The 144,179-nt window shown below is 39.0% G+C and overlaps 2 protein-coding genes, 1 long non-coding RNA gene and 1 pseudogene across 15 annotated transcripts; 2 read left to right on the forward strand and 2 right to left on the reverse strand.

Annotated features, from left to right (window-relative positions):
- Positions 1-2,517: 2,517 nt before the first annotated feature.
- On the reverse strand, positions 2,518-84,802 carry LOC140820814 (photosystem II 22 kDa protein 2, chloroplastic-like; annotated as a pseudogene).
- LOC140820815 (uncharacterized) lies at positions 83,507-89,939 on the forward strand. Its single transcript, XM_073181165.1, has 5 exons — positions 83,507-83,693; positions 86,404-88,647; positions 88,730-89,038; positions 89,115-89,214; positions 89,296-89,939. Exons 2-5 carry the CDS (start codon positions 86,411-86,413, stop codon positions 89,926-89,928), a joined length of 3,279 nt encoding a protein of 1,092 aa, XP_073037266.1. The 5' UTR covers positions 83,507-83,693; positions 86,404-86,410; the 3' UTR covers positions 89,929-89,939.
- Positions 89,940-90,138: 199 nt separating this feature from the next.
- Positions 90,139-95,084, forward strand: LOC140820816 (uncharacterized). Of its 13 annotated transcripts, none has more exons than XM_073181166.1 (17): positions 90,139-90,268; positions 90,387-90,431; positions 90,502-90,576; positions 90,712-90,828; positions 91,041-91,115; positions 91,238-91,354; positions 91,448-91,492; positions 91,562-91,636; positions 91,761-91,835; positions 91,911-92,176; positions 92,257-92,460; positions 92,540-92,632; positions 92,705-92,806; positions 92,903-93,256; positions 94,407-94,643; positions 94,734-94,803; positions 94,899-95,060. In XM_073181166.1, the coding sequence occupies exons 1-16, from the start codon at positions 90,157-90,159 to the stop codon at positions 94,761-94,763; spliced, it is 2,022 nt and encodes a 673-aa protein (XP_073037267.1). In that variant the 5' UTR covers positions 90,139-90,156; the 3' UTR covers positions 94,764-94,803; positions 94,899-95,060. The 13 variants fall into 13 exon arrangements, with proteins under 13 accessions (XP_073037267.1, XP_073037272.1, XP_073037269.1 ...); XM_073181171.1 differs by having other exon boundaries at positions 90,712-90,778; positions 91,039-91,115; XM_073181168.1 differs by lacking the exon at positions 94,734-94,803 and having other exon boundaries at positions 94,899-95,084.
- LOC140820818 (uncharacterized) lies at positions 90,340-91,172 on the reverse strand. The gene is made up of 2 exons (XR_012115591.1): positions 91,142-91,172; positions 90,340-90,601 (listed from the first exon to the last, which is right to left on the reverse strand). It is a non-coding gene; the product is annotated as an uncharacterized lncRNA (long non-coding RNA).
- Positions 95,085-144,179: the final 49,095 nt, after the last annotated feature.

Here is a 144,179-nt window from a genome sequence, read left to right on the forward strand (position 1 = left end):
AGTTCTCGATAGAAATTAAACAACGTAATGTACATACAAGTCTGTGCGTACAAACATACACTAGTGTTCAATGACAACTACAAACATAAGTGCTACAAGTCTAGTAGGAAACACTAGAAATCTAACCGCCCGTGATCTCCACGCTATCGTCAATCTCTCATCTAGCTCGAGACCCAGATCCTGTCCCACCTGTTGTCATGCACACATACAGACACGACAACAGCCGGATAACTCCGGTGAGAACATATCCCAGTATAAAACATGGATGCATGCAATGTAATAATCATGTACAAAGCATAGCGTATATATCAAGTAAAATGAATGAAAATCTAAACATGTAGAAGAATACAAATCTGTATTCAACGTTTAAATCTTGACTCGACTCATTTCTAATCTAGGGATCCCGGTGTGAATAAGACGGTCTGTCACCTACCCAACCACTCGAGGCAATGGTACGTATTATTCCTAGACTTCGGTCAACTCTGTATCGAGGGTCTACACATATAGCAAATCTGCTCCTATGCGTCGATACACCGAAACGTCTAGTTTTGGCAAGTCTGCCAATATTTCCTATCTCAGGACTCAAATATAACTCAATAAACGAAACATTACATAATCAATGTAATAACAATCTAGTATGTGATTTAGGGAAACTCGTATCAAATCTGAATCGAGTTGTGCAATCCCAAGACCACATGAATTATACCTTTCTTGTCGCACTGTCTGTGTCGTAGTCGAAATCTCGAATACCAAGTAGCCAATACAAATCTGAAATAGCATAATCAATGTGCACTTCAGTAACATACATCTTAAGCAACTCAATATACAAATCTGTAATTGATTTCAATGCAATTCAACAGCGTAACGGCGTAGTTTCGCGATACCGATACCTCAATCTCAACATAACAATATCATAATCAATCCCAATTACTCATAATCTCATCCAACACAAACATGTACACCAAATTCTGCATAATCTTCACATAATACATGCTGGAAAATCAACCCTATAGCATACGACATCCGTAATTCGATCCGGTAACGAATATACCAAGCTCATAATCTCAAGAACATAATCTAAAGCTCAAATCTGAATTCTTCCAACATATAACTACCGAAACATGCTGGAAATAACTAAAACTTACATCCTTGAATAGCAAATGATGAGAGGAACTCAAAACCGAAGTCGTATCCGAAATCGGATGGCTAAATTCTTTAAACCACAAGTTCAAATCAAAAAGGACATGAAGCTTTCTCCTAAGCATCCTCTCGGCTCTCAGTTTCTGAAATGGAAGGAATGAAAGACACATAATCTATATTGCATGACAAAGGACAAGTGGTTTATTTTTTGCTTGGCACGCAAGACCGCGGGTGCGGTACACTAGCAGCGCGGGTGCGCTGTGCTTTCGGCAGCCCGTCTATTTTCTGAATCTCGATCACCGCGGGTGCGGCGCTTGCATCACCGCGGGTGCGGTCTTGCGCGCACCGCGGGTGCGGTGTTGCTTCGCACATTTCACCAATTTTCTGTCATATACACCGCAGGTGCGGTAGTCTTAGCACCGCGGGTGCGGTGTGGCTTCGGCCCTGCTGCTCAAAATCTCATAATTCATGCATTCTTATTTCCACAAGTCTGACATCAATGACAACGAATAATTCTCGAGCCTTACAGTTTAGCTCATAAAGTAATCCAAAAATAGAATTCCTCCCCTTCTTAGTCCTAGGCAACCCCAAAATAAAGTCCATAGAAATGTCAATCCAAGTTCTTTTTAAGAATATCACGCAAAAGTGTTCCCAAAGTTCTATGGACAACTTCAGTTTGTCCATCTGTTTGAGGATGACAAGTAGTAGATTACAACAATATTGATCAAAGTTTAGCCCATAAAGTAATCCAAAAATAGAATCCCTCCCCTTCTTAGTCCTAGGCAACCCCAAAATAAAGTGCATAGAAATGTCAATCCAAGTTATTTTTAAGAATAGCACGCAAAATTGTTCCCAAAGTTCTATTTACAACTTCGGTTTGTCCATCCGTTTGAGGATGACAAGTTGTAGATTACAACAATATTGAGCAAAGTTTAGCCCATAAAGTAATCCAAAAATAGAATCCCTCCCCTTCTTAGTCCTAGGCAACCCCAAATAAAGTGCATAGAAATGTCAATCCAAGTTCTTTTTAAGAATAGCACGCAAAAGTGTTCCCAAAGTTCTATTGACAACTTCGGTTTGTCCATCTGTTTGAGGATGACAAGTAGTAGATTACAACAATATTGAGCAAAGTTTAGCCCATAAAGTAATCCAAAAATAGAATCCCTCCCCTTCTTAGTCCTAGGCAACCCCAAAATAAAGTGCATAGAAATGTCAATCCAAGTTCTTTTTAAGAATAGCACGCAAAAGTGTTCCCAAAGTTCTATTTACAACTTCGGTTTGTCCATCCGTTTGAGGATGACAAGGACTAAGAAGGGGAGGGATTCTATTTTTGGATTACTTTATGGGCTAAACTCGGAGTAACGATAACAATGACATTCAATCATCTCCATCGTCAGTAAGAAATTTTCCTGTGCCAGGATTTATGGTTGCGAAGAAGAAGAAGGCCACGTTGAAGAGAATAAGGGGTTCGATCTCGGTGATGGGAACTCCGGTTTTGATGTTCAACTGAGCCAAAGCCCCTTTTCCAGTGACGATCTCTCCGATTATTGAGAATGCAATACCCAGTTGGCAGCCAGTCTCCCAACGAAAAGCTCGTTGGCTTTCGTGAATCCGAATAAAGGACCTACACACAATTTCAAAACGTATACTCACTATTCAATACCAAAAGAGAGAACTGATTTTAAAACAATTTCGAGAGAGCGGTGAAATAATGGTTAGATACCTCCTCCACCAAGAGCCAATGCAAACCTGAAGCCTTTCCCAAGAGCAATAACGGCCCTGTCAAGTCCGGCAGGTTCGTCGACAAATCGGCCGCGTTCGCCTAATGCTCCGATGGCTCCTAACAAGTTGAACAGTATGAAAAATAGAAGAAGAGGCTCAGCTTCGTAGATTGGAATCCCAGTTTCCAAATTCAATTGTGCTAAGATCCCCTTTCCTGTAATTGCTTCTCCAAGAAGCGATGCGTGCAAATTGAATCACGTGACATTTGACACAAGTAAAAAATGCCACAATCTAGTAATTGACAAAGATCCAACAAATGAAGATGTGATTGTCAAGTAAACTCACAGCAAAGCCAATCATTGCAACACGACCAAGAAATAGCTAATTATAACGTATTTCTTATTTGTATCTTATAAATTAATAATAATACAAATATAAATTAATTGTAATACTAAATTTTTTATGCACAACATATGTAAAAAAACAATTATGATTAAAAATTAAAAAAATGTATCTCTTATTTGTATCTTATAAGTTAATAATAATACAAATAATTTTTGGATGACAAACCGAAGTTGTAATCTGTTTGAAGATGACAAGTAGTAGATTACAACAATATTGAGCAAAGTTTAGCCCATAAAGTAATCCAAAAATAGAATCCCTCCCCTTCTTAGTCCTAGGCAACCCCAAAATAAAGTCCATAGAAATGTTAATCCAAGTTCTTTTAAGAATAGCACGCAAAAGTGTTCCCAAAGTTCTATTGAAAACTTCAGTTTGTCCATCTGTTTGAGGATGACACGTAGTAGATTACAACAATATTGAGCAAAGTTTAGCCCATAAAGTAATCCAAAAATAGAATCCCTCCCCTTCTTAGTCCTAGGCAACCCCAAAATGTCAATCCAAGTTCTTTTAAGAATAGCACGCAAAAGTGTTCCCAAAGTTCTATTGACAACTTCAGTTTGTCCATCTGTTTGAGGATGACAAGTAGTAGATTACAACAATATTGAGCAAAGTTTAGCCCATAAAGTAATCCAAAAATAGAATCCCTCCCCTTCTTAGTCCTAGGCAATCCCAAAATAAAGTGCATAGAAATGTCAATCCAAGTTATTTTTAAGAATAGCACGCAAAAGTTGTCAATAGAACTTTGGGAACACTTATAGAATCCCTCCCCTTCTTAGTCCTAGGCAACCCCAAAATAAAGTGCATAGAAATGTCAATCCAAGTTCTTTTAAGAATAACACACAAAAGTGTTCCCAAAGTTCTATTTACAACTTCGGTTTGTCCATCCGTTTGAGGATGACAAGTAGTAGATTACAACAATATTGAGCAAAGTTTAGCCCATAAAGTAATCCAAAAATAGAATCCCTCCCCTTCTTAGTCCTAGGCAACCCCAAAATAAAGTGCATAGAAATGTCAATCCAAGTTCTTTTTAAGAATAGCACGCAAAATTGTTCCCAAAGTTCTATTGACAACTTCGGTTTGTCCATCTGTTTGAAGATGACAAGTAGTAGATTACAACAATATTGAGCAAAGTTTAGCCCATAAAGTAATCCAAAAATAGAATCCCTCCCCTTCTTAGTCCTAGGCAACCCCAAAATAAAGTGCATAGAAATGTCAATCCAAGTTCTTTTAAGAATAGCACGCAAAAGTGTTCCAACAATATTGAGCAAAGTTTAGCCCATAAAGTAATCCAAAAATAGAATCCCTCCCCTTCTTAGTCCTAGGCAACCCCAAAATAAAGTCCATAGAAATGTCAATCCAAGTTCTTTTTAAGAATAGCACGCAAAAGTGTTCCAAAAGTTCTATTGACAACTTCAGTTTGTCCATCTGTTTGAGGATGACAAGTAGTAGATTACAACAATATTGAGCAAAGTTTAGCCCATAAAGTAATCCAAAAATATAATCCCTCCCATTCTTAGTCCTAGGCAACCCCAAAATAAAGTCCATAGAAATGTCAATCCAAGTTCTTTTTAAGAATAGCACGCAAAAGTGTTCCCAAAGTTCTATTTACAACTTCGGTTTGTCCATCCGTTTGAGGATGACAAGTAGTAGATTACAACAATATTGAGCAAAGTTTAGCCCATAAAGTAATCCAAAAATAGAATCCCTCCCCTTCTTAGTCCTAGGCAACCCCAAATTAAAGTGCATAGAAATGTCAATCCAAGTTCTTTTAAGAATAGCACGCAAAAGTGTTCCCAAAGTTCTATTGACAACTTCAGTTTGTCCATCTGTTTGAGGATGACAAGTAGTAGATTACAACAATATTGAGCAAAGTTTAGCCCATAAAGTAATCCAAAAATAGAATCCCTCCCCTTCTTAGTCCTAGGCAACCCCAAAATAAAGTCCATAGAAATGTCAATCCAACTTCTTTTTAAGAATAGCACGTGACATTTTAAAAAGAAAAATTTTTAGACCCTGTTTATCAGAACTGATAATTAAATCCCAACAATGATTAAGAAGATAATTAGCGTCCGGGTCCCCACACCATGCAACCTAACGACTTCTCTAAAGAACAAATCCGCCATGTTTGAAGCATCATCGGTTTTATGACAAGCTATAAAATGTGCATTCTTAGAGAATTTATCCACAACAACAAAAATAGAATCCCTCCTCTTCTTAGTACTAGGCAACCCCAAAATAAAGTCCATAGAAATGTCACTCCAAGTTCTTTTTAAGAATAGCACGCAAAAGTGTTCCCAAAGTTCTATTGACAACTTCAGTTTGTCCATCCGTTCGAGGATGAAAAGTAGTAGAAAACAACAATTTTGTGCCAAGTTTAGCCCATAAAGTCTTCCAAAAGTAACTCAAGAATTTAACATCGCGAACAGAATCAATAGTCCTAGGCATGCCATGCAACCTAACGACTTCTCTAAAGAACAAATCCGCGATGTTTGAAGCATCATCGATTTTATGACAAGCTATAAAATGTGCCATCTTCGAGAATCTATCTACAACAACAAAAATAGAATCCCTCCCCTTCTTAGTCCTAGGAAACTCCAAAATAAAGTCCATAGAAATGTCAATCCAAGTTCTTTTTAAGAATAGCACGCAAAATTGTTTCCAAAGTTCTATTGACAACTTCAGTTTGTCCATCCGTTCGAGGATGACAAGTAGTAGAAAACAACAATTTTGTGCCAAGTTTAGCCCATAAAGTCTTCCAAAAGTAACTCAAGAATTTAACATCGCGAACAGAATCAATAGTCCTAGGCATGCCATGCAACCTAACTGAAAGCGGACCGGTTACGGAGGCCGGAAACGCAACGGAAGCGAAAAATTAAATTTTAAGAGCAAAATTTCGGCCCCCACAAGAACATTGTGCAATATTTACAAAAATTAAACCATACATAGGAGGTTTAAGAAGATATACCTATCAACTTAAAGAAGTTGATGAATGGCACCAACTTGATTGTAGAACAACCAAGCTCTTGAAAGGAATGAAGAGTCTACAAGCTTCCCTTCTTGCTCCTAAATCAAGCCCACCACTTAGCAAGGCAAATCCCCTCAAAAATTGCACTAGAAAATTTTTGAGGATTTTTCAAAGAGAAATTTGTCTCCAAAAATGAAGAACAAAAAGGAGAGAAAAAACTTGTGTGTGTTAGAACAAGAAAAATCGGCCAAGTGAGTGTGTTAGTGAGTGGGAGACTAGCCTAGGTAGTTGTGAAAGTTGTCTCTCAAAAGTTGCATGTCTTTGGAATTTTTTTATTAAAAAGTAATCAACAACCTTTCACCTCCCAAGCATGCAAACCCTAGCATGTCTCACATATATTATATGGTTTTTAACACATTAAAAACCATAGACTAAATTTTATTATCTCAAACACATTTGAGATTAATTAAATATTACTTGATTTTACTCAAGTCCCACTAGTTAAATAATTATTTAAATTAAGCTCTACTAGACTTAATATTATTTAATTAATCCAACACTTGAATTAATTTAATTATTTAGACTCTACTAGGTCCACTAGTAATTAATTAATTCAACACTTGAATTAATTTAATTTAGTCTCCAATAATGTTCATGAAAATCACAATTTTCAACTACATTATTTACTCGGCCAAATTTTAATCTTAGGAACACTTCCATAAATTAAAATTTGTATTTCTCTCTTAGAAGTCATACTTCTATTTTTCTTAACGCTTATAAACACATTTATAAGCCGTTCAACACATTGAACTATTTTACTTCTCTTCGGGATTTACTAAGCAAGTACTTGTGTGGCCCTCAATGGTTCATTGATACAACTAGCCGTGGGTTCACATCTCAATGTGATTCGGACTAAACATGTCCTTATTCGAGCATACCCCAATTGCTCCATTCTTACTTATCAACTCCTTGATAGTAAGAACGTCAGAACTCAAGTCTGATAGTACCCAACCAATCACGTTAAACGTCTAGCAGCATCGCTTACGTGATTCCCTAGGTATCACATGATAGTGCCTGCAAGAACCATTCAATTATGGTTAGCGTACAGTACGGTCCCTTCAACTCATATATCCCGACCGATTCGACAACTATTGGTCTATCGAGAGTTGTCAATGAATCGATACTATGTGTCATGTTGTGGTTGCATCGATGGTGTAATCTATGAAACCCCTTTCATAATTACCACCATACTCTGATCAGAGATTTCAACCCACATATACATGAAAAACACATAGGATATCCATACCCGTAGGTAAGCGGTGAATCCCCGACTACAATGCATCGACTCCTATATGTTTCGCCGTAACACCCAACCTTGCCACCTAATGACCCCATAAGAGTCGGTAAACAAGTCAAAGTGAAACGCTAGCACATAGAGTCTCAATGTTGTCCCGGGTCATAAGGACTAATTCTGTACAACCATAAACCAGGACTTTTCCACTCGATAAGTGAGAACCACTTGGAAAGTCCTTTTATGGAGGGTTGTTCAGTGCACTCTACAAGGAGCACCTATCTGCATGTTCGGACATCACAATGTCCCCTACCAATGAAACATGGTACTCACATCGCAGATACTAGTCTCTAACTCGAGCGGCCTTTATCCTTCTTAGTGGCGGCTGAATCGACTAGGAACGGTTTAGAATATACAGTATTCCAAATATGAGTTTCATGATACTCATCATATGAGCATCTCATATTCTTTCTACTATTTGTATATTCAAGGACTTTATCTATGCAACTAGCATGGGTATAAAGATAAAGATGCGCCAAATTAATAAATTGAAATATTATTAAAATAAAGATCGTTTATACAAAGAGTTTCATTGTGAACAGTCGGCCAACACTTGGCTCGACGTGCACCTACTCTAACAATCTCCCACTTGCACTAGAGCCAACTACCTATATACTTTAGACCCATTGATTCGCGATGCTTCTCGAACGATGGCCCTGGTAAAGGCTTAGTTAGTGGATCAGCAACATTATCTGCGGAGCCGACTTTGTCAATCACGACATCTCCTCTTTCCACGATCTCTCTGAGGATGTGGTACTTTCTCAATACGTGTTTGGACTTCTGATGAGACCTTGGCTCCTTCGCCTGAGCTATGGCTCCCGTGTTGTCGCACATCACCGGGATAGGAGCAACTCCATTTGGAATGACGCCCAACTCTTGGACGAAATTCCTAATCCAAACAGCCTCCTTTGCTGCCGATGCAGCAATGTATTCTGCCTCAGTGGTGGAATCCGCAGTACTGTCTTGCTTGGAACTCTTCCAAGAGACAGCACCACCATTGAGCATGAATATGAATCCGGAGGTTGACTTCGAGTCATCAACATCGCTTTGGAAGCTAGAGTCGGTATAGCCTTCCAATTTTAGTTCTCCACCCCCATAGACCAAGAACAACTTATTGGTCCTTCTCAAATACTTGAGGATGTCTTTCACAGCTTTCCAATGTGGAAGACCAGGGTTGGATTGATATCTACTCACTACACTTAGTGCAAATGCCACGTCAGGACGTGTAGATATCATCCCATACATGATACTACCAATAGCCGAAGCATACGGAATTCGTGTCATCGCCGCTATCTCTGCATCAGTCTTGGGAGACATAGACTTGGATAGGGACACGCCATGACACATTGGTAGATGTCCTCTCTTGGACTCATCCATCGAGAACCGCTTCACGATGGTATCAATGTATGTGGACTGGGTGAGACCAAGCAATCTTCTTGATCTATCTCGATAGATCTGTATTCCCAATACAAAAGATGCTTCACCCAAGTCCTGCATTGAGAACTTACTTGCTAACCATATCTTTGTTGATTGCAACATTCCTACATCATTCCCAATGAGTAGAATGTCATCAACATAAAGAACAAGGAATGTCACAGCACTCCCACTGACCTTCTTATACACACAGGGTTCCTCAGGATTCTTAGTAAAACCAAACTCTTTGATTGTACTATCGAATCTGAGGTTCCAGCTCCTCGATGCCTGCTTAAGACCATAAATAGATCTTTGAAGTTTGCATACCATATGCTCACTTCCGATGGATGTAAACCCTTCAGGTTGAGACATGTAAATTTCTTCCTTAATATCCCCATTAAGGAAGGCTGTCTTCACATCCATCTGCCATATCTCATAGTCAAACCATGCAGCTATGGCTAGCAATATCCTAATGGACTTGAACATCGCAACTGGAGAAAAGGTTTCCTCATAGTCAACACCTTGTCTTTGAGTATACCCTTTTGCTACCAATCGCGCTTTGAAGGTCAATACCTTCCCATCCGCCCCAAGTTTCCTCTTGTAAATCCATTTACACCCTATGGGAACAGTTCCCTCAGGTGGATCCACAAGATTCCACACTTGGTTCGAATGCATGGAATTCATCTCAGATTCCATTGCTTCAAGCCACTTGGATGAATCAGCATCCGATAACGCTTCCTTGAAGGTCCTTGGATCACATCCAAGATTAGGCTCATCATGGCCCTCTTCAAGAAGTAGACCATACCTCATAGGTGGTCTCGAGATCCTCTCGGATCTCCTAGGAGCTTGTATCTCCTCACTTGGCTTCTCGGGTGTGGGTTCTACAACTGTGGGTGTCTCTCGAACCTCTTTGAGTTCTATCATCTCGCCTTTTCTATCTAATAGAAATTCCTTTTCCAAAAAGGTTGCGTTCCTAGAAACAAACACCTTTGTTTCTTGGGGATGATAGAAATAATATCCAATGGAATTTCTTGGATATCCCACAAAGTAGCATAAAATGGATCGACTATCCAGTTTATCTCCCACTGTCTGCTTCACATAAGCAGGACACCCCCATATTCTTAGATAAGAATACTTGGGAGGCTTACCCATCCATATCTCATATGGAGTCTTGTCAACTGCCTTTGTATGGACATTGTTCAACAACAGTGCCGCTGTTTCAAGCGCATATCCCCAAAAGGATGGCGGCAACTCCGTGAACCCCATCATAGACCGAACCATGTCCATCAAAGTCCGGTTACGACGCTCCGAAACACCATTCAACTGTGGTGTAGCGGGCGGAGTCCACTGCGAGAGAATCCCATTCTCCCTTAGATACTCTTGGAACTCGGCACTCAAGTACTCACCACCTCGATCCGATCGAAGTGTCTTGATGCTTCGTCCCAATTGTTTCTCTACTTCACTTCTGAATTCTTTGAACCTTTCAAAGGCTTCAGACTTGTATTTCATCAAATACACATACCCATACCTCGAATGGTCATCGGTAAAGGTGATGAAGTAGGCATGTCCATGCTTAGTGGTGATGCTAAGCGGACCGCACACATCGGTATGGATCAAATCCAATAACCCTTTGGCTCGCTCCGCATGGCCCTTAAAGGGAATTTTGGTCATCTTTCCTTTCAGACAGGATTCACAAGTCGTGAGAGCGTTAATATCAGACATATCAAACATGCCAACTCCCACTAGCTTGTTCATCCTTCTTAGGGAAATATGACCTAATCGAGCATGCCATAGTTGTGCCGAATTAAGAGTATCTTGTTTGCGCTTATTTGTTGTTGTTATCGTTTGGACATTGTTAAGTGGAATATCTTTTAATTTTAAGGTGTAGAGATTGTTTTCAAGTTCACCAGTACCAACTAAACATTCATTCTTGTAAATATTGCAAACACCTTTGCCAAATAAACAAGAATATCCATCAATATCAAGCATAGGAATGGAAATAATGTTTTTAATCAAGTCTGGTACGAATAAAACATCTCTTAATACAAACTTAAAATCATTGTTCAAAATTAAACAAACATCTCCTACGGCTTTGGCAGCAACCCTTGCTCCATTGCCCATCCTCAAGAAGGTCTCACCCTCTCGGAGCTTCCTACTTCTTCCCATCACCTGCAAATCATTACAGAGATGTGAGCCACAGCCGGTATCTAATACCCAAGAAGTAGAATTAATCGAGATATTTACTTCAATATAGAACATACCCTTGGCAGAACCCTTCTGCGCAAGATATTCCCTGCAGTTACGCCTCCAATGTCCAGGCTTCTTGCAGTGGTGACAGATGTCAACAGTCTTTTCAGCCTTTACTGGCGCGGCTGCCACAACGGGACTCGAAGTCTGCCTCTTCAAGGGCTCGCTCTTCTTGGTACGCTGGAAAGAACGCTTCTTTCCCTTCCCAGGTGGACCAGTCTTCGTGCCAGATGAAGAGCCCACATAAAGAACCGGCTTCTCCTTCTTGATCGTGGACTCAAAGGTCACAAGCATGTTCACCAACTCTTCAAGGCTGGGCTCAAGCTTGTTCATATTGAAGTTCACGACAAAAGGATCGAAAGAGCTGGGCAATGACAACAGCAACACATCCGTGGTCAACTCCGATGGCAAGATCAAATCCATGCCTACGAGTTTATCCACGAGCCCAATCAACTTTAGGCCATGCTCATGGACCGAAGTCCCATCTCGCATGCGTAAAGTGATGAGCTCCTTTACTGTGGCATGCCTCAAAGGCCGAGTCTGCTCTCCGAAGAGCTCCTTGAGGTGCATATGAATGTCAGCAGCATTCTTTGCATCCTCGAATCGCCTTTGCAGCTCATCGTTCATTGAAGCTTGCATGTAACACTTGGCCTTCAAGTCATGGTCGCACCAATCCTTGTAGGTCTGCAGTTCCTCGGGACTGCAGTCAGTCGGAGCCTCATCAGGGGGCGACTCAGTAAGTGTGTATGCGATTTTCTCCGAGTTCAAGACAATCTTTAAGTTTCTTAGCCAAGTGATATAGTTTGGTCCGGTTAGTATGTGTTTTTCGAGAATGACCGAAAACGGGTTGCGAATTGATGACATGTCAAAGATTGTACTGAAAAGTAAAACAGATAAATGTTAATGACTATTTTAAAATATTTAATAAGATATAAAGTTTGGACTTTTACTTTATAAATAATCGCTCCCACTGTTTTGACATTTTCACTACCCTCTAGTGAAAACGGGAAACACTTTCCTCAGTAGGTACGTAAGGTCCAATTAGCGAATTGTGATCCCGAATAATATCGGCCATCACAACTCCCAAAAGGTAGTTTCCAATTGCATCGCCATGCAACCCTCTACGTATACTTTTGTCTCACGTTTGATTAGGACCCAATAATATGACGTCGTTCATCTTTACGTGTCAAGCCTAACCCATCGATATTGAACCTTAATGGACGGTCGCCATGAGTTCCCTCAATAATATGAGCCGAAATCATGGGAGTTCCACGTAGTTCACATCACCATGTCAATGGATGTCACAGCTTTCCGGCACCCAGGGCCCCCTCAATAATATGAGCCGAGCCCCGAGTACGGGTAGCGTTCATCATGCATCCATTGTCGATGGAAGACAAGGAAATTATAAACAAATTTATAATTCCCCTTTTCGGACTTGATATTAATTTTGAATCTTATTCAAAATGAGGGTTTTTAATTTTGAAAGGTCTCATCATTAATTTTATTTTAAAAGCTCGCCATGTATGATCGTATGTTTGCCGGATTCATGCAACTTTGTTATTATAATAATAATAACGCACATACTCATTATTTATAACATATCATGCATATATTATAAATAGAAAACAATACAAGGATGATCAATTGCCCCAAACTCTAATGGCCCGTGTGAGCCAAACACGGGCCTAGGTCCAATCCTAGGGTAAATGCACGGGATGCAATGCAACTATACTATTACATTAGCATCCTATATTACATGTCTTCGATCTTCATAATCACCAAGGCCACCATCTTCCAATCTTGATCTTCCCCTATTCTAATATTTACAATTAAATATCCATGGCACATAGGGATACATCTCATGGGGGTGGGAACGGGCCATAAACCAAGCCCACTTTATAAATTGATAATTATTACAATCATTCAACACAAATATCCTAGCATACACCTAGCAAATTGGGCTTGGGCTTTTGATCATCCTTCATGCATAATATCACATATCATACACCATCAATTAATTATCACTATAATTAATTGATCCAATATTATATATCTTGATCCAATCACTAACCGCCACAATTATAAATTAAATTAACAAAGTATACAAACACCTTTGTCTACTTTCAAATTAATTTATTTATAATCGAATTTCTTGCAAATCACAATTTACTATAAATAATTAAAGTCCTACTCCAATTATTTATTTTATGAGAAAATATGTGCAACATTTGTAAATTTAAACTTAAGGGCCCAAAACTCATTTTTCACCAAAAATATTTTGGCCCATTTAAATTTCACAAATTATGTTGGCCATCCAATGGCCCAACAACTCAAGGCCCATGACACTAAGATTGTCCAAAACACTTTTGGAAACCCTAGCCGTCATCGCCGTCGCCGGAGCTCCGTCGCCGGATTCCGGCAACAAAAATTTTTTTTTTTTTTATTTAAAACAGGAATTTCCGGGCAGCCCGTAGGCTGCCCAAACATGCTGCCCGAAATAATTCGGGCAGCCCGAAACTCACGGGCAGCAACAAGCTGCCCGAAAATAATTTTTTTTTTTTTGTTTTCCTTCAAAAATTTTCGGCCTTGCTCATATTCTTGCACATAAAATTTCAAGCGGTTAGAAATCGAATCTCAACATAATATTATGTAAATATAGCACAAAATCCGTAACCTTAGCTCGGATACCACTTGAAAGCGGACCGGTTACGGAGGCCGGAAACGCAACGGAAGCGAAAAATTAAATTTTAAGAGCAAAATTTCGGCCCCCACAAGAACATTGTGCAATATTTACAAAAATTAAACCATACATAGGAGGTTTAAGAAGATATACCTATCAACTTAAAGAAGTTGATGAATGGCACCAACTTGATTGTAGAACAACCAAGCTCTTGAAAGGAATGAAGAGTCTACAAGCTTCCCTTCTTGCTCCTAAATCAAGCCCACCACTTAGCAAGGCAAATCCCCTCAAAAATTGCACTAGAAAATTTTTGAGGATTTTTCAAAGAGAAATTTGTCTCCAAAAATGAAGAACAAAAAGGAGAGAAAAATCTTGTGTGTGTTAGAACAAGAAAAATCGGCCAAGTGAGTGTGTTAGTGAGTGGGAGACTAGCCTAGGTAGTTGTGAAAGTTGTCTCTCAAAAGTTGCATGTCTTTGGAATTTTTTTATTAAAAAGTAATCAACAACCTTTCACCTCCCAAGCATGCAAACCCTAGCATGTCTCACATATATTATATGGTTTTTAACACATTAAAAACCATAGACTAAATTTTATTATCTCAAACACATTTGAGATTAATTAAATATTACTTGATTTTACTCAAGTCCCACTAGTTAAATAATTATTTAAATTAAGCTCTACTAGACTTAATATTATTTAATTAATCCAACACTTGAATTAATTTAATTATTTAGACTCTACTAGGTCCACTAGTAATTAATTAATTCAACACTTGAATTAATTTAATTTAGTCTCCAATAATGTTCATGAAAATCACAATTTTCAACTACATTATTTACTCGGCCAAATTTTAATCTTAGGAACACTTCCATAAATTAAAATTTGTATTTCTCTCTTAGAAGTCATACTTCTATTTTTCTTAACGCTTATAAACACATTTATAAGCCGTTCAACACATTGAACTATTTTACTTCTCTTCGGGATTTACTAAGCAAGTACTTGTGTGGCCCTCAATGGTTCATTGATACAACTAGCCGTGGGTTCACATCTCAATGTGATTCGGACTAAACATGTCCTTATTCGAGCATACCCCAATTGCTCCATTCTTACTTATCAACTCCTTGATAGTAAGAACGTCAGAACTCAAGTCTGATAGTACCCAACCAATCACGTTAAACGTCTAGCAGCATCGCTTACGTGATTCCCTAGGTATCACATGATAGTGCCTGCAAGAACCATTCAATTATGGTTAGCGTACAGTACGGTCCCTTCAACTCATATATCCCGACCGATTCGACAACTATTGGTCTATCGAGAGTTGTCAATGAATCGATACTATGTGTCATGTTGTGGTTGCATCGATGGTGTAATCTATGAAACCCCTTTCATAATTACCACCATACTCTGATCAGAGATTTCAACCCACATATACATGAAAAACACATAGGATATCCATACCCGTAGGTAAGCGGTGAATCCCCGACTACAATGCATCGACTCCTATATGTTTCGCCGTAACACCCAACCTTGCCACCTAATGACCCCATAAGAGTCGGTAAACAAGTCAAAGTGAAACGCTAGCACATAGAGTCTCAATGTTGTCCCGGGTCATAAGGACTAATTCTGTACAACCATAAACCAGGACTTTTCCACTCGATAAGTGAGAACCACTTGGAAAGTCCTTTTATGGAGGGTTGTTCAGTGCACTCTACAAGGAGCACCTATCTGCATGTTCGGACATCACAATGTCCCCTACCAATGAAACATGGTACTCACATCGCAGATACTAGTCTCTAACTCGAGCGGCCTTTATCCTTCTTAGTGGCGGCTGAATCGACTAGGAACGGTTTAGAATATACAGTATTCCAAATATGAGTTTCATGATACTCATCATATGAGCATCTCATATTCTTTCTACTATTTGTATATTCAAGGACTTTATCTATGCAACTAGCATGGGTATAAAGATAAAGATGCGCCAAATTAATAAATTGAAATATTATTAAAATAAAGATCGTTTATACAAAGAGTTTCATTGTGAACAGTCGGCCAACACTTGGCTCGACGTGCACCTACTCTAACACTAACGACTTCTCTAAAGAACAAATCCGCGATGTTTGAAGCATCATCGGTTTTATGACAAGCTATAAAATGTGCCATCATCGAGAATCTATCCACAACAACAAAAATAGAATCCCTTCCCATCTTAGTCCTAGGCAACCCCAAAATAAAGTCCATAGAAATGTCAATCCAAGTTCTTTTTAAGAATAGCACGCAAAAGTGTTCCCAAAGTTCTATTGACAACTTCAGTTTGTCCATCTGTTCGAGGATGACAAGTAGTAGAAAACAACAATTTTGTGCCAAGTTTAGCCCATAAAGTCTTCCAAAAGTAACTCAAGAATTTAACAACGCTAACAGAATCAATAGTCCTAGGCATGCCATTCAATCTAACGACTTCTCTAAAGAACAAATCTGCGATGTTTGAAGCATCATCGGTTTTATGACAAGCTATAAAATGTGCCATCTTCGAGAATCTATCCACAACAACCAAAATAGAATCCCTCCCCTTCTTAGTCCTAGACAACCCCAAAATAAAGTCCATAGAAATGTTAATCCAAGTTCTTTTTAAGAATAGCACGCAAAAGTGTTCCCAAAGTTCTATTGACAACTTCAGTTTGTCCATCCGTTCGAGGATGACGAGTAGTAGAAAACAACAATTTTGTGCCAAGTTTAGCCCATAAAGTCTTCCAAAAGTAACTCAAGAATTTAACATCGCGACCAGAAACAATAGTCCTAGGCATGCCATGCAACCTAACGACTTCTCTAAATAACAAATCCGCCATGTTTGAAGCATCATCGGTTTTATGACAAGCTATAAAATGTGCCATCTTAGAGAATCTATCCACAACAACAAAAATAGAATCCCTCCCCTTCTTAGTACTAGGCAACCCAAAATAAAGTCCATAGAAATGTCAATCCAAGTTCTTTTTGAGAATAGCACGCAAAAGTGTTCTCAAAGTTCTATTGACAACTTCAGTTTGTCCATCCGTTCGAGGATGACAAGTAGTAGAAAACAACAATTTTGTGCCAAGTTTAGCCCATAAAGTCTTCCAAAAGTAACTCAAGAATTTAACATCGCGACCAGAAACAATAGTCCTAGGCATGCCATGCAACCTAACGACTTCTCTAAAGAACAAATCCGAGATGTTTGAAGCATCATCGGTTTTATGACAAGCTATAAATGTGCCATCTTAGAGAATCTATCCACAACAACAAAAATAGAATCCCTCTCCTTCTTAGTACTAGGCAACCCCAAAATAAAGTCCATAGAAATGTCAATCCAAGTTCTTTTTAAGAATAGCACGCAAAAGTGTTCCCAAAGTTCTATTGACAACTTCAGTTTGTCCATCCGTTCGAAGATGAAAAGTAGTAGAAAACAACAATTTTGTGCCAAGTTTAGCCCATAAAGTCTTCCAAAAGTAACTCAAGAATTTAACATCGCGACCAGAAACAATACTCCTAGGCATGCCATGCAACCTAACGACTTCTCTAAAGAACAAATCCGCCATGTTTGAAGCATCATCGGTTTTATGACAAGCTATAAAATGTGACATCTTCGAGAATCTATCCACAACAACAAAAATAGAATCCCTCCCCTTCTTAGTCTTAGGCAACCCCAAAATAAAGTCCATAGAAATGTCAATCCAAGTTCTTTTTAAGAATAGCACGCAAAAGTGTTCCCAAAGTTCTATTGACAACTTCAGTTTGTCCATCCGTTCGAGGATGACAAGTAGTAGAAAACAACAATTTTGTGCCAAGTTTAGCCCATAAAGTCTTCCAAAAGTAACTCAAGAATTTAACATCGCTACCAGAAACAATAGTCCAAGGCATGCCATGCAATCTAACGACTTCTCTAAAGAACAAATCCGCCATGTTTGAAGCATCATCGATTTTATGACAAGCTATAAAATGTGCCATCTTAGAGAATCTATCCACAACAATAAAAATAGAATCCCTCCCCTTCTTAGTACCAGGCAACCCCAAAATAAAGTTCATAGAAATTTCAATCCAAGTTCTTTTTAAGAATAGCACGCAAAAGTGTTCCCAAAGTTCTATTGACAACTTCAGTTTGTCCATCCGTTCGAGGATGACAAGTAGTAGAAAACAACAATTTTGTGTCAAGTTTAGCCCATAAAGTCTTCCAAAAGTAACTCAAGAATTTAACATCGCGAACAGAATCAATAGTCCTAGGCATGCCATGCAACCTAACGACTTCTCTAAAGAACAAATCCGCGATGTTTGAAGCATCATCGGTTTTATGACAAGCTATAAAATGTGCCATCTTCGAGAATCTATCCACATCAACAAAAATAGAATCCCTCCCCTTCTTAGTCCTAGGAAACCCCAATATAAAGTCCATAGAAATGTCAATCCAAGTTCTTTTTAAGAATAGCACGCAAAATTGTTCCCAAAGTTCTATTGACAACTTCAGTTTGTCCATCCGTTCGAGGATGACAAGTAGTAGAAAACAACAATTTTGTGCCAAGTTTAGCCCATAAAGTCTTCCAAAAGTAACTCAAGAATTTAACATCGCGAACAGAATCAATAGTCCTAGGCATGCCATGCAACCTAACGACTTCTCTAAAGAACAAATCCGCGATGTTTGAAGCATCATCGGTTTTATGACAAGCTATAAAATGTGCCATCTTCGAGAATCTATCCACAACAACAAAAATAGAATCCCTCCCCATCTTAGTCCTAGGCAACCCCAAAATAAAGTCCATAGAAATGTCAATCCAAGTTCTTTTTAAGAATAGCACGCAAAAGTGTTCCCAAAGTTCTATTGACAACTTCAGTTTGTCCATCCGTTCGAGGATGACAAGTAGTAGAAAACAACAATTTTGTGCCAAGTTTAGCCCATAAAGTCTTCCAAAAGTAACTCAAGAATTTAACATCGCGAACAGAATCAATAGTCCTAGGCATGCCATGCGACCTAACGACTTCTCTAAAGAACAAATCCGCGATGTTTGAAGCATCATCGGTTTTATGACAAGCTATAAAATGTGCCATCTTCGAGAATCTATCCACAACAACCAAAATAGAATCCCTCCCCTTCTTAGTCCTAGGCAACCCCAAAATAAAGTCCATAGAAATGTTAATCCAAGTTCTTTTTGAGAATAGCACGCAAAAGTGTTCCCAAAGTTCTATTGACAACATCAGTTTGTCCATCCGTTCGAGGATGACATGTAGTGGAAAACAACAATTTTGTGCCAAGTTTAGCCCATAAAGTCTTCCAAAAGTAACTCAAGAATTTAACATCGCGAACAGAATCAATAGTCCTAGGCATGCCATGCAACCTAACGACTTCTCTAAATAACAAATCCGCCATGTTTGAAGCATCATCGGTTTTATGACAAGCTATAAAATGTGCCATCTTAGAGAATCTATCCACAACAACAAAAATAGAATCCCTCCCCTTCTTAGTACTAGGCAACCCCAAAATAAAGTCCATAGAAATGTCAATCCAAGTTCTTTTTAAGAATAGCACGCAAAAGTGTTCCCAAAGTTCTATTGACAACTTCAGTTTGTCCATCCGTTCGAGGATGAAAAGTAGTAGAAAACAACAATTTTGTGCCAAGTTTAGCCCATAAATTCTTCCAAAAGTAACTCAAGAATTTAACATCGCGACCAGAAACAATACTCCTAGACATGCCATGCAACCTAACGACTTCTCTAAATAACAAATCCGCCATGTTTGAAGCATCATCGGTTTTATGACAAGCTATAAAATGTGCCATCTTCGAGAATCTATCCACAACAACAAAAATAGAATCCCTCCCCTTCTTAGTCCTAGGCAACCCCAAAATAAAGTCCATAGAAATGTCAATCCAAGTTCTTTTTAAGAATAGCACGCAAAAGTGTTCCCAAAGTTCTATTGACAACTTCAGTTTGTCCATCCGTTCGAGGATGAAAAGTAGTAGAAAACAACAATTTTGTGCCAAGTTTAGCCCATAAAGTCTTCCAAAAGTAACTAAAGAATTTAACATCGCTACCAGAAACAATAGTCCAAGGCATGCCATGCAACCTAACGACTTCTCTAAAGAACAAATCCGCCATGTTTGAAGCATCATCGATTTTATGACAAGCTATAAAATGTGCCATCTTAGAGAATCTATCCACAACAACAAAAATAGAATCCCTCATCTTCTTAGTACCAGGCAACCCCAAAATAAAGTTCATAGAAATTTCAATCCAAGTTCTTTTTAAGAATAGCACGCAAAAGTGTTCCCAAAGTTCTATTGACAACTTCAGTTTGTCCATCCGTTCGAGGATGACAAGTAGTAGAAAACAACAATTTTGTGCCAAGTTTAGCCCATAAAGTCTTCCAAAAGTAACTCAAGAATTTAACATCGCGAACAGAATCAATAGTCCTAGGCATGCCATGCAACCTAACGACTTCTCTAAAGAACAAATCCGCGATGTTTGAAGCATCATCGGTTTTATGACAAGCTATATAATGTGCCATCTTCGAGAATCTATCCACAACAACAAAAATAGAATCCCTCCCCATCTTAGTCCTAGGCAACCCCAAAATAAAGTCCATAGAAATGTCAATCCAAGTTCTTTTTAAGAATAGCACGCAAAAGTGTTCCCAATGTTCTATTGACAACTTCAGTTTGTCCATCCGTTCGAGGATGACAAGTAGTAGAAAACAACAATTTTGTGCCAAGTTTAGCCCATAAAGTCTTCCAAAAGTAACTCAAGAATTTAACATCGCGAACAGAATCAATAGTCCTAGGCATGCCATGCAACCTAACGACTTCTCTAAAGAACAAATCCGCGATGTTTGAAGCATCATCGGTTTTATGACAAGCTATAAAATGTGCCATCTTCGAGAATCTATCCACAACAACCAAAATAGAATCCCTCCCCTTCTTAGTCCTAGGCAACCCCAAAATAAAGTCCATAGAAATGTCAATCCAAGTTCTTTTTAAGAATAGCACGCAAAAGTGTTCCCAAAGTTCTATTGACAACTTCAGTTTGTCCATCCGTTCGAGGATGAAAAGTAGTAGAAAACAACAATTTTGTGCCAAGTTTAGCCCATAAAGTCTTCCAAAAGTAACTAAAGAATTTAACATCTCTACCAGAAACAATAGTCCAAGGCATGCCATGCAACCTAACGACTTCTCTAAAGAACAAATCCGCCATGTTTGAAGCATCATCGGTTTATGACAAGCTGTAAAATATGCCATCTTAGAGAATCTATCCACAACAACAAAAATAGAATCCCTCCCCTTCTTAGTCCTAGGCAACCCCAAAATAAAGTCCATAGAAATGTCAATCCAAGTTCTTTTTAAGAATAGCACGCAAAAGTGTTCCCAATGTTCTATTGACAACTTCAGTTTGTCCATCCGTTCGAGGATGACAAGTAGTAGAAAACAACAATTTTGTGCCAAGTTTAGCCCATAAAGTCTTCCAAAAGTAACTCAAGAATTTAACATCGCGAACAGAATCAATAGTCCTAGGCATGCCATGCAACCTAACGACTTCTCTAAAGAACAAATCCGCGATGTTTGAAGCATCATCGGTTTTATGACAAGCTATAAAATGTGCCATCTTCGAGAATCTATCCACAAAAACAAAAATAGAATCCCTCCCCATCTTAGTCCTAGGCAACCCCAAAATAAAGTCCATAGAAATGTCAATCCAAGTTCTTTTTAAGAATAGCACGCAAAAGTGTTCCCAAAGTTCTATTGACAACTTCAGTTTGTCCATCCGTTCGAGGATGACAAGTAGTAGAAAACAACAATTTTGTGCCAAGTTTAGCCCATAAAGTCTTCCAAAAGTAACTCAAGAATTTAACATCGCGAACAGAATCAATAGTCCTAGGCATGCCATGCGACCTAACGACTTCTCTAAAGAACAAATCCGCGATGTTTGAAGCATCATCGGTTTTATGACAAGCTATAAAATGTGCCATCTTCGAGAATCTATCCACAACAACCAAAATAGAATCCCTCCCCTTCTTAGTCCTAGGCAACCCCAAAATAAAGTCCATAGAAATGTTAATCCAAGTTCTTTTTGAGAATAGCACGCAAAAGTGTTCCCAAAGTTCTATTGACAACATCAGTTTGTCCATCCGTTCGAGGATGACATGTAGTGGAAAACAACAATTTTGTGCCAAGTTTAGCCCATAAAGTCTTCCAAAAGTAACTCAAGAATTTAACATCGCGAACAGAATCAATAGTCCTAGGCATGCCATGCAACCTAACGACTTCTCTAAATAACAAATCCGCCATGTTTGAAGCATCATCGGTTTTATGACAAGCTATAAAATGTGCCATCTTAGAGAATCTATCCACAACAACAAAAATAGAATCCCTCCCCTTCTTAGTACTAGGCAACCCCAAAATAAAGTCCATAGAAATGTCAATCCAAGTTCTTTTTAAGAATAGCACGCAAAAGTGTTCCCAAAGTTCTATTGACAACTTCAGTTTGTCCATCCGTTCGAGGATGAAAAGTAGTAGAAAACAACAATTTTGTGCCAAGTTTAGCCCATAAATTCTTCCAAAAGTAACTCAAGAATTTAACATCGGGACCAGAAACAATACTCCTAGACATGCCATGCAACCTAACGACTTCTCTAAATAACAAATCCGCCATGTTTGAAGCATCATCGGTTTTATGACAAGCTATAAAATGTGCCATCTTCGAGAATCTATCCACAACAACAAAAATAAAATCCCTCCCCTTCTTAGTCCTAGGCAACCCCAAAATAAAGTCCATAGAAATGTCAATCCAAGTTCTTTTTAAGAATAGCACGCAAAAGTGTTCCCAAAGTTCTATTGACAACTTCAGTTTGTCCATCCGTTCGAGGATGAAAAGTAGTAGAAAACAACAATTTTGTGCCAAGTTTAGCCCATAAAGTCTTCCAAAAGTAACTAAAGAATTTAACATCTCTACCAGAAACAATAGTCCAAGGCATGCCATGCAACCTAACGACTTCTCTAAAGAACAAATCCGCCATGTTTGAAGCATCATCGATTTTATGACAAGCTATAAAATGTGCCATCTTAGAGAATCTATCCACAACAACAAAAATAGAATCCCTCCCCTTCTTAGTCCTAGGCAACCCCAAAATAAAGTTCATAGAATATTCAATCCAAGTTCTTTTTAAGAATAGCACGCAAAAGTGTTTCCAAAGTTCTATTGACAACTTCAGTTTGTCCATCCGTTCGAGGATGACAAGTAGTAGAAAACAACAATTTTGTGCCAAGTTTAGCCCATAAAGTCTTCCAAAAGTAACTCAAGAATTTAACATCGTGTAATGCCCGGGAATTTAATTACCGTAATCTGAAGTGCTTTAGATATGATTACTGTAATCAGAGATTAATCCGGAATGATTTAATTAAATAATCGAGTTGATTATAGACGGAACAGATCGAACTAGAACACATTAGAAAGGTATAAATTATGTGTGCAAATTAATGTATTGGCGCACATGCGCAATCATTATTAGCGCACCTGCGCGGAGCTAGCCGAGACATGCGCGCACATGCGCGGACTCACTGCGCGCACATGCGCGGAGCGTCCAGAGGCTGTGGCGCACATGCGCGAAAGATGGCGCGCATATGCGCGGAAGATGCTGCCGAGATACGCGCCACAGATTTGTGTCTCGCGCATATGCGCCGATGATTGTCGCGCATATGCGCGAGACGTGTTGCGCGAAGGACGAGCCATGTGCTTTGATGCATGTGAGTGTAAGAATATATATATATAGATACATGCGTAAATCTCATTTCAGCAGAGGAGAAATCGAGATTTGAAGGGAAAGCTTTGTTCTTAATTTTCAAAATTGATTTACAAGCAAACCGTCTATCTGAATTGAAATTCGACTTCGGTATTGTGTTCCTCTCGCTACGAGCTACACAAGGACGTAAGTTTTATTACGTTTAGACAAGATTTGATTTTATGATGTTGTTAGAATCGAATATGATTCAGATATGGTGTTTCTACTACCGTAGATATTGTAAAATTGAAGTCAGATTTGTAAACAGACGATTTATAGAATTGTTATGATTTTCAGAGTTGATTGGATTAAGAATTGATATCAGAGTTGTGTTATTATTGATTCAGAATATACAGATGTTGAGATTATCAATTGTACTGAGATTGATTATGAATTATGGTATTATAATTGTGGTGTTGAGACTGACGGGGTATCGAGACTATGTTGTTATACCGTCGAAACATCAGTTAAATTAGATTGATCAGATTCAGATATGATTTAGAATATATCGTGATATTCGTTGATAGAAATCAGATTGTATTTTGTTCAGATATTGATCAGATTCTATACAGTGTTGAGTATTGACCAGAACAGATTGTATATTGAGTTATTCATTGACACAGTATATGTGATATTGTCATTTCAGATCGGATATGGACAGACTGGACTTCGAGACTTCGTCTTCCTCAGACGGGGAAGATAAAGGTATAATTCATGTGATATTCGGGAAGCATAACTCAAATTAGATTAATTTGAGTTTCCCAATAAAATCACATACTAGATTATTGTTTATATTGTTACCTGATTATGCTTTGATTATAGAATTGTATTCAAGCATGTAAGATAATTGTGATATTCAGTTATGAATATGATTATGCTTTGTTTACAGATTGTTATTCATTGCATTTAAGATAAGAAAGTCTTGACAGCCATTGTCAGACTTCTAGACGTTCGGTGTATCTCAACTTAGGAGTAGCCATTACTCCTATTGCCAGCCGTCGATACAGCTCGACCGAAGTCTAGGAATAAGACGTACAGTCGCCCCGAGTGGTTGGGTAGGTGACAGCCAGTGGCGTCTTATTCACCCCGGGATCCCTAGAGTTATAGTTGAGTCAAGTCTAGATATGATTTGATTAGAACTGCATGCTTATATGAATTGGTTTCATAGACTTTGGAACCAATTGTTATTGCTTTCATTTATGACAACATGTTTCATGATTTAGATTGTTTGTATGCATGTTTATCTGATTAGAGTTGCATGTTTAATTAGATTTGATTTCATAGATGATGAAATCTATTGCTATTGTTTTAGTTTATTCATGATAGCATGTTTCATGAATTATTATGTGTATAAGCATGTTTACCATGTTTTATACTGGGATTTATTCTCACCGGAGTTATCCGGCTGTTGTCTTGTTTTGTATGTGTGCATGACAACAGGTGGGGCTGGATCAGGGTCGAGATGACGATGAGTGAAGACGAATTAGCGTGGTGATTCCGGACTTGTAGCAGACTTGGTGTATTACTTGCATGTAGTAAATGAACCTTAGACTTAGGTTGTACAGTATTGTACTTTTATACTGTATTGTAGTTGCATACAGGCATGTATATTATTTAGATTCCATTACCTTCCGCAGTTACATTATTAAGAGAAAAATTTTTAGACCCTGTTTATCAGAATAGATAATTAAATCCCAAAGATGATTAAGAAGATGATTAGCGTCCGGGTCCCCACAACAGGTGGTATCAGAGCATTAGGTTCCAGAACAGTAGGTTCTGGAGCCGTAGGTTCTGTAGACTGAGATAGAAGAGAATGAGCGGGGTAGATTGAATTTTCTTTCCTTGCATGTGATTGCTAGCATGAGATTTATTTTAATGTTGATTGACATTGTGTGCTAGCATGAGACTATGTGTTTCTGCTTTGAGATACATGTTTCCCTGATTATTTGATTTGAATGGGTATTATGTATTCTTGAATATAAATCAGATCTGATTCCTGATCAGCAGTAAGATGATCAGAGAAAGATTAGAACAGATTGGTTGTACTGGATTACTAATGTTTTGGTAATCAGATATAGCTCCCCGAAGGATTCCTGAAAAAGGCAGTACTTCGTTTGATCAGATAGATAGATTAGAATCTCAGATAGATGCATCAGAAACTCAGATAGAAGCAAAGTTGGCAGAACTTCAGTTATTTCAGCCGCCGATGTTGAGTGGTACTGAGACATCGGAAGATTGTCAGAACTGGTTGGATGACATAGAAATACTATTTGAGTTAATTGCTTGTACAGAGGAACAGAAAGTTAAATTGGTATTTCTCCAGTTACGAGAGGCTGCCAGAAGTTGGTGGGTTACCATGAAGAGAGTATTAGCACTACGTGGTACTGTGATCACGTGGGAAGTTTTCAAGACTGAATTCTATCAAAGATTTTTCTCCGCCTCGTACCGAGAGGACAAGAAAGCAGAATTTGAGAAGTTAAGTCAAGGTCAATTGAATATTGATGATTATGCTGCTCAATTCTCTACTTTGTTGCGTTTTGTTCCTCATATGGCTAGGGATGATGAAGCTGTAGTGAATCAATTCGTTAGAGGATTGAATTCGGAGATAGTTGCATTCATGAATCTACAGCGACCCTATCATTTTGCTGATGTCTTGAGTAAAGCAAAGAGAGCAGAAGCGAGTCTGCTTCGACAATTAACGAGGTTGTGTGTGAGGCAACCCTAGACACCACAATCCCCTTCGAGATTTGAGCGTGGCAGTACGAGTGGAAAGCAAGAATTGCTGAAAGTTCAAAAGAAGCCATTCAAGAATTTGGGAAGTGATTCCTCTAGCTCGAGTGGTTCTAGCCCAAGTTATATTGGAGTGTATTGCAGCACTTGCGGAGGAAGACATCCTGCGGAACTATGCCAGGGAGTTACTGGTAGTTGTCGTATCTGTCGACAGCCGGGGCACTTTGCTAAAGTTTGTCCCCAGAGAGGCTTCCGAAAAGGTTAGGAAACAAAGTCATTGGTGGTAATGACAGAAGAACAGACTCAGAACACGTCACAGGTACTATTTTTTTTATGATTATATTGCATACGTATTGAGGTGTACTAATGCATTCTTCATGAGTATCTGTGATTGAGTAGCATGGTGATATGCTATATTTGTGGGGTCTGTTTGTGCTGTAGTATTGATTTCCTTACTGTTTGGAGGAATATGTTGATATCAGGGATTTCTGTGACATGTTATATACTACAGTAGAATGAACCCGGGATTGGGCTAGATTATAATGTACTTGTGTTATATGATTTCGATATCATTATCGACATGTAATGCTAAACAAGTACAGAAATATCGTTGTAAGGCTCGAGAATTGTCAATTGGCATTGATGTTAGACTTGTATAGGTAAGAATGCATGAATTATGAGATTTTGAGTAGCAGGGCCGAAGCCACACCGCACTCGCGGTGTTAGAGATACAGCACCCGCGGTGCATTGAGAGGAAATTAGTGAAATTATGCGAACAGACACCGCACCCGCGGTCATGTAAGGACCGCACCCGCGGTCTAGGTGCTGCAATGTGAGATTAATTTGCCGTGAGCACAGCGCACCCGCGGTGTTGCATGCGAAATGCCACCCTTTCTTCTTGTGTTGACACATGGCCTGATATATATATGTGATGCACAAAATGCTCTCTTCTCCATTCAACAGATCAGCAACGGCAAGACTCCATGGAATAGCTTCAAGTTTCTAGCTTAGAAATTATATTGTGCAAGATTTAGCCATCCGATTTTAGATCCGACTTCGGTTTCGAACTCCTCTCATCATTTACTACTCAAGGATGTAAGTTTTGTTATATTTCAGCATGTTTCAGATATTTATGTTGAGAGAAATTCAGAATTTAGTTAGAATATGCGTTTTGACATGTTGAACTTGGTTTATTCGTTACCGGATTGATTTTCGGATACCGTATGTGACTAATTCGAAATTCCAGCATGTATCATGAGAGATTATACAGATTTTCAAGTTGCAATGATTATGCTAGTGATGTTGAGTTGTTGAGGATAATTGATTATTGTTGGTATTGACCGGTATCGAAGAATTACGCCGTTATGCCGTTCAACTGTATCGAAAGCAAGTATTGTTTGTATATGAGTTGTTTGAGTTGGTTATGTTCTATATTGATAGAAGGTATATCTACATTGCCATTTCAGATTGGAAGTGACAGGTTTGACATCTGATTCGAGATCTCGACAGACAGTGCGACAAGAAAGGTATAATTCATGTGGTCTTGGGATTGCACAACTCGATTCAGATTTGATACGAGTTTCCCTAAATCACATACTAGATTGTTATTACATTGATTATGTAATGTTTCGTTTATTGAGTTATATTTGAGTCCTGAGATAGGAGATATTGGCAGACTTGCCAAAACTAGACGTTTCGGTGTATCGACGCATAGGAGCAGATTTGCTATATGTGTAGACCCTCGATACAGAGTTGACCGAAGTCTAGGAATAAGACGTACCATTGCCTCGAGTGGTTGGGTAGGTGACAGACCGTCTTATTCACACCGGGATCCCTAGATTAGAAACGAGTCGAGTCAAGATTTAAATGTTGAATACAGATTTGTATTCTTCTACATGTTTAGATTTATATTCATGTTACTTGATTTATGCTATGCATTTGTATATGATATTTACATTGCATGCATCCATGTTTTATACTGGGATATGTTCTCACCGGAGTTATCCGGCTGTTGTCGTGTCTGTATGTGTGCATGGCAACAGGTGGGGCAGGATCAGGGTCACGACGAGGAAGAGAGAGTTGATAGCGTGGAGATCTCGGGCCTGGAAGATTTCTAGTGTTTCCTACTAGACTTGTAGCACTTATGTTTGTAGTTGTCATTTGAACACTAGTGTATGTTTGTACGAACAGACTTGTATGTACATTACGTTGTTTAATTTCTATCGAGACATGTGATGCTTTCGTTAATACATTTGAATTAATGTTAAAAGCAAATTTTTGACCCACATTTTCGAACAAAGATCCAATTAAATCCCAAAAGAATTGAGTTAGAGCCCGGGTCCCCACAACAGGTGGTATCAGAGCTGTAGGTTCTGTAGACTGAGATAGAATAGAATGAGCGGGGTAGATCGAGTCGTCTTCCTTGCTTTTGAGATGCTAGCATGGTTTATCGCTTTCCCTATTATATGTTGTTGTATTATCTAAATTGATTTACAGCGTTTCAAGCCTGAATCAGAACCGATTCTCGATCAGAGTCTATGATCAGAGGAGGGCTGAGACAGATGATATTGATTGTGTACTAATCAGTTTGATGATCATATTTATGCCGCCTAGACGAGTGCCACAGCCAGAGCAGGGTAGCACATCCGGTGCACAGATGGATGTTACCGCTACGCCGATGGAGACCTTATTGAAGAGATTTCAGTCTTTTTATCCGCCTACCCTGAAGGGTACAGAGAGTGCAGTAGAGTGCGAGAGCTGGCTTGATGATATCGAGATGTTGTTTGAGTCTTTGGCATATACTGATGAGCGACGTGTGAAACTGATAGGGAATCAGATGCAAGAGGTTGCCAAGAGCTGGTGGTTGACTACGAAGAGAGCCTTGGAGCACCGAGGCATTGACATCACGTGGAAAGTCTTCAAAGATGAGTTTTATCAGCGATTTTTCCCCGTCTCCTACCGAAAAGATAAGGGAGCTGAATTTACGAATCTGAGACAGGGACAGTGGAACATCGAGGAGTATGTTGCTAAATTTTCTGCATTGCTACGATTTGCACCGCATGTGGCCGGAAACGACGAGGCAGTGGCCGATCAGTTCATCAACGGATTGAATCCGGATGTTTTTACTTTGGTGAACACGGGACGGCCTAATACTTTTTCAGAGGCACTGAACCGAGCTAAGGGAGCAGAGGCTGGCTTGATCAGGCAGCGAGGGGCTTCCTACGGTGTTCAGGGGCAGAGACCGCCTACGACCGTACAGTTTCCACCAACTCCTCCTCGTTTTGACAGTGGAGCTAGTGGGAGTGGCAAGAAGGAATTTCTGAAGGCTAAGGGCAAACAGTTTAAGAAATCTGGGAGTAATTCATCGAGTTCGAGTGGATCTCGACAGAGAGGTCAGGGATCAGATTATAGTGGCGCATACTGTGGTTCGTGCGGAGGGCGACATACCATGGAGCAGTGTCAAGGAGTTCTGGGATGCTGCAACATCTGCAGACAGCAGGGGCATTTCGCCAGAGTGTGCCCACAGAGGAGTTCTCAGCGATTCCAGAGTGCAGGATCGTCTACTGCAGCGCCACAGATGGAGAGACAGGCATCTTCTGTACACTCCTTTCAGCCACCCTCCACACAGACCCAGCACAGACCAGGAGGTAGTCAGACCGTGAGTCAGCCTCCCAGACAGCAGGCACATGTTTATGCCCTGACAGAGGAGCAGGCGCAGGAGGCGCCAGATTACGTCATCGCAGGTAACTGTTTTCTTTGCGGTTATCCTGCATATGTGTTGATTGACACAGGTGCATCTCATACATTCATCTCTGAACATTTTGCATTGAGACATGCATTACTTGTTGAGTCGATGTCTACAGTAGTGTCTATAGCTTCTCTGTTGGGAAGTGGTTTGATATCTGTGACTACTGTTAGGCACTGCATGCTTCAGTTTGAGGGGCATGAGATTGATCTTGATTGTGTAGTACTTGGCTTAGCTGATTTTGATTGTATAGTTGGTATAGACATGTTGACCAAGTACAGGGCCACGGTAGATTGTTTCCACAAGATTTTCAGATTCAGACCCGAAATGACAGACGAGTGGAAATTCTACGGCAAGGGTTCCAGATCTCGGATTCCCTTAGTATCTGCTCTGAGTATGAGTAGATTGCTTCAGAGAGGAGCAGAGGGTTTTCTTGTATATTCAGTAGATCTACTGAAGTCGAGCCCAGCATTGGCAGATCTGCCAGTGGTTTGCGAGTTTGTAGATGTTTTTCCTGATGAGATTCCAGGGTTGCCTCCGGTTCGAGAGGTTGATTTCAGCATAGATCTTATGCCCGGTTCTGTTCCTATTTCAAGAGCTCCGTATAGGATGGCACCGATAGAGCTCAAAGAGTTGAAAGCACAGTTGGAGGATCTTCTGTCCAAGGGGTATATCAGACCCAGTGTATCTCATTGGGGTGCTCCGGTGCTTTTCGTTCGAAAGAAAGATGGTTCGATGCGACTGTGTATTGATTATAGGCAGTTAAACAAGGCAACAGTGAAGAACAAGTATCCTTTGCCTCGCATCGACGATCTATTTGATCAGTTACAGGGATCTTCGGTATACTCGAAGATTGATTTGAGATCAGGGTATCATCAGCTCAGAGTTAGAGACGTTGATATTCCGAAGACTGCATTCCGAACCAGGTATGGACATTACGAGTTTGTTGTTATGCCTTTCGGTTTGACGAATGCACCTGCGGTGTTTATGAGTTTGATGAACCGCATTTTTCAAAGATATTTAGATGATTTTGTGATTGTGTTTATTGACGACATTTTGGTGTATTCGAAGAGTTTGACTGAGCATGCAGATCATCTGAGAATTGTATTGAAGACTTTGAGGAATGAGCAGTTGTATGCCAAACTGTCCAAGTGCGAATTTTGGCTGCGACAGGTTGTCTTCTTGGGGCATATTATATCTGGAGATGGTATTGCAGTAGATCCGAGTAAAGTTGAGGCTGTGATCAGTTGGCCGAGACCGACTTCTGTGGCTGAGATACGCAGTTTCATGGTTCTAGCCGGGTATTATCGTCGTTTTATTCGAGACTTCTCCAGTATAGCGAAGCCTATCACTCAGTTGACACAGAAGAACATGCCATTTGTGTGGTCTGAAGATTGTGAAGCTAGTTTTGTTGAGTTGAAGAAGAGGCTGACTAGTGCGCCTGTCTTGACGATTCCTACTGGTACAGGTGAGTTTGTTGTATATTGTGACGCATCTCACAGAGGGCTAGGGTGTGTTCTTATGCAGCGTGGACACGTGATAGCGTACGCCTCTAGACAGCTGAAGCCGCACGAGACTCGTTACCCGATTCATGATCTTGAATTGGCGGCGATCGTATTTGCATTGAAGATCTGACGTCATTATTTGTATGGCGAGAAATTTGAGATCTATTCCGATCATAAAAGCCTGAAGTATCTCTTTTCTCAGTCAGAGTTGAACATGAGGCAGCGACGATGGCTTGATCTGCTGAAAGATTTTGATTGCGAGATAAAGTACCATCCAGGGAAGTCGAATGCAGCGGCAGACGCCTTGAGTCGAAAGGTATGTGCTCTTTCCTTATCGATTGTAGGTGTATCGAATTTAGTAGAAGATTGTTGCTTGTCCGGATTGACATTTGATACAGATAGTAGACCGTTGCGACTTGCTGCGATTCAGATTGAACCAGACTTGATTATGAGGATCAGAGAAGCGCAGAGAACCGATCCGAGTGTGCAGAGATCGATTGATATGGTCAGAGCTGGACATATCTCAGAATATCAGGTCAGAGATTCTGTTCTATATGTGAATAACCGTCTAGTGGTGCCAGATGTTTCAGATTTGAAACGACAGATCATGTCAGAGGCACACTGTAGTCGGTTCAGCATTCATCCTGGAGGCAGGAAGATGTACAATGACTTGAAGACGCAATTCTGGTGGAAGCAGATGAAGACAGATATTGCAGAATTTGTGTCTAAATGTTTGAATTGCCAGCAGGTGAAGGCCGAGAGGAAGAAGCCCGGAGGTTTACTTTAGAGTTTGTCTATTCCTGAATGGAAATGGGACCACATTTCCATGGATTTCGTGACGAAGTTACCTCGATCATCCCGGGGCTGTGATTCGATTTGGGTCATCATTGACAGAGTGACCAAATCTGCCTGTTTCATTCCGTACAGGATGACCTATCGACACGATCAGATGGCAGAGTTGTATGTCAGAGAGGTCGTCAGATTGCATGGTGTGCCGAAGTCGATCGTATCAGACCGTGATCCACGATTCACTTCTCACTTCTGGCACAGTTTGCAGCAGGCTTTGGGTACGACTTTACACCTAAGCACTGCTTACCATCCCCAGACAGACGGACAGTCAGAGCGGACTATCCAGACTTTAGAGGACATGCTGAGAGCTGTAGTACTAGACTTAGGTACTAGTTGGCAGGATTCATTGCCGTTGTGTGAGTTTTCATACAACAACAGCTATCAGACGAGCATAGAGATGGCACCGTTCGAAGCTTTATACGGAAAGAAGTGCAGATCTCCGTTGTACTGGGATGATATTTCTGAGGTACCAGAGTTAGGGCCTGATATGATTCGTGATATGACTGAGAAAGTGAAGATAATTCAGAAGAGAATGAAGACGGCACAAGATAGGCAAGCGAAGTATGCCAATATCAGACGCAGACCGTTGGTATTTGAGCAGGGAGACATAGTATTTTTTAAGATTTCACCTTTCAGAGGCGTTGTCAGATTTGGCAAGCGTGGGAAGTTGTCTCCTAGATACGTCGGTCCGTATGAGATTCTTGAGAAGATTGGCGATCGAGCTTACAGACTTGCTCTTCCTCCTTCATTATCTGGGATACATGACGTATTTCATGTATCGATGCTTCGCAGATATATGCCAGATGAGTCTCATGTCATTCAGCCTGACGAAGCCGAGTTAGATCAGACTTTGAGCTACGTTGAACGACCAATACAGATTCTTGATCGGAAAGAAAAACGGCTCGGAACGAAGACCATTCCGGTTGTGAAGGTTCAGTGGAGTCGTCATGGCATCGAGGAAGCAACTTGGGAGACGGAGTCTGAGATGAGACAGAGGCATCCCGAGCTATTCTTATGATGTGAGTCTTTCTTCCCGTTTTGACTTTACAATTATATATATACTTGCATGAGTAATTGCTTGCGAGTTCGAGGACGAACTCCTGTCTAAGAGGGGGAGAAATGTAAGGCTCGAGAATTGTCAATTGGCATTGATGTTAGACTTGTATAGATAAGAATGCATGAATTATGAGATTTTGAGCAGCAGGGCCGAAGCCACACCGCACCCGCGGTGTTAGAGATACAGCACCCGCGGTGCATTGAGAGGAAATTAGTGAAATTATGCGAACAGACACCGCACCCGCGGTGTTAGCAATACCGCACCCGCGGTGTGAGACCGCACCCGCGGTCATGTAAGGACCGCACCCGCGGTCTAGGTGCTGCAATGTGAGATTAATTTGTCGTGAGCACAGCGCACCCGCGCTCTTGAGTTGCCGCACCCGCGGTGTTGCATGCGAAATGCCACCCTTTCTTCTTGTGCTGACACATGGCCTGATATATATATGTGATGCACGAAATGCTCTCTTCTCCATTCAACAGATCAGCAACGGCAAGACTCCATGGAATAGCTTCAAGTTTCTAGCTTAGAAATTATATTGTGCAAGATTTAGCCATCCGATTTTAGATCCGACTTCGGTTTCGAACTCCTCTCATCATTTACTACTCAAGGATGTAAGTTTTGTTATATTTCAGCATGTTTCAGATATTTATGTTGAGAGAAATTCAGAATTTAGTTAGAATATGCGTTTTGACATGTTGAACTTGGTTTATTCGTTACCGGATTGATTTTCGGATACCGTATGTGATTAATTCGAAATTCCAGCATGTATCATGAGAGATTATACAGATTTTCAAGTTGCAATGATTATGCTAGTGATGTTGAGTTGTTGAGGATAATTGATTATTGTTGGTATTGACCGGTATCGAAGAATTACGCCGTTATGCCATTCAACTGTATCGAAAGCAAGTATTGTTTGTATATGAGTTGTTTGAGTTGGTTATGTTCTATATTGATAGAAGGTATATCTACATTGCCATTTCAGATTGGAAGTGACAGGTTTGATATCTGATTCGAGATCTCGACAGACAGTGCGACAAGAAAGGTATAATTCATGTGGTCTTGGGATTGCACAACTCGATTCAGATTTGATACGAGTTTCCCTAAATCACATACTAGATTGTTATTACATTGATTATGTAATGTTTCGTTTATTGAGTTATATTTGAGTCCTGAGATAGGAGATATTGGCAGACTTGCCAAAACTAGACGTTTCGGTGTATCGACGCATAGGAGCAGATTTGCTATATGTGTAGACCCTCGATACAGAGTTGACCGAAGTCTAGGAATAAGACGTACCGTTGCCTCGAGTGGTTGGGTAGGTGACAGACCGTCTTATTCACACCGGGATCCCTAGATTAGAAACGAGTCGAGTCAAGATTTAAATGTTGAATACAGATTTGTATTCTTCTACATGTTTAGATTTATATTCATGTTACTTGATTTATGCTATGAATTTGTATATGATATTTACATTGCATGCATCCATGTTTTATACTGGGATATGTTCTCACCGGAGTTATCCGGCTGTTGTCATGTCTGTATGTGTGCATGGCAACAGGTGGGGCAGGATCAGGGTCACGACGAGGAAGAGAGAGTTGATAGCGTGGAGATCTCGGGCGTGGAAGATTTCTAGTGTTTCCTACTAGACTTGTAGCACTTATGTTTGTAGTTGTCATTTGAACACTAGTGTATGTTTGTACGAACAGACTTGTATGTACATTACGTTGTTTAATTTCTATCGAGACATGTGATGCTTTCGTTAATACATTTGAATTAATGTTAAAAGCAAATTTTTGACCCACATTTTCGAACAAAGATCCAATTAAATCCCAAAAGAATTGAGTTAGAGCCCGGGTCCCCACAATCGTAGAATGTGTTCCAGAAATGGTAAGATTAAGATCAGATCTAGTTAAGAAATGAGGATTCTAGATCCAGAATTCCATAGATTCTTGTATTGTTTATGACTCGATTATTACAGAAAGGAACAGATGGTATCCTTATGTATTCAGTAGATCTACTGAAATCGAGTTTAGCCACTGCGGATTTGATAGTTATGTAAGGATTGATTGATATTTGCCTAGATAAGACTTCAGATATATTTGATATCAGAAAAGTAGATTTCAGAATTGAATAGATACCAGGTAATGGTTATATAGTAGAATTCAATACAGAATGATATTGAAGATTAATAGAAGGGTACAGATTGCTAACTTTTAGATTCAGAGATATTCCGATGATTTTATGCTTGTTATATCTATGATATTTGATATGTTAACAGCATCTGATTGATTAAATGGAATATTTGAAGATTGTGTTGAATATTCAGAGAACCGTGATTATTGTATACAGAAATTAGTCAGGTATGAATCATAATTGAAACAGATTGTATTCAGAATATGTAATATCTGCAGTTTGTATACCGAGTTATTTGAACAACTAAGACAGAAATCAGCGACTGTAAACGACACAGGTATCAGATATATCAGAATTAACAGAAATGTCAGAAAATCAGAATTGCTGTGTTTTGAAGATTTTCTTACTCTCTTATTATGTTATATCTGCTTGCGTATTGTTATTGTTCTAAATCAGTATTTGAGACATTTGATATTGTTTGGGAGCATACTCTATTTGCAGATGAGATATAGCAGTTGATCTGGGCAGTGTGAAGATTTATCAGTCAGTCAGAATTAACAGTTGCCAGAACTTGCTGTTTTATGAGTTTTCTTAAACTCACTAGATCTGTATAGGTTATTTGTATTTCGAATCTGATTTGATATTACTGTTATTGTGAATCAGTGTGATACAGTGTATTGTAAACAGTTGAAATCAGAGCAGAGTATCGTTTACCGTAACAGTTATGTGATTTTGTGTTTGTATCAGACAGACTGATTCTATTGTGTGATATCAGAAGGTTTCAGAATTGTTTACAGCTTTTGATATCTATAGTCAGAGCCGAATGCCAGGTAGGTATTTCTTCTTTATTTTATAGTGTTAACTGATTGTTTATACAGAATAGTTCGAATCTGAAATCACAGATAGTGTCAGAAATGCACAGTAATGGGTTCAGTTTTCATTCAGGTGATTGTGAATGTATGATATTCGAACAGATAGTTGTGATATAAACAGAGTATATCAGTTGTGACAGAAATGGTACTGAAATGTTGGCAGAAATTGTACTAACAGGTCTGAATCGCTAACAGAAGAAGACAAAAAGATAGAAATCAGAAGATTATTACAGATTTTGTATATTTCTGAATAGAAATGGGAATACATTTCTATGGCTTTTGTAATGAAATTACCGCCATTTTATCCAGATTGTGATATGATATGATATCTATCAGTTTGTACCAGATTACGTACAAACAGAACTAGATGACATAGGTCGATGTCAAAGAAAGGTTCAGATAGAACAGAAAATTTAAGTAGATTATATCAGATTATGATTTTGATTGAGTTTGTACTGGTGATAGAAGATATCATAAGCTTTCTTTCGCAGATTGTTCACAGATTGACAGGTAGTCAGCGGGTATTATCCAGATATTGGAAGATATTGGCAGAACTTTAGTACTGGATGTTAGTACTCCGTATTATGATTTATTGTCAATGTTTGAATTACTGTATGACAATAGCTATTAAGACAATTCAGAATGGGCAGATTAAAGAAAACCAACATCGGATGATGATGATTGGTAGTTGAAGTCGAAGATAGAATTGTCCTTGAGTGTGATAACAGATTTGATAACAATTGCTAGTATTACTTTGTTAAGAACGGTGGAGTGGTATATACGGATGTTGTATAGCCATTATTATCAGACCAAGTATGTCAAAAAGATTGTGAAAAGTATTGTGATAGTCTACTTAGTAAATTCTGATTCTAGACTAGAATCAGAGATTGATTGAAGAAAGATACCTCAGAAAGATGTTAGTAAGATGAGTTGGATGTTAAACTCTATTATACATTTCTTCTGATATATCAGAATTGATAGTTTGCGAGTTCGAGGACGAACTCAGATCTAAGAGGGGGAGAGTCTTATTCACCCCGGGATCCCTAGAGTTATAGTTGAGTCAAGTCTAGATATGATTTGATTAGAACTGCATGCTTATATGAATTGGTTTCATAGACTTTGGAACCAATTGTTATTGCTTTCATTTATGACAACATGTTTCATGATTTAGATTGTTTGTATGCATGTTTATCTGATTAGAGTTGCATGTTTAATTAGATTTGATTTCATAGATGATGAAATCTATTGCTATTGGTTTAGTTTATTCATGATAGCATGTTTCATGAATTATTATGTGTATAAGCATGTTTACCATGTTTTATACTGGGATTTATTCTCACCGGAGTTATCCGGCTGTTGTCTTGTTTTGTATGTGTGCATGACAACAGGTGGGGCTGGATCAGGGTCGAGATGACGATGAGTGAAGACGAATTAGCGTGGTGATTCCGGACTTGTAGCAGACTTGGTGTATTACTTGCATGTAGTAAATGAACCTTAGACTTAGGTTGTACAGTATTGTACTTTTATACTGTATTGTAGTTGCATACAGGCATGTATATTATTTAGATTCCATTACCTTCCGCAGTTACATTATTAAAAGAAAAATTTTTAGACCCTGTTTATCATAATAGATAATTAAATCCCAAAGATGATTAAGAAGATGATTAGCGTCCGGGTCCCCACACATCGCGAACAGAATCAATAGTCCTAGGCATGCCATGCAACCTAACGACTTCTCTAAAGAACAAATCCGCGATGTTTGAAGCATCATCGGTTTTATGACAAGCTATAAAATGTGCCATCTTCGAGAATCTATCCACAACAACAAAAATAGAATCCCTCCCCTTCTTAGTCCTAGGCAACCCCAAAATAAAGTCCATAGAAATGTCAATCCAAGTTCTTTTTAAGAATAGCACGCAAAATTGTTCCCAAAGTTCTATTGACAACTTCAGTTTGTCCATCCGTTCGAGGATGACAAGTAGTAGAAAACAACAATTTTGTGCCAAGTTTAGCCCATAAAGTCTTCCAAAAGTAACTCAAGAATTTAACATCGCGAACAGAATCAATAGTCCTAGGCATGCCATGCAACCTAACGACTTCTCTAAAGAACAAATCCGCGATGTTTGAAGCATCATCGGTTTTATGACAAGCTATAAAATGTGCCATCTTCGAGAATCTATCCACAACAACAAAAATAGAATCCCTCCCCTTCTTAGTCCTAGGCAACCCCAAAATAAAGTCCATAGAAATGTCAATCCAAGTTCTTTTTAAGAATAGCACGCAAAATTGTTCCCAAAGTTCTATTGACAACTTCAGTTTGTCCATCCGTTCGAGGATGACAAGTAGTAGAAAACAACAATTTTGTGCCAAGTTTAGCCCATAAAGTCTTCCAAAAGTAACTCAAGAATTTAACATCGCGAACAGAATCAATAGTCCTAGGCATGCCATGCAACCTAACGACTTCTCTAAAGAACAAATCCGCGATGTTTGAAGCATCATCGGTTTTATGAAAAGCTATAAAATGTGCCATCTTCGAGAATCTATCCACAACAACCAAAATAGAATCCCTCCCCTTCTTAGTCCTAGGCAACCCCAAAATAAAGTCCATAGAAATGTCAATCCAAGTTCTTTTTAAGAATAGCACGCAAAAGTGTTCCCAAAGTTCTATTGACAACTTCAGTTTGTCCATCCGTTCGAGGATGACAAGTAGTAGAAAACAACAATTTTGTGCCAAGTTTAGCCCATAAAGTCTTCCAAAAGTAACTCAAGAATTTAACATCGCGAACAGAATCAATAGTCCTAGGCATGCCATGCAACCTAACGACTTCTCTAAAGAACAAATCCGCCATGTTTGAAGCATCATCGGTTTTATGACAAGCTATAAAATGTGCCATCTTAGAGAATCTATCCACAACAACAAAAATAGAATCCCTCCCCTTCTTAGTACTAGGCAACCCCAAAATAAAGTCCATAGAAATGTCAATCCAAGTTCTTTTTAAGAATAGCACGCAAAAGTGTTCCCAAAGTTCTATTGACAACTTCAGTTTGTCCATCCGTTCGAGGATGACAAGTAGTAGAAAACAACAATTTTGTGCCAAGTTTAGCCCATAAAGTCTTCCAAAAGTAACTCAAGAATTTAACATCGCGAACAGAATCAATAGTCCTAGGCATGCCATGCAACCTAACGACTTCTCTAAAGAACAAATCCGCGATGTTTGAAGCATCATCGGTTTTATGACAAGCTATAAAATGTGCCATCTTAGAGAATCTATCCACAACAACAAAAATAGAATCCCTCCCCTTCTTAGTCCTAGGCAACCCCAAAATAAAGTCCATAGAAATGTCAATCCAAGTTCTTTTTAAGAATAGCACGCAAAAGTGTTCCCAAAGTTCTATTGACAACTTCAGTTTGTCCATCCGTTCGAGGATGAAAAGTAGTAGAAAACAACAATTTTGTGCCAAGTTTAGCCCATAAAGTCTTCCAAAAGTAACTCAAGAATTTAACATCGCGACCAGAAACAATAGTCCTAGGCATGCCATGCAACCTAACGACTTCTCTAAAGAACAAATCCGCCATGTTTGAAGCATCATCGGTTTTATGACAAGCTATAAAATGTGCCATCTTAGAGAATCTATCCACAACAACAAAAATAGAATCCCTCCCCTTCTTAGTACCTAGGCAACCCCAAAATAAAGTTCATAGAAATGTCAATCCAAGTTCTTTTTAAGAATAGCACGCAAAAGTGTTCCCAAAGTTCTATTGACAACTTCAGTTTGTCCATCCGTTCGAGGATGACAAGTAGTAGAAAACAACAATTTTGTGCCAAGTTTAGCCCATAAAGTCTTCCAAAAGTAACTCAAGAATTTAACATCGCGAACAGAATCAATAGTCCTAGGCATGCCATGCAACCTAACGACTTCTCTAAAGAACAAATCCGCAATGTTTGAAGCATCATCGGTTTTATGACAAGCTATAAAATGTGCCATCTTCGAGAATCTATCCACAACAACAAAAATAGAATCCCTCCCCTTCTTAGTACTAGGCAACCCAAAATAAAGTCCATAGAAATGTCAATCATAGTTCTTTTTAAGAATAGCACGCAAAAGTGTTCCCAAAGTTCTATTGACAACTTCAGTTTGTCCATCCGTTCGAGGATGAAAAGTAGTAGAAAACAACAATTTTGTGCCAAGTTTAGCCCATAAAGTCTTCCAAAAGTAACTCAAGAATTTAACATCGCGAACAGAATCAATAGTCCTAGGCATGCCATGCAACCTAACGACTTCTCTAAAGAACAAATCCGCAATGTTTGAAGCATCATCGGTTTTATGACAAGCTATAAAATGTTCCATCTTAGAGAATCTATCCACAACAACAAAAATAGAATCCCTCCCCTTCTTAGTCCTAGGCAACCCCAAAATAAAGTCCATAGAAATGTCAATCCAAGTTCTTTTTAAGAATAGCACGCAAAAGTGTTCCCAAAGTTCTATTGACAACTTCAGTTTGTCCATCCGTTCGAGGATGACAAGTAGTAGAAAACAACAATTTTGTGCCAAGTTTAGCCCATAAAGTCTTCCAAAAGTAACTCAAGAATTTAACATCGCTACCAGAAACAATAGTCCTAGGCATGCCATGCAACCTAACGACTTCTCTAAAGAACAAATCCGCCATGTTTGAAGCATCATCGGTTTTATGACAAGCTATAAAATGTGCCATCTTCGAGAATCTATCCACAACAACAAAAATAGAATCCCTCCCCTTCTTAGTCCTAGGCAACCCCAAAATAAAGTCCATAGAAATGTCAATCCAAGTTCTTTTTAAGAATAGCACGCAAAAGTGTTCCCAAAGTTCTATTGACAACTTCAGTTTGTCCATCCGTTCGAGGATGACAAGTAGTAGAAAACAACAATTTTGTGCCAAGTTTAGCCCATAAAGTCTTCCAAAAGTAACTCAAGAATTTAACATCGCGAACAGAAATCAATAGTCCTAGGCATGCCATGCAACCTAACGACTTCTCTAAAGAACAAATCCGCAATGTTTGAAGCATCATCGGTTTTATGACAAGCTATAAAATGTGCCATCTTAGAGAATCTATCCACAACAACAAAAATAGAATCCCTCCCCTTCTTAGTACCTAGGCAACCCCAAAATAAAGTCCATAGAAATGTCAATCCAAGTTCTTTTTAAGAATAGCACGCAAAAGTGTTCCCAAAGTTCTATTGACAACTTCAGTTTGTCCATCCGTTCGAGGATGACAAGTAGTAGAAAACAACAATTTTGTGCCAAGTTTAGCCCATAAAGTCTTCCAAAAGTAACTCAAGAATTTAACATCGCGAACAGAATCAATAGTCCTAGGCATGCCATGCAACCTAACGACTTCTCTAAAGAACAAATCCGCGATGTTTGAAGCATCATCGGTTTTATGACAAGCTATAAAATGTGCCATCTTCGAGAATCTATCCACAACAACAAAAATAGAATCCCTCCCCTTCTTAGTCCTAGGCAACCCCAAAATAAAGTCCATAGAAATGTCAATCCAAGTTCTTTTTAAGAATAGCACGCAAAAGTGTTCCCAAAGTTCTATTGACAACTTCAGTTTGTCCATCCGTTCGAGGATGACAAGTAGTAGAAAACAACAATTTTGTGCCAAGTTTAGCCCATAAAGTCTTCCAAAAGTAACTCAAGAATTTAACATCGCGACCAGAAACAATAGTCCTAGGCATGCCATGCAACCTAACGACTTCTCTAAAGAACAAATCCGCCGATGTTTGAAGCATCATCGGTTTTATGACAAGCTATAAAATGTGCCATCTTAGAGAATCTATCCACAACAACAAAAATAGAATCCCTCCCCTTCTTAGTCCTAGGCAACCCCAAAATAAAGTCCATAGAAATGTCAATCCAAGTTCTTTTTAAGAATAGCACGCAAAAGTGTTCCCAAAGTTCTATTGACAACTTCAGTTTGTCCATCCGTTCGAGGATGACAAGTAGTAGAAAACAACAATTTTGTGCCAAGTTTAGCCCATAAAGTCTTCCAAAAGTAACTCAAGAATTTAACATCGCGACCAGAAACAATAGTCCTAGGCATGCCATGCAACCTAACGACTTCTCTAAAGAACAAATCCGCCATGTTTGAAGCATCATCGGTTTTATGACAAGCTATAAAATGTGCCATCTTAGAGAATCTATCCACAACAACAAAAATAGAATCCCTCCCCTTCTTAGTACTAGGCAACCCCAAAATAAAGTCCATAGAAATGTCAATCCAAGTTCTTTTTAAGAATAGCACGCAAAAGTGTTCCCAAAGTTCTATTGACAACTTCAGTTTGTCCATCCGTTCGAGGATGACAAGTAGTAGAAAACAACAATTTTGTGCCAAGTTTAGCCCATAAAGTCTTCCAAAAGTAACTCAAGAATTTAACATCGCGACCAGAAACAATAGTCCTAGGCATGCCATGCAACCTAACGACTTCTCTAAAGAACAAATCCGCCATGTTTGAAGCATCATCGGTTTTATGACAAGCTATAAAATGTGCCATCTTAGAGAATCTATCCACAACAACAAAAATAGAATCCCTCCCCTTCTTAGTACCTAGGCAACCCCAAAATAAAGTCCATAGAAATGTCAATCCAAGTTCTTTTTAAGAATAGCACGCAAAAGTGTTCCCAAAGTTCTATTGACAACTTCAGTTTGTCCATCCGTTCGAGGATGACAAGTAGTAGAAAACAACAATTTTGTGCCAAGTTTAGCCCATAAAGTCTTCCAAAAGTAACTCAAGAATTTAACATCGCGAACAGAATCAATAGTCCTAGGCATGCCATGCAACCTAACGACTTCTCTAAAGAACAAATCCGCGATGTTTGAAGCATCATCGGTTTTATGACAAGCTATAAAATGTGCCATCTTCGAGAATCTATCCACAACAACAAAAATAGAATCCCTCCCCTTCTTAGTCCTAGGCAACCCCAAAATAAAGTCCATAGAAATGTCAATCCAAGTTCTTTTTAAGAATAGCACGCAAAAGTGTTCCCAAAGTTCTATTGACAACTTCAGTTTGTCCATCCGTTCGAGGATGACAAGTAGTAGAAAACAACAATTTTGTGCCAAGTTTAGCCCATAAAGTCTTCCAAAAGTAACTCAAGAATTTAACATCGCGACCAGAAATCAATAGTCCTAGGCATGCCATGCAACCTAACGACTTCTCTAAAGAACAAATCCGCGATGTTTGAAGCATCATCGGTTTTATGACAAGCTATAAAATGTGCCATCTTAGAGAATCTATCCACAACAACAAAAATAGAATCCCTCCCCTTCTTAGTCCTAGGCAACCCCAAAATAAAGTCCATAGAAATGTCAATCCAAGTTCTTTTTAAGAATAGCACGCAAAAGTGTTCCCAAAGTTCTATTGACAACTTCAGTTTGTCCATCCGTTCGAGGATGACAAGTAGTAGAAAACAACAATTTTGTGCCAAGTTTAGCCCATAAAGTCTTCCAAAAGTAACTCAAGAATTTAACATCGCGACCAGAAACAATAGTCCTAGGCATGCCATGCAACCTAACGACTTCTCTAAAGAACAAATCCGCATGTTTGAAGCATCATCGGTTTTATGACAAGCTATAAAATGTGCCATCTTAGAGAATCTATCCACAACAACAAAAATAGAATCCCTCCCCTTCTTAGTCCTAGGCAACCCCAAAATAAAGTCCATAGAAATGTCAATCCAAGTTCTTTTTAAGAATAGCACGCAAAAGTGTTCCCAAAGTTCTATTGACAACTTCAGTTTGTCCATCCGTTCGAGGATGACAAGTAGTAGAAAACAACAATTTTGTGCCAAGTTTAGCCCATAAAGTCTTCCAAAAGTAACTCAAGAATTTAACATCGCGAACAGAATCAATAGTCCTAGGCATGCCATGCAACCTAACGACTTCTCTAAAGAACAAATCCGCCATGTTTGAAGCATCATCGGTTTTATGACAAGCTATAAAATGTGCCATCTTCGAGAATCTATCCACAACAACAAAAATAGAATCCCTCCCCTTCTTAGTCCTAGGCAACCCCAAAATAAAGTCCATAGAAATGTCAATCCAAGTTCTTTTTAAGAATAGCACGCAAAAGTGTTCCCAAAGTTCTATTGACAACTTCAGTTTGTCCATCCGTTCGAGGATGACAAGTAGTAGAAAACAACAATTTTGTGCCAAGTTTAGCCCATAAAGTCTTCCAAAAGTAACTCAAGAATTTAACATCGCGAACAGAATCAATAGTCCTAGGCATGCCATGCAACCTAACGACTTCTCTAAAGAACAAATCCGCGATGTTTGAAGCATCATCGGTTTTATGACAAGCTATAAAATGTGCCATCTTAGAGAATCTATCCACAACAACAAAAATAGAATCCCTCCCCTTCTTAGTCCTAGGCAACCCCAAAATAAAGTCCATAGAAATGTCAATCCAAGTTCTTTTTAAGAATAGCACGCAAAAGTGTTCCCAAAGTTCTATTGACAACTTCAGTTTGTCCATCCGTTCGAGGATGACAAGTAGTAGAAAACAACAATTTTGTGCCAAGTTTAGCCCATAAAGTCTTCCAAAAGTAACTCAAGAATTTAACATCGCGAACAGAATCAATAGTCCTAGGCATGCCATGCAACCTAACGACTTCTCTAAAGAACAAATCCGCGATGTTTGAAGCATCATCGGTTTTATGACAAGCTATAAAATGTGCCATCTTAGAGAATCTATCCACAACAACAAAAATAGAATCCCTCCCCTTCTTAGTCCTAGGCAACCCCAAAATAAAGTCCATAGAAATGTCAATCCAAGTTCTTTTTAAGAATAGCACGCAAAAGTGTTCCCAAAGTTCTATTGACAACTTCAGTTTGTCCATCCGTTCGAGGATGACAAGTAGTAGAAAACAACAATTTTGTGCCAAGTTTAGCCCATAAAGTCTTCCAAAAGTAACTCAAGAATTTAACATCGCGAACAGAATCAATAGTCCTAGGCATGCCATGCAACCTAACGACTTCTCTAAAGAACAAATCCGCGATGTTTGAAGCATCATCGGTTTTATGACAAGCTATAAAATGTGCCATCTTCGAGAATCTATCCACAACAACAAAAATAGAATCCCTCCCCTTCTTAGTCCTAGGCAACCCCAAAATAAAGTCCATAGAAATGTCAATCCAAGTTCTTTTTAAGAATAGCACGCAAAAGTGTTCCCAAAGTTCTATTGACAACTTCAGTTTGTCCATCCGTTCGAGGATGACAAGTAGTAGAAAACAACAATTTTGTGCCAAGTTTAGCCCATAAAGTCTTCCAAAAGTAACTCAAGAATTTAACATCGCGAACAGAATCAATAGTCCTAGGCATGCCATGCAACCTAACGACTTCTCTAAAGAACAAATCCGCGATGTTTGAAGCATCATCGGTTTTATGACAAGCTATAAAATGTGCCATCTTAGAGAATCTATCCACAACAACAAAAATAGAATCCCTCCCCTTCTTAGTCCTAGGCAACCCCAAAATAAAGTCCATAGAAATGTCAATCCAAGTTCTTTTTAAGAATAGCACGCAAAAGTGTTCCCAAAGTTCTATTGACAACTTCAGTTTGTCCATCCGTTCGAGGATGACAAGTAGTAGAAAACAACAATTTTGTGCCAAGTTTAGCCCATAAAGTCTTCCAAAAGTAACTCAAGAATTTAACATCGCGACCAGAAACAATAGTCCTAGGCATGCCATGCAACCTAACGACTTCTCTAAAGAACAAATCCGCCATGTTTGAAGCATCATCGGTTTTATGACAAGCTATAAAATGTGCCATCTTAGAGAATCTATCCACAACAACAAAAATAGAATCCCTCCCCTTCTTAGTCCTAGGCAACCCCAAAATAAAGTCCATAGAAATGTCAATCCAAGTTCTTTTTAAGAATAGCACGCAAAAGTGTTCCCAAAGTTCTATTGACAACTTCAGTTTGTCCATCCGTTCGAGGATGACAAGTAGTAGAAAACAACAATTTTGTGCCAAGTTTAGCCCATAAAGTCTTCCAAAAGTAACTCAAGAATTTAACATCGCGACCAGAAACAATAGTCCTAGGCATGCCATGCAACCTAACGACTTCTCTAAAGAACAAATCCGCCATGTTTGAAGCATCATCGGTTTTATGACAAGCTATAAAATGTGCCATCTTAGAGAATCTATCCACAACAACAAAAATAGAATCCCTCCCCTTCTTAGTACCTAGGCAACCCCAAAATAAAGTCCATAGAAATGTCAATCCAAGTTCTTTTTAAGAATAGCACGCAAAAGTGTTCCCAAAGTTCTATTGACAACTTCAGTTTGTCCATCCGTTCGAGGATGACAAGTAGTAGAAAACAACAATTTTGTGCCAAGTTTAGCCCATAAAGTCTTCCAAAAGTAACTCAAGAATTTAACATCGCGAACAGAATCAATAGTCCTAGGCATGCCATGCAACCTAACGACTTCTCTAAAGAACAAATCCGCGATGTTTGAAGCATCATCGGTTTTATGACAAGCTATAAAATGTGCCATCTTAGAGAATCTATCCACAACAACAAAAATAGAATCCCTCCCCTTCTTAGTCCTAGGCAACCCCAAAATAAAGTCCATAGAAATGTCAATCCAAGTTCTTTTTAAGAATAGCACGCAAAAGTGTTCCCAAAGTTCTATTGACAACTTCAGTTTGTCCATCCGTTCGAGGATGACAAGTAGTAGAAAACAACAATTTTGTGCCAAGTTTAGCCCATAAAGTCTTCCAAAAGTAACTCAAGAATTTAACATCGCGAACAGAATCAATAGTCCTAGGCATGCCATGCAACCTAACGACTTCTCTAAAGAACAAATCCGCGATGTTTGAAGCATCATCGGTTTTATGACAAGCTATAAAATGTGCCATCTTCGAGAATCTATCCACAACAACAAAAATAGAATCCCTCCCCTTCTTAGTCCTAGGCAACCCCAAAATAAAGTCCATAGAAATGTCAATCCAAGTTCTTTTTAAGAATAGCACGCAAAAGTGTTCCCAAAGTTCTATTGACAACTTCAGTTTGTCCATCCGTTCGAGGATGACAAGTAGTAGAAAACAACAATTTTGTGCCAAGTTTAGCCCATAAAGTCTTCCAAAAGTAACTCAAGAATTTAACATCGCGAACAGAATCAATAGTCCTAGGCATGCCATGCAACCTAACGACTTCTCTAAAGAACAAATCCGCGATGTTTGAAGCATCATCGGTTTTATGACAAGCTATAAAATGTGCCATCTTAGAGAATCTATCCACAACAACAAAAATAGAATCCCTCCCCTTCTTAGTCCTAGGCAACCCCAAAATAAAGTCCATAGAAATGTCAATCCAAGTTCTTTTTAAGAATAGCACGCAAAAGTGTTCCCAAAGTTCTATTGACAACTTCAGTTTGTCCATCCGTTCGAGGATGACAAGTAGTAGAAAACAACAATTTTGTGCCAAGTTTAGCCCATAAAGTCTTCCAAAAGTAACTCAAGAATTTAACATCGCGAACAGAATCAATAGTCCTAGGCATGCCATGCAACCTAACGACTTCTCTAAAGAACAAATCCGCGATGTTTGAAGCATCATCGGTTTTATGACAAGCTATAAAATGTGCCATCTTCGAGAATCTATCCACAACAACAAAAATAGAATCCCTCCCCTTCTTAGTCCTAGGCAACCCCAAAATAAAGTCCATAGAAATGTCAATCCAAGTTCTTTTTAAGAATAGCACGCAAAAGTGTTCCCAAAGTTCTATTGACAACTTCAGTTTGTCCATCCGTTCGAGGATGACAAGTAGTAGAAAACAACAATTTTGTGCCAAGTTTAGCCCATAAAGTCTTCCAAAAGTAACTCAAGAATTTAACATCGCGAACAGAATCAATAGTCCTAGGCATGCCATGCAACCTAACGACTTCTCTAAAGAACAAATCCGCCATGTTTGAAGCATCATCGGTTTTATGACAAGCTATAAAATGTGCCATCTTAGAGAATCTATCCACAACAACAAAAATAGAATCCCTCCCCTTCTTAGTACTAGGCAACCCCAAAATAAAGTCCATAGAAATGTCAATCCAAGTTCTTTTTAAGAATAGCACGCAAAAGTGTTCCCAAAGTTCTATTGACAACTTCAGTTTGTCCATCCGTTCGAGGATGACAAGTAGTAGAAAACAACAATTTTGTGCCAAGTTTAGCCCATAAAGTCTTCCAAAAGTAACTCAAGAATTTAACATCGCGACCAGAAACAATAGTCCTAGGCATGCCATGCAACCTAACGACTTCTCTAAAGAACAAATCCGCGATGTTTGAAGCATCATCGGTTTTATGACAAGCTATAAAATGTGCCATCTTAGAGAATCTATCCACAACAACAAAAATAGAATCCCTCCCCTTCTTAGTCCTAGGCAACCCCAAAATAAAGTCCATAGAAATGTCAATCCAAGTTCTTTTTAAGAATAGCACGCAAAAGTGTTCCCAAAGTTCTATTGACAACTTCAGTTTGTCCATCCGTTCGAGGATGACAAGTAGTAGAAAACAACAATTTTGTGCCAAGTTTAGCCCATAAAGTCTTCCAAAAGTAACTCAAGAATTTAACATCGCGACCAGAAACAATAGTCCTAGGCATGCCATGCAACCTAACGACTTCTCTAAAGAACAAATCCGCCATGTTTGAAGCATCATCGGTTTTATGACAAGCTATAAAATGTGCCATCTTAGAGAATCTATCCACAACAACAAAAATAGAATCCCTCCCCTTCTTAGTCCTAGGCAACCCCAAAATAAAGTCCATAGAAATGTCAATCCAAGTTCTTTTTAAGAATAGCACGCAAAAGTGTTCCCAAAGTTCTATTGACAACTTCAGTTTGTCCATCCGTTCGAGGATGACAAGTAGTAGAAAACAACAATTTTGTGCCAAGTTTAGCCCATAAAGTCTTCCAAAAGTAACTCAAGAATTTAACATCGCGAACAGAAATCAATAGTCCTAGGCATGCCATGCAACCTAACGACTTCTCTAAAGAACAAATCCGCCATGTTTGAAGCATCATCGGTTTTATGACAAGCTATAAAATGTGCCATCTTAGAGAATCTATCCACAACAACAAAAATAGAATCCCTCCCCTTCTTAGTACCTAGGCAACCCCAAAATAAAGTCCATAGAAATGTCAATCCAAGTTCTTTTTAAGAATAGCACGCAAAAGTGTTCCCAAAGTTCTATTGACAACTTCAGTTTGTCCATCCGTTCGAGGATGACAAGTAGTAGAAAACAACAATTTTGTGCCAAGTTTAGCCCATAAAGTCTTCCAAAAGTAACTCAAGAATTTAACATCGCGAACAGAATCAATAGTCCTAGGCATGCCATGCAACCTAACGACTTCTCTAAAGAACAAATCCGCGATGTTTGAAGCATCATCGGTTTTATGACAAGCTATAAAATGTGCCATCTTCGAGAATCTATCCACAACAACAAAAATAGAATCCCTCCCCTTCTTAGTCCTAGGCAACCCCAAAATAAAGTCCATAGAAATGTCAATCCAAGTTCTTTTTAAGAATAGCACGCAAAAGTGTTCCCAAAGTTCTATTGACAACTTCAGTTTGTCCATCCGTTCGAGGATGACAAGTAGTAGAAAACAACAATTTTGTGCCAAGTTTAGCCCATAAAGTCTTCCAAAAGTAACTCAAGAATTTAACATCGCGACCAGAAACAATAGTCCTAGGCATGCCATGCAACCTAACGACTTCTCTAAAGAACAAATCCGCCATGTTTGAAGCATCATCGGTTTTATGACAAGCTATAAAATGTGCCATCTTAGAGAATCTATCCACAACAACAAAAATAGAATCCCTCCCCTTCTTAGTCCTAGGCAACCCCAAAATAAAGTCCATAGAAATGTCAATCCAAGTTCTTTTTAAGAATAGCACGCAAAAGTGTTCCCAAAGTTCTATTGACAACTTCAGTTTGTCCATCCGTTCGAGGATGACAAGTAGTAGAAAACAACAATTTTGTGCCAAGTTTAGCCCATAAAGTCTTCCAAAAGTAACTCAAGAATTTAACATCGCTACAGAAACAATAGTCCAAGGCATGCCATGCAACCTAACGACTTCTCTAAAGAACAAATCCGCCATGTTTGAAGCATCATCGATTTTATGACAAGCTATAAAATGTGCCATCTTAGAGAATCTATCCACAACAACAAAAATAGAATCCCTCCCCTTCTTAGTACCTAGGCAACCCCAAAATAAAGTTCATAGAAATTTCAATCCAAGTTCTTTTTAAGAATAGCACGCAAAAGTGTTCCCAAAGTTCTATTGACAACTTCAGTTTGTCCATCCGTTCGAGGATGAAAAGTAGTAGAAAACAACAATTTTGTGCCAAGTTTAGCCCATAAAGTCTTCCAAAAGTAACTCAAGAATTTAACATCGCGAACAGAATCAATAGTCCTAGGCATGCCATGCAACCTAACGACTTCTCTAAAGAACAAATCCGCGATGTTTGAAGCATCATCGGTTTTATGACAAGCTATAAAATGTGCCATCTTCGAGAATCTATCCACAACAACAAAAATAGAATCCCTCCCCTTCTTAGTCCTAGGCAACCCCAAAATAAAGTCCATAGAAATGTCAATCCAAGTTCTTTTTAAGAATAGCACGCAAAAGTGTTCTCAAAGTTCTATTGACAACTTCAGTTTGTCCATCCGTTCGAGGATGACAAGTAGTAGAAAACAACAATTTTGTGCCAAGTTTAGCCCATAAAGTCTTCCAAAAGTAACTCAAGAATTTAACATCGCTACCAGAAACAATAGTCCAAGGCATGTCATGCAACCTAACGACTTCTCTAAATAACAAATCCGCCATGTTTGAAGCATCATCGGTTTTATGACAAGCTATAAAATGTGCCATCTTAGAGAATCTATCCACAACAACAAAAATAGAATCCCTCCCCTTCTTAGTCCTAGGCAACCCCAAAATAAAGTCCATAGAAATGTCAATCCAAGTTCTTTTTAAGAATAGCACGCAAAAGTGTTCCCAAAGTTCTATTGACAACTTCAGTTTGTCCATCCGTTCGAGGATGAAAAGTAGTAGAAAACAACAATTTTGTGCCAAGTTTAGCCCATAAAGTCTTCCAAAAGTAACTCAAGAATTTAACATCGCTACCAGAAACAATAGTCCAAGGCATGCCATGCAACCTAACGACTTCTCTAAAGAACAAATCCGCCATGTTTGAAGCATCATCGATTTTATGACAAGCTATAAAATGTGCCATCTTAGAGAATCTATCCACAACAACAAAAATAGAATCCCTCCCCTTCTTAGTACCAGGCAACCCCAAAATAAAGTTCATAGAAATTTCAATCCAAGTTCTTTTTAAGAATAGCACGCAAAAGTGTTCCCAAAGTTCTATTGACAACTTCAGTTTGTCCATCCGTTCGAGGATGACAAGTAGTAGAAAACAACAATTTTGTGCCAAGTTTAGCCCATAAAGTCTTCCAAAAGTAACTCAAGAATTTAACATCGCGAACAGAATCAATAGTCCTAGGCATGCCATGCAACCTAACGACTTCTCTAAAGAACAAATCCGCGATGTTTGAAGCATCATCGGTTTTATGACAAGCTATAAAATGTGCCATCTTCGAGAATCTATCCACAACAACAAAAATAGAATCTCTCCCCTTCTTAGTCCTAGGCTGTAGTGCCCAAATTTAATACACGTATAACCCATGCATTCATTTAATTATTAAATCATTTAAATTAGTTTTAAATGAGTTTTGGCGATGCATGATTTATTTAAATGCATTATTTTAAATTATTTATGTTAATGTGATGCACGTTAAAATGTCTTTCGAGTTTCATGTTTCAGGCGATCATTCGAGCCGGGATTGAGGAAAAGACCCGGTGACGAATTTGGCAATTTTAGAGAAGGTATTTTATTTTAAGTTGAGTTTGGGGGCATTTTAAATAATTTAGTGAGATGTTAGCACTTTGAATCCTAAAATAACTATTTTGTGAGTTTATGATTTTAGAACTTTTAAAGTCTAGTATGGTGTGTTATATTTTAATTGAAGAGTTTTATTTAAAAGTTGAGTGTGAGTTAGTGTTTTAATTAGTAGACAATTATTTTAGTAAATCAAAAGTTAGTCTCCTAAATATTTAAAACACACGCACACACACAAACACACTTTTACACACACCTAGACTCGCACAAACACACACACAAGTTCATTCTAGACTTTTATTATTTTCAAAGAGCAAAACCTAGGGTTCTAAAGCCTATAGCAGCCGCCCCCTTCCCTTCATTTTCCAGCAAGATTTTCGTGATTTTATTTCGAGAAAAACGGTGCCACGTTCGTCCCGGATCAAGCCTCTCTCTATCTCCGCTTCGGTGTCGTCTTTCGGTAACGTTATCATCTTAAAGGCACGTATAATCTGTTCTTGCTGTGTCGATCAAGTCATATATTGTATTGCATTGTTTTTATGCGTAACAGTTATGTATGATGATAGTAGTTTGAGCGGATCATGAATCGGATCAATTTCGAAGGAAAATTTTTAGATCTAAAACTCGTTTTTACTGTTCATGTCAAAACTGCGATTTTTCTGTTCATATTTTGGAAAACTTTCAACGGCAAAGTCGTAGAGCGTTTCGATACCTTCGATTTGATATATGATTCGAAATTTTTGGACAAATATTGAGGGAGTTATGGCGTTTTTTGTGGGACTGCTCAAACTGCGACTTTTACGTAAATTATGTTCTTGAAGTTTTATGTTGCAGGCCTCGTTGGGGATCGACGGGTGATCGTTGCTGCGTATAGGTATATTATTTATGATGTTGGGATGTATAATGAAGCTTCGTTTCTTGTCATTAGGCGCTTGGGAGATTGAATGTCGTATAGAACCGTTTGTTGTCAAAAAGTCTCGTTCACGGGTTTGTTGGGTTGATTGTGATTTTGGGTTGTTTTGGGACAATTGTTTAGGCTTGGGTCATTGAATTAGTAGCCTAAGATGAGCTCGTGGTGTCGATTCATAGTCAGTGCAATCGAGTCTACAAAGTTAAGCGAAACATATACAAAATTTTCGTTGGTTCGCGTTCACAGTAGGTACACGGACCCACACCCGGACCTCTACACGGGGTCCGTGCCTTTTGTTCCTCCGTAGTGTCTTTTTTACAGTGTCTACACGGACCCCCACACGGACCTAAGCACAGGGTCCGTGCCCCTCCCTCCTTTGCTATGTCTTTTTACAGTGTCTACACGGACCCCTACCCGGACCTCAGCACGGGGTCCGTGTCTCCTCATTTCTGCGCACACAACTTCCAGTACCTACACGGACCCATGCACGGATGTAGGTACGGGGTCCGTATCCTTCATATTTTGGGAAAAATATTATAACACGTTTGAGGTTTGATGTTATGGTTTAGTGCAAGGATTATCCAGGGTCGTGTTATGGGAAACGTTAAAACGTCCTAAGTATCGATTGAACTTGAGAGTAAGTATGATATTTACGTCTAAGTTATGCAAGATAAGAATGGAACTTCATGTTAGTATGTGCAGCAACGGCTCCGATCGAGGTCCAACGAATCCCTCAACGCCAAGTAAGTATGTATGACGTGCAAGGAAATATGTTAAGTTTTTGAGGTATGCTAAATATCTTGTGACCAAGTTATGTTAGGATTGGAAAGCGTTAAATTATGAACGGGGACCAATCCGCCCGTTAAATTATGAACGGGTTAGATCGTGGTTGTGAAGCGTTAAATTATGAACGTGGATCAACTGGCCTGTTAAATTATGAACAGGGATCTTATGGATGCGGCAGTGGATACGTCCCTGTCAGCCCAGTACTGTGGTATAGTCTGATCAGGCTCTTTTCTGTTATGGGTCACTCGCTTTGTAACATGCCTCTACGCAAAAATGATGAATTTATGTATGTTTACGTATGCAGTATGTTTATGAAAGTTTAAGTTATGGCACGTCGAAGTATGTATGTACGTATGTTCAAGTTTTAATGCGCAAGTTCAAGTTTCAAATTATGTATGTCCTATTTTAAAGTTGCATGCGACCTTATTATGTAGTACTCGTTATTCCAGTTTATACGTGTTGAGTCTTTAGACTCACTAGACTTGATCGATGCAGGTGACTATGTTGAGGGGACAGGAGGTGATGACCAAGGGGCAGGCTTGGGCTGAGTGGCAGGCTAAACCCGAGGACCGCAAGTTTATGTTTATGCAAATTTTTAAAATACTCTGATGTTTTGATTTGAACGTGAGACGTTTTGAGACAGTTTCTTTTAGCAAAATTTTATTGGTGACGGATGATTGTGAGATTTATTTTTATGAATGTTGAGTGACGACCGTATGAATGTTTTTATTTAAGAAAATTTTTAATTTTTCCGCAAATTTTAAGTAGTGTAGAATACGGTTCGTTACAGTTGGTATCAGAGCCAGGTTCTTGTAAAGGGTTATGCCTATTGCCAGTCGCAAGAAGCTCACGAAGTCACACCTCAAGTCTGTAAGTTTTAAAGTTTTGAGCTATGCTATGTACTACGCATTAAGTCATGATTTCAGCATGTCTATGTTTTAAGTTCAATTTACGTGCATCATAAAATATTGATATATGTTCATGCATGTTGGGTTTACGTGTTGGGTAATTTATTGGAACAGTATACCTCCTAGACGTGTGATCGACCGTGAAACAAGGGATGAGAACAGAGAGCACCGAGTAGAGGACAGGGAACATCGAGATGAGGAGAGGGCCAATCCTCCTCCACCTCCACCACCAGATATGCAGGCTCAGATGCTTGCTGGTATGACTCAGTTCTTCGCGCAGTTTGCGAGGAACCAGACTGCTGTAGGCCCCGAGGAGAGGCCTAGACCTGAGGCGGTATATGAGAGGTTCCGGAGGATGAGCCCGAAGGAGTTCTCGGGTACTACTGACCCGATGGTGGCGGAGGGATGGATCAAGTCCATCGAGGTGATATTTGATTTCATGGAACTGACGGACGCTGACAGGGTCAGATGTGCTATATTCTTATTAACTGGAGACGCTAGGTTGTGGTGGGAAAGTGCATCTGTGGCAGTCAACTTACAAGTGCTGCCTTGGAATGGTTTTAAAGAGGTTTTCTACTCCAAGTACTTCACTGAGGAAGTACGAACCCGACTCACCAACGAGTTCATGACGCTGCGGCAAGGAGATAGTAGCGTGGCAGAGTTTGTGAGAAAGTTTGAGAGGGGGTGTCACTTCGTGCCCCTTATTGCGAATGATGCACAGGCAAAACTGAGACATTTCCTGAATGGTTTGCGGCCGATCTTGCGCCACGACGTCCGAGTAGCTGGTCCCACTTCTTATGCAGTCGCCGTGTCCCGAGCTTTGGCGGCAGAGCAGGACCAGCGAGATATTGAGGCTGACAGGCAGGGCAAGAGGCCCTATCAGGCTCCACCGCAGCCTCACCATCAGCAGCAGAATCAGCGACCCCACTTTAAGAAACCGTATCAGGGGCCGCCAGCGAAGAAGCCCTATCATGGACCACCAAAGGGCAAGGGTCCAGTTCAGCAGCAAGGGGCGCCTCAGAAGCCCGTTGCCTTCCCCGTGTGTCCTAAATGCAATCGTCAGCACCCGGGACAGTGCTTGTATGGATCAGGCAGGTGCTTCAAGTGTGGAGCTACAGATCATATGCTGAAGGAGTGCCCGCAGTGGAAGCAGCCAACCCAGGGCAGGGTATTCAGCCATGCATGCACAGGAGGCGGACCCAGACACTACTTTACTTACCGGTAATCTTTTCTACCTAAGTTCAGTACTATTTGATTTGCATGTGGAAGTTTACTTGGGATAAGTAGGATGCTAGTATTGTTTGAGTATATTTGGGTTACTATCTTGTTAGTGTCTTGGGGTATAAGTTGTGTTGTGCTAACGCTTCTCAGGGAATATTTTCATAAAGAGATTAGCTACAACTGCACTGATAGATTCAGGAGCAACCCACTCCTTCATATCTGAGACGTTTGCCAATCATTTAGACCTCAAGTCCATCGGCCTAGACGTGAATTTTTCGGTAGTAGTCCCATCAGGGGAAGAGCTGTTAGCTACCAGTGTGGTCAGAGATATCGACCTAGAACTGCATGGCCACCTAGTGTATGCAGATTTAATCATATTGCCGATGCCAGAATTCGACATTATCTTGGGCATGGACTGGCTGACTAAGAATAGAGTTCTGATAGATTTTCAGAAGAGGTCAGTTTTAGTTAGACCGCCGGGCATGGAGCAATTTCTTTTTGAGCCAGCCAGATGGAGAAGCTTTCCTCGCATGATTTCATGCATGCAGGCGAGGAGTTTGATCTCCAAGGGATGTCAGGCCTTTTTGGCTAGTATTATTTCAGCGCCTGACGTGCCCACTCCATCTCTGTCAGAGGTACCTGTAGTCGAAGAATTTCCAGACGTCTTTCCTGATGACGTCACCGGCCTTCCACCAGAGAGAGAGGTGGAGTTTGCAATCGATCTCGTGCCAGGCACAGCGCCAATCTCTAAGGCGCCATACAGGTTAGCTCCAGCTGAGATGTTAGAGCTCAAGCAGCAGATTCAAGAGCTCCTCGACAAAGGCTTTATCCGCCCTAGTTTCTCACCGTGGGGCGCACCAGTGCTCTTTGTGAAGAAGAAGGATGGGAGCATGAGGTTGTGCATCGATTACCGTGAACTAAACAAGGTAACGATCAAGAACAAATACCCGTTACCTAGAATCGAAGACTTGTTCGATCAGTTGCAGGGAGCTACCGTGTTCTCTAAGATAGATCTTCGATCAGGGTATCATCAGCTGAAAGTTAAGTATGCAGATGTTCATAAGACAGCTTTCAGGACCAGATACGGGCATTACGAGTTCTTAGTAATGCCGTTTGGATTGACCAACGCTCCAGCAATTTTCATGGATCTCATGAACCGAGTATTTCAGCCGTTCCTCGATCAGTTCGTCATAGTATTCATTGACGACATTCTTATTTACTCGAAGAGCCATGAGGAGCACAACCAGCATTTGAGGACAGTTTTGCAGACCTTGCAGAGTCGCAAGTTATTTGAGAAGTTCAGTAAGTGTGAATTTTGGCTGCAGAAAGTTGCATTTTTGGGGCATATAGTCTCCAGCAGTGGTATTGAGGTGGACCCATCGAAAGTAGCAGCCGTTAAGGAATGGGTTGAGCCAAAGAACGCATCATAAATCCGCAGCTTTTTGGGTTTAGCAGGCTACTACCGTAAGTTTATTAAGGGATTTTCGTCCATAGCAGTGCCGCTCACCTCACTAACCAAGAAAAATGCAAAGTTTGTGTGGAGCGAGGAATGCCAGAAGAGCTTCGACACCTTGAAGCAAGCTCTTATTTCAGCGCCAGTGCTAGCCATGCCGACAGGGCAAGGCGAGTTTGTGCTTTATACCGATGCATCTAAGCTCGGATTAGGCGCAGTGTTGATGCAGCAAGGTCGGGTCATAGCTTATGCTTTCAGACAGTTAAAGGTGCACGAGAAGAACTACCCGACGCACGATCTTGATTTAGCCGCCGTCGTCTTCGCACTGAAAATTTGGAGACACTACCTATACGGCGAGAAATGCCAGATTTTCACCGACCACAAGAGTCTGAAATATTTCTTCACGCAGAAAGAGTTGAATATGAGACAGAGACGGTGGTTAGAACTTGTGAAAGATTACGACTGCGAGATTAGCTACCATCCGGGAAAAGCTAATGTTGTCGCAGACGCCTTGAGCAGAAAAGTGGCAGTGGTAGCTCAGTTGACATCTCAGAGACCACTACAGTCGGAGATTCAGAAGTTTGGTCTAGAGATTTATCGTGATGGCAAGGCTCCTAGGCTGTCTAATCTGACAGTCAAATCTGATTTGCTAGACCGAATCCGAGCAGGCTAGCCTTCAGATGAGCAGTTACAGAAATGGAGACTGAAAGACGAAGCCAAGGGCAGTGTGCTGTACACAGTTTCAGACGGAATTGTGAGATACAGAGGTAGAATGTGGGTGCCTAGTGTTGGTTCGATCAGACAGGATATTTTGACAGAGGCACACGCATCTCCGTATTCCATTCACCCAGGAGGCACCAAGATGTACAAAGACCTTCAGTTATTGTATTGGTGGCCAGGGATGAAGCGAGACATCCGTAGGTTTGTATCAGAATGTCTCACTTGTCAGCAAGTAAAAGCTGAACATCAGAGACCAGCAGGGTTGGTAAAGTCACTCCCCATCCTCGAGTGGAAGTGGGAGAACATTACTATGGATTTTGTTGTTGGGTTGCCGAGATCAGTCAGAGGATCGAATTCCATTTGGGTTATAGTAGACCGACTCACTAAGTCAGCGCATTTTCTGCCAGTGAAGACGACTTTCTCCATGACGCAGTATGCGGATCTTTATATCCAGGAGATCGTCCGGTTGCATGGTTTCCCAGTCTCTATTGTGTCCGACAGGGACCCGAGGTTTACATCGTCCTTCTGGAAGAGCTTACATGCAGCCATGGGGACGAAGTTGCTTTTCAGTACAGCTTTTCACCAACAGACAGATGGTCAGTCTGAGCGAGTGATTCAGGTTTTAGAGGACTTGCTAAGGGCGTGCATGATTGATTTTCAAGGAACTTGGGAGTCTAGACTACCTCTAGTGGAGTTCACATACAACAACAGCTTCCAAGCATCTATTGGTATGGCTCCCTATGAGGCGTTGTACGGGAGGAAGTGCAGATCACCAGTTCATTGGGATGAAGTTGGTGAGAGGACAGAACTTGGCCCAGAAATAGTTCAGCAGACTGCAGACGTGGTGGTCAAAATTCGTGACAGAATGAAGACCGCCCAGAGCCGTCAGAAGAGCTATGCAGATAAAAGGAGGAGAGATCTCGAGTTTGCCGTAGGAGATCACGTTTTTATCAAGATAGCACCTATGAAGGGTGTTATGAGATTTGGAAAGAGAGGCAAGTTGAGTCCGAGGTTTATTGGACCGTTTGAGATCTTGGACAGAGTTGGGACGCTAGCGTATCGTGTAGCCCTTCCGCCGAATCTGGCCGGGGTGCACAATGTGTTCCATGTCTCGATGCTGAGAAAATATTTGGCTAATCCTTCTCATGTTCTGAGTTATGAGCCGCTGCAGTTGACTCCAGACTTGTCTTACGAGGAGAAACCAGTCCAAATCCTAGACAGACAGGAGCGCAGACTTCGGAACAAGACGACTAAGTTGGTCAAAGTTCAATGGCTGAATCAATCAGTGGAAGAAGCCACTTGGGAGTCAGAGGCCGACATGAGACTTCGCTACCCGGAGTTGTTCAGTAAGACTTAATTTCGAGGACGAAATTTTTATAAGTGGGGGAGGAACTGTAGTGCCCAAATTTAATACACGTATAACCCATGCATTCATTTAATTATTAAATCATTTAAATTAATTTTAAATGAGTTTTGGCGATGCATGATTTATTTAAATGCATTATTTTAAATTATTTATGTTTATGTGATGCACGTTAAAATGTCTTTCGAGTTTCATGTTTCAGGCGATCATTCGAGACGGATTGAGGAAAAGACCCGGTGACGAATTTGGCAATTTAGAGATGGTATTTTATTTTAAGTTGAGTTTGGGGGCATTTTAAATAATTTAGTGAGATGTTAGCACTTTGAATCCTAAAATAACTATTTTGTGAGTTTATGATTTTAGAACTTTTAAAGTCTAGTATGGTGTGTTATATTTTAATTGAAGAGTTTTAATTAAAAGTTGAGTGTGAGTTAGTGTTTTAATTAGTAGACAATTATTTTAGTAAACCAAAAGTTAGTCTCCTAATATTTAAAACACACGCACACACACAAACACACTTTTACACACACCTAGACACGCACAAACACACACACAAGTTCATTCTAGACTTTTATTATTTTCAAAGAGCAAAACCTAGGGTTCTAAAGCCTATAGCAGCCGCCCCCTTCCCTTCATTTTCCAGCAAGATTTTCGTGATTTTATTTCGAGAAAAACGGTGCCACGTTCAGTCCCGGATCAAGCATCTCTCTATCTCCGCTTCGGTGTCGTCTTTCGGTAACGTTATCATCTTAAAGGCACGTATAATCTGTTCTTGCTGTGTCGATCAAGTCATATATTGTATTGCATAGTTTTTATGCGTAAAAGTTATGTATGATGATAGTAGTTTGAGCGGATCATGAATCGGATCAATTTCGAAGGAAAATTTTTAGATCTAAAACTTCGTTTTTACTGTTCATGTCAAAACTGCGATTTTTCTGTTCATATTTTGGGAAAACTTTCAACGGCAAAGTCGTAGAGCGTTTCGATAACTTCGATTTGATATATGATTCGAAATTTTTGGACAAAAATTGAGTGAGTTATGGCGTCTTTCGTGGGACTGCTCAAACTGCGACTTTTACGTAAATTATGTTCTTGAAGTTTTATGTTGCAGGCCTCGTTGGGGATCGACGGGTGATCGTTGCTGCGTATAGGTATATTATTTATGATGTTGGGATGTATAATGAAGCTTCGTTTCTTGTCATTAGGCGCTTGGGAGATTGAATGTCGTATAGAACCGTTTGTTGTCAAAAAGTCTCGTTCACGGGTTTGTTGGGTTGATTGTGATTTTGGGTTGTTTTGGGACAATTGTTTAGGCTTGGGTCATTGAATTAGTAGCCTAAGATGATCTCGTGGTGTCGATTCATAGTCAGTGCAATCGAGTCTAGAAAGTTAAGCGAAACATGTACAAAATTTTCGTTGGTTCGCGTTCACAGTAGGTACACGGACCCACACCCGGACCTCTACACGGGGTCCGTGCCTTTTGTTCCTCCGTAGTGTCTTTTTTATAGTGTCTACACGGACCCCCACACGGAACTATGCACGGGGTCCGTGCCCCTCCCTCCTTTGCTATGTCTTTTTACAGTGTCTACACGGACCCCTACCCGGACCTCAGCACGGGGTCCGTGTCTCCTCATTTCTGCGCACACAACTTCCAGTACCTACACGGACCCATGTACGGATGTAGGTACGGGGTCCGTATCCTTCATATTTTGGGAAAAATATTATAACACGTTTGAGGTTTGATGTTATGGTTTAGTGCAAGGATTATCCAGGGTCGTGTTATGGGAAACGTTAGAACGTCCTAAGTATCGATTGAACTTGAGAGTAAGTATGATATTTACGTCTAAGTTATGCAAGATAAGAATGGAACTTCATGTTAGTATGTGCAGCAACGGCTCCGATCGAGGTCCAACGAATCCCTCAACGCCAAGTAAGTATGTATGACGTGCAAGGAAATATGTTAAGTTTTTGAGGTATGCTAAATATCTAGTGACCAAGTTATGTTAGGATTGGAAAGCGTTAAACTATGAACGGGGACCAATCCGCCCGTTAAATTATGAACGGGTTAGATCGTGGTTGTGAAGCGTTAAATTATGAACGTGGATCAACTGGCCTGTTAAATTATGAACAGGGATCTTATGGATGCGGCGGTGGATACGTCCCTGTCAGCCCAGTACTGTGGTATAGTCTGATCAGGCTCTTTTACGTTATGGGTCACTCGCTTTGAAACATGCCTCTACGCAAAAATGATGAAGTTATGTATGTTTACGTATGCAGTATGTTTATGAAAGTTTAAGTTATGGCACGTCGAAGTATGTATGTACGTATGTTCAAGTTTTAATGCGCAAGTTCAAGTTTCAAATTATGTATGTCCTATTTTAAAGTTGCATGCGACCTTATTATGTAGTACTCGTTATTCCAGTTTATACGTGTTGAGTCTTTAGACTCACTAGACTTGATCGATGCAGGTGACTATGTTGAGGGGACAGGAGGTGATGACCAAGGGGCAGGCTTGGGCTGAGTGGCAGGCTAAACCCGAGGACCGCAAGTTTATGTTTATGCAAATTTTTAAAATACTCTGATGTTTTGATTTGAACGTGAGACGTTTTGAGACAGTTTCTTTTAGCAAAATTTTATTGGTGACGGATGATTGTGAGATTTATTTTTATGAATGTTGAGTGACGACCGTATGAATGTTTTTATTTAAGAAAATTTTTAATTTTTCCGCAAATTTTAAGTAGTGTAGAATACGGTTCGTTACATAGGCAACCCCAAAATAAAGTCCATAGAAATGTCAATCCAAGTTCTTTTTAAGAATAGCACGCAAAATTGTTCCCAAAGTTCTATTACAACTTCAGTTTGTCCATCCGTTCGAGGATGACAAGTAGTCGAAAACAACAATTTTGTGCCAAGTTTAGCCCATAAAGTCTTCCAAAAGTAACTCAAGAATTTAACATCGCGAACAGAATCAATAGTCCTAGGCATGCCATGCAACCTAACGACTTCTCTAAAGAACAAATCCGCGATGTTTGAAGCATCATCGGTTTTATGACATGCTATAAAATGGGCCATCTTCGAGAATCTATCCACAACAACAAAAATAGAATCCCTCCCCTTCTTAGTCCTAGGCAACCCCAAAATAAAGTCCATAGAAATGTCAATCCAAGTTCTTTTTAAGAATAGCACGCAAAAGTGTTCCCAAAGTTCTATAAAAACTTCAATTTGTCCATCCGTTCGAGGATGACAAGTAGTAGAAAACAACAATTTTGTGCCAAGTTTAGCCCATAAAGTCTTCCAAAAGTAACTCCAGAATTTAACATCGCGACCAGAAACAATAGTCCTAGGCATGCCATGCAACCTAACGACTTCTCTAAAGAACAAATCCGCCATGTTTGAAGCATCATCGGTTTTATGACAAGCTATAAAATGTGCCATCTTAGAGAATCTATCCACAACAACAAAAATAGAATCCCTCCCCTTCTTAGTACTAGGCAACCCCAAAATAAAGTCCATAGAAATGTCAATCCAAGTTCTTTTTAAGAATAGCACGCAAAAGTGTTCCCAAAGTTCTATTGACAACTTCAGTTTGTCCATCCGTTCGAGGATGACAAGTAGTAGAAAACAACAATTTTGTGCCAAGTTTAGCCCATAAAGTCTTCCAAAAGTAACTCAAGAATTTAACATCGCGAACAGAATCAATAGTCCTAGGCATGCCATGCAACCTAACGACTTCTCTAAAGAACAAATCCGCCATGTTTGAAGCATCATCGGTTTTATGACAAGCTATAAAATGTGCCATCTTAGAGAATCTATCCACAACAACAAAAATAGAATCCCTCCCCTTCTTAGTACTAGGCAACCCCAAAATAAAGTCCATAGAAATGTCAATCCAAGTTCTTTTTAAGAATAGCACGCAAAAGTGTTCCCAAAGTTCTATTGACAACTTCAGTTTGTCCATCCGTTCGAGGATGACAAGTAGTAGAAAACAACAATTTTGTGCCAAGTTTAGCCCATAAAGTCTTCCAAAAGTAACTCAAGAATTTAACATCGCGAACAGAATCAATAGTCCTAGGCATGCCATGCAACCTAACGACTTCTCTAAAGAACAAATCCGCGATGTTTGAAGCATCATCGGTTTTATGACAAGCTATAAAATGTGCCATCTTAGAGAATCTATCCACAACAACAAAAATAGAATCCCTCCCTTCTTAGTCCTAGGCAACCCCAAAATAAAGTCCATAGAAATGTCAATCCAAGTTCTTTTTAAGAATAGCACGCAAAAGTGTTCCCAAAGTTCTATTGACAACTTCAGTTTGTCCATCCGTTCGAGGATGACAAGTAGTAGAAAACAACAATTTTGTGCCAAGTTTAGCCCATAAAGTCTTCCAAAAGTAACTCAAGAATTTAACATCGCGACCAGAAACAATAGTCCTAGGCATGCCATGCAACCTAACGACTTCTCTAAAGAACAAATCCGCCATGTTTGAAGCATCATCGGTTTTATGACAAGCTATAAAATGTGCCATCTTAGAGAATCTATCCACAACAACAAAATAGAATCCCTCCCCTTCTTAGTCCTAGGCAACCCCAAAATAAAGTCCATAGAAATGTCAATCCAAGTTCTTTTTAAGAATAGCACGCAAAAGTGTTCCCAAAGTTCTATTGACAACTTCAGTTTGTCCATCCGTTCGAGGATGACAAGTAGTAGAAAACAACAATTTTGTGCCAAGTTTAGCCCATAAAGTCTTCCAAAAGTAACTCAAGAATTTAACATCGCGAACAGAATCAATAGTCCTAGGCATGCCATGCAACCTAACGACTTCTCTAAAGAACAAATCCGCGATGTTTGAAGCATCATCGGTTTTATGACAAGCTATAAAATGTGCCATCTTCGAGAATCTATCCACAACAACAAAAATAGAATCCCTCCCCTTCTTAGTCCTAGGCAACCCCAAAATAAAGTCCATAGAAATGTCAATCCAAGTTCTTTTTAAGAATAGCACGCAAAAGTGTTCCCAAAGTTCTATTGACAACTTCAGTTTGTCCATCCGTTCGAGGATGACAAGTAGTAGAAAACAACAATTTTGTGCCAAGTTTAGCCCATAAAGTCTTCCAAAAGTAACTCAAGAATTTAACATCGCGAACAGAATCAATAGTCCTAGGCATGCCATGCAACCTAACGACTTCTCTAAAGAACAAATCCGCGATGTTTGAAGCATCATCGGTTTTATGACAAGCTATAAAATGTGCCATCTTCGAGAATCTATCCACAACAACAAAAATAGAATCCCTCCCCTTCTTAGTCCTAGGCAACCCCAAAATAAAGTCCATAGAAATGTCAATCCAAGTTCTTTTTAAGAATAGCACGCAAAATTGTTCCCAAAGTTCTATTGACAACTTCAGTTTGTCCATCCGTTCGAGGATGACAAGTAGTAGAAAACAACAATTTTGTGCCAAGTTTAGCCCATAAAGTCTTCCAAAAGTAACTCAAGAATTTAACATCGCGAACAGAATCAATAGTCCTAGGCATGCCATGCAACCTAACGACTTCTCTAAAGAACAAATCCGCCATGTTTGAAGCATCATCGGTTTTATGACAAGCTATAAAATGTGCCATCTTCGAGAATCTATCCACAACAACAAAATAGAATCCCTCCCCTTCTTAGTCCTAGGCAACCCCAAAATAAAGTCCATAGAAATGTCAATCCAAGTTCTTTTTAAGAATAGCACGCAAAAGTGTTCCCAAAGTTCTATTGACAACTTCAGTTTGTCCATCCGTTCGAGGATGAAAAGTAGTAGAAAACAACAATTTTGTGCCAAGTTTAGCCCATAAAGTCTTCCAAAAGTAACTCAAGAATTTAACATCGCGACCAGAAACAATACTCCTAGGCATGCCATGCAACCTAACGACTTCTCTAAAGAACAAATCCGCCATGTTTGAAGCATCATCGGTTTTATGACAAGCTATAAAATGTGCCATCTTAGAGAATCTATCCACAACAACAAAAATAGAATCTCTCCCCTTCTTAGTACTAGGCAACCCCAAAATAAAGTCCATAGAAATGTCAATCCAAGTTCTTTTTAAGAATAGCACGCAAAAGTGTTCTCAAAGTTCTATTGACAACTTCAGTTTGTCCATCCGTTCGAGGATGACAAGTAGTAGAAAACAACAATTTTGTGCCAAGTTTAGCCCATAAAGTCTTCCAAAAGTAACTCAAGAATTTAACATCGCTACCAGAAACAATAGTCCAAGGCATGCCATGCAACCTAACGACTTCTCTAAAGAACAAATCCGCCATGTTTGAAGCATCATCGGTTTATGACAAGCTATAAAATGTGCCATCTTAGAGAATCTATCCACAACAACAAAAATAGAATCCCTCCCCTTCTTAGTCCTAGGCAACCCCAAAATAAAGTCCATAGAAATGTCAATCCAAGTTCTTTTTAAGAATAGCACGCAAAAGTGTTCCCAAAGTTCTATTGACAACTTCAGTTTGTCCATCCGTTCGAGGATGAAAAGTAGTAGAAAACAACAATTTTGTGCCAAGTTTAGCCCATAAAGTCTTCCAAAAGTAACTCAAGAATTTAACATCGCTACCAGAAACAATAGTCCAAGGCATGCCATGCAACCTAACGACTTCTCTAAAGAACAAATCCGCCATGTTTGAAGCATCATCGATTTTATGACAAGCTATAAAATGTGCCATCTTAGAGAATCTATCCACAACAACAAAAATAGAATCCCTCCCCTTCTTAGTACCTAGGCAACCCCAAAATAAAGTCCATAGAAATTTCAATCCAAGTTCTTTTTAAGAATAGCACGCAAAAGTGTTCCCAAAGTTCTATTGACAACTTCAGTTTGTCCATCCGTTCGAGGATGACAAGTAGTAGAAAACAACAATTTTGTGCCAAGTTTAGCCCATAAAGTCTTCCAAAAGTAACTCAAGAATTTAACATCGCGAACAGAAATCAATAGTCCTAGGCATGCCATGCAACCTAACGACTTCTCTAAAGAACAAATCCGCGATGTTTGAAGCATCATCGGTTTTATGACAAGCTATAAAATGTGCCATCTTAGAGAATCTATCCACAACAACAAAAATAGAATCCCTCCCCTTCTTAGTCCTAGGCAACCCCAAAATAAAGTCCATAGAAATGTCAATCCAAGTTCTTTTTAAGAATAGCACGCAAAAGTGTTCCCAAAGTTCTATTGACAACTTCAGTTTGTCCATCCGTTCGAGGATGACAAGTAGTAGAAAACAACAATTTTGTGCCAAGTTTAGCCCATAAAGTCTTCCAAAAGTAACTCAAGAATTTAACATCGCGAACAGAATCAATAGTCCTAGGCATGCCATGCAACCTAACGACTTCTCTAAAGAACAAATCCGCGATGTTTGAAGCATCATCGGTTTTATGACAAGCTATAAAATGTGCCATCTTCGAGAATCTATCCACAACAACAAAAATAGAATCCCTCCCCTTCTTAGTCCTAGGCAACCCCAAAATAAAGTCCATAGAAATGTCAATCCAAGTTCTTTTTAAGAATAGCACGCAAAAGTGTTCCCAAAGTTCTATTGACAACTTCAGTTTGTCCATCCGTTCGAGGATGACAAGTAGTAGAAAACAACAATTTTGTGCCAAGTTTAGCCCATAAAGTCTTCCAAAAGTAACTCAAGAATTTAACATCGCGACCAGAAACAATAGTCCTAGGCATGCCATGCAACCTAACGACTTCTCTAAAGAACAAATCCGCCATGTTTGAAGCATCATCGGTTTTATGACAAGCTATAAAATGTGCCATCTTAGAGAATCTATCCACAACAACAAAAATAGAATCCCTCCCCTTCTTAGTACCTAGGCAACCCCAAAATAAAGTCCATAGAAATGTCAATCCAAGTTCTTTTTAAGAATAGCACGCAAAAGTGTTCCCAAAGTTCTATTGACAACTTCAGTTTGTCCATCCGTTCGAGGATGACAAGTAGTAGAAAACAACAATTTTGTGCCAAGTTTAGCCCATAAAGTCTTCCAAAAGTAACTCAAGAATTTAACATCGCGAACAGAATCAATAGTCCTAGGCATGCCATGCAACCTAACGACTTCTCTAAAGAACAAATCCGCGATGTTTGAAGCATCATCGGTTTTATGACAAGCTATAAAATGTGCCATCTTCGAGAATCTATCCACAACAACAAAAATAGAATCCCTCCCCTTCTTAGTCCTAGGCAACCCCAAAATAAAGTCCATAGAAATGTCAATCCAAGTTCTTTTTAAGAATAGCACGCAAAAGTGTTCCCAAAGTTCTATTGACAACTTCAGTTTGTCCATCCGTTCGAGGATGACAAGTAGTAGAAAACAACAATTTTGTGCCAAGTTTAGCCCATAAAGTCTTCCAAAAGTAACTCAAGAATTTAACATCGCGAACAGAATCAATAGTCCTAGGCATGCCATGCAACCTAACGACTTCTCTAAAGAACAAATCCGCCATGTTTGAAGCATCATCGGTTTTATGACAAGCTATAAATGTGCCATCTTAGAGAATCTATCCACAACAACAAAAATAGAATCCCTCCCCTTCTTAGTCCTAGGCAACCCCAAAATAAAGTCCATAGAAATGTCAATCCAAGTTCTTTTTAAGAATAGCACGCAAAAGTGTTCCCAAAGTTCTATTGACAACTTCAGTTTGTCCATCCGTTCGAGGATGACAAGTAGTAGAAAACAACAATTTTGTGCCAAGTTTAGCCCATAAAGTCTTCCAAAAGTAACTCAAGAATTTAACATCGCGAACAGAATCAATAGTCCTAGGCATGCCATGCAACCTAACGACTTCTCTAAAGAACAAATCCGCGATGTTTGAAGCATCATCGGTTTTATGACAAGCTATAAAATGTGCCATCTTAGAGAATCTATCCACAACAACAAAAATAGAATCCCTCCCCTTCTTAGTCCTAGGCAACCCCAAAATAAAGTCCATAGAAATGTCAATCCAAGTTCTTTTTAAGAATAGCACGCAAAAGTGTTCCCAAAGTTCTATTGACAACTTCAGTTTGTCCATCCGTTCGAGGATGACAAGTAGTAGAAAACAACAATTTTGTGCCAAGTTTAGCCCATAAAGTCTTCCAAAAGTAACTCAAGAATTTAACATCGCGAACAGAATCAATAGTCCTAGGCATGCCATGCAACCTAACGACTTCTCTAAAGAACAAATCCGCCATGTTTGAAGCATCATCGGTTTTATGACAAGCTATAAAATGTGCCATCTTAGAGAATCTATCCACAACAACAAAAATAGAATCCCTCCCCTTCTTAGTCCTAGGCAACCCCAAAATAAAGTCCATAGAAATGTCAATCCAAGTTCTTTTTAAGAATAGCACGCAAAAGTGTTCCCAAAGTTCTATTGACAACTTCAGTTTGTCCATCCGTTCGAGGATGACAAGTAGTAGAAAACAACAATTTTGTGCCAAGTTTAGCCCATAAAGTCTTCCAAAAGTAACTCAAGAATTTAACATCGCGACCAGAAACAATAGTCCTAGGCATGCCATGCAACCTAACGACTTCTCTAAAGAACAAATCCGCCATGTTTGAAGCATCATCGGTTTTATGACAAGCTATAAAATGTGCCATCTTAGAGAATCTATCCACAACAACAAAAATAGAATCCCTCCCCTTCTTAGTACTAGGCAACCCCAAAATAAAGTCCATAGAAATGTCAATCCAAGTTCTTTTTAAGAATAGCACGCAAAAGTGTTCCCAAAGTTCTATTGACAACTTCAGTTTGTCCATCCGTTCGAGGATGACAAGTAGTAGAAAACAACAATTTTGTGCCAAGTTTAGCCCATAAAGTCTTCCAAAAGTAACTCAAGAATTTAACATCGCGACCAGAAACAATAGTCCAAGGCATGCCATGCAACCTAACGACTTCTCTAAAGAACAAATCCGCCATGTTTGAAGCATCATCGGTTTTATGACAAGCTATAAAATGTGCCATCTTAGAGAATCTATCCACAACAACAAAAATAGAATCCCTCCCCTTCTTAGTCCTAGGCAACCCCAAAATAAAGTCCATAGAAATGTCAATCCAAGTTCTTTTTAAGAATAGCACGCAAAAGTGTTCCCAAAGTTCTATTGACAACTTCAGTTTGTCCATCCGTTCGAGGATGACAAGTAGTAGAAAACAACAATTTTGTGCCAAGTTTAGCCCATAAAGTCTTCCAAAAGTAACTCAAGAATTTAACATCGCTACCAGAAACAATAGTCCAAGGCATGCCATGCAACCTAACGACTTCTCTAAAGAACAAATCCGCCATGTTTGAAGCATCATCGGTTTTATGACAAGCTATAAAATGTGCCATCTTAGAGAATCTATCCACAACAACAAAAATAGAATCCCTCCCCTTCTTAGTACCTAGGCAACCCCAAAATAAAGTCCATAGAAATGTCAATCCAAGTTCTTTTTAAGAATAGCACGCAAAAGTGTTCCCAAAGTTCTATTGACAACTTCAGTTTGTCCATCCGTTCGAGGATGACAAGTAGTAGAAAACAACAATTTTGTGCCAAGTTTAGCCCATAAAGTCTTCCAAAAGTAACTCAAGAATTTAACATCGCGAACAGAATCAATAGTCCTAGGCATGCCATGCAACCTAACGACTTCTCTAAAGAACAAATCCGCGATGTTTGAAGCATCATCGGTTTTATGACAAGCTATAAAATGTGCCATCTTAGAGAATCTATCCACAACAACAAAAATAGAATCCCTCCCCTTCTTAGTCCTAGGCAACCCCAAAATAAAGTCCATAGAAATGTCAATCCAAGTTCTTTTTAAGAATAGCACGCAAAAGTGTTCCCAAAGTTCTATTGACAACTTCAGTTTGTCCATCCGTTCGAGGATGACAAGTAGTAGAAAACAACAATTTTGTGCCAAGTTTAGCCCATAAAGTCTTCCAAAAGTAACTCAAGAATTTAACATCGCGAACAGAATCAATAGTCCTAGGCATGCCATGCAACCTAACGACTTCTCTAAAGAACAAATCCGCGATGTTTGAAGCATCATCGGTTTTATGACAAGCTATAAAATGTGCCATCTTCGAGAATCTATCCACAACAACAAAAATAGAATCCCTCCCCTTCTTAGTCCTAGGCAACCCCAAAATAAAGTCCATAGAAATGTCAATCCAAGTTCTTTTTAAGAATAGCACGCAAAAGTGTTCCCAAAGTTCTATTGACAACTTCAGTTTGTCCATCCGTTCGAGGATGACAAGTAGTAGAAAACAACAATTTTGTGCCAAGTTTAGCCCATAAAGTCTTCCAAAAGTAACTCAAGAATTTAACATCGCGAACAGAATCAATAGTCCTAGGCATGCCATGCAACCTAACGACTTCTCTAAAGAACAAATCCGCGATGTTTGAAGCATCATCGGTTTTATGACAAGCTATAAAATGTGCCATCTTCGAGAATCTATCCACAACAACAAAAATAGAATCCCTCCCCTTCTTAGTCCTAGGCAACCCCAAAATAAAGTCCATAGAAATGTCAATCCAAGTTCTTTTTAAGAATAGCACGCAAAAGTGTTCCCAAAGTTCTATTGACAACTTCAGTTTGTCCATCCGTTCGAGGATGACAAGTAGTAGAAAACAACAATTTTGTGCCAAGTTTAGCCCATAAAGTCTTCCAAAAGTAACTCAAGAATTTAACATCGCGAACAGAATCAATAGTCCTAGGCATGCCATGCAACCTAACGACTTCTCTAAAGAACAAATCCGCAATGTTTGAAGCATCATCGGTTTTATGACAAGCTATAAAATGTGCCATCTTAGAGAATCTATCCACAACAACAAAAATAGAATCCCTCCCCTTCTTAGTCTTAGGCAACCCCAAAATAAAGTCCATAGAAATGTCAATCCAAGTTCTTTTTAAGAATAGCACGCAAAAGTGTTCCCAAAGTTCTATTGACAACTTCAGTTTGTCCATCCGTTCGAGGATGACAAGTAGTAGAGAACAACAATTTTGTGCCAAGTTTAGCCCATAAAGTCTTCCAAAAGTAACTCAAGAATTTAAAATCGCGAACAGAATCAATAGTCCTAGGCATGCCATGCAACCTAACGACTTCTCTAAAGAACAAATCCGCGATGTTTGAAGCATCATCGGTTTTATGTGTAATAGCCGAGCCCGGTGTACGGTACGGTTTAAGCTTTATTGTGTTAATTGGGTTTATGATTAGTCGTTTATAGTTGTGTTTTGGGCTATAGTATTATTGGTTATTATTTATTTGAGGTATTAGTTGGTGTTGATTGTTCGTTTCAGCGTTTCGGATCGATTTTAGTTGAGTTTGTACTGTTCATTGCCGTGAGTAGAGTGCACCCGCGCTCTTAGATGAGTGCCCCCGCGGTGTACTATTCATGATTTTGGTTTTGGAGGGCCGTGGCATCACCGCACCCGCGGCAGTGCAAGGACCGCACCCGCGGTGAGACCGCACCCGCGGTAATTGTAGCACCGCACCCGCGGTGATCGTGCATGAGAATTATTTTGGTATGCCGAGAGCATGGCGCACCCGCGGTGCTTGTGTTGGCGCACCCGCGGTGTAAGTATGGGCGAGTTATTTAGTACCTTTTTGATTGAGTTGACTTCATTCCATACCTTATCCTATCTACTTTTCGAGATTTTCTCTCCATTGACAAGGGTTTTCATCCATTTCTTTTGCTTCCTATCTTCGATTCTTGGCTTTGTTTGGATTTCCGACTTGAGATCATCGTTCTCCGTGGTATAAGGAAGCTTAGGTAAGTTTTTGGTGCGATTCTAACGAGGTTTTGAGTTAAGGGTTATTTTGGATTTGATGTTTGAGTTGTTTAATGGATTATTTGGCTTGTACTTGTGGATCTAGAGTTGATATTGGTGTTATTTATGGATTATTGTTGTAGGTGGTGTACCAAGAGCTTATTTGAGGTGTTCTATTGGTAGTAAGTGGAATTTCATCCCTTGTGCTCACATGATATTATATGTATTGTGTTTTAAAGGTTTCAAAGTGTTATTCCCTTCCATTGATCCATTGTTATGTATCGATTTCATTGATTATCTATTGGAGGCATTGATGTCTCACCATTGTTATAAAGGGAATACAAGAAATATTATGAGATTGCGAAACGACGGCCTTAAATGCTATTGAGAATTCAAATGTTTTATTGGATTGATTTATCATAGCCATGGCATTGCATGCAATTAGATGATCATCGACCATAGGCTTTTATCCCCTCACAGTTATCGATTTATATCGATGGGATATTGGCAACCACAGTTACAGATACTATTGATATCAATCCAACCATAGAAAAGAGAATACCATCGTATTGCTATCTATTGCCATTGCTATTGCTACAGTTATTGCTACGTTATTCATGTTTCAGAGTCGATGGTATTTATGATTTAAAAGCCATGTTTTACAGTGTATACTATGTATCATTGCTATGTAAGAGTTCCACTTGCTGAGATTTATTCTCATTTCAGTTATTTTCATGTGATGCAGATAAGAGCGACGGACCGGGACGTTGACTGTGGATGGGGGTCATATGCATACGAAGATTGGAAGGATGATTATTTTGTACCATTTTGTAACATGATCACACTAATGATATTTTGTATTTTGTTATGTCATTGGAATGATCATGTTGTTATTTTGTAAACACTTTTATAAAATGTATTTTGAAACTCCTTCCATATTTTAAAGAAAAATTTATTTCCGCTGTGCATTTTATTTAAAGAGGTCAGAGGTGTCACATTTAGTGGTATCAGAGCGGTGTTCTTCGGACCAATGCATATGACTTCGTCTACTTTCAACTGTCCGGGTATGTTTTCTTGCATCTATCCATTGTTATATTTATTGATTGGTGTCTTGTGAGCAATTGTAGAGTATGCCTCCTAAGCGTAAGGCGGCAGAGGGTGAGGATAGTTCTTCCTCGAGAGTTGTCGACGAGTTCGGCAAGTTGCTTAAGGAGCAGGCTAAGGTGCATAGCGATCAGATTCAGCAGTTGCTCCGATTGCAAGGAGCAGGTCAGGGTCGAGGCCAAGTGAGAGGTCAAGTTGCTCAGGCTGTTGGCACTGATGCCGTCTTTTCTACTTTCAAGAGAATGGATCCACCGGAATTCGCAGGTAGCACCGATCCTCTAGTTGCTGTCGAGTGGGTCAAGGCGCTTGAAGCTATCTTCGATCATCTCCAGTACGAGGATAAAGACAGGATTAGCTGTGCAGTGTTCATGTTGGTTAAGGCTGCCCGCATTTGGTGGAATGCTACGAAAGTTGGAGTTGATGTTGCGACACTGAAGTGGTCAGAGTTCACTGACTTGTTCTATGACAAGTATTTCCCCGACGCACTTCGAGCGAGGAAGGTTACGGAGTTCTTGGAACTTAGGCAGGGGAGCTTGGATGTTGGCCAGTATATTCTGAAGTTTGAGGAAGGTTGCCTATTTGCTCCGTATATTGCTTCGAACGACAAGGACAAGGGCGCTCATTTCATTCGAGGCCTTAGAGCGGAGATTCGTCGTGATATCAACATGTCCAAAGCTGTTACTTTCAAGGAGATTGTGTCCAAAGCTTTGTTGGCCGAGCAGGATGAGAAGGACATTGCCCGGGAGAGGCAAGAGAGACACCAAGTCCATTGCTCAGAGAGGCCAGGGTTCTAATCAGAGGGGCAGGGATCGTTTCAAGGGCAAGGGCAAGATGGAGTCGAGTCCTAAACCTCCGCCAGTTCCAGTTCCATTTGATCCTGAGAAGCCGCAGTGTCCAAAGTGTGGTAAGCATCATCGAGGAGAGTGCAGATTGGGCACTCATACTTGTTTTCGTTGTGGCGCGGCAGGCCACGTTGCCAGGAATTGCCCGAGGGGAGATAGCCAAGGGAAGGTGCAGGGTCGTATCTTTTCCATGACGAAGGAAGGTATTAATCGTGAATCTTCATTGATCCTTAGTACTATTTTGATTTCAGGCAGAGTAGCTACTACTTTGATTGATACTGGTGCTACTCATTCTTTTATGTCTGAATTATTTTTGAGATCTTTGGGTATAGTTCCTTCTATTCTTCCCCTTCATCTTAATGTTGTTTTGCCTTCGGGGGACGTGTTGTGCCCGACATCGATTGTCTTTGCGTGCCCTGTTCGTATTGAGGAGCGAGTTGTCTTCGCTGATTTGATTGTTATCCCTATGGTTGCTTTCGACGTTATTCTTGGCATGGATTGGCTTTCGACTTACCGTGCAGTTATCGATTGTGTTGCTAAGAAGGTGACTTTTGCAGATGATGGCCAGGGAGGAGCGCTCGCCAGTGCAGGTACTTCGCTGGTCCTTCCTTTTATTTCTTGTCTTGAGGCTGAGAGATTGTTGTGTAGAGGTTGCGATGGATTTCTTGCTTCTATTGTGGATGTTGATAGATTGATTAAGTTGAATGTAGATGATATTGATGTGGTGAGGGAGTTTGCTGATGTGTTTGAGGATGATGTTCCGGGTTTGCCGCCGGATAGGGATGTTGAGTTTGTGATCGATTTAGCTCCAGGTACGGTTCCTATCTCTAAGGCTCCGTACAGGATGGCCCCTACCGAGATGAAGGAGTTGAAGACTCAGTTGCAGGATCTTTTAGACAAAGGCTTTATTCGTCCGAGTTCTTCGCCTTGGGGAGCTCCGGTTCTGTTTGTCAAGAAGAAGGATGGTTCCTTGCGGCTGTGTATCGACTACAGGGAGCTCAACAAAGTGACTGTCAAGAACAAGTATCCGTTGCCTCGGATAGATGATTTGTTTGATCAGCTCCATGGTGCCACTGTGTTCTCGAAGATTGATCTTCGGTCTGGCTACTATCAGTTGAAGGTTAGGGAGTCTGATATCCCTAAGACAGCTTTCCGGACCAGGTATGGTCACTATGAGTTTCTTGTGATGTCTTTTGGTTTGACCAATGCCCCTTCAGTCTTCATGGACCTGATGAACCGTGTGTTCAAGCCTTATCTGGATAGCTTCGTCATTGTCTTCATTGACGATATCTTGATCTATTCCAAGACCAGAGAGCTTCATGCCGAGCATCTCAGAGTTGTTCTTCAGTTGTTGCGAGAGAAGAGGTTGTTTGCCAAGCTGAAGAAGTGTGAGTTTTGGCTGGATCAGATTTCTTTTCTAGGCCATGTTGTTTCGAGAGATGGCATTGCTGTTGATCCATTGAAGATAGAGGCGATTCAGAGTTGGCCTATTCCTACCACTGTTTCAGAGGTTCGCAGTTTCCTTGGTTTGGCAGGTTACTATCGTCGTTTCATTTCAGGTTTCTCCAAGATTGCCCTGCCATTGTCCAATCTGACGAGGAAGACTGTGAAGTTCGAGTGGACTATTGATTGCCAGAGTGCATTTCAGGAGTTGAAGGACAGATTGACGACAGCTCCTGTTCTTTCTTTGCCCAGTGGTTCAGAGGACTTTGTTGTCTTTACCGATGCGTCGAAGAGAGGCCTTGGTGCAGTGTTGATGCAGCGAGGTAAGGTCATTGCCTATGCGTCTCGCCAGTTGAAGGATTATGAGAAGAATTATCCGACGCATGATTTGGAGCTCGCAGCTGTGGTTTTCGCCCTGAAGATTTGGAGACATTATCTGTATGGCGAAAAGTGTGAGATCTTTACAGACCACAAGAGTTTGAAGTATTTGTTCTCGCAGAAAGAGCTCAACATGCGACAGAGGAGGTGGTTAGAGCTTGTCAAGGATTACGATGTGACGATCAGTTATCACCCAGGGAAGGCGAATGTGGTGGCTGATGCTTTGAGCCGCAAGTCGAGTGCTTCTTTGAGTTCTTTGATTCAGAGACCATTGTTGATGGATTTGCAGAGAGAGGAGATTGATCTAGTGATTCCAGGTACCATTGCTCGCTTTTCAGCGTTGGTCATACGATCTACTTTGACGGACAGGATCCGTAGAGAGCAGTCGACTGATGTTCAGTTGACAGAGATGAGAGCTAGAGCTGAGGCTAGAGGGAATTCAGAGTTTAGTCTGAATGGTGATGGTTTGGTGACTTTCAGAGGCCGCATTTGTGTTCCTTCTGGCGACGATATTCGTAGAGACGTCTTGACAGAGGCTCATACCGCACCTTATTCGATTCATCCAGGCAGTACGAAGATGTATCAGGATCTTCGTCGACTCTACTGGTGGCCAGGTATGAAGAGAGATATTGCTTTGTTCATTTCTCAGTGCCTTACTTGTCAGCAGGTTAAGATTGAGCATCAGAGACCTGCTGGGACATTGCTATCTTTGCCGATTCCTCAGTGGAAGTGGGAGCACATCACCATGGATTTCGTGACTGGTCTGCCCAGAGTTCAGAGGGGTTATAATTCCATTTGGGTCATTGTTGATAGATTGACCAAGTCGGCTCATTTTCTCCCAGTCAAGACGACGTATTCGATGTCTCAGTATGCCGAGGACTACATTGCCGAGATTGTTAGACTTCATGGTGTGCCCGTGTCGATTGTGTCTGATCGTGACCCTAGATTTACCTCCGAGTTTTGGAAGAGTCTTCACAGAGCTTTGGGTTCTCGATTAGCTTTCAGTACAGCTTATCATCCTCAGAGCGACGGTCAGTCAGAGAGAGTCATTCAGATTCTGGAGGATATGCTCAGAGCTTGTACTATTGACTATTCTGGTAGTTGGGATTCTAAGCTGCCACTTGTGGAGTTCACGTACAACAATAGCTACCAGGCGACGATTGGCATGGCACCGTATGAGGCACTTTATGGCAGGAAGTGCAGATCCCCTTTGTTTTGGGATGAGGTTGGAGAGAGGAAGATGTTGGGTCCCGAGTTGGTCCAGCAGACTGCCGATGTTGTTGCAGTTATCAGAGAGAGGATGAAGACTGCTCAGTCGAGGCAGAAGAGTTATGCAGATGTTCGTCGCAGACCTTTGCAGTTCGAGGTTGGCGATCATGTTTTTCTGAAGATAGCACCTCTCAAGGGGGTGATGAGATTTGGCAAGAAGGGCAAGTTGAGCCCTAGATTCATTGGTCCATTCGAGATATTGGACAGAGTTGGTGACCGAGCCTACAGATTAGCCCTACCGCCCGATCTTGACAGAGTCCATAATGTGTTTCATGTATCGATGCTCAGGAAGTATATTGCAGATCCTTCCCATGTTCTTCGCCACGAGCCATTGGACTTGACGCCGAATTTGACTTACCAAGAGATTCCGGTCCAGATTTTGGATCGCACTGTCAGAGTATTGAGGAACAAAGAGATCGGCATCGTTAAAGTCCTTTGGAGGAACCATTTGATCGAGGAGGCTACGTGGGAACCAGAGACTGAGATGAGAGAGAGGTATCCTGAGTTGTTCGTGTCGTGACGTCAATTTCGAGGACGAAATTCCTCTAAGGAGGGGAGATTGTAATAGCCGAGCCCGGTGTACGGTACGGTTTAAGCTTTATTGTGTTAATTGGGTTTATGATTAGTCGTTTATAGTTGTGTTTTGGGCTATAGTATTATTGGTTATTATTTATTTGAGGTATTAGTTGGTGTTGATTGTTCGTTTCAGCGTTTCGGATCGATTTTAGTTGAGTTTGTACTGTTCATTGCCGTGAGTAGAGTGCACCCGCGCTCTTAGATGAGTGCCCCCGCGGTGTACTATTCATGATTTTGGTTTTGGAGGGCCGTGGCATCACCGCACCCGCGGCAGTGCAAGGACCGCACCCGCGGTGAGACCGCACCCGCGGTAATTGTAGCACCGCACCCGCGGTGATCGTGCATGAGAATTATTTTGGTATGCCGAGAGCATGGCGCACCCGCGGTGCTTGTGTTGGCGCACCCGCGGTGTAAGTATGGGCGAGTTATTTAGTACCTTTTTGATTGAGTTGACTTCATTCCATACCTTATCCTATCTACTTTTCGAGATTTTCTCTCCATTGACAAGGGTTTTCATCCATTTCTTTTGCTTCCTATCTTCGATTCTTGGCTTTGTTTGGATTTCCGACTTGAGATCATCGTTCTCCGTGGTATAAGGAAGCTTAGGTAAGTTTTTGGTGCGATTCTAACGAGGTTTTGAGTTAAGGGTTATTTTGGATTTGATGTTTGAGTTGTTTAATGGATTATTTGGCTTGTACTTGTGGATCTAGAGTTGATATTGGTGTTATTTATGGATTATTGTTGTAGGTGGTGTACCAAGAGCTTATTTGAGGTGTTCTATTGGTAGTAAGTGGAATTTCATCCCTTGTGCTCACATGATATTATATGTATTGTGTTTTAAAGGTTTCAAAGTGTTATTCCCTTCCATTGATCCATTGTTATGTATCGATTTCATTGATTATCTATTGGAGGCATTGATGTCTCACCATTGTTATAAAGGGAATACAAGAAATATTATGAGATTGCGAAACGACGGCCTTAAATGCTATTGAGAATTCAAATGTTTTATTGGATTGATTTATCATAGCCATGGCATTGCATGCAATTAGATGATCATCGACCATAGGCTTTTATCCCCTCACAGTTATCGATTTATATCGATGGGATATTGGCAACCACAGTTACAGATACTATTGATATCAATCCAACCATAGAAAAGAGAATACCATCGTATTGCTATCTATTGCCATTGCTATTGCTACAGTTATTGCTACGTTATTTATGTTTCAGAGTCGATGGTATTTATGATTTAAAAGCCATGTTTTACAGTGTATACTATGTATCATTGCTATGTAAGAGTTCCACTTGCTGAGATTTATTCTCATTTCAGTTATTTTCATGTGATGCAGATAAGAGCGACGGACCGGGACGTTGACTGTGGATGGGGGTCATATGCATACGAAGATTGGAAGGATGATTATTTTGTACCATTTTGTAACATGATCACACTAATGATATTTTGTATTTTGTTATGTCATTGGAATGATCATGTTGTTATTTTGTAAACACTTTTATAAAATGTATTTTGAAACTCCTTCCATATTTTAAAGAAAAATTTATTTCCGCTGTGCATTTTATTTAAAGAGGTCAGAGGTGTCACATTATGACAAGCTATAAAATGTGCCATCTTCGAGAATCTATCCACAACAACAAAAATAGAATCCCGCCCCTTCTTAGTCCTAGGCAACCCCAAAATAAAGTCCATAGAAATGTCAATCCAAGTTCTTTTTAAGAATAGCACGCAAAATTGTTCCCAAAGTTCTATTGACAACTTCAGTTTGTCCATCCGTTCGAGGATGAAAAGTAGTAGAAAACAACAATTTTGTGCCAAGTTTAGCCCATAAAGTCTTCCAAAAGTAACTCAAGAATTTAACATCGCGACCAGAAACAATACTCCTAGGCATGCCATGCAACCTAACGACTTCTCTAAAGAACAAATCCACCATGTTTGAAGCATCATCGGTTTTATGACAAGCTATAAAATGTGCCATCTTAGAGAATCTATCCACAACAACAAAAATAGAATCTCTCCCCTTCTTAGTACTAGGCAACCCCAAAATAAAGTCCATAGAAATGTCAATCCAAGTTCTTTTTAAGAATAGCACGCAAAAGTGTTCCCAAAGTTCTATTGACAACTTCAGTTTGTCCATCCGTTCGAGGATGAAAAGTAGTAGAAAACAACAATTTTGTGCCAAGTTTAGCCCATAAAGTCTTCCAAAAGTAACTCAAGAATTTAACATCGCGAACAGAATCAATAGTCCTAGGCATGCCATGCAACCTAACGACTTCTCTAAAGAACAAATCCGCGATGTTTGAAGCATCATCGGTTTTATGACAAGCTATAAAATGTGCCATCTTCGAGAATCTATCCACAACAACAAAAATAGAATCCCTCCCCTTCTTAGTCCTAGGCAACCCCAAAATAAAGTCCATAGAAATGTCAATCCGAGTTCTTTTTAAGAATAACACGCAAAATTGTTCCCAAAGTTCTATTGACAACTTCAGTTTGTCCATCCGTTCGAGGATGACAAGTAGTAGAAAACAACAATTTTGTGCCAAGTTTAGCCCATAAAGTCTTCCAAAAGTAACTCAAGAATTTAACATCGCGAACAGAATCAATAGTCCTAGGCATGCCATGCAACCTAACGACTTCTCTAAAGAACAAATCCGCGATGTTTGAAGCATCATCGGTTTTATGAAAAGCTATAAAATGTGCCATCTTCGAGAATCTATCCACAACAACCAAAATAGAATCCCTCCCCTTCTTAGTCCTAGGCAACCCCAAAATAAAGTCCATAGAAATGTCAATCCAAGTTCTTTTTAAGAATAGCACGCAAAATTGTTCCCAAAGTTCTATTGACAACTTCAGTTTGTCCATCCGTTCGAGGATGACAAGTAGTAGAAAACAACAATTTTGTGCCAAGTTTAGCCCATAAAGTCTTCCAAAAGTAACTCAAGAATTTAACATCGCGAACAGAATCAATAGTCCTAGGCATGCCATGCAACCTAACGACTTCTCTAAAGAACAAATCCGCCATGTTTGAAGCATCATCGGTTTTATGACAAGCTATAAAATGTGCCATCTTCGAGAATCTATCCACAACAACAAAATAGAATCCCTCCCCTTCTTAGTCCTAGGCAACCCCAAAATAAAGTCCATAGAAATGTCAATCCAAGTTCTTTTTAAGAATAGCACGCAAAAGTGTTCCCAAAGTTCTATTGACAACTTCAGTTTGTCCATCCGTTCGAGGATGAAAAGTAGTAGAAAACAACAATTTTGTGCCAAGTTTAGCCCATAAAGTCTTCCAAAAGTAACTCAAGAATTTAACATCGCGACCAGAAACAATAGTCCTAGGCATGCCATGCAACCTAACGACTTCTCTAAAGAACAAATCCGCCATGTTTGAAGCATCATCGGTTTTATGACAAGCTATAAAATGTGCCATCTTCGAGAATCTATCCACAACAACAAAAATAGAATCCCTCCCCTTCTTAGTCCTAGGCAACCCCAAAATAAAGTCCATAGAAATGTCAATCCGAGTTCTTTTTAAGAATAACACGCAAAATTGTTCCCAAAGTTCTATTGACAACTTCAGTTTGTCCATCCGTTCGAGGATGACAAGTAGTAGAAAACAACAATTTTGTGCCAAGTTTAGCCCATAAAGTCTTCCAAAAGTAACTCAAGAATTTAACATCGCGAACAGAATCAATAGTCCTAGGCATGCCATGCAACCTAACGACTTCTCTAAAGAACAAATCCGCGATGTTTGAAGCATCATCGGTTTTATGAAAAGCTATAAAATGTGCCATCTTCGAGAATCTATCCACAACAACCAAAATAGAATCCCTCCCCATCTTAGTCCTAGGCAACCCCAAAATAAAGTCCATAGAAATGTCAATCCAAGTTCTTTTTAAGAATAGCACGCAAAATTGTTCCCAAAGTTCTATTGACAACTTCAGTTTGTCCATCCGTTCGAGGATGACAAGTAGTAGAAAACAACAATTTTGTGCCAAGTTTAGCCCATAAAGTCTTCCAAAAGTAACTCAAGAATTTAACATCGCGAACAGAATCAATAGTCCTAGGCATGCCATGCAACCTAACGACTTCTCTCAAGAACAAATCCGCCATGTTTGAAGCATCATCGGTTTTATGACAAGCTATAAAATGTGCCATCTTCGAGAATCTATCCACAACAACAAAATAGAATCCCTCCCCTTCTTAGTCCTAGGCAACCCCAAAATAAAGTCCATAGAAATGTCAATCCAAGTTCTTTTTAAGAATAGCACGCAAAAGTGTTCCCAAAGTTCTATTGACAACTTCAGTTTGTCCATCCGTTCGAGGATGAAAAGTAGTAGAAAACAACAATTTTGTGCCAAGTTTAGCCCATAAAGTCTTCCAAAAGTAACTCAAGAATTTAACATCGCGACCAGAAACAATACTCCTAGGCATGCCATGCAACCTAACGACTTCTCTAAAGAACAAATCCGCCATGTTTGAAGCATCATCGGTTTTATGACAAGCTATAAAATGTGCCATCTTAGAGAATCTATCCACCACAACAAAAATAGAATCTCTCCCCTTCTTAGTACTAGGCAACCCCAAAATAAAGTCCATAGAAATGTCAATCCAAGTTCTTTTTAAGAATAGCACGCAAAAGTGTTCTCAAAGTTCTATTGACAACTTCAGTTTGTCCATCCGTTTGAGGATGACAAGTAGTAGAAAACAAATTTTTTTTGCCAAGTTTAGCCCATAAGTCTTCCAAAAGTAACTCAAGAATTTAACATCGCTACCAGAAACAATAGTCCAAGGCATGCCATGCAACCTAACGACTTCTCTAAATAACAAATCCGCCATGTTTGAAGCATCATCGGTTTATGACAAGCTGTAAAATGTGCCATCTTAGAGAATCTATCCACAACAACAAAAATAGAATCCCTCCCCTTCTTAGTCCTAGGCAACCCCCACTACAAGAAAAAATGGCTATACTGACATTTTCTTAGTGACATTTTTAAAATAATGTCGTTATTACATATATATCATGACATTGGTTACAAATAAAATTTTTAATAAAAAAATATTAAATTAGATATGTTATAATGACATTTTTAATGAATGCCACTAAAAATTCTTATTTTTCCCAATAATTTCCAATTTTTTAATCTCTCACACTCTCACTCTCATTAAAAAAACTAAAAAATTTAAAGGAAAAAATTAAGGAAAGAACGATTTACACAGTGCGCAAAATCTCTCTCGCGCTCTTTCTCCCAAATCTCTTGCGCCCTTCTATTAATTTCCCTCGTTCAGCCGCTAATCCTTCCTTCTTATTTCTTTTTTCTAGTGTCACGGTTTGAGATTTGTCCACCCGCTTCTCATTTTCAGATTTGTCCAGCCGCTCATCTCCGGTAAGTTCCGAATCCCTTGTTTTGGAAGAGATTTTGGTCACGGGTTTTTTATAATAGTGTCCGATTCATAGAGAAGAGGAGTTCGATTCATTTGATTTTATAAGAGGAGTTCGATTCATTTGATTCGCTTGATTGATTTATTGAGAATAGAGGAGTGTTCGATTTGAGTCACAATTTTTGTGATTACAAAGTTGATTCATAGCAAAAATATTGTTCTGTGTTCTTCTAATATTGGCTTGATTGGTATATGATATGGCTTGATTGGTTTATGATATTCTCTTGATTGAGAATAGAGGAGTGTTCGATTACTGTGTTTTGTGTTTTGTGTTCTTCTTTAGCTAGCTTTTTGCTGTTTTGTGTTCTTCCTGTACAGAGCCGTGAGGTTGGGCTCGTTGAAAGGAAAATATCCAGCCATTAAAACAAAGAGAATAACTCTGCACCACTTTAATGGTTTAGCAAGAGTACTCTTAAAGACATGACTTTATTGGTCTAAAATATTCGCTTGTTTGGTTTATTAGAAAATATTTTGGTGCAAATATAGTTTGATTGGGTATGCAGATTGAGTGGGAACATGCACCACTGAATAAATTTACAAAGGAAATGAAAAAACAATCTTCATGTAGGAACTACGAAGATACTATATGTCTTAATTCTTAGGCTGTGTTTCTTTTCATTGCTGGAAGAGGGGCAGAAACTATTGAAAAGATAAGGTTGCTCCAAAATCAAGGGAATCCTCTAGCATTATTTATTTTCAGCCACAAGCTCTTTCCAATTGATCAGGAATTTGAACAAAAACCTCCCACCCAGAAAATTGACAAAATTTGAATGGTAAATAACATTACAACACTAGTTTCATATCTTACCCGAGCAAACAGATCTTCCCTCATCCAAGGAACCAAATATTTCCAAGGCCAGATATCTAGTGTGCTTACTCCAGATGTCTTGCCACACACACGTTTAACCATTCTTGCCACACATGTTAAGTTAGGATGAATCAAAAACCTAGCAGCCACTTCCATAGAAAATTCATAGGTGCTAAAAATACGGTCCATTGGATTTCTAAGTATTGTCACCACTGAAATTTTCTCCTTGGGAAATTTGGAAATCATACTATAGTCATCATGGGTACTTAACAATCGACAATTAGTTTTTCTGCAGGATAAAAGAAAAGTGTACATCTTAAACATCTAGAAAAAAACTACACAAATAGGAGAGAGAACACATAATAAGATCAAAAAATGTTAATATGTAATGGTAGAGAATATATATCTATTAAATTTTGTTCATTATCCGTTTCAAGATCAATTTCTTGTTCTTTTAATGTATGATGTTAAATCAAATATCTCCTGCCAACCTAAAATTTTTGCATAACTCAAGTGGCATTGAGGGTTAAAATATGGAAGGTTTCGTGCAATTGGTGCAATGTAGGATGATCAATTCTTTAATGCAAGGCTGTTTGGCTTATACAAATAGTTGGAAAAAACTAGAAAGTTGATCGACATTGAAGAATAGGAAGAACAGCAGAAAGATGTCACTTTTGAAAGCTGTAAAAATCATAGGGTCTCTATGATAGCTTCCAATCACCATCCCTTGAAGCTGAAAAGTGAGGATGATTTCTCTTTAGGTGTTATATCTTCTTTTTTGTAGCATTCTAATGAGAGTTCCTGATACTGTATAAATACAGTGTGTCAATTTAAAATTGCATGAAAAATATTTACTGGAAAATGCCCAAATCTGAATTCAAATGGAAACTGTGATAGATTTTGGACAGAAATTTCAGTGAAAACACATTACTTTATTGGGTTAGCAAGAGTACTATTAATCATATCTTAACCATAATCAGAACCCTAATAATTGTATGTTGGTTTGTTATGAATCTGATTAAGATTTTCTAGTAATCAGTGCTATTACATGTAATCTGACCAACACTCATAAATAGAGAAAACCAGCTTCATTAAAACCATTGAGTTATTGGCTTCATAATCTAACATTTCACGAGATTCAAAGAGGTATGGGCTTCATAATCTAATTTCCAAGATTTTATTCAAACAGTGCATATTGACTATTGTTTCTTGCTTTATAAATAGAGGCTCTCGAATGTGGCATATGCTTGTTTATTCTTTTTGGGTACACAAATTAAATAAGAAACAATTCATTTTCTTAAGCTTCCAGGTGTGACCAATATGTAACTTAGCTGGATTACTAAGCATATTGAATTAAAATATATATAAATAGTTGTCCATGTGTTATATTGGCTGGAAAGAAGTACATTTAGATGACAATATAGTTATAAATATTTGAATTTTGTCGTTCATTATCAACTATAATTTATTAAGCAATAAACAGTCGATCTAGTTATTGACGTTGATGACAAATTTCATATGTTCGATTAACATGATTTCAAAATATATCAATTATTAATATATGAAATTAATTTATAAAAAGTGGTGATCTCAAAGCTAACTTATTTTCTTTAAAATGATTGAAAATAATAAAAATATATGAAATTAATTTATAACAAAATATAGCTATCTATAAGGGATTTTTGGGTTTCACTCTAATTTTCTTTTGTTCACATATTTTTTTTGTTATTAAATTATTGTTGTGTTTTGAGACACTAATTGTATATATCTTGTTCGATATTTTACTCCCCACATACACAAATTATATATTTGTTTGCTGAACTAGTTTAAGTATATCTTTTTACCAGAATTTTGATGGATAAAAGTTGGATGTTTTTGCCGAGACAAACGAAGGAATACAGGAAAGGACTTGAGAGTTTCTTAGATTTTGCATTTTCTAATGCAAACGTAAATGGAATGATTGTGTGTCCTTGTGCAAAATGTAAGATTGGCATATGTGTTTCAAGAGAGGATGCTTGTGATCATTTGACGGTTGATGGATTTATCAAAGGTTATACTCACTGGGTGGCTCATGGAGAGATAGCATGTAGTGCATCTTCAATATCTAGTTCTGTTCCATCTCGTGATGATGTAGATGATATGGAGGGATTAGTTCACGATGCTTTTGGGGTCCCACAAAACGATGGTGATACAATCAATACAGCAGGATTTGAAAATGATAAAGAGATTCCAATCGGAGAGGCCGAGAAATTCTATAAACTAATTGATGATTCACAAAAAGAGTTATATCCCGGATGCAAAAAATTCTCAAAACTTTCATTCATCATTCGCTTGCTTCACTTAAAATGTCTTGGAAAAATTACCAATAAAATCTTCGATATGCTTTTGGATTTGTTGAGAGAAGCATTTCCAAATGCCATGAAAGATTTACCAAAGTCATACTATGAAGCAGAAAAATTGATGAAGCAATTAGGACTTGGTTATGAAAAGATCGATGCTTGTCCTAATGATTGCACTTTATACTGGCGGTTGGACGAAGAAAGAGTTCGATGCAAAACATGCAACGAGCCTAGATGGGAAACATCTGAAAATGATCCTATTGGTGACAAGAGGAAAGTTGCACGCAAGGTTTTATGGTATTTTCCAATAAAGCCTAGGTTACAACGTTTGTTCATGTCCTGCAAAACAGCAGTCCATATGAGATGGCATTCTGAATCTCGCACGAAAGACGGTTACATGCGACACCCAGCTGATTCCCCAGCTTGGCAAACGTTTGACCATAACCACCCTGAATTCGCAAAGGATCCCCGAAACATAAGGCTAGGATTAGCTTCAGATGGATTTAATCCATTCAAAAATATGAGTGTGGCGCATAGTACGTGGCCAGTCATTTTAGTGCCATATAATCTTCCACCATGGATGTGTATGAAACAACCATACTTTATATTATCATTGCTAATACCTGGTCCATCTGCTCCTGGAAATAACATCGACATCTACTTGCAGCCCCTTGTTGCAGATTTGAAAGATTTGTGGGAGGTAGGAGTGCAGACATATGATGCATCAACCAAGCAAAATTTTCAATTGAATGCCGCATTATTATGGACTATAAGTGATTTTCCTGGATATGCAACCCTATCGGGATGGAGCACCAAAGGTAAATTTGCATGCCCAGTGTGCCACAAATTTACACATTCACAATGGTTAAAAAATGGCAAAAAATATTGTTATATGGGTCACCGCAAATTTTTGAATGGTGATCATGAGTTTCGCAAAGATGCTCAACTTTTTGATGGCACGGAAGAGTATGGAAGACCACCACCCATACTTTCGGGAGACACGGTGATCAACGAGTTGAAAAATTATAATTTGAAATTTGGAAAAACAGTTGATGATAATCCAGAACTACCATTCAATTGGAAAAAGTTGAGTATTTTTTTCGATTTACCATATTGGAAAGATAATGTGGTACGCCACAATCTTGATTTTATGCATATTGAGAAGAATGTGTGCGAATCAATTTGTGGGACATTGCTGAATATGGAAGGGAAAACAAAAGATAATATTAAATCACGTCTTGATTTGCAAGAAATTGGAATAAGATCAGCACTTCATCCTATTGAGAAAGGACCAAGTAGAGTTTATCTGCCTCCAGCATGTTATTCAATGGGCAAAAATGAGAAGGGCACATTTTGCAAAGTTTTGAAAAAAGTTAAAGTTCCAGATGGCTATGCTTCTAACATTTCACGTTGTGTTCAAATGAAACCGGCAAAATTAATTGGTCTAAAAAGCCATGACAACCATATTTTGATGCAGCAGTTGTTGCCGGTGGCACTACGTAGAACTTTGTCTAAATCAGTTCGGACTCCTTTGATTAGATTGAGTAGGTATTTCAGAGAGCTATGTTGTAAAGTAATTTCTCCTACTGATGTGGTTCGTCTAAGGAAAGATATTGCGGTGATCCTCTGTCAATTGGAGAAGATTTTTCCTCCCTCGTTTTTTGACATAATGATTCATTTGACTGTACATTTGGCTACTGAAGTACAACTTGCTGGACCAGTTTACTATCGTTGGATGTATCCAATTGAGAGGTAAAAACAAATATTATTGATATTGTTTTATTTAAATTATTATTTTCACTAAATAATACAAAATTTATGTTTTTGGTATAAGGTACTTGGGGACATTGAAGTCGTATGTTCGAAATAGAAGTAGGCCAGAAGGATCCATTGCTGAGGGGTATTTGGCTGAGGAATGTTTGACATTCTGTTCTTTATATTTAGCTGATTATGTAGAGACAAAATTCAATCAATCAACAAGAAATGATGAGACAACTATCGGCTCAACATTCGCATTGGATGTGTTTACGGCCTCTGGTTATGCACTTGGAAAGGCCATTGCAACTAAGTTTGATGATGAGATATTAAAGAAGGCACATCAATATGTGTTATTCAACTGTCATCACGTACAATCTTATATAGAGTATGTGATTATATATTTCATTGTGTTTAAATATATAATCATCGATGTTTATCAAATCACCGTTCTTAATTTGCAGTGAACACCGTCAGATTTTGAATCTTACTCATTCCGGTCTTCCACCACACCAAATTGAACGCATGCATAGTGAGTCTTTTGCTTCTTGGTTTGCCAAACATGTAAGTTTTTGTTGTAATTTTCATTAAGGTTATGTATTATGATTTTTATACATGATTTATCAATTTTTCCTTGTGTGATAGATTGAAAATACAAATCCTTCACAAGATGATCCAGTGTCGAATGATTTGAAATCACTTGCCAGAGGCCCAAATTTCTTAGGGATACGATATGAAAAATTCATTTCCAATGGATTTAGGTTTCATACTAAAGAAGTGGAACGCAAGAGAAAAACTCAGAATTGTGGTGTAATTGTTCGGGCTACCACTTCAAGTTATTCGAGTATAAGAGATCAGAATCCAGTATCAAGTGAACTTGATTATTACGGGATTTTGCAAAATGTGATTGAGTTAGATTATGAGGGAGGTCGAAGAGTTGTTTTATTTGAATGTGATTGGGTCTCCAAAGGCAAACGACTAAAACTGGATGATGATGGTTTTATGTTGGCCAATTTTACAAATGTGAAGCGTCACAACGAGCCTTATATATTAGCATCCCAAGCCATGCAAGTTTTTTATGTGGAAGATCCAGTTGATTGTAATTGGCATGTAATTATCACCACTGATGCACGAGCAAAGTATAAAATGCAACCTATGGCAGATGTTGATACATATCTTCAAAGTTGTATTTGTAATCCTGAAGACGAGAATGAACATGAAGAAGTCGTTTGGGTTCGGGATGATGTTGCCGGAGCTGAAATTGATGTTGATGCATGATGAGATTTAGTTAATGATTAGATTTTTTCTAGCATATATAATTTTTTATGTTTAGTTAATATGATATAAAGTGAAACTAGTAGAGTGGATTTCCTGGATACTAGAATAATAATAACATTATATATTTTAATTTCATTTTTCACTATATATGGATCTTTTATTTATTATATCAAAGGATATAACTAACTTTTTTTTATCTGCAAGTTGTGGCTTTTGCTCTTGATAGGAATGGCTAGTGAGGGTAAAAATGTTGGAAAACCTCATTTACAACATCAAGATAAGGCAAATACACAATCTCGAATTATGATTGCCAATCACGCAGCTCGAAGTTCAATAAGAGGTAGCATGTAACTTTATACATCAAGGATCTCTTTATACATCAAGGATCTGTTTTCTGCTTTTGTATTACTCTTATTGGACCTTTTGATTTTGTCTGAATTTTATGTACTTTGTTCAAGTTGGTCTTGCAAGAGAACTCGGTAGCATGACAGCTAGCGGAAAAGGTTAGCATTTTCTTGTTTATAATTAAAAACTCAACTTACTTATATTTTGGTGGTTTCAAAACTTGTGCAGAATTTCAAAACATACAAGGTATGTTGAATAACCAAATGGATGGAGTTTCAAAGCACCAACACAATGATTTACAAGGTATTAAATATAAAAAGATATGAAACTTATAGTATTTTATTTGAAACGATTAAGTTTGGATGTGTATAATGCTTACTTCATTTTTATTTATTCTATATAAAAACATTTGTAATTTTTAACCTTTTCTTTTGATAGGAATGACTCGTAAGAGTAAATTTTTTGGAAAATCTCATTTTCAACTTCGAGATGAGGAAGATACACAACCACATATTATATTTTCCAATCATGTAACTCGAAATTCAAAAGAAAGAGGTATCATCGCATTTTACACAAAAACAATTTGTTTGTTCTTGTGTATAACTCTTATTTGACCTTTTGCATTTGTATGAATGTTGTATACTTTGTTGAAGTCAGACTTGCAAGAGAACTTGGTAACATGGTAGCTAGCGAAAAATGTTAAAACTTTGTTGCTTATAATTAAAACTTAACTTGCTTATATTTTGGTGGAATCAATACTTGTGCAGAATGTCAAAACATACCAGGTATGCTCAATAACCAAATGGATAAAGTTTCAAAGCAGCAACACAATGATGTACAAGGTATTAGATATAAAAATATATGAAACTTAAGAATTTTTTTATTTCAAAAGATTAAATTTTGATATATTTCGGTATAATACTTATTAATGCTTTATTTATCTTATATAACTTTCTTTTGATAGGAATGACTCTTAAAAATAAAAATGTTGGAAAAACTCATTTGGAACTTCAAGATGAGACAATTACTCAACCACTGATTTTGAGTGACAATCACACAACTCGAAATTCAAAAGAAAGAGGTAGCATCTTATTTATAAATAATAAATATGTCGTGTCTTGTGTATAACTCTTATTTTACCTTTTTCTTTTACATGTTGTATATTTTATTCAAGTCTATCATACAAGAGAACTTGAGAACATGGTAACTAGTGGAAAAGGTCAGAATTTTTTTTATTATAATTATAAACTCAATTTGCATATATTTTGGTGAAATAATGCTTGTGCAGATTGTCAAAGCATACAAGGTGCATCGAGAAACCAAATACATGAAGCTTCAAATAAAAAAGACATTGAATTACAAGGTAACATCCTAAAAATTAAGATATAGAAAGACATGAAATTATAGTTTTTTAGTTCCGATGATTACATGTAGATATAACTTGTTATAATACTTCATCTTTTATTTATCCAAATAAAAACATACAGGTTTGACTTCTAGGATCACATTCAACAATAACCCACATGTTGAAAATGATTTTATGGACGAAGAATCTGATCAAGGTAACCTATACGAAAAATGTAATAACTTATTTCACTTTATTTATTCAATCATTTATTTCTCTTTTTTGCATCTAGATGTAGATAGCGAAAGTGAATCTCTTGACGCTGAGAAGAAAACTAGAGGCCCTACATTTATGAAAGAAATTTGGGGTAGACCTAGCACGCTGCCACGTATTAAGATTCAATGTGATGATATGGGACGTCCTATTGGATCAAGAAGAAATAAATTTACTGATTTTTTGGGTACTTTGGCAAGAAATGGTAAATTTTGTCCAATTGACGTGGAAGATTGGCATAAAATGCCCCTGGATAGTAAGAAAAAAATGCTAGATGTTATAAAAGTAATTGAAATGTTATTGAATAATTTTATTTTTAAATAATTTTTTTACTATGAGGGTAAATTGTCTAAATGTCTTTGTAGGAAAAGTACGACCTTCCTCCTGGAACAGAAAGTTGGACGCTACGTTCAATAGCAAAAAAATGGAGAAACTGGAAGTCAGAACTAAAAAAAAAGTATTATGATCCTGAGTTGCCAATGCAAGTTCTTCTACAAGAAAGAGATAAAAGAGCTTTTGTAGAACAATATGTGAAACTAGTTGCTCAGTGGAACTCAGAAAAATCAAAGGTATACAATATTTTATATGTTTAGAAAAATGTTCATGTAGACTTTTGTCTTGTGTGCCAAGTTGAATTTAATGTATCAGGAGAGAAGTGAAAAAAATAAGATTGCTCGGAAACAAAAGATAATGAATCAGACAACTGGAAGAAGATCTTTCGCTCAAGTGCAACAAAAATTGGTAATTTATCTTATTAATCTTATAATTCTACATGCATTTGAATCTACAAACTTTTAACCAATTACATATTAGAAAAAAGAAAAAGGGCGACCTCCATCACGAGTTGAATTATTTCATGCCTGTTTCACTCATGCTAATGGAAGTCCCTCAGGCAACATTGTGGCAGAAAAATTGGTAAGTTGTTTTATAAACTTCAACTAGATTACTTTCAGAGATATTTGTTTTCATAATCACTATGAATAAATTATGGATTTTTATTTTTTGGTGAAGGCTGCAATGAAAGAACTAGAAAATCAACTTCCTGAAGATGAGGATGATCAAATTGGTCAAAATGACGTATTTGCTCAAATCATTGGACCAGATAGACCAGGCCGAGTGCGTATGTTTGGTGATGGTGTTAACCCATCTGATTTATGGGGAGAACTTCCAAGCCGTAGTACATGCAATCGAATAGTGATGGAGCAAAAGACAAAGTTAGAAAAAATGGATGAGCAAATTAGAAAACAAGGCCAACACATTGCAATGTTAGAATCAAAGATTTGCAATCAACCAAACCAAAACCTTGGTTCAAATTACAACAATATACAACACACAACATCTTCTAGTAGTCCATTATCTCCAAGGGTAAAGTCTTTTTTCTAGTTTTATTACTTTATTATTATATTGAGTTAGTAGTTTATTGATTCAACATTGGTTTTTTGGTTTAAAAATATATGTTAGATGCGTAAATGGTTTTTATTTTGTTTATTTTGATATTATTTATTATTTGATGTGGCATAATGAGTTGTAGTTTGCTTTTTTTGTAAGCTATGTTTTGTGTGAGATTATAATTATCTCGAGTTGGTCATTTATTGATTTAGATAGTATATTTTGGTTGAGAATATATATTACATGTATAATCGGTGTTTCATTATTTATTGTTTGACATGATATAATGATTTAATATTTAACATTATAATCCTACACAAAAAACTAAAAGTTCTGTATACACATTGTAATACTCGTACTCTTGGAGCTTTTGATGAGGGACTGAGATTTCATGGTTACTTGATTCGAAGTGGGCTATGGAGCTCAACATTGGTACAGAATTCTCTTTTGTGTATGTATGCAGAGATTGGAATAGAGTATGGCGAAAACCAAATTTGGTTTGCTTTAGAGTCATTTAACAAGATGGCTTCCGACTTTGGGATTGAAGCTGATGGTCAAACCATGGTGATCATACTAAAAGGGTGCACTAATTTAGGGGATATTAGATTGGGAAAATCATTTCATGGCTTTTCCTTATTAAGGGGCTTAAATAATGATTTGTTTGTAGGGAACACGCTTGTTGACTTTTATTACAACTGCACAGATGTTGGTTCCGCCATTAGAGTGTTTAGTGAGATGTGCCATAAGAACCTAGTGACATGGAATTCCTTTCTATGTAGATTTGTTCATAATGAGATGCATCCAGATGTTGGTTTTTCTTTTGTTTATTTTGATATTATTTATTATTTGATGTGGCATTATGAGTTGGAGTTTGTTTTTTTGTAAGCTATATTTTGTGTTAATTTATAATTATCTCGAGTTAGCCAATTATTGATTTAGATAATATATTTTGGTTGAGAATATATATTACATGTATATTTGTTGTTATGAGTTAACTAATTTGAATGATGTTTCTTTATGTTTTTTTTTTGTTTTCTGGCTAGCTGGATCATTAGCATAATGGTTGTTGATGATTGTACTTTATAATTGTTTTTATCAAAACCTTCTCTTTTGCACTTCCACGCAGATTGGATGTTCTGTCTCAATAAAAAGTCTATTTGATTCGACGAAAATTGTGGCAAAAGGAGTGGTTCGTAGCATGGATCCAAATACCGAAGTAGGAAGACAGACGTTGGGACCAAATTGGTGTGAAATACAAGTTCTAGTTGTCCTAGAACGGGAAGAGAGTTTGATTAGGCCATATGATCTTTTACAAAAAGTTGGGGATACACTTGGAGGAATGATAGCTTGGCCTTGTCATTTGGTATGATATTCAACTTTTCAATTAACTAGTATTTATTGTTATGTCTGTCATGTTAGTATCTTTTTAAAACAATATCAATTATATTTGCAGTTGACAGTTAATGGGGAAGATTTCTACTAGGTGCATTTGGATAAATAATAATTTTTCAGTTTATCATTTGGTATGATATTCACTAGTTTGAATTAAATTAATCTCTTTATTTTGTGCTTCTTTAATTTTATTTCATTCATACAAATATATGAATTTTTATTGTAGGTGACAAGAATATTGGATTTTGATTAAGATGAGATAGTTGAAGAATGAAGATGCGTCACAAGTTTGCTTATGTTTTGTTTTAGAAGACTTAATTGTTTGCTAGTTCTTAAACTAAATACATTTGGTACATTTGTTGGGGGTATAGATGTTTTTCGAGGTAACCAATTTGTTAGTCTTATATATTAATGATGGAAAAATTAATAACAATTATTGATTAGCAATTTAATTTCTATTTTAAAATTTTGTATTTGTATTTGTATTTATGTTAATTTGTTATATCCTTGAATATTATATCATTATAATATTGAAAATCGATGACATTTCATAAAATTTGACATTTTTTATTTCACAATAGAACATTAAATCATGTACATAAAAAATGTCATTGGAAAACTCATATGGAGACATTTCAAAAAGTCATTATAAATAACTATTAATGACAATTTTCAATGTCCTTATGTACTAGTATAGAAGACATTTGTAAGTGCCATTACAGATTACATAATGAGACATTTTAAATTAACCTTATAACATATCATTAGTGACATTTTGTATAGTCACTATAAATAACATACACGACACTTTTAGTTATCATTATAAATGATTTTAAATGACATATAAATTTGTCATTATTATTATAATAACAAGACATGTATAAATGTCTTTAAAATATGAGTTTTCCTGACATTTAAAATTGTCATTATATGAATAATTAGTAACACGTATGAAGTTGTCATTAACATCTTATAATGACATTAAAAAATGTCAGGAAGTTTAAGACGACATTGGAATAGAGGACATTTATTGGAGGTGTCACTAAAACTTAAATGTCACTAAATATTGAATATGATGACATTTATAAATGTCACCTTAAGCATTTTTTCTTGTAGTGCCCAAAATAAAGTCCATAGAAATGTCAATCCAAGTTCTTTTTAAGAATAGCATGCAAAAGTGTTCCCAAAGTTCTATTGACAACTTCAGTTTGTCCATCCGTTCGAGGATGAAAAGTAGTAGAAAACAACAATTTTGTGCCAAGTTTAGCCCATAAAGTCTTCCAAAAATAACTCAAAAATTTAACAACGCTACCAGAAACAATAGTCCAAGGCATGCCATGCAACCTAACGACTTCTCTAAAGAACAAATCAGCCATGTTTGAAGCATCATCGATTTTATGACAAGCAATAAAATGTGCCATCTTAGAGAATCTATCCACAACAACAAAAATAGAATCACTGCCCTTCTTAGTACCAGGCAACCCCAAAATAAAGTTCATAGAAATTTCAATCCAAGTTCTTTTTAAGAATAGCACGCAAAAGTGTTCCCAAAGTTCTATTGACAACTTCAGTTTGTCCATCCGTTCGAGGATGACAAGTAGTAGAAAACAACAATTTTGTGCCAAGTTTAGCCCATAAAGTCTTCCAAAAGTAACTCAAGAATTTAACATCGCGAACAGAATCAATAGTCCTAGGCATGCCATGCAACCTAACGACTTCTCTAAAGAACAAATCCGCGATGTTTGAAGCATCATCGGTTTTATGACAAGCTATGAAATGTGCCATCTTCGAGAATCTATCCACAACAACAAAAATAGAATCCCTCCCCTTCTTAGTCCTAGGCAACCCCAAAATAAAGTCCATAGAAATGTCAATCCGAGTTCTTTTTAAGAATAACACGCAAAATTGTTCCCAAAGTTCTATTGACAACTTCAGTTTGTCCATCCGTTCGAGGATGACAAGTAGTAGAAAACAACAATTTTGTGCCAAGTTTAGCCCATAAAGTCTTCCAAAAGTAACTCAAGAATTTAACATCGCGAACAGAATCAATAGTCCTAGGCATGCCATGCAACCTAACGACTTCTCTAAAGAACAAATCCGCGATGTTTGAAGCATCATCGGTTTTATGACAAGCTATAAAATGTGCAATCTTCAAGAATCTATCCACAACAACAAAAATAGAATCCCTCCCCTTCTTAGTTCTAGGCAACCCCAAAATAAAGTCCATAGAAATGTCAATCCAAGTTCTTTTTAAGAATAGCACGCAAAAGTGTTCCCAAAGTTCTATTGACAACTTCAGTTTGTCCATCCGTTCGAGGATGAAAAGTAGTAGAAAACAACAATTTTGTGCCAAGTTTAGCCCATAAAGTCTTCCAAAAGTAACTCAAGAATTTAACATCGCGACCAGAAACAATAGTCCAAGGCATGCCATGCAACCTAACGACTTCTCTAAAGATCAAATCCGCCATGTTTGAAGCATCAACGGTTTTATGACAAGCTATAAATGTGCCATCTAGGAGAATCTATCCACAACAACAAAAATAGAATCCCTTCCCTTCTTAGTACCAGGCAACCCCAAAATAAAGTTCATAGAAATGTCAATCCAAGTTCTTTTTAAGAATAGCACGCAAAAGTGTTCCCAAAGTTCTATTGACAACTTCAGTTTGTCCATCCGTTCGAGGATGACAAGTAGTAGAAAACAACAATTTTGTGCCAAGTTTAGCCCATAAAGTCTTCCAAAAGTAACTCAAGAATTTAACATCGCGAACAGAATCAATAGTCCTAGGCATGCCATGCAACCTAACGACTTCTCTAAAGAACAAATCCGCGATGTTTGAAGCATCATCGGTTTTATGACAAGCTATAAAATGTGCCATCTTCGAGAATCTATCCACAACAACAAAAATAGAATCCCTCCCCTTCTTAGTCCTAGGCAACCCCAAAATAAAGTCCATAGAAATGTCAATCCAAGTTCATTTTAAGAATAGCACGCAAAAGTGTTCCCAAAGTTCTATTGACAACTTCAGTTTGTCCATCCGTTCGAGGATGACAAGTAGTAGAAAACAACAATTTTGTGCCAAGTTTAGCCCATAAAGTCTTCCAAAAGTAACTCAAGAATTTAACATCGCGAACAGAATCAATAGTCCTAGGCATGCCATGCAACCTAACGACTTCTCTAAAGAACAAATCCGCAATGTTTGAAGCATCATCGGTTTTATGACAAGCTATAAATTGTGCCATCTTAGAGAATCTATCCACAACAACAAAAATAGAATCCCTCCCCTTCTTAGTCCTAGGCAACCCCAAAATAAAGTCCATAGAAATGTCAATCCAAGTTCTTTTTAAGAATAGCACGCAAAAGTGTTCCCAAAGTTCTATTGACAACTTCAGTTTGTCCATCCGTTCGAGGATGACAAGTAGTAGAAAACAACAATTTTGTGCCAAGTTTAGCCCATAAAGTCTTCCAAAAGTAACTCAAGAATTTAACATCGCGAACAGAATCAATAGTCCTAGGCATGCCATGCAACCTAACGACTTCTCTAAAGAACAAATCCGCGATGTTTGAAGCATCATCGGTTTTATGACAAGCTATAAAATGTGCCATCTTCGAGAATCTATCCACAACAACAAAAATAGAATCCCTCCCCTTCTTAGTCCTAGGCAACCCCAAAATAAAGTCCATAGAAATGTCAATCCAAGTTCTTTTTAAGAATAGCACGCAAAAGTGTTCCCAAAGTTCTATTGACAACTTCAGTTTGTCCATCCGTTCGAGGATGAAAAGTAGTAGAAAACAACAATTTTGTGCCAAGTTTAGCCCATAAAGTCTTCCAAAAGTAACTCAAGAATTTAACATCGCGACCAGAAACAATAGTCCTAGGCATGCCATGCAACCTAACGACTTCTCTAAAGAACAAATCCGCCATGTTTGAAGCATCATCGGTTTTATGACAAGCTATAAAATGTGCCATCTTAGAGAATCTATCCACAACAACAAAAATAGAATCCCTCCCCTTCTTAGTACTAGGCAACCCCAAAATAAAGTCCATAGAAATGTCAATCCAAGTTCTTTTTAAGAATAGCACGCAAAAGTGTTCCCAAAGTTCTATTGACAACTTCAGTTTGTCCATCCGTTCGAGGATGACAAGTAGTAGAAAACAACAATTTTGTGCCAAGTTTAGCCCATAAAGTCTTCCAAAAGTAACTCAAGAATTTAACATCGCGAACAGAATCAATAGTCCTAGGCATGCCATGCAACCTAACGACTTCTCTAAAGAACAAATCCGCCATGTTTGAAGCATCATCGGTTTTATGACAAGCTATAAAATGTGCCATCTTAGAGAATCTATCCACAACAACAAAAATAGAATCCCTCCCCTTCTTAGTCCTAGGCAACCCCAAAATAAAGTCCATAGAAATGTCAATCCAAGTTCTTTTTAAGAATAGCACGCAAAAGTGTTCCCAAAGTTCTATTGACAACTTCAGTTTGTCCATCCGTTCGAGGATGACAAGTAGTAGAAAACAACAATTTTGTGCCAAGTTTAGCCCATAAAGTCTTCCAAAAGTAACTCAAGAATTTAACATCGCGACCAGAATCAATAGTCCTAGGCATGCCATGCAACCTAACGACTTCTCTAAAGAACAAATCCGCAATGTTTGAAGCATCATCGGTTTTATGACAAGCTATAAAATGTGCCATCTTAGAGAATCTATCCACAACAACAAAAATAGAATCCCTCCCCTTCTTAGTCCTAGGCAACCCCAAAATAAAGTCCATAGAAATGTCAATCCAAGTTCTTTTTAAGAATAGCACGCAAAAGTGTTCCCAAAGTTCTATTGACAACTTCAGTTTGTCCATCCGTTCGAGGATGACAAGTAGTAGAAAACAACAATTTTGTGCCAAGTTTAGCCCATAAAGTCTTCCAAAAGTAACTCAAGAATTTAACATCGCGAACAGAATCAATAGTCCTAGGCATGCCATGCAACCTAACGACTTCTCTAAAGAACAAATCCGCGATGTTTGAAGCATCATCGGTTTTATGACAAGCTATAAAATGTGCCATCTTCGAGAATCTATCCACAACAACAAAAATAGAATCCCTCCCCTTCTTAGTCCTAGGCAACCCCAAAATAAAGTCCATAGAAATGTCAATCCAAGTTCTTTTTAAGAATAGCACGCAAAAGTGTTCCCAAAGTTCTATTGACAACTTCAGTTTGTCCATCCGTTCGAGGATGACAAGTAGTAGAAAACAACAATTTTGTGCCAAGTTTAGCCCATAAAGTCTTCCAAAAGTAACTCAAGAATTTAACATCGCGAACAGAATCAATAGTCCTAGGCATGCCATGCAACCTAACGACTTCTCTAAAGAACAAATCCGCCGATGTTTGAAGCATCATCGGTTTTATGACAAGCTATAAAATGTGCCATCTTAGAGAATCTATCCACAACAACAAAAATAGAATCCCTCCCCTTCTTAGTCCTAGGCAACCCCAAAATAAAGTCCATAGAAATGTCAATCCAAGTTCTTTTTAAGAATAGCACGCAAAAGTGTTCCCAAAGTTCTATTGACAACTTCAGTTTGTCCATCCGTTCGAGGATGACAAGTAGTAGAAAACAACAATTTTGTGCCAAGTTTAGCCCATAAAGTCTTCCAAAAGTAACTCAAGAATTTAACATCGCGACCAGAAACAATAGTCCTAGGCATGCCATGCAACCTAACGACTTCTCTAAAGAACAAATCCGCCATGTTTGAAGCATCATCGGTTTTATGACAAGCTATAAAATGTGCCATCTTAGAGAATCTATCCACAACAACAAAAATAGAATCCCTCCCCTTCTTAGTCCTAGGCAACCCCAAAATAAAGTCCATAGAAATGTCAATCCAAGTTCTTTTTAAGAATAGCACGCAAAAGTGTTCCCAAAGTTCTATTGACAACTTCAGTTTGTCCATCCGTTCGAGGATGACAAGTAGTAGAAAACAACAATTTTGTGCCAAGTTTAGCCCATAAAGTCTTCCAAAAGTAACTCAAGAATTTAACATCGCGAACAGAATCAATAGTCCTAGGCATGCCATGCAACCTAACGACTTCTCTAAAGAACAAATCCGCGATGTTTGAAGCATCATCGGTTTTATGACAAGCTATAAAATGTGCCATCTTCGAGAATCTATCCACAACAACAAAAATAGAATCCCTCCCCTTCTTAGTCCTAGGCAACCCCAAAATAAAGTCCATAGAAATGTCAATCCAAGTTCTTTTTAAGAATAGCACGCAAAAGTGTTCCCAAAGTTCTATTGACAACTTCAGTTTGTCCATCCGTTCGAGGATGACAAGTAGTAGAAAACAACAATTTTGTGCCAAGTTTAGCCCATAAAGTCTTCCAAAAGTAACTCAAGAATTTAACATCGCGAACAGAATCAATAGTCCTAGGCATGCCATGCAACCTAACGACTTCTCTAAAGAACAAATCCGCAATGTTTGAAGCATCATCGGTTTTATGACAAGCTATAAAATGTGCCATCTTAGAGAATCTATCCACAACAACAAAAATAGAATCCCTCCCCTTCTTAGTCCTAGGCAACCCCAAAATAAAGTCCATAGAAATGTCAATCCAAGTTCTTTTTAAGAATAGCACGCAAAAGTGTTCCCAAAGTTCTATTGACAACTTCAGTTTGTCCATCCGTTCGAGGATGACAAGTAGTAGAAAACAACAATTTTGTGCCAAGTTTAGCCCATAAAGTCTTCCAAAAGTAACTCAAGAATTTAACATCGCGAACAGAATCAATAGTCCTAGGCATGCCATGCAACCTAACGACTTCTCTAAAGAACAAATCCGCCATGTTTGAAGCATCATCGGTTTTATGACAAGCTATAAAATGTGCCATCTTAGAGAATCTATCCACAACAACAAAAATAGAATCCCTCCCCTTCTTAGTCCTAGGCAACCCCAAAATAAAGTCCATAGAAATGTCAATCCAAGTTCTTTTTAAGAATAGCACGCAAAAGTGTTCCCAAAGTTCTATTGACAACTTCAGTTTGTCCATCCGTTCGAGGATGACAAGTAGTAGAAAACAACAATTTTGTGCCAAGTTTAGCCCATAAAGTCTTCCAAAAGTAACTCAAGAATTTAACATCGCGACCAGAACAATAGTCCTAGGCATGCCATGCAACCTAACGACTTCTCTAAAGAACAAATCCGCATGTTTGAAGCATCATCGGTTTTATGACAAGCTATAAAATGTGCCATCTTAGAGAATCTATCCACAACAACAAAAATAGAATCCCTCCCCTTCTTAGTCCTAGGCAACCCCAAAATAAAGTCCATAGAAATGTCAATCCAAGTTCTTTTTAAGAATAGCACGCAAAAGTGTTCCCAAAGTTCTATTGACAACTTCAGTTTGTCCATCCGTTCGAGGATGACAAGTAGTAGAAAACAACAATTTTGTGCCAAGTTTAGCCCATAAAGTCTTCCAAAAGTAACTCAAGAATTTAACATCGCGAACAGAATCAATAGTCCTAGGCATGCCATGCAACCTAACGACTTCTCTAAAGAACAAATCCGCGATGTTTGAAGCATCATCGGTTTTATGACAAGCTATAAAATGTGCCATCTTCGAGAATCTATCCACAACAACAAAAATAGAATCCCTCCCCTTCTTAGTCCTAGGCAACCCCAAAATAAAGTCCATAGAAATGTCAATCCAAGTTCTTTTTAAGAATAGCACGCAAAAGTGTTCCCAAAGTTCTATTGACAACTTCAGTTTGTCCATCCGTTCGAGGATGACAAGTAGTAGAAAACAACAATTTTGTGCCAAGTTTAGCCCATAAAGTCTTCCAAAAGTAACTCAAGAATTTAACATCGCGAACAGAATCAATAGTCCTAGGCATGCCATGCAACCTAACGACTTCTCTAAAGAACAAATCCGCAATGTTTGAAGCATCATCGGTTTTATGACAAGCTATAAAATGTGCCATCTTAGAGAATCTATCCACAACAACAAAATAGAATCCCTCCCCTTCTTAGTCCTAGGCAACCCCAAAATAAAGTCCATAGAAATGTCAATCCAAGTTCTTTTAAGAATAGCACGCAAAAGTGTTCCCAAAGTTCTATTGACAACTTCAGTTTGTCCATCCGTTTGAGGATGAAAAGTAGTAGAAAACAACAATTTTGTGCCAAGTTTAGCCCATAAAGTCTTCCAAAAGTAACTCAAGAATTTAACATCGCGAACAGAATCAATAGTCCTAGGCATGCCATGCAACCTAACGACTTCTCTAAAGAACAAATCCGCAATGTTTGAAGCATCATCGGTTTTATGACAAGCTATAAAATGTGCCATCTTAGAGAATCTATCCACAACAACAAAAATAGAATCCTCCCCTTCTTAGTCCTAGGCAACCCCAAAATAAAGTCCATAGAAATGTCAATCCAAGTTCTTTTTAAGAATAGCACGCAAAAGTGTTCCCAAAGTTCTATTGACAACTTCAGTTTGTCCATCCGTTCGAGGATGACAAGTAGTAGAAAACAACAATTTTGTGCCAAGTTTAGCCCATAAAGTCTTCCAAAAGTAACTCAAGAATTTAACATCGCGACCAGAAACAATAGTCATAGGCATGCCATGCAACCTAACGACTTCTCTAAAGAACAAATCCGCATGTTTGAAGCATCATCGGTTTTATGACAAGCTATAAAATGTGCCATCTTAGAGAATCTATCCACAACAACAAAAATAGAATCCCTCCCCTTCTTAGTCCTAGGCAACCCCAAAATAAAGTCCATAGAAATGTCAATCCAAGTTCTTTTTAAGAATAGCACGCAAAAGTGTTCCCAAAGTTCTATTGACAACTTCAGTTTGTCCATCCGTTTGAGGATGACAAGTAGTAGAAAACAACAATTTTGTGCCAAGTTTAGCCCATAAAGTCTTCCAAAAGTAACTCAAGAATTTAACATCGCGAACAGAATCAATAGTCCTAGGCATGCCATGCAACCTAACGACTTCTCTAAAGAACAAATCCGCGATGTTTGAAGCATCATCGGTTTTATGACAAGCTATAAAATGTGCCATCTTCGAGAATCTATCCACAACAACAAAAATAGAATCCCTCCCCTTCTTAGTCCTAGGCAACCCCAAAATAAAGTCCATAGAAATGTCAATCCAAGTTCTTTTTAAGAATAGCACGCAAAAGTGTTCCCAAAGTTCTATTGACAACTTCAGTTTGTCCATCCGTTCGAGGATGACAAGTAGTAGAAAACAACAATTTTGTGCCAAGTTTAGCCCATAAAGTCTTCCAAAAGTAACTCAAGAATTTAACATCGCGAACAGAATCAATAGTCCTAGGCATGCCATGCAACCTAACGACTTCTCTAAAGAACAAATCCGCGATGTTTGAAGCATCATCGGTTTTATGACAAGCTATAAAATGTGCCATCTTCGAGAATCTATCCACAACAACAAAAATAGAATCCCTCCCCTTCTTAGTCCTAGGCAACCCCAAAATAAAGTCCATAGAAATGTCAATCCAAGTTCTTTTTAAGAATAGCACGCAAAAGTGTTCCCAAAGTTCTATTGACAACTTCAGTTTGTCCATCCGTTCGAGGATGACAAGTAGTAGAAAACAACAATTTTGTGCCAAGTTTAGCCCATAAAGTCTTCCAAAAGTAACTCAAGAATTTAACATCGCGAACAGAAACAATAGTCCTAGGCATGCCATGCAACCTAACGACTTATCTAAAGAACAAATCCGCGATGTTTGAAGCATCATCGGTTTTATGACAAGCTATAAAATGTGCCATCTTCGAGAATCTATCCACAACAACCAAAATAGAATCCCTCCCCTTCTTAGTCCTAGGCAACCCCAAAATAAAGTCCATAGAAATGTCAATCCAAGTTCTTTTTAAGAATAGCACGCAAAAGTGTTCCCAAAGTTCTATTGACAACTTCAGTTTGTCCATCCGTTGGAGGATGACAAGTAGTAGAAAACAACAATTTTGTGCCAAGTTTAGCCCATAAAGTCTTCCAAAAGTAACTCAAGAATTTAACATCGCGAACAGAATCAATAGTCCTAGGCATGCCATGCAACCTAACGACTTCTCTAAAGAACAAATCCGCAATGTTTGAAGCATCATCGGTTTTATGACAAGCTATAAAATGTGCCATCTTAGAGAATCTATCCACAACAACAAAAATAGAATCCCTCCCCTTCTTAGTCCTAGGCAACCCCAAAATAAAGTCCATAGAAATGTCAATCCAAGTTCTTTTTAAGAATAGCACGCAAAAGTGTTCCCAAAGTTCTATTGACAACTTCAGTTTGTCCATCCGTTTGAGGATGAAAAGTAGTAGAAAACAACAATTTTGTGCCAAGTTTAGCCCATAAAGTCTTCCAAAAGTAACTCAAGAATTTAACATCGCGAACAGAATCAATAGTCCTAGGCATGCCATGCAACCTAACGACTTCTCTAAAGAACAAATCCGCGATGTTTGAAGCATCATCGGTTTTATGACAAGCTATAAAATGTGCCATCTTCGAGAATCTATCCACAACAACAAAAATAGAATCCCTCCCCTTCTTAGTCCTAGGCAACCCCAAAATAAAGTCCATAGAAATGTCAATCTAAGTTCTTTTTAAGAATAGCACGCAAAAGTGTTCCCAAAGTTCTATTGACAACTTCAGTTTGTCCATCCGTTCGAGGATGACAAGTAGTAGAAAACAACAATTTTGTGCCAAGTTTAGCCCATAAAGTCTTCCAAAAGTAACTCAAGAATTTAACATCGCGATCAGAAACAATAGTCCTAGGACATGCCATGCAACCTAACGACTTCTCTAAAGAACAAATCCGCCATGTTTGAAGCATCATCGGTTTTATGACAAGCTATAAATGTGCCATCTTAGAGAATCTATCCACAACAACCAAAATAGAATACCTCCCCTTCTTAGTCCTAGGCAACCCCAAAATAAAGTCCATAGAAATGTCAATCCAAGTTCTTTTTAAGAATAGCACGCAAAAGTGTTCCCAAAGTTCTATTGACAACTTCAGTTTGTCCATCTGTTTGAGGATGAAAAGTAGTAGAAAACAACAATTTTGTGCCAAGTTTAGCCCATAAAGTCTTCCAAAAGTAACTCAAGAATTTAAAATCGCGAACAGAATCAATAGTCCTAGGTATGCCATGCAACCTAACGACTTCTCTAAAGAACAAATCCGCGATGTTTGAAGCATCATCGGTTTTATGACAAGCTATAAAATGTGCCATCTTCGAGAATCTATCCACAACAACAAAAATAGAATCCCTCCCCTTCTTAGTCCTAGGCAACCCCAAAATAAAGTCCATAGAAATGTCAATCCAAGTTCTTTTTAAGAATAGCACGCAAAAGTGTTCCCAAAGTTCTATTGACAACTTCAGTTTGTCCATCCGTTCGAGGATGACAAGTAGTAGAAAACAACAATTTTGTGCCAAGTTTAGCCCATAAAGTCTTCCAAACGTAACTCAAGAATTTAACATCGCGATCAGAAACAATAGTCCTAGGCATGCCATGCAACCTAACGACTTCTCTAAAGAACAAATCCGCCATGTTTGAAGCATCATCGGTTTTATGACAAGCTAAAAAATGTGCCATCTTAGAGAATCTATCCACAACAACCAAAATAGAATACCTCCCCTTCTTAGTCCTAGGCAACCCCAAAATAAAGTCCATAGAAATGTCAATTCAAGTTCTTTTTAAGAATAGCACGCAAAAGTGTTCCCAAAGTTCTATTGACAACTTCAGTTTGTCCATCTGTTTGAGGATGAAAAATAGTAGAAAACAACAATTTTGTGCCAAGTTTAGCCCATAAAGTCTTCCAAAAGTAACTCAAGAATTTAACATCGCGAACAGAATCAATAGTCCTAGGTATGCCATGCAACCTAACGACTTTTCTAAAGAACAAATCCGCAATGTTTGAAGCATCATCGGTTTTATGACAAGCTATAAAATGTGCCATCTTAGAGAATCTATCCACAACCACAAAAATAGAATCCCTCCCCTTCTTAGTCCTAGGCAACCCCAAAATAAAGTCCATAGAAATGTCAATCCTTGTTCTTTTTAAGAATAGCACGCAAAAGTGTTCCCAAAGTTCTATTGACAACTTCAGTTTGTCCATCCGTTCGAGGATGACAAGTAGTAGAAAACAACAATTTTGTGCCAAGTTTAGCCCATAAAGTCTTCCAAAAGTAACTCAAGAATTTAACATCGCGACCAGAAACAATAGTCATAGGCATGCCATGCAACCTAACGACTTCTCTAAAGAACAAATCCGTCATGTTTGAAGCATCATCGGTTTTATGACAAGCTATAAAATGTGCCATCTTAGAGAATCTATCCACAACAACAAAAATAGAATCCCTCCCCTTCTTAGTACTAGGCAACCCCAAAATAAAGTCCATAAAAATGTCAATCCAAGTTCTTTTTAAGAATAACACGCAAAAGTGTTCCCAAAGTTCTATTGACAACTTCAGTTTGTCCATCCGTTCGAGGATGACAAGTAGTAGAAAACAACAATTTTGTGCCAAGTTTAGCCCATAAAGTCTTCCAAAAGTAACTCAAGAATTTAACATCGCTACCAGAAACAATAGTCCTAGGCATGCCATGCAACCTAACGACTTTTCTAAAGAACAAATCCGCCATGTTTAATGTGGGGACCCGGGCTCTAATTCTTTTTCTTGGGATTAAATGGATCGTTAACATAAAACGTGGGTCAAATTTTCGCTTTTCAACATTCAATCAAATGTTATTAACTAGGCATAAAACATGTCTCTATTTTATTACATCAGCATAATATACAAACATAGGATACAACATTTCTTGTTTTAATCCATCCTTTGTAAACTAGTAGTGAAATACAGTACAAGATAAAAGTAATTCTACTAGTCCATCTGCTAGGCCCGTGATCACCACGCTATGTCCATCGCTCATCTCTGTCTCGACCCGATCCTGCCCCACCTGTTGTTATGCACACATACAGACATAACAACAGCCGGAAAACCGGTGAGAACAAATCCAGTATAAACATGTATACATGCAATAAACAATCTAAAACATGAAACATGCTAATATGAATGTCATTCATATATAATCATGCAATGCAAGTCTAATCATGTCTAGATGCGACTCGACTAAAACTCTAGGGATCCCGTTGTGAATAAGACGTCACTGACTGTCACCTACCCTACCAATCGTGGTGCTGTACGTCTTATTCCTACATTTCGGCCTGATCTGTATCCACGTCTACAAAGGGGCGGTGATCTTCCCCTAAGCTGAGATATCGCCGAACATCTAGTAGTCTGCCTGATCTCCAGACTGCCCTATCTTAATGCATGAATACAAAATCTGTAAACAAGCATAATGCAATGCTACATGATCTGTAAACAAAGCATAGCAAGATCTGCATACAAGTTCTATAAACAAATCTATAACAATCATAATCATATCAAGGTATGAACAATAAAACAAGTATGTGATTTTGGGTTGGGAAACTCAAATGTGATCTCATTTGAGTCGTGATTCCCCAAACAAAACATGTACTATACCTTTCGTCGCACAATCGTTGTCACAGTCGTCAAGACGAATCTGAAATGGAAATGTTGATATACAATCTATCAATCTCTAATCTAAATCAACACATATCCAAGTCACTACGTGATCTCAATACATTTCGACGGCATAACGACGTAATTCTCGATACCGGTCAATCCAAATCTTAACAGATATCAACACTATCTCATTCTCAATCATTCTCATTCATAATCCAATACAATATCCATCCAAAACACAATAATTCTGCCCCAATAATTCATAAACCATACTAAAATTCATAGGAAATGCATATGATATCCGATAATCGATCCGTTTACGGTTCTACAACCTCTACCATTTCAAGAACATAGTATGAAGTTCAATTCATCATTTTCCCATCACCTAAATAGCAAAACATGCTGGAATTGAATGAAACTTACATTACTTTGTAGCTAATACGGAGGGGAGTTCAAAATCGCAATCGGATTAAAGTTTGGATATGAAAATCTTGCACTAATTAACTTTGAAATGAAAGAATCTTCTTTCTCCCTTGAATCTCTCTCTCTCTCGGTTTTGGCTTCTGAAATGGCAAGGAATAGAGACAACACATTTAAATTTGCATGGCAAGGACACTTGGCCTTTTCCTTATGCTGCACGTCTCGCGCATATTTAACACTCGCGCATATGCGCCACTCAATTGCGCATATGCGCCAATGTTTCTGGACGCTCCGCGCATATGCGCCACTAAACTCGCGCATATGCGCCAATGTTTCTGGACGCTCCGCGCATATGCGCCACTACTCTCGCGCATATGCGCCAATGCTACTGGCCTGCTCGCGCAGGTGCGCGCATTTCTTCGCGCATGTGCGCCAAAGCTTCGACCCTACACATTATTTTGATTCTCTTTCACATCTTTATTGTACATTTTCCTTTCTTTTCTAGTCCAATAAAATACATCTACAATCACCTTAATTCTCAACAAATCCATCTGATTATGATAACTAAATCTTCGAGCCTTACATTTCTCCCCCTCTAAGAAATGATTTCGTCCTTGAAATTGTAGATGATCAATTAAAGTACAACAAGATGCAATACAAGCAAAAGTAAACAATTACATACATCATGTAAATAACTCGGGATATCTTTGTCTCATGATTGTCTCTGTCTCCCAAGTCGCTTCCTCAACGCCATGACGACTCCACTGAACTTTCACAAGTGGAATAATCTTTGTTCTGGGCGTCTTTTCTTTCCGATCAAGGATCTGTATCGGTTGTTCCACGTAGCTCAAGGTCTGATCAAGTTCAGCTTCGTCAGGTTGAATGACATGAGAAACATCTGGCATATATCTTCGTAACATTGATACATGAAACACGTCATGTATTCCGGATAGAGAAGGAGGAAGTGCAAGTCGATAAGCTCGATCGCCAATCTTCTCCAGAATCTCGTAAGGACCAATGTATCGAGGAGATAGTTTCCCGCGTTTGCCAAATCGAACAACGCCTCTGAATGGAGAAATCTTCAAGAATACTCTATCTCCTGCTCGAATACCAACGGTCTACGTCTGACATTGGCGTATTTGGCTTGCCTATCTTGTGTCGTCTTCATTCTCTTCTGAATGACTTTCACCTTCTCAGTCATGTCACGAATCATATCTGGCCCAAGTTCCGGTACCTCTGAGACGTCATCCCAGTATAGCGGAGATCTGCACTTCTTGCCATATAAAGCTTCAAACGGTGCCATCTCGATACTCGTCTGATAGCTATTATTGTAAGAAAATTCGCAAAGAGGTAGAGAATCTTGCCAACCAATGCCAAAATCTAGCACGACGGCTCTCAACATATCCTCTAGAGTCTGGATAGTCCGTTCTGACTGTCCGTCTGTCTGAGGATGATAAGCAGTACTCAGGTGTAATGTCGTACCTAGAGCCTGCTGTAAGCTGTGCCAAAAGTGAGAAGTGAATCGTGGATCACGATCTGATACGATAGACTTCGGCACTCCATGCAACCTGACTACCTCTCGAATATATATCTCCGACATCTGATCTTGTCTATACGTCATTCTGTATGGAATGAAACAAGCAGATTTGGTCAATCTGTCAATAATGACCCAAATCGCATCGCAGCCTCTGGATGATCGAGGTAACTTCGTCACGAAATCCATGGAAATGTGGTCCCATTTCCATTCTGGAATAGATAAACTCTGAAGTAAACCTCCGGGTTTCTTTCTTTCAGCTTTCACCTGTTGGCAATTTAAACATTTAGACACAAGTTCGGCAATATCTGACTTCATTTGCTTCCACCAGAACTGTGTCTTCAAGTCATTGTACATCTTCCTGCCACCAGGATGAATGCTGAACCGACTACAATGTGCCTCTGTCAGAATCTGCTGTCTCAAATCTGCAACATCTGGCACAACTAGACGGTTATTCACGTACAACACATGATCTCGTACCTGATATTCTGATACATGCCCTGATCTGACCATTTGGATCGATTTCTGCACATTCTGATCGGTTCGTTGAGCTTCTTTGATCCTCCTGATCAAGTCCGGCTCAACTTGAATAGCAGCAAGTCGTAGTGGCTTCTTATCTGTATCAAATGCTAATCCAGAACAACAGCAACTTTCAACTAACTTGCTAACACCTTGAAAGGGGATCGGTTACGGTGACTGGAAGCGCAACGGAAGTTTAAAAATCGAATTTTTAAGAGAAATTTTCGGCCACCCCTAAAATATTGTGTAGCAAATACAACAAACACCATTTCAAGCTTAGGGTGTAAGAAAATCGTTACCTATCAACCACTTGAGGTTGATGATGGCTCCAACTAAGGTGTAAACACCATAGCTCTTGAATGGCATGAAGAAATCTACAAGCTCTCCTCCAAGTTCTTGAATCTTTCCTTCAAATTAAGCCCACCACCAACTAGGTAGATCCCCTCATATTTTGCACTAGAAAAATATGAGGATTTTTTCAAAGAGAAGTGTGTGTATTCTTCAACAATTGAAGAACACAAAAATGGAGAGAAAACTTGAGAGAAAAATGTGATGAATTTCGGCCATGGAGTGTATGGGAGGAGAGAAGGAAGACTTGTCTTGGTAGTGGAAAAATTTGAGGCATAAAGTTGCATGCATATTATATGGTTTTTATCAAAATAAAAACCATGGACTAAATTTAATTATCTCAAACATATTTGAGACTAATTAAACATTACTTGAATTTACCCAAGTCCCACTAGTTAAATAATTAATTTAAAATTGAGCTCTACAAGACTCAATAACATTTAATTAATTCAACACTTGAATTAATTTAATTATTTGGGCTCTACTAGGTCCACTAGTGTTTAATTAATTCAACACTTGAATTAATTTAATTTAGTCCATAATAATGTTTATGAAAATCACAATTTTCAATTACATTATTCTCTTGGCCAAATTTTAATTTAGGAACACTTCCATAAATCAAAATTTACATTTCTCTCATAGAAGTTATACTTCTATTTTTCTTTACACTTATAAACTCATTTATAAGTCGTTCAACACATTGAACTATTTTTCTCTCTTATAGAAGTCATACTTCTAATTTTTCTTTACGCTTATAAACTCCTTTATAAGCCGTTCAACACAATGAACTATTTTTACTTCTCAACGGGATCTAGAAAGCTAGTACTTGTGTGGCCCTCAATGGTTCATTGATACAACTAGCCGTGGGTTCACATCTCCATGTGATTCGGACTAAACATGTCCTTATATGAGCATACCCCAATTGCTCCATTCTTACTTATCAACACCTTGATAACAAGAACGTCAGAACTAAAGTCTGATAGTACCCAATCAATCATGTTAAACGCCTAGCAGCATCGCTTACATGATTCCCTAGGTATCAAATGATAGTGCCTGCAAGAACCATTCAATTATGGTTAGCGTACAGTACGGTCCCTTCAACTCATATATCCCGACCGATTCGACAACCATTGGTTTATCGAGAGTTGTCAATGAATCGATACTATGTGTCATGTCGTAGTTGCATCGATGGTGTAATCTATGAAACACCTTTCATAATTACCACCATACTCTGGCCAGAGATTTCAACCTACATACACATGATAACACATAGGATATCCATACCCGAAGGTAAGCGGTGAATCCCCGACTACAATGAATCGACTCCTATGTGTTTCGACAGAACACCCAACCTTGCCACCTGATAACCCCATGAGAGTCGGTAAACAAGTCAAAGTGTAATTCTAGCACATAGAGTCTCAATGTTGTCCCGGGTCATAAGGACTAATTCTGCACAACCATAAACTAGGACATTTCCACTCGATAAGTGAGAACCACTTGGAAAGTCCTTTTATGGAGGGTTGTTCAGTGCACTCTACAAGGAGCACCTATCTGCATGTTCGGACATCACAATGTCCCCTACCAATGAAACATGGTACTCACATCGCAGATACTAGTCTCGAACTCTAGCGGCCTATATCCTTCTTATTGGCGGCTGAATCGACTAGGAACCGTTTAGAATATACAGTATTACAAATATGAGTTTCATGATACTCATCATATGAGCATCTCATATTCTTTCTACCATTTGTATATTCAAGGGCTTTATCTATGCAACTAGCATGGGTATACAGATAAAGATGTGCCAAAGTAATAATTTCAAATATTATTAAAATAAAGATTGCTTATACATAGAGTTTCATTGTGAACACTCGGCCAACACTTGGCTCGACGGGCACCTACTCTAACAATCTCCCACTTGCACTAGAGCCAACTACCCATATGCTTTAAACCCATTGATTCGCGATGCTTGTCGAATAATGGTCTAGGTAAAGGCTTAGCTAGTGGATCAATCAACATTATCGGCGGAGCCGACTGTGTCAAAAGACACTTCTCCTCTTTCCACAATCTCTCCGAGGATGTGGTACTTTCTCAATACTAGTTTGGATTTCTGATGAGACCTAGGCTCCTTTGCTTGAGCTATAGCTCCCGTGTTGTCACACAACACCGGGATAGGAGCAACTCCATTAGGAATGACGCCCAACCCTTGGACGAAATTCCATATCCAAACAGCCTCCCTTGCTGCATCTGATGCTGCAATGTATTCGGCCTCTGTGCTGGAATCCGTAATATTGTCTTGCCTGGAACTCTTCCAAGAGACTGCAGCATCATTGAGCATGAATACAAATCCAGAGGTTGACTTCGAGTCATCGATATCGCTTTGGAAGCTAGAGTCGGTATAGCCTTCCAATTTTAGTTCTCCACCCCATAGACCAAGAACAATTTATTGGTCCTTCTCAACTACTTGAGGATGTCTTTCACAGCTTTCAGTGTGGAAGACCAGGGTTCGATTGATATCTACTCACTACACTTAGTGCGAAAGCCACGTCAAGACGTGTAGATATCATCCCATACATAATGCTACCAATTGCCAAAGCATACGGAATGCGTGTCATCGCCACTATCTCTGCATCAGTCTTGGGAGACAGACTTGGATAGGGACACGCCATGACACATTGGTAGATGTCCTCCCTTGGACTCATCCATCGAGAACGGCTTCACGATGGTATCAATGTATGTGGACTGGGTGAGACCAAGCAATCTTCTCGATCTATCTCAATAGATCTGTATTCCCAATACAAAAGATGCTTCACCCAATTCGTGCATTGAGAACTTACTAGCTAACCATATCTTAGTTGATGGCAACATTCCTACATCATTCCCAATTAGTAGAATGTCATCAACATACAACACCAGGAATGTCACAACACTCCCACTGACTCTCTTATACACATAGGGTTCCTCAGGATTCTTAGTAAATCGAACTATTTGATTGTACTGTCGAATCTGAGGTTCCAACTCCTAGATGCCTGCTTTAGATCATAAATAGATCTCTGAAGTTTGCATACCATATGCTCACTTCCGATAGATGTAAACCCTTCAGGTTAAGACATGTAAACAACTTTCTTAAAATCCCCATTAAGAAAGTTTGTCTTGACATCCATCTGCCATATCTCATAGTCATACCATGCAGCTATGGCTAGCAAAATCCTTATGGACTTGAACATTGCAATTGGAGAAAAGGTTTCCTCAAAGTCAACTCCTTGTCTTTGAGTATATCATTTTGCCACCAATCGCGCCTTGAAGATCAATACCTTCCCATCCGTCCCAAGTCCCTATGGGAACCTTTCCCTCAGGTGGATCTATAAGATCCCACACTTGGTTCGAATGCATGGAATTCAACTCAGATTCCATTGCTTCAAGTCACTTGGATGAATCGGCATCAGATAACGCTTCCTTGAAGGTCCTTGGATCACATCCATGGTTAGGCTCATCATGGCCCTCTTCAAGAAGCATACCATACCTCATAGGTGGTCTCGAGACTCTCTCGGATCTTCTAGGAGTTTGTATCTCCTCTCTTGGCTCTTCGGGTGTGGTTTCTATAATTGTGGGTGTTTCTCGAACCTCTTCGAGTTCTATCATCTCCCCTCTTCTATCCAATAGAAAATTCCTTTCAAAAAAGGTTGCATTCCTAGAAACAAACACCTTTGTTTCTTGGGGATGATAGAAACAATATCCAACTCTATTCCTTGGATATCCCACAAAGTAATATAAAATGGATCAACTATCCAATTTATCTCCCACTACCTGCTTCAAATAAGCAGGGCTCCCCATATTCTAAGATAGGAATATTTGGGAGACTTACACATCCATATCTCATATGGTGTCTGCCTTTGTATGGACATTTAATGGAATATCTTTCAATTTTAAGTTATAGAGATCGTTTTCAAGTTCTCAAGTACCAATTAAAAATTCATTCTTGTAAATGTTGCAAACACCTTTGCTAAATAAACAAGAATATATCCATTTTTATCACAATAGAAATGGAAACAATGTTTTTCATCAAAAAAGTACAAACAAAACATCTCTTAATTAACTTAAAACTATTGTTCAACAATAAGTAAACATCTCTTAAGGTCTTGGCAGCAACTCTTGCTCCATTGCCCATCCTCAAGAAGGTCACACCTTCCCTAAGCTTCCTACTTCTTCCCATCACCTGTAACACATTACAGAGATGTGATCAACATTTGGTATCCAATACCCAAGAAGTAGAGTTAATTGAAATGTTTACTTCAATTTAGAACATACCATTTCCAGAACTTTTCTGGGCAAGATATTCTTTGCAATTACGCCTCCAATGTCCAGGCTTCTTGCAGTGATTACATACATCATCAGTCTTGTCAGCCTTAACTGGTCTGGCTGCCTCAACGGGATTCGGAGATTGCCTCAACAAGGGCACGTTCTTCTTGGGATGTTGGAAAGAACGCTTCTTTCCATTCCCATGTGGATCAATCTTCGTACCAGATGAAGAACCCACATAAAGAACCAACTTCTCTTTCTTGATGGTGGATTCAAACGTAACAAGCATGTTTACCAACTCCTCAAGGGTCGGTTTCATCTTGTTCATGTTGAAGTTCACCAGAAAAGGATCAAATGAGCTAGGCAGCGATAACATCAACACGTCGGTGGTCAACTCCGTAGGCAAGATTAGATCCATGCCAACGAGCTTGTCCACGAGCCCGATCACCTTTAGGCCATGCTCATGGACCGAGGCCCCATCTCGCATGCGCAAAGTGATCAGCTCCTTGACGGTAGCATGCCTTAGAGGTCGTGTTTGCTCACCAAAGAACTCTTTGAGATGCAAATGAATGTCAGCAGCACTCTTTGCACACTCAAAACGCCTCTGCAGCTCATCATTCATAGAAGTCAGCATATAACACCTGGCTATCAAGTCATGGTCACACCATTCCTTGTAAGTGTGCAATTCCTCAGGAGTGCAGTCAGTCGGAGCCTCAACAGGGGACGACTTAGTCAGTGTATATGCTACCCTTTCCGAATTCAAGACGATTTTTAAATTTCTTAGCCAAGTGAGCTAATTAGGTCCAGTTAATATGTGTTTGTCGAGAATTACGGGTATCGGATTGCGAATCGAAGACATTGTCAAAACTTGTACTGAAAAGTAAAACAGATAAATGTTGATGACTATTTAAAATATTTGGTAAGATATAAAGTATGGACTTTAACTTTATAAATATTTACTCCCACTGTTTTGACATCTTTCACTACCCTCTAGTGAAAACGGGAAACTCCTTTCCTCAGTAGGTACGTAAGGTCCAATTAGCGAATTATGATCCCGATTATACAGCCAATCACAATTCCTAAAAGGTAGTTTCCCAATTGCATCACAATGCAACCCTTAACGTAAACTTTTGTCTCACGTTTGATTAGGACCCATTATAGACGTCGTTCATCTTTACGTGTCAAGCCTTACCCATCGATGTTGAACCTTAATGGACGGTCGCCATGAGTTCCCTCAATTATCTGAGCCGAAGTCATGGGAGTTCCACGTAGTTCACATCACCATGTCAATGGATGTCACAGCTTTCCGGCACCCAAGGCCCCCCCAATAATATGAGCCGAGCCCCGAGTACGGGTAGCGTTCATCATGCACCCATTGTCGATGGAAGACAAGGAAATTATAACCAATTTTATAATTCCCCTTTTCGGGTTTGATATTAATTTTGAATCTTATTCAAAATGAGGGTTTTTAGTTTTTGAAAGGTCTCATCATTAATTTTATTTTTTAAAAGCTCGCCATGTTTGATCGTATGTTTGCCGGATTCATGCAACTTTGTTATTATCATAATAATAACGCACATACTCATTATTTATAACATATCATGCATATATTATAAACAGTAAACAAAACAAGGATGATCAATCGCCCCAATACTAACGGACCGTGTGAGCTAAACACGGGTCTAGGTTCAATCCTAGGGAAATGCACGGGATGCAAATGCAACTATTACATAAGCTTCCAATATTTACATGTCTTCGATCTTCATAATCATCATGGCCACCATCTTCCAATCTTGATCATCCACTATACTAATATTTACAAATAAATATCCATGGCAAATAGGGATACATCTCATGGGGTGGGAACGGGCCATAAACCAAGCCCACTTTAAAATTTATAATTATTACAATCATTCAACATCAAATATCCTAACATACACCTAGCAAATTGGGCTTGGGCTTTTGATCATCCTTCATGCATAATATCACATATCATACACCATCAATTAATTATCACAATAATTAATTGATCCAATATTATATATCTTGATCCAATCACTAACCGCCACGATTATAAACTAAATTAACAAAGTATACAAACACCTTTGTCTACTTTCCAATTAATTTATTTGTAACCGAATTTCTTGTAAATCACCATTTACTATAAATAATTAAAGTCCAACTTAAATTATTTATTTCATTAGAAAATATTTGCAACTTTTGTAATTTTAAACTTAAGGGCCCAAAAAATCATTTTTCACCAAAAACATTTTCGGCCCATTTAAAATTCACAAACATGTTAGCCATCCAATGGCCCAACAACTCAAGGCCCATGACACTTTGATAATCCAAAACACTTTTGGAAACCCTAGTCGTCATCGCCGTCGCCGGAGCTCCGTCGCCGGATTCCGGCAACAAAAATTTTTTTATTTTTTTTTATTTTAAAAGTGGGGCGTTTCGGGCAGCCCCTCGGGCTGCCCTTGCTGCCCGAAACGGGCAGCCCCTCGGGCAGCCCGAGCTGCCCGACACGGGCAGCAACATGCTGCCCGAAGTTACCCCTCAAAAGCCTCGGTTTTTGGTTGCAAATTTCATTCTCATGCGGTTAGAAATCAATCTCAATATAATATCTTGTAGTTGCTACACAAAATCGTAACCATAGCTCGGATACCACTTGAAAGGGGATCGGTTACGGTGACCGGAAGCGCAACGGAAGTTTAAAAATCTAATTTTTAAGAGAAATTTTCGGCCACCCCTAAAATATTGTGTAGCAAATACAACAAACACCATTTCAAGCATAGGGTGTAAGAAAATCGTTACCTATCAACCTCTTGAGGTTGATGATGGCTCCAACTAAGGTGTAAACACCTTAGCTCTTGAATGGCATGAAGAAATCTACAAGCTCTCCTCCAAGTTCTTGAATCTTTCCTTCAAATTAAGCCCACCACCAACTAGGTAGATCCCCTCATATTTTGCACTAGAAAAATATGAGGATTTTTACAAAGAGAAGTGTGTGTATTCTTCAACAATTGAAGAACACAAAAATGGAGAGAAAACTTGAGAGAAAAATGTGATGAATTTCGGCCATGGAGTGTATGGGAGGAGAGAAGGAAGACTTGTCTTGGTAGTGGAAAAAGTTGAGGCATAAAGTTGCATGCCTTGCCTTGAAAACTCAAAAAGTAGTCTCCCAACCTTTCACCTCCCATGCATGCATATTATATGGTTTTTATCAAAATAAAAACCATGGACTAAATTTAATTATCTCAAACATATTTGAGACTAATTAAACCTTACTTGAATTTACCCAAGTCCCACTAGTTAAATAATTAATTTAAAATTGAGCTCTACAAGACTCAATAATATTTAATTAATTCAACACTTGAATTAATTTAATTATTTGGGCTCTACTATGTCCACTAGTGTTTAATTAATTCAACACTTGAATTAATTTAATTTAGTCCATAATAATGTTTATGAAAATCACAATTTTCAATTACATTATTCTCTTGGCCAAATTTTAATTTAGGAACACTTCCATAAATCAAAATTTACATTTCTCTCATAGAAGTTATACTTCTATTTTTCTTTACACTTATAAACTCATTTATAAGTCGTTCAACACATTGAACTATTTTTCTCTCTTATAGAAGTCATACTTCTAATTTTTCTTTATGCTTATAAACTCCTTTATAAGCCGTTCAACACATTGAACTATTTTTACTTCTCAACGGGATCTAGAAAGCTAGTACTTGTGTGGCCCTCAATGGTTCATTGATACAACTAGCCGTGGGTTCACATCTCCATGTGATTCAGACTAAACATGTCCTTATATGAGCATACCCCAATTGCTCCATTCTTACTTATCAACACCTTGATAACAAGAACGTCAGAACTCAAGTCTGATAGTACCCAACCAATCATGTTAAACGCCTAGCAGCATCGCTTACATGATTCCCTAGGTATCAAATGATAGTCCCTGCAAGAACCATTCAATTATGGTTAGCGTACAGTACGGTCCCTTCAACTCATATATCCCGACCGATTCGACAACCATTGGTTTATCGAGAGTTGTCAATGAATCGATACTATGTGTCATGTCGTAGTTGCATCGATGGTGTAATCTATGAAACCCCTTTCATAATTACCACCATACTCTGGCCAGAGATTTCAACCTACATACACATGATAACACATAGGATATCCATACCCGAAGGTAAGCGGTGAATCCCCGACTACAATGAATCGACTCCTATGTGTTTCGACAGAACACCCAACCTTGCCACCTGATGACCCGATGAGAGTCGGTAAACAAGTCAAAGTGTAATTCTAGCACATAGAGTCTCAATGTTGTCCCGGGTCATAAGGACTAATTCTGTACAACCATAAACTAGGACATTTCCACTCGATAAGTGAGAACCACTTGGAAAGTCCTTTTATGGAGGGTTGTTCAGTGCACTCTACAAGGAGCACCTATCTGCATGTTCGGACATCACAATGTCCCCTACCAATGAAACATGGTACTCACATCGCAGATACTAGTCTCGAACTCTAGCGGCCTATATCCTTCTTATTGGCGGCTGAATCGACTAGGAACCGTTTAGAATATACAGTATTACAAATATGAGTTTCATGATACTCATCATATGAGCATCTCATATTCTTTCTACCATTTGTATATTCAAGGGCTTTATCTATGCAACTAGCATGGGTATACAGATAAAGATGTGCCAAAGTAATAATTTCAAATATTATTAAATTAAAGATTGCTTATACATAGAGTTTCATTGTGAACACTCGGCCAACACTTGGCTCGACGGGCACCTACTCTAACACACCTATCGTCGATAAGGACAAGGCGCATACCTTTCGACTCAAGGCATCTGCTGCTGCATTTGACTTTCCTGGATAGTATTTGATTTCGCAGTCAAAGTCTTTCAGAAGATCTAGCCATCTACGCTGCCTCATATTCAGTTCTGATTGAGAAAATAGGTACTTTAAGCTTTTATGATCGGAATATCTCAAATTTTTCGCCGTAGAGATAATGACGCCAGATCTTTAATGCAAATACGATAGCCGCCAATTCCAGATCATGAATGGGGTATCGTACTTCATGTGGCTTCAATTGTCTCGAGGCGTATGCGATCACATGACCTCGCTGCATAAGAACACATCCCAAACCTCTATGAGAAGCATCACAATACACAACGAAATCACCCGTACCTGAAGGTATCGTCAACACTGGAGCACTAGTTAGCCTTTTCTTCAGTTCTAGGAAGCTAGACTCGCACTCCTCTGACCAAACGAATGGCATATTCTTCTGTGTCAATTGTGTGATTGGCTTTGCAATACTGGAGAAATCTTTGATAAATCTTCTGTAGTATCCGGCTAAGCCCATGAAACTGCGTATTTCTGGTACAGAAGTTGGTCTCGACCAACTGATAACAACTTCCACTTTACTTGGATCTACAGAAATACCATCTCCAGAAATGATATGCCCCAAGAATACAACTCGATTCAACCAAAACTCACACTTTGACAATTTAGCATACAGTCGCTCGTTTCTCAACGTCTGCAAAACAATTCTGAGATGCTCTGCCTGCTCATTTCTGTTCTTCGAATACACCAAAATATCATCGATGAAAACAATCACAAATTCATCCAAATACCTCTGAAACACTTGGTTCATCAAGCCCATAAATACCGCAGGAGCATTGGTTAAACCAAAAGGCATGACAATAAATTCGTAATGTCCATACCTGGTTCGAAATGCTGTCTTTGGTATGTCTATATCTCGAACTCTGAGTTGATGATACCCAGAACGCAAATCAATCTTCGAATACACGGAGGATCCCTGCAACTGATCAAATAGATCATCAATTCTAGGCAAAGGATATTTATTCTTGATCGTTGCCTTGTTCAGTTGCCTGTAATCAATACATAAACGCATCGAACCATCTTTCTTTCGCACAAATAGCACCGGAGCGCCCCAAGGAGATACACAAGGTTTGATATACCCCTTGGCTAGAAGATCTTCTAATTGTGCTTTCAATTCTTTTAGCTCAATAGGTTCCATCCTATACGGAGCTCTCGAAATAGGAACGGTACCTGGTATAAGTTCAATGCTAAAATCTACCTCTCGAACCGGAGGTAATCCTGGGATTTCATCTGGAAAAATATCTGGAAATTCCCGCACTACTGGCAGATCTGCCAATGCCGGGCTCGACTTCTGCATATCTACAACATAAATAAAGAAACCATCCGCTCCTTTCTGTAACAATCTGTTCATAGTAAGAGCCGAAATCAAGGGAATCCGAGATCTGGAACCCTTCCCGTAGAATTTCCACTCGTCTGTCATCTCGGGTCTGAATCTGACAATCTTGTGGAAACAATCCACGGTAGCTCTGTACTTTGTTAGCATGTCAATACCGACTATACAATCAAAATCAGCTAGACCCAACACTATACAATCTAGGTCAATCTCATGCCCTTCAAACTGTAGAATGCAATGTCTGACCGTAGTTACAGATATCAATCCACTTCCCAACGGAGAGTTAATAGACACAACATCTAACAAAGACTCAACAGGCAAAGAATGCAACAATGCAAATCGCTCCGAAATGAATGTATGCGATGCACCAGTATCTATCAAGATATAAGCAGTATAACCATAAAGGAGACAATTACCTGCTATAACATCATCTGGTGCATCTTGTGCTTGCTCTTCGGTCAATGCAAACACTTGAGCCTGTTGCCTCGGAGGTTGACTCACGGTCTGACTACCTCGAGCTCTGGGTTGAGTCGGTGCTGGTGGAGGCTGAAAAGAGTGAACCGTTGATGCCTGCCGCTCAAACTGAGGTACTGAACCGGATGCTCTTCCACTCTGGCCTTGCTGTACACCTCTCTGTGGACAGACTTTGGCAAAATGCCCCGGTTGCCTACAAATGTTACATCGGCCTTTAACTCCTTGGCACTGTTCTGTCGCATGCCTACCTCCACAAGAATTACAGTAGACGCCTGAAGTCTTTGAACTTTGATCAAAACCAGTCTGTCTTGATCCGCTGGAGCTGAACGAACTGCTCCCAGGTCTTTTAAATTGTTTACCCTTGGCTTTCAATTGATCTTTTCTGCCGCTGCTGCTACCGCCGCTTTCAAATCTTGGAGGAGGAACTTGGAATGGAGGTAGTGGCGGTCTTGGACTCGGTGCAACATACGGAGCACTCCGTTGCCTAAGCAATTCTGCTTCAGCTCCTTTGGCACGATTCAATGCATCCGAGAAATTATCGGATCTCCCAGTATTGACCAACGTAAAGATATCTGGATTCAGGCCATTTATAAACTGATCTGCCATGGCCTCGTCATTTCCTGAAACATGGGGTGCAAAACGAAGCAAAGAAGAAAATTTAGCGACGTACTCTTCAATGTTCAATTGCTCTTGCATCAGGTTTGCGAATTCAGCGCCTTTATCTTTACGATAGGATATGGGAAAGAAACGCTGATAGAACTCCGTCTTGAATACCTTCCAAGTAATCTCGGTACCCCGCTGCTCTAAAGCTCTCCTAATGTTCAACCACCAATTCTTGGCTATATCTTGCAACTGATGGCCAATTAGCTTTATTCTCTTCTCGTCTCTATACTCCAAAGAGTCGAATAACATTTCAATGTCCTCAAGCCAACTCTCGCACTCGATGGCATTCTCGGTACCTTTTAATGTGGGAGGTCTAAAGGATTGGAATCGCTTCAGCAACGTCTCCATAGGGGTCGCCGTAACATCCATAGGATCTCCGGATGTGCTCCCCTGTTCTGGCGCTGCTGGTCGTACTGGCACAACTGCTCTTCTAGGAGGCATGTATCTAATAATCCAATTGATTAGAATACAAGATATACAACTGTCTAAGCCCTCCTCTAGTCAGTTACCTCTGATCTAGAATCGGTTCTGATTCAGTCTTAACCAATACATGCTGTAATCACTCAAATAACCAACAACATGTAATAAGGAAAGCAATAAACATGCTAGCACATCATAGAGCAAGGAAGAAGACTTGATCTACCCCGCTCATTCTATCTTATCTTACACTAAAAGATCTATCGCTCTGATACCACCTGTTGTGGGGACCCGGGCTCTAATTCTTTTTCTTGAGATTAAATGGATCGTTAACATAAAACGTGGGTCAAATTTTCGCTTTTTAACATTCAATCAAATGTTATTAACTAGGCATAAAACATGTCTCTATTTTATTACATCTGTAATGCCCGAGATTTAATTATTTTAATCAGACATTGATTAATTGACGTGATCAAGGTTATACGAACTCAAATGAACCGATATAACAAGGCCGAGCGCCAATGTCTCGGTAATTCATAGTTCGGGCAGCAAGTGTGGCGCCCGGGCGGTAGATTTCGACCGCCCGAGCGCCAATGGGGAAGCTCGGAGACAGAACTCCTCGCGCCCGGGCGGCAGATGTTTACCGCCCGAGCGTCGAGCTCGCGCCCGGGCGGAATTTTATTACCGCCCGAGCGCCAGTCGGCATTTGAAAAGGGTGACACGTTTCTCCAGCATGCAACGTGGGATGTATACAAATATATATATATGTTACTCTTCAGAATTCAGGAGCAAAGAACGAGAAGAAGTCGAGGAAGAATAAAGAATAATCCTTGCACCTTTTCTGAGAAATCCGCCTGTTCGAATTAGAATCCGACTTCGGTACTGTATTCCTGTCAACGTAGGCTACGCAAGGATGTAAGTTTTATTACGTTTAGACAAGATTTGATTTTATGATGTTGTTAGAATTGAAGATGATTCAGATATAGTGTTTCTAATACCGTAGATATTGTAGAATCGAAGTCAGATTTAGAAACAGATTGTTTTTGGAATTGTTATGAATTTTAGAGTTGATTTGATTGAGATTGCTATCAGAATTATGCTGTTATTCATTTTACAGTGTACAGATACTGAAGTCATAGATTGTACTGAGATTTATTAGGAATTCTGGTATTATAATTGGGATGTTAAGACTGACGGGGTTACGAGACAGTATTGTTATGCCGTCAAGATATCAGTTTAATCAGATTGATCAGTTTCAGTATTGGTTTCTGTTATCTTGTGATATTGTTGATATGAATCAGATTGTAGTTTATTCAGATATCGACTAGACAGATTGTGAATTGGATTACAGATTGATACAGTGTATTGGTTCTTGACATTACAGATCAGATATGGACAAATTCGACTTCGAGACGTCTTCTTCATCAGATCAGGAAGATAAAGGTATAATTCATGTGATATTCGGGAAGAACAACTCAATTGAGATCGCGTTGAGTTGCCCAATAAATTACATACTATACTCTTGTTTTATGTTTTATATGATTATGCTATGATTACAGATTGTTATTCATGCATTAAGATAGGACAGTCTGGAGATCAGGCAGACTCTAGACGTTCGGCGATATCACAGCTCTAGGGAAGATCACCGTCCCTTTGTAGATGCGGATACAGATCAGGCCGAAGTCTAGGAATAAGACGTACAGCACCTCGAGTGGTGGGTAGGTGACAGCCAGTGACGTCTTATTCACCCCGGGATCCTTATAGTTTTAGATTGAGTCGAGTCTAGACATAATTTGATTAGGGTTGCATACGCATGTGGATGTGGCTCCTAGATCATGGGACCCATCATTATTGTTTTCAGTGTGCTAGCATGTATTATGATTAAGATTGTTTAGGGGTATGTTTATCTGATCTGAGTTGCATGCTTGTCCTGATTAGATTTCATAGCTTATGAAATCTAAGGTTTTGCTTTGACATGTTTTATGAATTAGTTTGTTTATATACATGCTTACCATGTTTTATACTGGGATTTGTTCTCACCGGAGATATCCGGCTGTCGTCTTGTTTTGTATGTGTGCATGACGGCAGGTGGGGCAGGATCAGGGTCAAGATGATGAGGAGAGAAGAACGAAATAGCGCGGTGATTCCGGACTTGGAGTAGAGTTGATTTTAATACTTGAAATTAGTATTTGAACCCTAGACTTAGTTGTACAGTTTTGTATTTTAATACTGAAATGTATTTTATATATAGACATGTATATTATGTTAGATTCCATTACCTTCCGCAGTTTTATTTTAAAAAGAAATTTTTTTTAGACCATGTTTTATCTTAATTGATAATTAAATCCCAATGATGATTAAGAAGATGATTAGCATCCGGGTCCCCACAACAGGTGGTATCAGAGCGATAGATCCTTTAAAGGTATATAATCAGAGCTGATAGTTCCTTTAGTGATAGATCTTTTAGAGATAGATCTTTAGATCGAGATAGTCAGAATTGATAGATCTTTTAGACTGACTTAGATTAAGATAGAAGAGAATGAGCGGGGTAGATGAATTTTCTTTCCTTGCATGTCTGTGCTAGCATGAGATTGATTTTCAGGTTGAGTGACATTGTGTGCTAGCATGAGATTATATGTTACTGCTTTAAGATACATGTTTACCTGAATATATGATTTGAATTGGTATTATGTATCCTTAAATATGAATCAGATCGGATTCATGATCAGCAGTAAGATGATCATGATCAGAAAAGATTGGCACAGATTTGTACTATTGGGTTACTAATGTGTGTGGTAATCAGATGTACCTCCCAGAAGGATTTTGGAAACAGGCAGTACTTCGTATGAGCAGCCATATATACCAGAACCGCAGATAGATGTGTCAGTGACTCTGATGGAAACTAAGTTGGCAGAATTTCAGTTATTTCAGCCGCCGATTCTGAGTGGCACAGAGACGCCTGAAACGTGTCAGCACTGGGTTGAGGACATAGAGATATTGTTTGATCTACTGGATTGTACAGATGACCAAAGAGTTAAATTGGTATTTCACCAATTACAAGAGGCTGCCAGAAGTTGGTGGATTACAATTAAAAGAGTATTAGCACTACGTGGTACTGTGATCACGTGGGAAGTCTTCAAGACTGAATTCTATCAAAGATTTTTCTCCGCCTCGTACCGAGAAGATAAGAAAGCAGAATTTGAGAATTTAAGTCAAGGTCAATTGAATATTGATGATTATGCTGCTAAATTCTCTACTTTGTTGCGTTTTGCTCCTCATATGGCTAGGGATGATGAAGCTGTAGTGAATCAATTCATTAGAGGATTGAATTCGGAGATAGTTGCATTTATGAATCTACAACGACCCTATCACTTTGCTGATGTCCTGAGTAAAGCAAAGAGAGCAGAAGAGAGTCTGATTCGACAATTAACGAGGTTGTGTGTGAAGCAACCCCAGACACCACAATTCCCTTCGAGATTTGAACATGGCAGCACGAGTGGAAAGCAAGATTTGCTGAAAGCTCGGAAGAAACAGTTCAAGAAGTTAGGCAGTGGTTCCTCAAGTTCCAGTGGTTCCAGTCCGAGTTATACTGGAGTTTATTGCGCTAGGTGTGGAGGGAGACATCCCACCGAACAATGCCAGGGAGTGACTGGTAGATGCAATATCTGCGGACAACATGGGCATTTTGCTAGAGTGTGTCCTCAGAAGGGTTCCCAAAGGTTCTGGGGAGCAGGACCATCGGGTGGCAATGCGTGAGAAACAAACCCAGAAACTACAACAGGTACTATTCTTTATGATTATATTGCAGATGTATTGATATATACTAATGCATTCTTCATGAGTATCTGTGATTGAGTAGCATGGTGATATGCTATATTTATGGGGTCTGTTTGTGCTGTAGTATTGATTTCCTTACTGTTTGAAGGAATATGTTGATATCGGAGATTTCTGTGACATGTTAGATACTACAGTAGAATGAAACCGGGATTGGGTTAGATTATGATGTACTTGTGTTATATGATTTCGATCTCAGTATTGATATGTAATGCTAAACAAGTACAGAAATATTGTAGCATGTGTTCCAGAAATAGTAAGATTAAGACCAGATCTAGTTGATAAATGAGGATTTTCGATTCAGAAGTCCTTAGACAATTTTAGAGTTTAGGACTCGATTATTACAGAAAGGAACAGATGGCATCCTTATGTATTCAGTAGATCCACTGAAATCGAGCCTAAAATTTGATAGTAATATCATAATTGACTGGTTTTTTCTTAGATAAGATGTCAGATGGGTTCTCTATCAGAAAGAATTGACAGATTAAAGTATGGGCTAAGGAATCCAGTTGATTGTGTATTTCTCTTGAAGACATTTTAGTTCTGTTTCTGGTTTGACAGATTATATGTTCAGGGGTATTTTGAAGAATTATGCTTGTGATATCTATGATTCCGGGATATATCCACAGCATCTGATTGTTTATATTGAATATTTGAAGACTGGGTTAAATATTCCGAGAACTGTGATTATGTATATAGCAATGGGTCAGGTATGGATCCGAATGCAGTTATTGATACAGGTTTATATTCAGACTATGTGGTATCAGGAATGTCAGAATTAGCAGAATGTCAAAGATGTCAGAACTTTATTAGCGGGTTTGGGTAGAGTATCTTATTCTGATTATCTGATTCTCTTATTGTTATATCTGCTGAATATTATTATTGTTCTAAATCAGTATTTGAGACATTTTACATTGGTTGGGAGTATATTCTATTTGCAGATGAGTTATAGCAGTTGATCTGGGCAGTATGAAGATTGGTCAGCCAGCCAGAATGTATTATGTTATGAGTTTCTTAAACTCACTAGATCTGTATAAGTTCTTTCTGTTCAGAATTCGATGTAATATTACCGTTATTGTGAATCAGTGTAATACAGTTTATTGTAAACAGTTGAAATCAGAGATGAGTATCATTTACAGTAACAGATATGTGATTTTGTGTTTGTATCAGACAGACTGATTCTATTGTATGATATCAGAATGTTTCAGAATTGTTTCCAGCGTTTGATATGGTTAGTCAGAGCCGAATACCAGGTAGGTATTTCTTATTTATTTTATGTTATTAACTGATTTTGTACAGCATAGTTCGAATCTGAAATCTCAGGTATGTCAGAAATGCACAGTAGGGGATTCAGTTTTCTTTCAGATGATTCAGAAAGTATGATATTCGAACAGATAGTGTTGGTATAGACAGATGAGATCAGTTGGGACAGCAATTTATGTTGTAAGGTTGGTAGAAATGATACTGATATGCCTGAATCGCAAACAAAAGAAGTCAGAAAGCTAGGAATTAGAAGATTATTACCGACTTAGTATATTCCTGAATAGAAATGGGAGTACATTTCTATAGCTTTTGTAATGAAATTTCCACCATTTTCTGCAGATTGGGATATGGTATGATCGTGATTGATAGATTGTTCAATCTATATCAAGTAGATTGTATAAGAAGATGTACAAACAAAACTAGAAGACAGAGATCACTGTCAAAGAAATAATCAGATTGATGTGATTGTGATGAAGTTTGCACTTGTGGTAAATTATCTCATATCATAAGCCTTTGCTCTCAGACTTGTTACAAGATTGACAGGTAGTCAGCGTGTAGTAGTCAGATATTGAAAGATATTGATAGAACTCTAGTGCGGGATGTTAGCACTAGTTACCAAGATAGTGCAGAAGGAATAGATGTAGGAAACCAATGTCGGATGATGACGATTGGTATTTGGAGCCGAAGACGGAATATGTCCTTAATTGGAATAAACAGATGGAATAGCAACTACAGGTGGTATTGCTTTGTTATGGATTGCAATTGGCATAGTCGTGTGTGGTATAGCCAATAATATGGGATTGATTCGGCTAGTGAAATGAGTTTGGATGTTAAACTCTATTATACATTTCTTCTCTTATATTTGAATTGATTGCTTATGAGTTCGAGGACGAACTCAGATCTAAGAGGGGGAGAAATGTAATGCCCGAGATTTAATTATTTTAATTAGACATTGATTAATTGACGTGATCAAGGTTATACGAACTCAAATGAACCGATATAACAAGGCCGAGCGCCAATGTCTCGGTAATTCATAGTTCGGGCAGCAAGTGTGGCGCCCGGACGGTAGATTTCGACCGCCCGAGCGCCAATGGGGAAGCTCGGAGACAGAACTCCTCGCGCCCGGGCGGCAGATGTTTACCGCCCGAGCGCCGAGCTCGCGCCCGGGCGGAATTTTATTACCGCCCGAGCGCCAGTCGGCATTTGAAAAGGGTGACACGTTTCTCCAGCATGCAACGTGGGATGTATACAAATATATATATATATATGTTACTCTTCAGAATTCAGGAGCAAAGAACGAGAAGAAGTCGAGGAAGAATAAAGAATAATCCTTACACCTTTTCTGAGAAATCCGCCCGTTCGAATTAGAATCCGACTTCGGTACTGTATTCCTGTCAACGTAGGCTACGCAAGGACGTAAGTTTTATTACGTTTAGACAAGATTTGATTTTATGATGTTGTTAGAATTGAAGATGATTCAGATATAGTGTTTCTACTACCGTAGATATTGTAGAATCGAAGTCAGATTTAGAAACAGATTGTTTTTGGAATTGTTATGAATTTTAGAGTTGATTTGATTGAGATTGCTATCAGAATTATGCTGTTATTCATTTTACAGTGTACAGATACTGAAGTCATAGATTGTACTGAGATTTATTAGGAATTCTGGTATTATAATTGGGATGTTAAGACTGACGGGGTTACGAGACAGTATTGTTATGCCGTCAAGATATCAGTTTAATCAGATTGATCAGTTTCAGTATTGGTTTCTGTTATCTTGTGATATTGTTGATATGAATCAGATTGTAGTTTATTCAGATATCGACTAGACAGATTGTGAATTGGATTACACATTGATACAGTGTATTGGTTCTTGACATTACAGATCAGATATGGACAAATTCGACTTCGAGACGTCTTCTTCATCAGATCAGGAAGATAAAGGTATAATTCATGTGATATTCGGGAAGAACAACTCAATTGAGATCGCGTTGAGTTGCCCAATAAATCACATACTATACTCTTGTTTTATGTTTTATATGATTATGCTATGATTACAGATTGTTATTCATGCATTAAGATAGGACAGTCTGGAGATCAGGCAGACTCTAGACGTTTGGCGATATCACAGCTCTGGGGAAGATCACCGCCCCTTTGTAGATGCGGATACAGATCAGGCCGAAGTCTAGGAATAAGACGTACAGCACCTCGAGTGGTGGGTAGGTGACAGCCAGTGACGTCTTATTCACCCCGGGATCCCTAGAGTTTTAGATTGAGTCGAGTCTAGACATGATTTGATTAGGGTTGCATACGCATGTGGATGTGGCTCCTAGATCATGGGACCCATCATTATTGTTTTCAGTGTGCTAGCATGTATTATGATTAAGATTGTTTAGGGGTATGTTTATCTGATCTGAGTTGCATGCTTGTCCTGATTAGATTTCATAGCTTATGAAATCTAAGGTTTTGCTTTGACATGTTTTATGAATTAGTTTGTTTATATACATGCTTACCATGTTTTATACTGGGATTTGTTCTCACCGGAGCTATCCGGCTGTCATCTTGTTTTGTATGTGTGCATGACGGCAGGTGGGGCAGGATCAGGGTCAAGATGATGAGGAGAGAAGAACGAAATAGCGTGGTGATTCCGGACTTGGAGTAGAGTTGATTTTAATACTTGAAATTAGTATTTGAACCCTAGACTTAGTTGTACAGTTTTGTATTTTAATACTGAAATGTATTTTATATATAGACATGTATATTATGTTAGATTCCATTACCTTCCGCAGTTTTATTTTAAAAAGAAATTTTTTTTAGACCCTGTTTTATCTTAATTGATAATTAAATCCCAACGATGATTAAGAAGATGATTAGCGTCCGGGTCCCCACAACATCAGCATAATATACAAACATAGGATACAACATTTCTTGTTTTAATCCATCCTTTGTAAACTAGTAGTGAAATACAGTACAAGATAAAAGTAATTCTACTAGTCCATCTGCTAGGCCCGTGATCACCACGCTATGTCCATCGCTCATCTCTGTCTCGACCCAGATCCTGCCCCACCTGTTGTTATGCACACATACAGACATAACAACAGCCGGAAAACCGGTGAGAACAAATCCCAGTATAAACATGTATACATGCAATAAACAATCTAAAACATGAAACATGTTAATATGAATGTCATTCATATATAATCATGCAATGCAAGTCTAATCATGTCTAGATGCGACTCGACTAAAACTCTAGGGATCCCGTTGTGAATAAGACGTCACTGACTGTCACCTACCCTACCAATCGTGGTGCTGTACGTCTTATTCCTAGATTTCGGCCTGATCTGTATCCACGTCTACAAAGGGGCGGTGATCTTCCCCTAAGCTGAGATATCGCCGAACATCTAGTAGTCTGCCTGATCTCCAGACTGCCCTATCTTAATGCATGAATACAAAATCTGTAAACAAGCATAATGCAATGCTACATGATCTGTAAACAAAACATAGCAAGATCTGCATACAAGTTCTATAAACAAATATATAACAATCATAATCATATCAAGGTATGAACAATAAAACAAGTATGTGATTTTGGGTTGGGAAACTCAAATGTGATCTCATTTGAGTCGTGATTCCCCAAACAAAACATGTACTATACCTTTCGTCGCACAATCGCTGTCACAGTCGTCAAGACGAATCTGAAATAGAAATGTTGATATACAATCTATCAATCTCTAATCTAAATCAACACATATCCAAGTCACTACGTGATCTCAATACATTTCGACGGCATAACGACGTAATTCTCGATACCGGTCAATCCAAATCTTAACAGATATCAACACTATCTCATTCTCAATCATTCTCATTCATAATCCAATACAATATCCATCCAAAACACAATAATTCTGCCCCAATAATTCATAAACCATACTAAAATTCATAGGAAATGCATATGATATCCGATAATCGATCCGTTTACGGTTCTACAACCTCTACCATTTCAAGAACATAGTATGAAGTTCAATTCATCATTTTCCCATCACCTAAATAGCAAAACATGCTGGAATTGAATGAAACTTACATTACTTTGTAGCTAATATGGAGGGGAGTTCAAAATCGCAATCGGATTAAAGTTTGGATATGAAAACCTTGCACTAATTAACTTTGAAATGAAAGAATCTTCTTTCTCCCTTGAATCTCTCTCTCTCTCGGTTTTGGCTTCTGAAATGGCAAGGAATAGAGACAACACATTTAAATTTGCATGGCAAGGACACTTGGCCTTTTCCTTATGCTGCACGTCTCGCGCATATTTAACACTCGCGCATTTGCGCCACTCAACTCGCGCATATGCGCCAACGTTTCTGGACGCTCCGCGCATATGCGCCACTAAACTCGCGCATATGCGCCAATGTTTCTGGACGCTCCGCGCATATGCGCCACTACTCTCGCGCAGATGCGCCAATGCTACTGGCCTGCTCGCGCATGTGCGCGCATTTCTTCGTGCATGTGCGCCATAGCTTCTGTAACGTCCTGTCATTTTTATTGCTTCAAAAGTACTAGAATATATATATATATATATATTTTTTTTTTTACATTAAATTTTCTGCTACATACATTTTCCACATGAAAAATATTTTACCCTTTTAAAATAAAGTATCAACCATCTAGCATTTTAAAATCAAGTGCAATAGTCATAAAATGAAATCATCAACTGTTTTACCAAACCCAACAATCAATAATTTGAAAAGTATAGCCCATACTAAATCTCTAAAAAATCCCTCACAAAGCATAAATAAATAGTCTTAAAAACTTTAATCATAAAATCAAAAAGCATAATGCGGAAATGACGCGCCGGTCCTCGGGTTGTGTGCACCTCCAGCCCAGTAGAATCATCCGTCAAGAACCCCTTCAATACCACCTGCATCCATCACACCTAATGAGTCTAAAGACTCAACACCCCATAATCTTGATAACGAGTAGTAATAATAAAATCGCATGCAACAGTGAAATTACTTTTAAGTAAAAATAACATTTCATGACATGAAAACATGATATCTTTTTCTTTAACATGACGTGACATGACATAAATCCTTGAGCATGAATCATGAGTAAAATCGTTTTCTTTTGTTGAATTCAGATCGTTAATTGTGACTTCCCTGACATGACATGAACGATGGATCCATCTAGCTAACCACAGTACTGGGCGGCGAGGGACACCAGCAACACTCTCACCGGTCAACTGGGCCCTGGCCTATCATGATCGAATAAAAATACGCTCGTCGGGGCTCCCTCGGGGGCCTTTTCCCAGTACATGGGTTCCCTCTGGGGCCTTTTCCCCTCACGTCATTCTCATTCTTAACGTTACCATAAAACTTGATACCCTGAATTCGCAATGATAGAAACACGATCGTCGGGCTCCCACTGGGACCATAACCCTCACGACGTAACCACCATTAACGAACTAGTCACAATAACTTCACATCCTTCAACGTTTTCATTCGCATCACTTAGAAAATCCGTGAATAATGTTTATGTTTTCCTTTTCGAAACCAAGAATGCAACGTGTATTTTAAATGTCTTCTTTAATTCATAAAAATTCCTTTTGACATTTAAAAATCATAATTAAATCATGAGAAATACATAAACATTTAAAATCATCATAAATAACATGAAAATAGCCTTTCGGGCACTGCCATGGCCTTTACTAATTTTCCGGTGTAAAAAGACCGTTTTACCCCTGGAGTCGACTTTTTACGAATTCGACTATTTTCTTGATTTCATGACTCTAAAATGTCCCAAATAATTATTTAAGCTTACTTGAATTTTCTCATATTTTTATTTGGCTTAAATCAATGACTTTTAATTTATTCTTTAAATGAGACGTATTAATGCGGTTTAATCCCGAAAAATCCCAAACTTTCATATAAAATTCCCAAATTAAAAACTTAGACTTATAATAATTATTTAAGCTTAAATCTAATTTTTCATAATTTTATAAGGCCTAAAACTAGACTTTTCAATTAACTCGTTAACTAGCGTTTCGTGCGACGATTAAATTCCGAATAAATCCAAAACTCAGTATCCCAAATTTTAAACATAGCATTTTTATGATTTATTCTACCCTCCCAAGTCATGAGCCACCCCCGTGGACCCTTAGATTCAATTTTTGTTCTTAAATTCTCGTTTTTGACACGTCATCGAACCACCCGAGCCATCTCTCGATTTACTCGAGCCACGCCCGAGCCACCCCAAGCCAAAACCTATCCAACCCATCTAGGCCCCATACTGTTCAATCCCAGCCCGAAAAACACGGCCCGGCCCACTCAAAAACCCGCTGGAAAGTGAACACAAAATCTGTGTACTTGTGCATGAGTCTCCTAGTATGTGTAGGTATCCTAACTAGTCTAGGACTCTTCCAAACAAGCCACCACCGAGCCCACACGACTCTAACCTTCCCTGGACCACGCCCAAACCATGCCCAGACCAACCCAACCCCTAGAACCCAGCAGCGAAGCCACCTGAGTTCAGCAGCAAACCTGCGCTTGATGGCTTTCCTTCACGGTTTGCACTCTTGGTTCGAGCTAGCAGCAAGCCAGCCGCCCCAGCCCCTGAACCAACCTTTCAAGCACCATACTAGGACTCTTAGGACTCACCCTTGCCCAGCCCCTGAGCCACAAACCGAGCCCATACTTCCCTGCAAGCCAGCGCAGCTTCTGCGCGTGACTTTGAAGACTCTCGGGTAGGAGTCCTTCTTGGCAAGGACTCCTCCCAGCCCACTAACTCGAGCCCTAGCATGGCTAGGCCCCCTTCTCAGACCCCTCACGAGACTCTATCCCAGTCCTGGTCCAGTCGAACCAAGCCAAGCCACCAGCTCAAGAAGCCCGATCACCTAAGATGCACGGTTTCAAACATGCTTCCAGCTTACGTGTTTTCGTTTGTGCAGGGTATTTGGTGATGAACTAGGACTCTAATATTCATGAAAATCAGTACTTGATTCGGTCCTAAACATGTCAGCTCCTTACACAATACATAAACATGATTTTGGTAGTAAAAACTCAAGTTTTGAACCCCTCCAACCACCTTGACAACAACCTGCAGGTCCCAGCTTTTATTCATGAACGTGCAGTGTTTTGTGTGTGTCTAGGGACCTTTAAAACGTGTAAAAACACCCCTCACACCTATCCTAATCATGGCAGCCCCTTCTACAATGTAAAAACATGATTTTGGAAAGCAAAAACACAAGTTTACCACATGTATATGCAATAATCCGAAAATATTCATAAGAAAATCATAACTTCATGCAAACATAATTTAAAACAATAATATGATGTGATAGACGAGAAAAAGGAGATGTATGGCGTGCCTTTGCGTTTTATACGCACGAATAATCGTTGACGACGAAGAACGGATCGAACCTTGGCTAACCTTACCTTGAACTCCTTCGAAAACTCTTCTAAGAGTTGTGTGTGTTGTGTCGTGTGTGTTGTGTGTCTTTGGGGAGAGTATTCTCAATTTAAAAGAGTGTGTGGCCAAGTACTTGAGGGAACAAAAGGTTTGTTGTTTGTTGGGGAAAGGACCGTGAGTTTAAGAGGGTGGGGAAGAGTTTTAATTGAAAGGGGTGTGGCCAAGAGTTAGCTGGTGGAAATTGTTTGATTGAATTGGGGAGGTGGGCGTGGGGTTGAATGGGTTATGGGATGGGGTTTTGGCCTTAAATAATAATTAGTAACACTAACAAAAGTTTAGGCCCATTAATAACTTAATTAAGCCTACTTATCCCATTAGTGTTAGTTTAAAATATTTAAAAATAACTTTGTTTAAATAAAGTTTGTGAATTTATTAGCCGGTTTGCCAAAACGTTCGTATTTTTGTTGAAAATCCAACACCGATAAAATTTACGTCCCGGCGTATAAAATTACCTCAAAACTCCTTATTTTCAAAAATAAGAAAAAACATCGCTCATATTTTAAATAATTAAAAACAACTATATAATAAAAACATTTTCTATTTTTCAGCTATCGGTCTCCGTTCCTCGATCGCAACTCGAATAACCTTTTAAAAATACATTTTAATGCAATAATGTAGAAAAATATATTTTAAACATGCAAATATGCACAACATAATTAATTAATGCAACTAAAACAATTAATTAAAATACAGGAGAATTTAATAATTTATATGCATGTGGTTCACGTAGACCTTAAAATTTTTCGGGGCGTTACAATCTTCCCCCCTTAAATTGAATTTCGTCCTCGAAATTAGAACTTACCAAATAGATCTGGATAGCGACTCTTCAAGTCCCTCTCAGTTTCCGAAGTAGATTCCTCTTCCGAGTGATTCAACCACTTGACCTTGACCATTGGAATGACTTTGTTTCGCAATCGTCTTTCTTGTCTTGCTAAGATCTGGACAGGTCTTTCTTCATAGGTCATATTTGGAGTTAATTGAAGAGGTTCATAATTAAGCACATGTGACGGATTCGACATGTACTTTCGCAACATTGAAATGTGGAACACATTGTGAACTCCTGCAAGCGCTGGTGGAAATGCCACTCTATAAGCTAGTGTCCCAATCCTCTCCAGAATCTCAAACGGACCTATAAATCTTGGACTAAGCTTGCCTTTCTTGCCAAAGCGCATGACACCCTTCATAGGTGCTATTTTTACAAATACATGGTCACCCGCTGCAAACTCTAAGTCCCTTCGTCTTTTGTCCGCATAACTCTTTTGTCGGCTTTGTGCAGTCTTCATTCTCTCACGAATTTTGACTACAAGCGCGGCAGTCTCTTCAATCACATCAGTACCAATATCTCTTCTTTCCCCAACCTCATCCCAATGAATAGGAGATCTACATTTTCTTCTATAAAGTGCCTCAAAAGGAGCCATCCCGATAGATGATTGGAAACTATTATTGTAGGTGAACTCCACTAGAGGTAACTTTGGTTCCCAACTGCCTTGGAAATCAATAACACATGCTCGCAGTAGATCTTCCAAAATCTGTATAACTCTTTCTGACTGACCATCGGTTTGAGGATGGAACGCTGTACTGAACAATAACTTGGTCCCCATCGCTGCATGCAGACTTTTCCAAAAAGATGACGTGAATCTCGGATCCCTGTCAGAAACAATAGATACAGGAATCCCATGCAGACGAACTATCTCTCGAATATACAAGTCGGCGTACTGAATCATGGTGAATGTCGTCTTAATAGGTAGAAAATGCGCTGATTTCGTAAGACGATCTACTATCACCCAAATGGCATTCAAACCCTTAACGGTCTTTGGCAATCCCATTACAAAGTCCATAGTGATATTTTCCCATTTCCACTCGGGAATAGGGAGTTGCTTCAATTTCCCCGCTGGTCTTTGATGCTCTGCTTTGACTTGTTGACAAGTCAAACACTCGGATATAAATCTCATAATGTCCCTCTTCATGCCTGGCCACCAATATAACAACTGCAAGTCTTTGTACATCTTTGTACTTCCCGGATGGATGGAGTAAGGTGTGTCATGGGCTTCCTTCATAATAAGATCTCTCAAGGAATCATCACTAGGAACCCATAGACGATCTCGATAGCGAACTAAACCATCCACTACTGAATATAAATTCTGGCCCTTGGCTTCATCTCTAGCTCTCCACTTTTGCAACTGCTTATCAGTGGACTGTCCATCTCGAATTCTATCTCTCAAAGTCGACTGGACTGATAATGTGGCAAGATTTGGGGACTCGTCCCTAGCATACACTGTAAGCTCAAACCGCTGTATCTCGGACTGCAACGGTTTTTGGAGTGATAATTGAGTGATAACTGCTGCCTTTCTGCTCAAAGCGTCTGCCACTACATTAGCTTTTCCCGGATGGTAGCAAATGTCACAATCATAGTCTTTCACTAACTCAAGCCATCTGCGCTGTCTCATATTCAACTCCTTTTGGATGAAGAAGTATTTCAAACTTTTATGATCGGTGAATATCTTGCACTTCTCCCCATAAAGGTAGTGTCTCCAGATTTTTAGTGCAAAGACTACTGCCGCAAGCTCAAGATCATGAGTAGGGTAGTTCTTTTCATGAATTTTCAGCTGCCTCGATGCATAGGCGATAACTCGGTCGTTTTGCATCAGAACTGCGCCCAAACCAAGTTTAGAAGCGTCGGTAAAAAGAACATACTCCCCTTGCCCCGATGGCATAGATAACACTGGTGCTGATATCAAGGCTTGCTTCAACTTGTCAAAACTGTCTTGACACTCGGGTCCCCAAATGAACTTTGCATTTTTCTTTGTCAAGGCGGTCATAGGTACCGCTATAGATGAGAACTCCTGTATAAACTTGCGATAATAGCCAGCTAGTCCCAAGAAACTGCGGATCTCGGTGACACTCTTTGGTACTGGCCATTCTTTTACGGCTTCCACTTTACTCGGATCAACTTCCACGCCATCACTAGAAATGATGTGGCCTAAGAACGCCACTCTATCAAGCCAAAACTCGCACTTGCTGAACTTGGCATAAAGCTTCCTGTCTTGCAGTACCTGCAGTGCGATCCTCAAATGACGGCTATGCTCCTCTCTGCTCTTGGAATAGATCAATATATCATCAATGAAGACAATAATAAACTGATCCAGATATGGCTGAAATACGCGATTCATGAGATCCATGAATATCGCTGGCGCATTGGTCAACCCAAATGGCATGACCATAAACTCATAGTGCCCATATCTCGTGCGAAATGTCGTCTTGTGTACATCTGACTCTTTTACCTTCAATTGATGGTATCCAGATCGCAGATCAATCTTAGAAAATACCGATGCTCCTTGCAACTGATCAAATAAATCTTCAATTCTTGTCAGTGGATACTTATTTTTTATAGTGACCCTATTAAGCTCTCGATAATCAATGCAAAGACGCATGCTGCCATCTTTCTTTTTCACAAATAATACCGGAGCTCCCCATGGAGAGTAACTAGGACGAATGAAACCCTTGTCTAGCAATTCTTCGATTTGATCTTTTAGCTCTTTCATTTCGGCAGGTGCTAGACGATAAGGTGCTTTTGATATAGGAACTGTGCCCGGCGTTAGATCAATAGAGAACTCCACTTCACGGTCGGGCGGAATGCCAGAGACGTCCTCGGGAAAGACGTTAGGAAAATCTCTCACAATATCAACCTCTTCTAAATTCTGACTGAAAGATGCACGTGCAGTAGTGACACATGCTAGGAAAGCTTGGCATCCACGCTTAATAAGCTTCCTCGCACATAGACAAGAGATAATGTGCGGCATTTGCTTGTTTCTCGCCGCCTCAAAGACAAAAGATTTACCACTAGGCGGCCTAATAGATACTGATCGCTGACGAAAATCAATCAAAGCTTCATTCGCTGATAGCCAATCCATCCCAAGTATAATATCGAATTCGGGCATAGGAAGCACGATAAGGTCTGCCCGAACAACATCTTTGAATAACCGAAGCTCCAGATTCTTAACAATCTTAGATGTGAGCATAAGATTACCGGAAGGGATAGTAACTTTGAAACCCAAACCCATATCTTGAGGAGTAATATTCAATCTTTTGATGAAGGTTTCAGATATGAAAGAATGTGTAGCTCCTGAATCTAGCAATGCATAGGTAGCTACACCTAGAATGACGATCCTCCCTGCGGCAAAAGATTTCTTTTAAATCTTTTCATTTTGAATCTTAACGATTTATTATCATTAATTCCCAAAGTTATATGAAGATTTCGTATTGGACTTAAACATTTCTTGAAAAATTTCATTTTAGCCCTCTAATTTTCTAAAATTTCACATTTAACCCCAATAATTTCGAAATCCCCTAAAAATCCCTTAGTTATGATTTTCTTTAACTTTTGGCCCTAAATTTTATATTTGGAATGAAAACATCCATAAAATATGGCACAAAATTAACATCATTTTTTATGATTTCTAAAATCATAACTTAAATCCAGCTAATTAGAACATACAACCTAATTTCCACAAGGTTAAATCTTGTTCCCAAATCAACTTTAATAACCAATTTAATTTTTCATGCAATAATAAGCAATATAAAAATGTTAAATGACTAGGTTACCCGTAATGAATGTAGTGTCTGCCTCTTCCTCAGCTTCCTCGGCATTCATAACATAAGCTCGGGCCGTAGTAGCTGCTTTCCTCTTTGGGCACTCGATAGCTCTGTGTCCAGGCTCCTTGCAGTAGAAACATTTAAATGATCCCCATTCACATTTGCCCAGATGTAGGCGGTTGCATTCCTTGCATGGCTGTCTCTCAGCAGGCTTGGGTGCTCCTGGAATTTGTGGCTTTGGTGGAGCTGGCTTTATGGCTGGACCTTGGGGTTTTTGAGACCCTTGAGGTCTAGGGGAACCCATATATGGCTTTTTATTCGGCTGATTATTATTCTGAAAGTGTTGTCTCTTGCGCTGAATCTCAAAATCGATGTCCTTCAAAGACTGTTCAGACTGGAAAGCATAAGTGACGGCAGTAGAATAATCCAAAGGACGCATCATCATAACATTATTCCGGATGGTAGGTCGTAGACCATCCATAAAGTGTCTAAGCTTCTCTTCAGCATCCCTGGCAATAAGGGGTACAAAATGACAACCCCTATCAAACTTCTTGACAAACTCACCAACAGTCGAGTCTCCCTGACGGAGGCTCATAAACTCTCTCTTCAGCCGTCCTCTAACATCAACAGTAAAATACTTCTCATAAAATATTGTCTTGAATTGAGCCCAAGTAAGAGTATCAGGGTCAACACCGTGCTCGGCTCCTTCCCACCATAAAGAAGCATCGTCCCTAAAGAGGTAAGTGGTACACCTCACCCGGTCCGCATCCCTCATATCTAGATAGCGAAAGTGTACCTCCAGTGAACGAATCCAACCCTCTGCAGCAAAAGGATCGGTAGTGCCAGAAAATTACTTCGGCCCTAGCCTCCGGAATTGCTCAAAAATATCATGTTGTGGCCTAGGTGGCTGCTGTAACTGCTGCTGCTGTATTTGTTGCAACTGCTGCTGCAACTGCTGCTGCTGTAACTGTTGCTGCTGTAACTGTTGCTCGAAGAGACGAGCCATCCCCTCTAATGCACAAGTAGCAGGATCCCCTGGTGGTGGTGGTGTATTTCCTTGATGATTCATACTGTTTTCGGCTTGGTTTCCATTAACGGGGGCACGTCTAGGAGGCATTTTATCTGAACGTTTTCCAAATTCTAACGTAATCAACATGCATTTAAATCTAAGTTCTCTAACCATGTGACATATCCTATCCCATATAGCAATTTAAACATGCAAAGCGTAAAGACAACAAAAAAAAAAAAAAATGTTCGTAAAAAAAATACAATAAGCATAATATTCATGAAGTCATCCAGGTAACAACATACTGAATCATATAAAGCAAGTAAAAAAATTACAACTTTGAGGCTTGACGACTGATCTGTCCGGTGCTGATGGTGACACAACCCTTTACAGGAGGACCTTTGCTCTGATACCAACTGTAACGTCCTGTCATTTTTATTGCTTCAAAAGTACTAGAATATATATATATATATATATATATATATATATATATATATAAATATATATATATATATTTTTTTTTTTTTACATTAAATTTTCTGCTACATACATTTTCCACATGAAAAATATTTTACCCTTTTAAAATAAAGTATCAACCATCTAGCATTTTAAAATCAAGTGCAATAGTCATAAAATGAAATCATCAACTGTTTTACCAAACCCAACAATCAATAATTTGAAAAGTATAGCCCATACTAAATCTCTAAAAAAATCCCTCACAAAGCATAAATAAATAGTCTTAAAAACTTTAATCATAAAATCAAAAAGCATAATGCGGAAATGACGCGTCGGTCCTCGGGTTGTGTGCACCTCCAGCCCAGTAGAATCATCCGTCAAGAACCCCGTCAATACCACCTGCATCCATCACACCTAATGAGTCTAAAGACTCAACACCCCATAATCTTGATAACGAGTAGTAATAATAAAATCGCATGCAACAGTGAAATTACTTTTAAGTAAAAATAACATTTCATGACATGAAAACATGATATCTTTTTCTTTAACATGACGTGACATGACATAAATCCTTGAGCATGAATCATGAGTAAAATCGTTTTCTTTTGTTGAATTCAGATCGTTAATTGTGACTTCCCTGACATGACATGACATGACATGAACGATGGATCCATCTAGCTAACCACAGTACTGGGCGGCGGGGGACACCAGCAACACTCTCACCGGTCAACTGGGCCCTGGCCTATCATGATCGAATAGAAATACGCTCGTCGGGGCTCCCTCGGGGGCCTTTTCCCAGTACATGGGTTCCCTCTGGGCCCTTTTCCCCTCACGTCATTCTCATTCTTAACGTTACCATAAAACTTGATACCCTGAATTCGCAATGATAGAAACACGATCGTCGGGCTCCCACTGGGACCATAACCCTCACGACGTAACCACCATTAACGAACTAGTCACAATAACTTCACATCCTTCAACGTTTTCATTCGCATCACTTAGAAAATCCGTGAATAATGTTTATGTTTTCCTTTTCGAAACCAAGCATGCAACGTGTATTTTAAATGTCTTCTTTAATTCATAAAAATTCCTTTTGACATTTAAAAATCTTAATTAAATCATGAGAAATCTATAAACATTTAAAATCATCATAAATAACATGAAAATAGCCTTTCGGGCACTGCCATGGCCTTTACTAATTTTCCGGTGTAAAAAGACCGTTTTACCCCTGGAGTCGACTTTTTACGAATTCGACTATTTTCTTGATTTCATGACTCTAAAATGTCCCAAATAATTATTTAAGCTTACGTGAATTTTCTCATATTTTTATTTGGCATAAATCAATGACTTTTAATTTATTCTTTAAATGAGACGTATTAATGCGGTTTAATCCCGAAAAATCCCAAACTTTCATATAAAATTCCCAAATAAAAAACTTAGACTTATAATAATTATTTAAGCTTAAATCTAATTTTTCATAATTTTATAAGGCCTAAAACTAGACTTTTCAATTAACTCGTTAACTAGCGTTTCGTGCGACGATTAAATTCCGAATAAATCCAAAACTAATTATTTTGATCCCAAATTTTAAACATAGCATTTTTATGATTTATTCTACCCTCCCAAGTCATGAGCCACCCCCGTGGACCCTTAGATTCAATTTTTGTTCTTAAATTCTCGTTTTTGACACGTCATCGAACCACCCGAGCCATCTCTCGATTTACTCGAGCCACGCCCGAGCCACCCCAAGCCAAAACCTATCCAACCCATCTAGGCCCCATACTGTTCAATCCCAGCCCGAAAAACACGGCCCGGCCCACTCAAAAACCCGCTGGAAAGTGAACACAAAATCTGTGTACTTGTGCATGAGTCTCCTAGTATGTGTAGGTATCCTAACTAGTCTAGGACTCTTCCAAACAAGCCACCACCGAGTCCACACGACTCTAACCTTCCCTGGACCACGCCCAAACCATGCCCAGACCAACCCAACCCCTAGAACCCAGCAGCGAAGCCACCTGAGTTCAGCAGCAAACCTGCGCTTGATGGCTTTCCTTCACGGTTTGCACTCTTGGTTCGAGCTAGCAGCAAGCCAGCCGCCCCAGCCCCTGAACCAACCTTTCAAGCACCATACTAGGACTCTTAGGACTCACCCTTGCCCAGCCCCTGAGCCACAAACCGAGCCCCTACTTCCCTGCAAGCCAGCGCAGCTTCTGCGCGTGACTTTGAAGACTCTCGGGTAGGAGTCCTTCTTGGCAAGGACTCCTCCCAGCCCACTAACTCGAGCCCTAGCGTGGCTAGGCCCCCTTCTCAGACCCCTCACGAGACTCTATCCCAGTCCTGGTCCAGTCGAACCAAGCCAAGCCACCAGCTCAAGAAGCCCGATCACCTAAGAT

This window comes from Primulina eburnea, unplaced genomic scaffold (genome assembly GCF_022965805.1).
Source record: "Primulina eburnea isolate SZY01 unplaced genomic scaffold, ASM2296580v1 ctg168, whole genome shotgun sequence".
In the NCBI taxonomy this organism is placed as follows: Eukaryota; Viridiplantae; Streptophyta; class Magnoliopsida; order Lamiales; family Gesneriaceae; genus Primulina; species Primulina eburnea.

Bases quoted from the DNA above. Each gene is read 5' to 3' on its own strand.
- LOC140820815 (XM_073181165.1), top strand. From the start codon at position 86,411: ATGGATAAAAGTTGGATGTTTTTGCCGAGACAAACGAAGGAATACAGG. The intron at 88,648-88,729 runs GTAAAAACAAAT...TTTTGGTATAAG, and splicing joins TGGATGTATCCAATTGAGAG to GTACTTGGGGACATTGAAGT. The intron at 89,215-89,295 runs GTAAGTTTTTGT...CTTGTGTGATAG, and splicing joins CTTCTTGGTTTGCCAAACAT to ATTGAAAATACAAATCCTTC.
- LOC140820816 (XM_073181166.1), top strand. From the start codon at position 90,157: ATGGCTAGTGAGGGTAAAAATGTTGGAAAACCTCATTTACAACATCAA. The intron at 91,116-91,237 runs GTATTAGATATA...TTCTTTTGATAG, and splicing joins GCAACACAATGATGTACAAG to GAATGACTCTTAAAAATAAA. The intron at 94,644-94,733 runs GTATGATATTCA...TTATATTTGCAG, and splicing joins TAGCTTGGCCTTGTCATTTG to TTGACAGTTAATGGGGAAGA.